This window comes from Euleptes europaea, chromosome 7 (genome assembly GCF_029931775.1).
Source record: "Euleptes europaea isolate rEulEur1 chromosome 7, rEulEur1.hap1, whole genome shotgun sequence".
NCBI lineage: Eukaryota > Metazoa > Chordata > Lepidosauria > Squamata > Sphaerodactylidae > Euleptes > Euleptes europaea.
Genome location: NC_079318.1, coordinates 23641411 through 23785589, shown reverse-complemented (window position 1 = coordinate 23785589; position 144179 = coordinate 23641411). Strand labels below are relative to the sequence as shown.

The 144179-nt window shown below is 43.9% G+C and overlaps 1 protein-coding gene across 1 annotated transcript; it reads left to right on the top strand.

The window, feature by feature from the left end:
* The first annotated feature begins 44958 nt into the window (after positions 1-44958).
* Positions 44959-136668, top strand: GALNT2 (polypeptide N-acetylgalactosaminyltransferase 2). Its single transcript, XM_056852510.1, has 16 exons — positions 44959-45154; positions 82493-82583; positions 100738-100891; positions 110621-110719; positions 110829-110896; positions 111529-111594; positions 115903-116024; positions 118106-118193; positions 123777-123864; positions 126268-126371; positions 128729-128855; positions 130452-130544; positions 130737-130820; positions 131156-131282; positions 135109-135228; positions 136481-136668. The coding sequence occupies exons 1-16, from the start codon at positions 45044-45046 to the stop codon at positions 136634-136636; spliced, it is 1698 nt and encodes a 565-aa protein (XP_056708488.1). The 5' UTR covers positions 44959-45043; the 3' UTR covers positions 136637-136668.
* The last annotated feature ends 7511 nt before the right edge of the window (positions 136669-144179 follow it).

The window sequence follows — 144179 nt, the reverse complement described above, 5'->3', positions numbered from 1 at the left end:
CCGAAGGATTCCGAGGACGTCTCCAGAGCGCAATTTCGCCGCGTTAAGCGCATCCGCTTATACGGCGAATTAAACAAATAATACGTCCTCCACACCCGGTGCCTTACAGTGGGAACATGCAAACTGTGTTCGATCCATTTCCTGCTGCCAGCCCCCCCGCCTCCCTTACTCACGCTGGACCTATCGCCGTCCTTGCTTGGAGAAGCCGACTGGGCATGCATGGGAGTGTGCCGGTCTGGGCTTATCAAAAGCAGCGGACAAAGGCGGCGCGGTGGGAACAGAAATTTAAACTCGTCTTGGATGCTTTCGTACTGGACGCGTGTAAATAGCGAGGTAAGTTGCTGGTGCGTTCACGGGCCAGGTTTTGTATTTGCCTAATTTTGTGTCCTCCCCTAGGAACGAAACCTTCCCACACAAAACTGTGAAACGCAGTTCATTTAAAGAAGGGAATTGACTGGGCAGCCTGTGACTCAAATCAACTCCAGAACAAATGTGTGCCAAAAAGGTAATTTGAAAGGAGGTCATCCTGGGGCAGAAAAGCTGCACAGAGCATTGGGAAAGAAGAGATTTGGTTATGGGCTGCCTGGGCTAAATCCAGGAAGTTGCTCTGTGCACACACATTTTGCTATTTGCATTCTATTCAGATTGTAAATACAACGATAAGAGGGAAAGAGCTGCCTTGTACACAGTCAAAGAGTATCTTTTCATTCTTGATCTTTCTAACTTGCTTGCTCAGAATAGTTAGTGGATGTCCTTCTGGAGGCCCCTTTTCCATTGGATGTTCTCCCCACCCCCCATCACCCACAAACTATTTAAATCTGTTGCTGCTACTTTTTGCTCTGTGAACAAAAAAGAGTTCCACGCATTAAAAATTGCACTTCTATAACTGCAGTGCATGTGCTCACCTTGCCCGACATCTAGGGTTGCCAGGTCCCTCTTCACCACCGGCAGGAGGTTTTTGATGTTGAAAAGCATGGGGGACGTGATGGAACTTTGCTGGACCAGATAAACCAGAGGTCAAAGGGCCAAGCAGCAGCTGTCCTCCAGCACCACCCTCTGAAACCTACCTTCCCCATAGGGCTGAAATCATCGCGGATCAGTGCCTCACAGTTCTAACCCTGAAAGGGGGTCCCAGAAGGATACAATTATGATCAATGGTATCAAAAGCCACCAAGAGGTCCAGGAGAAACAACAGTGTCATACTCCAGTGAGCCAGCATAGTGTAGTGGTTAAGAGTGGTGGACTCTAATCTGGAGAACTGGGTTTGATTCCCCACTCTTCCACGTGAAGCCAGCTGGGTGATCTTGGACTACTCACACTTCTCTCAGAACTCTCTCAGCCCCGCCTGCCTCACAAGGTGCCTGTGGGGGAGGGAAAGGTGGTTGTAAGCTGTTTTGAGACATCTTAAAGGTAGAGAAAAATGGGGTATAAAAACCAACCTCCTTCCCCCATCTCTCGGTGTAGGTCATCCAGCAAGGTAACCAAGGCTATTGCAGTCCCATAGCCAGGCCTAAAAGCAGATTGGAATGGATCCAAATTATCCACTTCATCCAGAAATCCTTGCAGTTGTCCAGCCACCACTTGTTTAATTACTTTGTTCAAAAATGGTACATTTGAGACTGGAAAATATTTATTCATGTCTCCTGGGTCCAGAGTAGATTTCCTTAGAAGTGGGCACCCCACTGCCTGTTTCAAAGCAGCGGTGACCACCACTCTTTTTCTAGGAAGTATCTACTGTCACCTGGACCAAGTCTGCCAGCTCCCCACCCACCGCCCCCAGCAGATGTAAGCATCAGGATGGACACGGTTCCTTCAAACAGCTGATAGGTTGTAGACATCCAAGAATCCTGTCCATATGCTCCAACTGAATAAGATGGGAAATAAGTAGGTGATGTGAAAGACCCCTGCCTGAGACCCTGGAGAGCCGCTGTTGGTCTGAGTAGACAATACTGACTTTGATGGACCGAGGGTCAGATTCAGTAGAAGGCAGCTTCATGTGTTCATGTGTTCAAGATGAAAAATATCCTATACTACAGGAGAAGCCAGTAACTTAGCAGCATCTGATTGTATCACTGCTAATGTAGAGTCCATGGTGGAATGGATGCAAGAGATTTAATCCACAAACTGTTGAGCAAACTGGTCACTCATTACAACCAAGATAGCTTCTCATATTTCATTTCATGATATTTCTTGCCCATAACTGTTGAAATAAATGCCTCATCTTCAGTGGTCACACTCTCATATCAGTCTGCGTTCACACTGTCACCCACCATAACCATATAAACCATAACCACGATGAAAAACCACAAATATTTGAACTGTGGTCAACATGAAGGAACCGGAACAATAGAATAATAGACAAACTTTCCATCCCAGGGCACTCAAAGAAATAACTAGTGTAGTACCATCCATGCAATTGGTGTTTTAGAGAATACAGGTTACTGCCCCAAGGAGATTACCATCTAAAATTTTAATAGAATACAAACCATGATGGGAGGGGAGGGAGGTGAAGGTGGGGATAAATAAAGGGAGGAATATACATTCCAGTTTCGTGTGCGGAGGATTCATTTCAATAGCAAAAGGGAAAGGGTTGCGCTGAAGGCTTCCTGGGAATTGTGGCTTTTGAGCAGGGATTAGAAGGAAGTGAGAGTACTGCAGGGTTGCCAACCTCCAGGTGGTTATGCTATAAACAAGAGGTGTACTGAAATAAGGTTATGGAAATCCCTATACAGGAAAATTATTTTTCAGTACACAACCACTAATCACTCTAAATATTCTTTTTCAAACTGTATTACACTTTATACATATCAACGTATGATAAATTATTAAAGTAAGACATACAAAACTGAATTCAGAAGATGGACCATAACATGTAAGTGTCCATAAACCAAAGTTCATATAACTGATGTTCAAAGTTATATAACAAGCATCCATCCAGAATTATAATAATGTAATAGTTGGAACACCAGGGGAAAAAAGGGGGGGGGAATTCCACTTATCCGGCAGTATGATCCTTCAGTGCCAAAATTGAAAAATGCACTTGTTCCGTGGTCAGCTGATCCTTGCTGGCCAATCCTATGTTGTTCCTTGGATGTATTGCTGCTAAGAAACTAATTTAATTAATGCTAATTTAATCCTTTAATTAATGACTAAAGAGTCATTCTCATGAACTGCAAAGTTGCAGTCGGATATAAATGTAAAGTCTGAAGAAGCTATCACAATATCAACGCGAAACAAGATGAAACCAGGGTCTTGTTACTTTCTACATATTTCAAGCGTATACAACCAGTGTGTATACATTGCATGCGTGTACAATTACATGTACAGTGCATAGTTTTTTCCAGCAGCATTTTCTACGCTAGCTTCTTAGCAGCAATACACCTCAAGCCCCAACCCTTGCCAGCCCCAGGCTTGAGGGTTAGGGTTGCCAACCTCCAGGTACTAGCTGGAGATCTCCCGCTATTACAATAGATCTCCAGGCGATAGAGATCAGTTCATCTTGAGAAAATGGCGCCTTTGGCAATTGGACTCAATGGCATTGCAGTCCCTCCCCTCCCCAAACCCTCCCCTCCTCAGGCTCCGCCCCAAAAATCTCCAGGTATTTCCCAACCTGGAGCTGGCAACCTATTGAGGGTAAGGTACTACTTCTGAGGAAACCTGGCTGGATCAGGTTGCAGAGAGCAGGACACACACAGAGAGAAGATACCTGAATATCTGTGCACCTATCCCTCCCTTCCCCAGTTCAGGAGGAGGGATATGCTTGTTTTTAAAACTTCTTTGCAGAACCTAATATACTTTTAAGAACTTCATAAGTAATTGGAATCCTCAAAACACAAAGGCTGATTAGCATTTATTTCTCAGGTTCGTTTATTAATTTTTGAAAGCAGAACCATAAACGTTTATGTCCCAACATGGAAAACAAGTGAGATTTTGATGTGTTTTGTTGACAAAGGTAAAGGGAAATGAAAATCAGATTGACAATGGAAAAATGAGCTCGAGAACACCGATGGTAGATTTCTTATGAGTGACAGCGTCATTGTGCACACTGGATTTGGTGTGTGCATATGAATCACTGCCTTGTCATTAGACTTAAGTTTAAATGTCACTTTAAAAATTAGTAGTGCTCCGCTATAATTACTAGATTGACTTTCAGTCGGAAGTTAAATGTAGCACTAAAGCAAAGATGAATGCTTCCCAGCAATGAATCCCCCCCCCCATTGAAACTGAAATGCTAGATAGTTATGGAAAAATCCAATACGGCTAGCATCTCAGCAAGCACAATAAATTACTTCCCCTTTTCCCTTACTACTGGATTCCATATGGGGGATATATTTATTTAATTCAACATTTCGATATTGCCTTTCAACAAACAGGCCCCAGATTCTTTTCCATATTTTAATAGAGGGCAGGAAGTACAAGAAGCCATTGCCATGGGTAAATAAAGGCATTATAAGGCTTCCTTGTTATACCAACCTTGCGATTTTCAAGATGTAGTGTGTGGCACCTGTATGCAGCATATGGAGAACATAGCACCATTAATAGGGTTGCCAGGTCCCTCTTCACCACCGGTGGGAGATTTTTAGGGTGGAGTCTGAGGGGCCAGGGTTAGGGGAGGGACTTCAATGCCATGGAGTCCAATTGCCCAGGGGAACTGATCTCTATTGGTTGGAGATCAGTTGTAATAGCAGGAGATCTCCAGCTTGTACCTGGAGGTTGGCAACCCTAACCATGACCCCCATGTTTGCCTAAGCAGACTTGGCTTGGAGGTTTCAGGTGCATTAAATAGTCTCACCCAAGACCTGAAAATAAGGAAGCACTTGGGTTACTGAAAACATTCCAGTCCTCCTGTGTGTAGCTGGTTTTATGATTGCTTTTGTAAGAGTTCGTATGAAATTGCCTGAAGAATGGAAGGGCTTTTTTGTAGTATTGATTGGCCTTCAAAGATGCTTTTGTGCTGCGGTGCATGGTAAAGAGAAGTTCAGCACATGTGGCTTCTCTCATCGCTGCACCGTTGCTCTCCGGATGTGTGTTAGAACAATTAAGTGAACTTAGATTTATTATGTGTGGAGAACTACGGTAGGTAGCTTTGTTAAAAGACAGCCGCAGGAATTCGCAGTCCTTGCATGGTTTCTCTGGGCCTGTATACAAACTGAAATGCAAAAGGTGTTGAGCACACCGTCAGTTTGCACAGGGGATGACCAGGAATAACCACCTGGCCACAGCTGAAGACAGGACGCTGGAATAGATGGACCCTGGTCTAATGCATATGCTTTTGTTTTATTTTTACCACGCATCCACATGAGAGGGCTGTATGGCCAGCTGTGATGTACATTGCTGTCTGATAAGTGTCCAGGGCGGCTTTTCAATCATATGAATCAGACCCAGTTATGTAGGAAATCAGAGCCAGAGCAGGTGCTAAAGAATGCAGTCCCCCCAAAGAGGAATACTTTTCTCAGTTCCTTGAAATGAATTGGCTTAGAAAAGTACAACTCTGCAATCTGACTCATTTTTACGATGATCCCCAGAAGGAGAATTTCCCCAAACTCTATGGCCATTTTTGCATGGTCAGTTTTGATGCTCGCTCAAAGCTTTTTTAAAATGCAACTTTAAAAAATGCCTTTTCAAGGTCCCCATGCAAAAGGAGAAGTTCCACCCCCCACTCGCCTGCTCCTTTGTTCCTGATTGCATAGCTATTAGCATGTGCATAGCTAATGCGCTGCTGTTGTTTTGCATTGTTCCTTGAGGGTGATTCTTTGGGGCAAACACCAAAGGTCGGGTTAAATGGGCTCTTTGGTAATGCGAAGCAGGTAAGTGCCGGCTTTGCAGTCACTTCCGGAATGACAGTTCAGTGTGCAAAATTAAAAACAACAACACAAAAAACATGTGGGGCAATTCAGCCTGGAACGCGCTGCTAATTACCATGCAAAAATGGCCTTTGACTCTTGGTTATGACCCCCACCCCCATGGGTCATTTTAAAAGCTTCTCAGCAAACTCCTTAACATTAAGTGCCAGCAGTTCAGTTACATTTCAGTTCAGGTGCAGCCCGTCCTTTCGGCACAGGCTTAGCTTATCCCAAAATGTTGTTAAACCACTCCTCCAGACGCTCTCGTCCACACATTAACTCAGCCTGCCTGCCTGGCCCTGCGCATGGAACAGGTAGCCTTTTGGAGAACGCTTCCCTGGCGCTCCTAGACTTTATTATCTAAGTTTAGCTTCCAGGACCTCCTGCCTACATTTTGCAGTGGTGCTAGCACCAGTATACCCCACGACCACTAGCTCCTCCCCATCACTACCTAACAACCTGTCTGCATGGGATGTGACATCTGCAACCTTTGCACCAGTCAGACAAGTCACTGTGTGTTTTCGTCATGTCCATTACCATCCCATCCCTCTGTGTTTCTAGTTATAAAATAGCCCACTACCAGGACATGCCCACCCTATGGAGACATTCCCTCCGTGCAAGAGGACATCTGTCCATCACCCAAGGGATCTCTGAGGTATTGTTTCCTAGTCGCTCAGCCATGGTGCCCTTCTTCCTCAGGAGCCTCCATGACATTAGTGGAGTGGGGTTTCTCTACAGAATCCCTATTCTAAATGGATACTAGCCATGATGCATACCTATTCTCTCCAGCATCACAGGAGCATGCTTATTATATTAGGTGCTGTGGAACACAGGCAAGACAATGCTGCAATTGTCTTGGTTGTGGGCTTCCTAGAGGCACCTGGTTGGCCACTGTGTCAACAGACCGCTGGACTTGATGGACCTTGGTCTGATCCAGCAAGGCTTTTCTTATGGTTCATCCACAGACCTTTCTGGCTGTCTCAGATCTCCCAGGTAGGGCTGTCAAAAAAAAAAAAAATTCGGTACAGTTCGGATTCGGCCGAATTTGACCCTTGTGGGTTCGGTACGTGCCGAAGTCCGAACTCCCCCGCTTCGGATCCCCGGTAATTCGGGGGGATCCGGAGTTCGGGGGAAAATTCGGCCCCAGCGCGCCTTCAGAGGGATTCCCTGAAGGCGCGCGGGGGCCCTTTAAACTGATCTGAGCCTCCCAGCTGGGAGGCGCAGATCAGTTTAAAGGGCAGCCCGCCCCCCTTCAGCGGGCTCCGCTGGAGAGGCTCGGGCTGCCCTTTAAACGGATCTGAGCCTCCCAGCTGGGAGGCGCAGGTCAGTTTAAAGGGCAGCCCGCGCCTCTCCAGCGGAGCCCGCTGAAGGGGGGCGGGCTGCCCTTTAAACTGACCTGCGCCTCCCAGCTGGGAGACTCAGATCAGTTTAAAGGGCAGCCCGCGCCTTTCAGCGGGCTCCCCTGAAGGGGGGCTGAATTTGCCGAATTTATTCACGAACTCCCGAACTCGCTGAATTCGGCCCCCCCGGTTGCCCGCCAGTTTTGAGTTCGGATCTGTCCGAACAGAAAATCACCGAATCAGGGGAAATTCGGTTGATTTTCAGTTCGGACTGAACCGAATTGACAGCCCTACTCCCAGGTCAACTACTTTGGCTTCAGGGGAATAAACTTACTCCCGTAGATTCAGGAGCTTATTGTTCCAAGCTCATATCTGTGCCTTCAGGTCAGTAGGCAGATAAACTACATCTGTGTTGACTTCCAAACTTCAAGTTGTTGTTGTTCTTTGGAGCATTCACACAACACAATCTCTTAATTGTCCACTTTCCAGGCTTTCCCTCTCCTCAGTACATTGTTTTTCGAATCTGTTTTGGTCTGATCTTTCCAGAAAGAATACAGTCCATGCATGCTAGCCATCTATCTGGATGGGAAGTCTGTTTGGACTGTCCTGCCTCTGTTAGCACAATTTTCCTTCTGTAAACCCTTCACAGCACCATTTCCCCTTCAATGCCACTGGTGGACTTAAAAAACACACCAGTTATTGCTATCATGCAACAGTTCAATAATGTCATAATGATCTATTGCTAAGATTCCTTTGAATCCCCAACTTTCATTTAAAAAACAACAACTAAGATTCTAGACTTTTTCGCTGTAGAAATACAAGGAGCAAATTGTACCTTTCCTTTTATATCTCTGCAATGTAAGGGGCTAGAGACTTAGGTTTCTTTTCTTTTCAAAGAAAGCTGAGGGTTCAAAGGAACTAGTAGATTGTGGCAGTATAGGACTATAGCAATTACCGATTTTTTAAAAGTCCTCCTGTGGTGTGGTAGTATCTGGAAATGGGTAAATTGTGGCCGACAGAGGAAAAGTGTGACAGCTTTGCTGGCAATGTGAATGCAGAAGCATTTTCAGTGCTAGGGTTGCCAGGTCCTTCTTTGCCACCGGCGGGAGGTTTTAGGGGCGGAACCAGAGGAGGGTGGGGTTTGGAGAGGGACTTCAATGCCATAGAGTCCAGTTGCCAAAGTGGCCATTTTCCCCAGGTGAACTGATCTCTATTGGCTGGAGATCAGTAGTCATAGCAGGAGATCTCCTGCTAATTGCTGGAGGCTGGCGACCCTATGCAGCACCGGTGACAGGGAGCCAGAGAATCCTTGTGGGATGTGTAAGATTTTAATTAATTTAATTCTAGCATATTAGAAAAATGTTATTTTTCTATTATATTTGTAAGCTGTGGTTATTTATATAAGTCAGTAGAAAATAGTCCTGTCTAACTTAAACTGAACAAAGCAGGTGATTTTTCGTATCTGGAACAGGATATCACCAAATAACAGATGAGATCATATGCATGTGACCACAAAGAAGAGATCAGAGTTAGGGTAGATTTGAGAGGAGGAAATATTCAAATCCTCTTAGAACAAAGAACTCTGGAAAAGTATAAATATGAGGACTAGGCGGAGTCTGTTAGAAGACTTTCACTTTTGAACCCGAAAAGGGCTGAAATTCTCTCCTCTTTGCCTGGCAAAATAAAAAAAGCTTTTTTCTCCCCTTGCTTCTTAAACCTGGCGTCGTCTCTGCTTTGTGATAATAAAATCTGGTCACTGAGGAGAGTGTATTTACATCCAACATCCTCACCACGTGGATACAGCCATAGCGATGCACGGGGCAGTTAATGCAAAACACTGAAAAGCACCCATCCTGTGCTGGCTTTCTAACTTCATTGCCGCACATAAATGGAAGCGAAATCAAACTATAAATAGGCACCCCTCACCACCTTTTCCTTGCACAGATGCTTACCTTGCCTGTCCTCTGAGGATTTGCCACAGGGCCGTGAGGCGGCTTCATCCTGACAGGGAGGCAATCTCACTTTCTGGCCAGCGGAAGATGAATGCAGGGGAGATGGGACCGACGCCAGTCAGCTGCAGTTGTCATTCTAGCTGTTAAAAGCAGGCCCAACTGGAGGAGCTTTCCAGCCTTGCCGAGGAGTGTTGTTTTATGAATGCCGAGCAGAACATGTGATCCGGTTAGCTCTGCTGGCGAGTAAATTATTCCACTGGACATAAATCTTCCAGCAGCAGGAGACTGTGGCCTGAATGTTATAGCGGACAAAGGGGAATTAGAACACGGCTTGGCCTCTGTCACAGGGAATGTCCGATACCAAGGCCTGCGCAAGAGATCAAACGATTATATATATATAATATGCATAAGTGATCATCTCTTCTTTTAAGGCCCTCTCTGGGACCGTGCTTATAATTCTCTTCCAGATCTCTTGGAAGGTCACCGAGTAGCTCATTATAGCTGATTCTGTGAGTCATTATTTATGACAGGTTCCATTGCTCTTGTTAAAAAGTCAGCAGAGTCCATTACTTGTTGCAAAATGCAAGCACTTGTTTATTCTACTTCCCCATGCCCAACAATTTGGTCTCAGGCCCTGTATGCACAACCAAATAGCACAGGTCAAAAACAACACTACCAGCTTCATTTTGTGGTCAGGTATGCACATGGAATGCAATGATTATACGTCTGGTGTTACAACAGTTATAACTGTAATGAGTAAAGAGGGCAGCAAGCACTGAAATAACCAAAGCAGGAGGAGAGTTGGCGGCTCCTGATCTAAAAGCAGCAGCTGAGGGAACTAGCGTGATGTAGTGGTTAGGAGCAGTGGACTCTAATCTGGAGAACCGGGTTTGATTCCCCACTCTTCCACATGAGCGGCGGACTCTTATCTAGTGAACCGGGTTTGATTCCCCGCTCCTCCACACAAAGCCAGCTGGGTGACCTTGGGCTAGTCACAGCTCTCTCAGAACTCTCTCACCTCACAGGGTGTCTGTTGTGGGGAGGGGAAGGGAAGGCGATTGTAAGCTGGCTTGATTCTCCTTAAAAGGTAGAGAAAGTCAGCATATAAAAACCAACTCTTCTTTCTGGAAAGCAAGCAAAGGGTTTTGTGGGAACATTGACTCTTCGCCCCCAGTGCAGTGGCCAGCCGCCCTCCGGCCTTTCTGTCTTGCCTGCTGTATGTAGAAAGCAGGGTTCCCGTTCTGCTTCCCCATTACATCTGCAGCTCCTCAAATATTCCCATTGGTAAAACGATTTAACAAGACACAAATGGAATCTGATACTCTTTTAGAACTCACAGATTAGCTATTCTGCGAGAGAGCCGTCCTTTTCTTTTAATCAATAATTCAGAATCCAAAGTTGTTGCTTGTTCACTGCAGCGTCACTCAAATGCCGCTCGGATAGAGCGCAGAAATCCTAAGTGAAAAGGACCGGGGGGGGGGGGGGGAACCCTACAGCAAGCTACTCTTTGCCTTCAGCTGCACTCTGCATGCAAATAAAGCAAATACTGCAAAAAACACCATATGTCTCCAGTGCTGTGTCCTCCAAAGGGACCCAACTGGGCACGAAACTGGGCTCTGGATCTTCTCACCACTTGGAGAAGTGGGTGCGTGCATGCGTGGGGGGTACATAACCAAACAACCAAGCCACTGTGAAAGGAAAGAGCTCCCTGTTAAGTCCATGTGGGGAGGACACACGAGGTCGGAGATGGAGTTCCAACCACTGCTTTATTGAGAACGAGAACAGAACTGCTTACAGTGGTCAGACCCCCCCCCCGCTTATATACCCCCCTGGCCGCCTGCAGCCACTCCCCCCCAGTCTGTAATGGGGGGAATACACCTCCCTGTGGCCAATGGGCACATGCAGTCTTAGGAGCCTCGGAGAACCCCAAGCTCAGCGAGGTCCCCCCTGCTTACTGTAATATACAAACATACATACATAACACCCCCCCTGGGTTATTGTGGTTGACTGTATGGTGGGGGCTCAGACTCCATCAATAGAGTTGTCAACCTCCTCAGGCTCTGCCCCAGAAACCTCCGGGCCTGTGGCGAAGAGGGACCTGGCAACCCTATCCATCAAGCATCACTGGGGTGACTGAGCTGTGGGGGCTTTAAATCGTCCATAACTGTATTATTTGAATACACTGCTAAACTTCTTAAGTGCGTAATTGAAGCAGGGCACTTTTCAGAAGTAGGGGAAACCTGCCTTCAGAGTTGCCCAGCATGAAATCTGACTTTTGAAATTCTTGTTTCTTTAAAAAAAAAAAAAAAACTTCTGACTTTAATAGCCTTGGTGAGAACTGTGAAAAATATAGGCAGTCAGATCTCCTTTGGCTTTACTGATGGAGCCACAATTTCAGGTTTTAGTTATGGAGAATAGAGAACCAGATGAACAACTATAGGATACGTTCAAAATGCGACAAAAGGAAAGCATTTGTAGTGTGTTTTCCCCTCTTTCACAATAGCTGAAAGCATTCAAGAAGTACTTTTCTTTAACAAAGAGATTTTGACTTTTGATGCATATCTCACATATGAGCTCTTTTAATTGGATAGCACAATGGTTGCTCAGTACATGGAACCAGTCAGCTTCTCAGAGAGATAAATGTACACAAAATTATTTAGTTTGAACTGGGGGTGGGTGGGGAGTGCAATGCTGATAAACTGCCTAGCAGCCCCTATCCCCAAATGTCTTTCCTCTGTGGCACTCATCAAATTGAATGTTGATTTAATCTGGGATTGCTTGAACATGACTTCATTTGGAACGGATTCAGAAGCAGAGCTTTGTGGATTGCAACCTGTAATCTGTCCAACCTTCAAAGCCAAGATTGCCATGGAGCACAAAAGAACCCTGAATATGCGATGAGATATCCCTGAATATGAAACCAAGTGCGGATAGTTTGGGACCTCTGCATTAGAGAGAACAGTTACGGAGTGTCATGCGATTGGCCTGCGTTGAACTACATCGAAACTAATGCCCGGTAAAAGCCTAATGCTGCTGTGACTAAAGCCGTTCAGTGGAGGGCATCTGCCATTGTCCTGGACAGAAGAAATAAGCGCATCTTTTGAGGGGAAAAAAAGAAATAGATCAAAGTGTATGTCACTGATTGCACCATCATTTTAAATCTTGCGCTCTCTAAAATATATGTACTTGTCTAAGAATGGCTGTGCAACTTCAAAGAACAGTCTTAATGGACTGTTGGGATCGAGAGTCATTGACATTTTCATTTCAAGAAATAATAAGATAGCTTTTATATGCCCCACTTCTGCTAATGAAAGAGAATGCATGTTTCAGATCTCAGGGTCAGAACTGTGACAGGATACTCCCAGCATTTTAAAAAAATGCTAATAGAGCCTGTGTGGATAACCAGTTTGAGTTGGGGACATGCAGGAGTAGGGTTGCCAGGTCCCTCTTTGCCACTAGTGGGAGGTTTTTGGGGCGGAGCCTGAGGAGGGCGGGGTTTGGGGAGGGGAGGGACTTCAATGCCATAGAGTCCAATTGCCAAAGCGGACATTTTCTCCAGGTGAAGTGACCTCTATCAGCTGGAGATCAGTTGTAATAGCAGGAGATTGCCAGCTAGTACCTGGAGGTTACTAACAAATGCTAATAGAGCCTGGAGGTTGGCAACCCTATGCAGGAGTGGGGGGTGGAGGTGTGTCTTTCTCCCATGTTATTTTGCCATCATCCCCCTCCCACCCTTCCTACACATGCACCTGCTGTTATTACCTCTCGAAGAAAAAAATGGGAAAGTTTTATAAGGGCTGAAAATTCAGCAGCAACTTCAAGACTAACAAAATTTCTGGTAGGGTATGAGCTTTTGTGAGTCACAGCTCACTTCTTCAGATATAGCCAGTGAACTGTGGCTCACAAAAGCTCATACCCTACCAGGAATTTTGTTAATCTTTAAGGTGCTATTGGGCTCTTGCTCTTTTCTACTGCTACAGACAGACTAATATGGCTATCCATCATGATCTATCTCCATATAAGGGCAGAAAGATCCTTGTTAGGCACCAACACTTGAATTCTTTTCTTCTTTGTGGTTTGCTTTGGTGTGGGTACCCCAGGAAGAAGAAGAAGAAGAGTTGGTTTTTATATGCTGAATTTCTCTACCACTTAAGGAAGAATCAAACCGGCTTACAATCACTGTCCCTTCCCCTCTCCACAGCAGACACCCAGTGAGGTAGGTGGGGCTGAGAGAGTGTGACTAGCCCAAGGTCACCCAGATGGCTTCATGTGTAGGAGCAGGGAAACAAATCCAGTTCACCAGATTAGCCTCTACCACTCAGGAGGAGTGGGGAATCAAACCTGGTTCCCAGATCAGAGCCTACCGCTCCAAACCTCTGCTCTTTAACCACTGCAGTCACCATCCCCAGGTGTTATATTGTAGGTAGCATCAAGCAGAGCTGATATGGCATACAGCAACTGCAATGATTGAATGTGATGGGGACAGGATTAAATTAAGCCAGAGGTTACTCTGCAGGGAACTCCCAGAATGTGTGGGGCACACGGGCGCTTTGTAACGTATGACTTGGGCTCATCAGCAAGCAGGGTCAAACCATACACGCAGGCAGCATGTCAAGTCCTCAGTGAAGAAGGTTATGTTGGCGTGTCCAGTATGGTTCTATGCTGCTCATGCATCTTAAAACAGCAGTTTCTGCTGTGTCTAGCTAGGATTGACAGCTTTTTACCTAACTGACTATGCATAGCTAATCCCCCTTAAGCACACTGAGGGGCCTAACGCACTCAGTATATACTACGTTTAAAAAAACCTGTTATCCAGGTTAGATCACACCTCAGACCTCCCATTTCGGCTTGGAAATGCTTTGGAAGCGCCAGACATGCTTTTCCCCAAAACGCCTATACCACGATGTATTTCGTTATGTTGTTTCAAAACTGGCAATCCAAGGGGTGCTTTCAGTTACATACGCTATTCAGTTCTCCTCCCCTCTTTTTGCAACACCCAATGAAAAGCCTTTTCCCTCCCATCCCACCTTCCCCCTCCCCTCCCGTTTGCATTCACCAATCATTATTGTTACTTAATCCCCCCCCCAAGTGCTTGTAGCTGTACAAAGGAACACAGGAACGTAGGAACATTAGATCAACCATTTTTATTTGTGCAGGGTCCCAATCAAACGTTTCCCTCATATGGAATGTCCTTGAAGTGGATTTTGTAAACGGTTCGTGGGGTTTGGGGGGAAGGAATGCAGAGGAGGGCGAGGGCTGGAAAAGTAGCAAAATTGCTGTGAGTGGCAGATGGGGGAGGGGGAAGCAGCAGGAGGAGGAAGGGAGAGAGCACACACACACACACACAAGTCAGGGCTCTCCTGCCGGCACAAAGTTTCTCCCCGCCTGTTCCTCCCTTTCTCCCGCTGCCAGGGTGCCTCCCTGCACTCAAATTTTTTTTTTAATGTGCTCTTCCCAACGAAAAAAATGCAAGATTGTTGGACCAACGCCCGAAAAGACAGCAGCTCTGTGATTAGCACTGTGCAAGGAACAGCTCATTTTGGTTGTTGTTTTTTTTTTGGGGGGGGATGCCTGCATAGGTTGTGATTAGGGTTTCCCTGCCGGTGCAAATGAGGCAATTCTTAATGGTGTACAGCGCTGCTTAGGATCAATGATATTACGCATACGTGAAAAAAAAAGGGGAGGGGAGGCGGGGAAGCATCAGCGACGTAGACATGACGCAGTGCTCCCCCACGCTCCTCCTTTCAATATGACTATATGCCATCTTGGGAGCAGTCTTGATAGGCACGGTGCGATCGGAAATGAAGAATACGCATCCAAAACACACACACCGAGCACGATGATAATATGCTGTAAATTGTTGGTGTGATAAGCCTCTGAAATAAACTGGCCTAAACTGGAGTAAAAAGGTGTGGCGCAGAGTGGTAAGCTGCAGTACTGCAGTCAAATCTCTGCTCACAACCTGAGTTCCCCCGACGGGAGTCAGTTTCAGGTAGCCGGCTCAAAGTTGACTCAGCCTTCCACCCTTCCGAGGTCGGTCAAATGAGTACCCAGCTTGCTGGGGGTAAAGGGAAGATGACTGGGGAAGGCACTGGCAAACCACCCTGTAAACAAAGTCTGCCTAGGAAACGTCGGGATGTGATGTCACCCCATGGGTCAGGAATGACCCGGTGCTTGCACCTTTACCTTTTTTTAAAAACTGGAGTACCTCTGCATAGGATTGCCCATGGAGTTTTTAATCCAGTAACAGATACAAGAGTTTTGGCTTTTCCTGTCAGACAGTTTGCACCTGTTTGGTGGCGTTCATTTATCACACAGGTATCCTCTCGTTTTTGCGCTACTCAGAGTCTCATGCAGGGGGAGATCCCTTTTTACCCTGACAATAACTCTGTGAGGAAGGCTAGGCTTATCTCTCAGTGCCCCTGCCCACGTGCATTGTGAGCTGGCAGTCTTAGCAGGCCCTTGCCACCCTTCTCTGCTGAATAGCAATACTTTTCAAGAAAGGCGAAAATTATTTCAGGAAGACTTCCCTTCCAGCAGTGTATACGTGTATTTCTTTTGATAATAGTTCCCTCTGATCAAAAAGGCTTTCAGGCTTTTAAAATAATACAAAATCCGTTCAGCAGAAGTAAAAGTGTACACACCACAAGCAGCAATCCCACTGTCAAGCTACCGGCAACTTTGAAACAAACCTGTTTTCAGCCTACATAGTAAGTCAGACTATTGTTCCATCTAGTTCCATATTCTGTACTCTGACTCTCATCAAAGCCAGCATGGTGTGGTGGTTAAGAGCAGCAAATTGTAATCTGGAGAACAGGGTTTGATTCCCCATTCCTCCACATGAAGCCTGCTGGGTGACCTTGGGCTAGTCACAGTTCTCTCAGAACTCTCCCAGCCCCACTTACCTCACAAGGTGCCTGTTGTGGGAAGAGGAAGGGAATGTGTGAGCTACTTTGTGACTCCTTAAGGTGGAGAAAAGTGGGGTATAAAAACCTACGCTTCTTCATCAGCTTTCCAGTCTCAGGCAGAGAATGGTCTTGTTCGTCACCTGCTATCTAACTCCTTTCAACTGATGATACCTGAGATTGAACCAGGGACCTACTCCATGCCAAGAAATTGCATTACCATTGAGCCATCCCTTATAGTAACAGTGGTATAGGATGGTGCTGCACATTATCTGGTAAATATCATGTCCAAGCAAGAGCCCATTTTACCAAGGAAGGGGACGTGCCTTACTATAGGCCAAATGGACCCTAACCAAGCAGGAGATTGTCAGGGCTTCTGGGAACAACCTCAGCTGAGTTGTGTGTGTGGGAGTGCTGTGAGGTACTATACCACAGGACAGCCAATAATAATAAAAAAGAACAGAATCAGGCAAGGAGATATTGCATTTAATCAGAATTCATTCACATGGAAGAAAAGCAAAAAGCCCACAAGAAGCTCACAGAGTACCTAGGAGGGCCAGAGTACGAAGCCAAGGGCCTGAAGAGCCACGGGAAGCAAGTACTCTGTGTTGTCTCACTGAGGCACTGTCAACTTCACAGTATCTGAATGATGTAGTGGCCAATTACTACCAACTCTCCATGGAAACCAGGTGATGCCCGTATGGGAAGGAACGAGATCATACAGTCCAGTCATGTGGCTTCTTCTTACCAATGTTTTCAGAGCAGTGGGCCACAGGGAAGAGGCTTAGAGGATGCTTGGGTAATGTACAAATATGGCGTCCAAGAGGCCCATCAGTAGGGTTGCCAACCTCCAGGTAGTTATCATTGTGTGTGCCTTCTGCATATAAATCTAAAAGCAACACTAATAAAAAGAGGCTATCCGGTAGGAGTTATAGATCAGGCTAAAGAACGAGCCGACACACAAGAACGCAAGGATTTATTCACATGAACAAGCAAGGCACAAAATAGGCTAGTCTCCTCTTTCCAGTATACACCATTGATTGGAGGTGTAAGAAAAATAATCAATAGACACTGGCATGTAGTTGCGTCCCTCCCGGGCTGCTCTGTACCTCCGCTGTTGGGATACAGAAGAACTACATCTTTAAGGGACAGATTGATGCACACAGATAGAATCGATCCAATCATAGACAATGGTGTAAGGGGCCACTATCGATGTGGTTCATGAATTATGTGTGCTTATGCATTACCGGTTAAAAGCTTCACATGTATAAAAACTGGATTCAAATTTGAGCTAAGATCACACACCAATTGCAATTCATCGGATGTGATTTATGCCCTGATCTGCCCCTGCCAATTGATTTATATGGGCAAGACCAATCGATCACTGAAGCTACGGATCGGTGAGCACCGATCGCACATAAGAAATAATGTATTAGAAGCACAGGTAGTTACACACTTCAATCAGCTCAGATATCGGGACACTGACTTAAGGTGCTTTGTGGCAGTACCAAAAGAAGCGATTTGCCAAGGGTAACATTGATAAAATATTGTGCCAACAAGAGGCATGATTCATTACTATGTTTAATATGGTAATTCCCAATGGATTGAATGCTATGTGCGATTACTCAGCATTTTTGTAAGTGCATCAGTACTTTGCCTGTTAATTGAACCACTCCTTGAATGTCATTTCCCATAAATAATGGGATGTTTAACTTGCATGTATCCAACATGATGCAACTGAAGCACATAAATTGATTTATATAGGCAAGACCAATCGATCACTGAAGCTACGGATCGGTGAGCACCGATTGCACATAAGAAATAATGTATTAGAAGCACAGGTAGTTACACACTTCAATCAGCTCAGACATCGAGACACTGACTTAAGGTGCTTTGTGGAAGTACCAAAAGAAGCGATTTGCCAAGGGTAACATTGATAAAATATTGTGCCAACAAGAGGCATGCTTTATTACTATGTTTAATACGCTAATTACCAATGGATTGAATGCCATGTGCGATTACTCAGCATTTTTGTAAGTGCATCAGTACTTTGCCTGTTAATTGAACCACTCCTTGAATGACATTTCCCATAAATAATGGGATGTTTAACTTGCATGTATCCAACATGATGCAACTGAAAGAATAACCTCCAAAAGAGTCTGTTGTGATAGGCGATGAAAAACTGTTGGAGAGTCATTTTAAATAGTATGGAAGGGGACATTGCATGTATTTGAATGGATAATTAACCAATGGCACACATTCTGTGATACAATATTTTTAATAATTAGAATAAGAACATCACTGGAGTATACAACCTATATACTCACCTTATCAAAAGGAAATACTTGAAACTGCTGAAGCTTTACAAGCATCAACCAGCAAGCAATACCACTGAAAAAGCGGCTGCCAGAGAAAGAACAACAACATTTAAATGGACTTTTATGTCAAACAACTGAGGAAATATATTTTGTAACAGGAGAATATACCGGAATCCTGTCTTGTTATAGTTGTTTTTTGACATAACATCTTTGTATTGTGTTGAACTGATAAGAACTTACTGTATTTTACATGCATGTGAGTATGGGTTGCACGCTGAGTCTTAAGTGCAACTGATAGCAACTTCATATGTAGTTTCTAGCATTTGTGAAGTAACAAATGACTAATATATAACGCTATGAGAATATACTGTGTGGTTGGTTTTTGTTAATTTATTCTTGGCCATAGTGGCTGCATATATTTGATAACCTCCAGGAGTAGCAGGAGATCTCCTGCTATTACAACTGATCTCCAGGCAGCTAATAGAGTCTGATCTGGAGAACCGGGTTTGATTTCCCATTCCTCCACATGAGTGGAGTATGTATGAGTGAGTATAATTTCTATATAATAGAAAGTGATTGTAAGCTGGTTTGGGTCTCCCTTAAATGGTAGAGAAAGTCGGCATATAAAAACCAACTCTTCTTCTTCACCTGGAGAAAATGGCTGCTTTTGGCAACTGGACTCTATGGCATTGAAGTCCCTCCCCTCCCCAAACCCTGCCTCCTCAGGCTCCGCCCCCAAAACCTCCCGCCAATAGCAAAGAGGGACCTGGCACCCCTGCCCATCAGCCAAGTCTGTCATGAAGCTTCCCTTGCAACTAGAGACCTCGCAATATCTTTGTCACCTAGCAGTTTGTTAGGCTATACTGGAGAAGGGATCCCTACAGAGGACATTTGTGTGTATGTGAAGAAATCGAGCTCCCTGCAGATGGCTGAAGTGATGCGTGGGTAGCCTTCTCTGTTTGATTAGATAACACTGTGCTCATAACCATATACCTGAAGCAGCCAGTGCCTCTAGTGAAGCTTTTTGTCTCACTGGTGTCCTTCCATAGCTCTGCATTTCACTCTATATAAGCATAGAAACTAGACAAATTCAGACCGCATGACACAAAATGAACGTGCTCCTTGTGTGATTAAAGAATTATTGGGAAAGAGACTAGGGGGACAGGAAGGAAGCATTTATTGATCATAAAATGTACAATCAAGAGCAGATTGCTGTCATTATTTCAAATGCTATTTTCAGGCACCATTTCTTTAGTGACATACACAATTATCATTATTATTTTTTTGCCTTCTAAAAATGTGTGAAACACGCTTCTTAATTGCTTCCATTTTCCTTCCTTTTACTAAGCCCAGCAGCTATCTACACTTCCTTGGTGGACTGCATAATGGCATCACCTTTACTCTGTTTATGTTCCCTTCTTAATTAACAGCCCCAGCCGTTGCCAGCAACAACAGCTCAATAAGTCAAAATGCTAGACCTGTCTACAGAAGGGAAGACTTGTGCATACACCGCATGCCTTTCCAGTAGGATTGCCAACCTCCAGGTACTGGAATGGAAAAGAACACCTATGCTATAATCAAATGGCTATAGGAAACAATAGCACAAGGCTCCAAAGACTGATTGCAAAAAACATATATTGACACAATGACAACTATGACTATAAGTGAATATTAGTGCAAAACCACCAAGTGTAACAGTGCAACAATAACAAAGGCTATTATACACAAATACAAACAAATTTTCTCACAATGTACAATGACCAATTTTTGCACTCTTTAAGCAAGTACAGTTCAAAAACTGAAAAGTGCTGGTAAACATTTTCTTTCACGTTGCCAATAAGGCTTTAGATAGAGTTGGAGTCGCTTCAAAAGAAGTCTTCTCAGCCAGAAAGGAAGATAGGAACACTTTCCGGATTGTTATGTGTGTTTTCGCCAATAGGGGCTTCATCAGCGTCTTGTTAATACAGTAGGCTCCTAACAGCCCTGTAGAGCTTGTCGTTTTGGTTCAGCCTCTCTGGGTTGGTGAGACTCGGGCTGGTGAGACTTGCCATAGAGTCCAATTGTGTTGGCAATTGGACTCTATGGCATTGAAGTCCCTCCCCTCCCCAAACCCCACCCGCCTCAGGCTCCGCCCCCATACCCTCCTGCTGGTAGCGAAGAGGGACCTGGCAACCCTACTTTCCAGAGATATGTGTATTAGGGTTGCCAACCTCCAGGTAATAGCAGAAGATCTCCTGCTATTACAACTGATCTCCAGCCGATAGAGATCGGTTCACCTGGAGAAAATGGCTGCTTTGGCAATTAGACTCTATGGCATTGAAGTCCCTCCCCTCCCCAAACCCCACCAATCCTCAGGCTCCGCCCCCAAACCCTCCCACTGGTAGCGAAGAGGGACCTGGCAACCCTACTTTCCAGAGATATGTGTATTAGGGTTGCCAACCTCCAGGCACTAGCTGAAGATCTCCTGCTATTACAACTGATCTCCAGCCGATAGAGATCAGTTCACCTGGAGAAAATGGCCGCTTTGGCAATTGAACTCTATGGCACTGAAGTCCCTCCCCTCCCCAAACCCGGCCCTCCTGAGGCTCTGCCCCCAAAACCTCTCACCGATAGCAAAGAGGGACCTGGCAATTCTAATGTGTATGGTGAGTAGGGTTGCCAACCTCCAAGCACTAGCTGGAGATCTGCTATTACAACTGATCTCCAGCCGATAGAGATCAGTTCACCTGGCAAAAATGGCCGCTTTGGCAATTGGACTCTATGGCATTGAAGTCCCTCCCCTCCACAAACCCCGCCCTCCTGAGGCTCCACCCCTAAAACCTCCCGCCGGTTGCCAAGAGGGACCTGGCAACCCTAATGGTGGGTATGACCAGCCTACTCTAATCCTGGCAATCCAACCCACCTATGCAATCACATGAGATAAGAGGAAGAGTGGAATATGGCAGGAAGTCACAGTACCGGATCCTTTCAAACACTGCTGAGAAAATATATTAACTATATATGGCTTAGGATAGAGCTTGTAAATGGGCAAGAACAGATCAAAGACATTTTTTGAGAGCAGTGGGCGGGTCTGAGAGTTTCTTCAGTGCCTTCCAAACGTATCTTTTCTTTTCCCAGGCTGAAGCCTGTAAAACTTGTTCTGCAAATTTTTAATATGGTTCCATTCAAACTGGGGGTGGTGGAGTGGGGAGCTGGCTGTGGACGGCATCTATTGCCTCTGGCATCAAAAGCATACTATTAATTGCCTCTGGCATCAAAAAGAGGCAGCGTGGTGTAGTGGTTAAGAGTGATGGACTCTAATCTGGAGAACTGGGTTTGATTCCTCACTCCTCCACATGAAGCCTGCTAGTTGTCTTTGGGCCAGTCGCAGTTCTCTCAGAACTCTCTCAGCCCCACCTATCTCACAAGGTGCCTGTTGTGTGTGGAGGGGGGAAGGCAATTGTAAGCCGCTTTGAGACTTCTTACAGTAGAGAAAAAGTGGGATATAAAAACCAACTCTTCTTCTCTTCTTCTACCTCCTCCAATACCCTGAGTACGTTTGCCGCTGTTTCACCATTAAAAAAAAATTGGGTAAACTTGGAGGACTCTATGACCACTGTTAAAATGAAACATTTATTTTTCACCTAAGATCATCAGCCTTGGATTACTGTGTCAGAAACCAAGCATCTGGGACCAGAAAACCCTAGTTTTTCAAGATGACAGATAAAAGGGGGGAAATGATGCACATGGACCGAGAATTCATTCTTTCATCTACTACTTCAGTCATGCATACTCTATTGTGGATGCAAATACCATTCAGCATCTTGTGTTTGGTTCTCTACTCACAGTGCAATCCATTGAAGTCAATGGAAATTGATGGGGGTAACTCTGTTTAGGATGACACTACCAGTGTCAATAGAGATCTCCAGGTAGTAGCTGGAGATCTTCCGCTATTACAACTGATCTCCTGGCTGCTTTGGAAGGTGGACTCTATGGCATTATAGCCCACTTTAATCAAAGCAATCCAACCCACCTATGCAATCACATGGACTCTATGGCATCGAAGTCTCTCCCTTCCCTAAACCCCACCCTCCTCAGGCTCCACCCCCAAAATCTCCAGGTATTTCCCAACTTGGAACTGGCAACCCTAAGCGTCAAGTAGGGGGATCATACATAGGGTTTCGATTTGTTTTTTAATAACTGTATTCGTCTCCTGCAACCGCTAGGGCTAGTAGCATTGTCTCTGCATTGTGCTGTTAGGGTTTATAGCTACAATCATGATAAAACTGCCCATGTTATCTTCATGGCACATAAGCTGCCTATCCAGGCAAATTGCAAGCTGAGCTAGACAGGTCTGCCTCCGTGGATTGCAGCTCCTGCAATTACAGCCGTCTGTACCCTGAACACCTCAGATGCTGCATTTTTGCGCTAGGAGCCAATGCGATATTACTCACTGAAGGTAATCAAGAATCAGATTTCAATTGCCTTTTTGTTTCAGATGTTGCAAAGCAGGTTTTCATTTGGAATTAATTGGAATGGCTCTGTCATATAAACTCTTGTAAACGGTGGTTTTTTAAAAAGGAATGAGCCCCGTGGTGCAGAGTGGTACGCTGCAGTACTGCAGTCCAAGCTCAGCTCACGACCTCAGTTCGATCCCGACGGAAGTCGATTTCAGGTAGCCAGCTCAAGGTTGACGCAGCCTTCCATCTGTCCGAGGTCGGTAAAATGAGTACCCGGGTTGCTGGGGGTAAAGGGAAGATGAGTGGGGAAGGCACTGGCAAACCACCCTGTAAACAATGTCTGCCTAGTAAACGTCGGGATGTGACATCACCTCATGGGTCAGGAATGACCCAGTGCTTGCACAGGGGACCTTTACCTTTTTTTAAACATCAAGAGCCGTGGCTGTTTCAATGAAACACCTATCTGCTCGGCTCCAAATCCTGAAGTATATCAGTTTTGTTCTCTGAAGTATCAAAAACATCCTATTTAAAAACGGGACCTCTCCCCTAGCATCTTAGGCAGATTCCTCAGTTAACAATGTGGTATGTGAGATAATGAGATTTTGGGTAATGTGTACTTCTCAAGTGTGGATTGTTCAAAAGGAAGCAGCAATCCATTACTAAACAAGCACTGAAAAGTTAATGGTCCTTTGCTGTACCGTAGCAGGCTGTTCTGCCAAAATGTTTTTTTAATATTGATGATTTATGAACTAGCGTGGACTCTGAAAGAGAGTTGCAAAATACACCAACAAAAACAGGGATAAACTGACTGGGCCTGCAGGAACTGAGCCGCTCTTGCTATTACTGTGGAATATTTGCCTAGTGCTCAATGGTGCTCTACTAGGTTCTGTACAGAATGCGGAAGGTGACTCCTGAAGCGAGGACTTCTCCGATAAGATTTGGGGGATAATTTGCTCAGCATTTCGAATGGGAAAACAATGCTTTTATTGGCAGTGGTGGGGGAAGAAAATATCTCCCCTAGAGTTCTCCTGAAATTACAATTGATCTCAGGCTATGGAGATCAGTTCCCCTGGAGCAAATGGCTCTATAGTATTTCATAGCCACCATTGTGTAGTGGTTAAGAGCTGTGGACTCTAATCTGGAGAACCAGGTTTGATTCCCCACTCCTCCACATGAGCGGCGGACTCTAATCTGGTGAACCGGGTTGGTTTCCCCACTCCTCCACATGAAGCCTGCTGGGTGACCTTGGGCCAGTCACAGTTCTCTCTGAACTCTTTCAGTCCCACTTATAGGGTTGCCAACCTCCAGGTACTAGATGGCAATCTCCTGCTATTACAACTGATCTCCAGCTGATAGAGGTCACTTCACCTGGAGAAAATGTCCGCTTTGGCAATTTCAGCATTTCAGTTTTTTAAAAGTCAGAGATCCAATCACAGTTTCCCCACAAAACATGTAGTAGTCGCAATTATGAAAAGGAGACGGGCCTGTTTTTTTTCCTGGCGCTTTCCCCTCCTTAAAATCTGCTCAAGTACAGTAGCAGATTTCGTCAGATCTCAGCTGCTAAGCAGGGTCAGCCCTGGTTAGTATTTGGATGGGAGACCACCAAGGAATACCAGGGCTGCTGTGCAGAGGAAGGCACTGGCAAACCCACCTCTGTCAGTCTCTTGCCATGAAAACCCCAAAAGGGGTCGCCATAAGTTGGCTGCGACTTGAAGGCACTTTACACACACACACAGTAGCATTAAAATGAAGATTGGAGTAAAGCTTAGAAGAGATAATGGTGGCAGAATGGGAAGGGGGGCACACCTAGTGGTAGGAAGTTAAGGACAAAGGCAGGAGGACAGCAACAACGCCTCTTTAGGCAACTTCCACATGAGGACAATTCCCCATTTTGCTTTCATTGCCATTGTGAACGTGGAGGCATTGGCCGCACCCACAGAAGATCCATAATGATATTCTCCTTGCGCTCCTCTCAGACCGGCCAACCCCTAGCTGTTTTTAAAAACTTGGTATTAGGTTAGGGTTGCCAGGTCCCCCCTGGCCACTGGCAGGGGATAGAGGGACGTAGGGTTGCCAGCTCCAGGTTGGGAAACTCCTGGAGATTTGGGGATGGAGCCTGGGGAAGACAGGGACCACAGTGGGGTGCAATGCCATAGAGTCCACCCTTCAAAGCATACATTTCATCCAGGGGAACTGACCTCTATAGACTGGAGATGAGCTGTAATTCCGGAGGGTCCTCAGATCTCACCTGGAGGCTGGCATCCCTATGGTAGGTAGACTGCTGCTGTGTTGTGATACTATAGTGATATACCTACTACCAATCTGAAAATGCTGCCCCCCCAAAAAACCTCTTGAGGAAAAAGGAGGGAATGGTGAGCATGAGGAGAAATGGAGAGAAAATGGTGCCAGATGTTGGAAGATAGGTGCAGAAATCTACACTGTCCTGTGCACACTGTGACCAAACTCACTTTGAATACCCCAAATCAATGTAGAAAAGTAGATCTGGGGAAACTCTCAGAGGAATGGAAAACCCGGAAGCTGGAGGAATGCATAACTAGTGTTGCCAACCTCCAGGTACTAGCTGGACATCTCCTGCTATTACAACGGATCTCCAGCCAATAGAGATCAGTTTACCTGGAGCAAATGGCCACTTTGGCAATTGGTCTCTACAGCATTGAAGTCCCTCCCCTCCCCAAACCCTGCCCTCCTCAGGCTCTGCCCCAAAAACCTCACGCCGGTGGCAAAGAGGAACCTGGCAACCCTATGCATAACAATACCATGCAGAAGCTTTAAAACAGGGGTGGGGGACGCCAGGCCCGGGGGCCGTTTAAGACCTGTGAAATTATTTGGTCTGGCCCTTCGTGGGTCTTGGCAGATCTCTAGCTCAGGAGGATCTAAGACTGGTGATCCGCCCCCTCCCTCAGACAGGAATAGCCTCTATTCAAGGCAAATGTGAGTTTGTTTTGCAGAGAAAACCTGTTTTCTCCCTTGCAGAAGAGTCGTTAGCTATGGAGTGGCTAGGACCGCCCAAGAAACTGTGTTAACCCTTTCCCACCTGGGCCATGGAGAAATGTAATTCCTCTGTACTACAAGAGGGCTGGGGGCAGAAGTGGCGATAATGAAGGGGTTAATGGGTGCAGGGCCAGAATACAAGGGGGGGGGAGTTCTTAGCCAGTGTGTCCTCATTTCATCCCTGCAGGCGGAGGTAGCAGGAGCCGGCTGTAGAATCCAACCCCGACCATGCAAAGCAGGAGCAACTCCGGTGTGTGGCTGGACAGCTATGCCCGGCTGGTGCAACAGACCATCCTGTGCCACTGGTTGGATGCCTGCCTGCTTGCCCACGCGCTGTGTGTGTGTGTGATTCACCTGGGGCAGCTGCCTGCTTGGGGCTTGGTCGGCTAATTTTTAAGTTGATAATTTTGTATGGTTGGCGAATGATGTCATAAATATCCAAGTGGCCGGAAAAAAGGTTCCTCACCGAAGGTGATCAAGATTCAGATTTCAAATAAATGCTGCCATTTGGTGGGGGAGTGCGGCTCTAACGGTCCAAGTGGAAGCAGCCTTATACTGGCTATCTTTCATACCAGGGGGAATACAGGGCCCCTGGCATGTCCATTTTAAGAGAGGAATAACATGACGTCACAATAATATTTTTCCAATGTGCTCTTTGTCTCTTTTTACAAGTATCAGGTAGCTTTGAAATATCTGCAATTAAGCGACATCATGTTAATAAGAAGAACAGAGTCACTAACCTTTTGTTTTTGCCCTCTGGATGAGGAATCCTGAGTAGGCTGCCAAATACCAGCTGCTGTCAGACAGTAACAATTTTTGGAAATTACCAGGCAATGACAGAGCGCAAGCCAGCGAACCTCTGGATTCCACTCCCGGTTCCCCGTTTTGCTGAAGAAGGCATTTTAGAAACAGAACCTATAGTTAAAGTCAATTGAGGTTTGAAGGAATCAGGGTTTTTCCCCTTCAAGCTGCCAGCAGTTTTACAGCAGCGTTGCATTGTGCATGTCTGAGAAGGTTAAAAGAGGTGGCAGGAAAAAAAGGAGAGGTGAGGAAAGGATTCTTTCAGGTTTGATAAAGGGACAAAAATTCAACAGCAGAAGAGGAGCTCATTTTTTCTCTCTCTAGAGAGTGGGCAAAAAGAAACTTGGGGGTAGGAAATGAGGTGGAAGCGTTGCTTAGGTGGAACCCCAGGAAGCCTACTTCCATCCCTTCTTCCTCTCACTTCAAATCAAGGGCTCTATTTGTTGTGATGGAGGGAGGGGGTGCCTCTCTAAAAACCAATGGACTGAGAGGTGGGGTGGAGCTAGGGTTGCCAACTGCCAGGTAGTAGCAGGAGATCTCCTGCTAATTCAACTGACCTCCAGCCGATAGAGATCAGATCACCTGGAGAAAAACGTCCGCTTTGGCAATTGAACTCTATGGCACTGAAGTCCCTCCCCTCCCCAAACCCCTCCCTCCTCAGGCTCCGCCGCAAAAATCTCCCGCCGGTGGCAAAGAGGGACCTAGCAACCCTAGGTGGAGTCAATAAGTATTTTGTAGCTATATCTACATCTCTGATAAAATATATTTGTATTAACAAGCTGTCCTTTGAATTTGATTTTGCCACCAAAATAAAACTGTATCCCTGCTCCAAAATGATACATTCTTAACTGTCAAGTCACCTACTTTTTCTTAACCCAAAGTAGACACAGGTTTTTGACTCCCGGTATGTCCATTTTCTGTTTGATGTTCACTGAAGGGAGGGGACTAAGATTGCCAGCTCCAGGTTGGGAAATACCTGGAGATTTTGGGGGTGGCGCCTGTGGACGATGGGGGGGACTTCAATGTCATAGAGTTCACTTGCCAAAGTGGCCATTTTCTTCAAGGGAACTGATCTCTAGAGATCAGATGTAATAGCGGGAGATCTCCAGCGACCACCTGGAGGCTGACAACCCTAGAGGAGGCTGATAAAACTTCATACAATTAATTTTCTCTGTGAGTGATTGGGCATGGGGATCTCCCTATGGAGCTACTTTATTCAGTGTATGAACGGGGCAGATTCTCAGGGACCCCTGCTGCCAGGTGTGCACCACCAGCCTCAAAGTAATGCCCCTTGTAACAGCAATGCTGCTGGCTTTCCTTTCCAACCCCTCACATCAATTGGAGTGGGCAGCTGTTGTGCACAGGTGTGCGGAGGAGGCAGACAACAATTGCCACCGGCTACTGCTACATGCATGCCAATGGGGAGCCAAAGGTAAGGTAGATGCCCAGCTCCTCAGTGCTTTTGTCAGGCATGCCTAGGGCTGTTTACTTCCTTCAAAGCTAAAAAATTGGGAGCTCAGTCCAAGACACAGAACAGAGGCCTGCGGTTCCTGTTAGACCCAAGGCAACAAATCCAGGAAGCTGCCTTATACTTAGGGTTGTGAGGTCCCTCTTTGCCACTGGTGACAGGTTTTGGGGGTGGAGCCTGAGGAGGGTGGGGTTTGGGAAGGGGAGGGACTTCAATGCCATAGAGTCCAATTGCCAAAGTGGCCATTTTCTCCAGGTGAACTGATCTCTATCGGCTGGAGATCAGTTGTAATAGCGGGAGATCTCCAGCTAGTACCTGGAGGTTAGCAACCCTACTTATACTGAATAACTGGAGCAGCTCTCCAGGTCTCAGGTAGAGTCTTTTGTTCACCACCTACTTCTTGATCCCTTTAACTGGAGATGCTGGGGATTGAAACTAGGACTTCCTGCAGGCCAAGATGATGCTGAACCATGGCCCCAGCCCTAAAAGCTGCAGACAGAACTGAAATTGTCCCTTGGTAAACAAAAGCCACAACTGGCATTGGAGATGCTGCTGTCTTTCCTCAGCTTGCCAAAGCAAGGAAGCCCTGCTTTCAGGAACAGACAGCCTTGTTGGGTCATGGGATACTTATACCCAATAAATTGGTGGCCATGGGTGTGGCAAAGACACCACTACAGAGGCAGGCAATGGGGCTAGAGACTGCCCCCCCCACCAGAATACCTGTCAGAAGCTTGTTGTGAAGAGACAGGCACAGAGGAAGGAAACGAGGGTTGCCAGGTCCCTCTTCGCAACTGGCCATTTTCTCCAGGTCAACTAATCTCTATTGGCTGGAGATCAGTTGTAATAGCAGAAGATCTCCAGCTAGTACCTTGAGGTTGGCAACCCTAAAGGAAACACATCTCCCACTTGGGAAACTCAAATATATGGTTAGGCTCCAGGGAAGTCCTCCCACCCCACTCCATCAAACCATTCACCCTTTTGAAAGAGCAGAAAGGATGGGAGTCCCATTCTCCCAACCCTAACTGTAATCAATATGGGTAGCCCTGTTAGTTTGTCTATAGCAGTAGAAAAAAGCAAGAGTCCAGTAGCACCTTAAAGACTAACATTTCTGGCAGGGTGTGAGCTTTTGTGAGTCACAGTTCTGAAGAAGTGAGCTGTGACTCATGAAAGCTCATACCCTACCAGAAATGTTGCCAGTCTTTAAGGTGCTACTGGACTCTTGCTCTTTTATACTTGTAATCAATACATATATATTTGTGTCAAACAACTGTGAACAGTATGGTGTAGTGGTTACAATGTCAGAATTTGAGCGGGGAAGCCCAGGTTCATATTGCCATTCAGCTATCAGGCTGAATATCACTTTTAGTGTTATAAATCTGGCCCATATTTTCCCAGGAACCTGCCTACATGATATCATACATTATCAGATGTGAAATTTTGCATCTGAATTGTTCCAGGACTGGGGTTGGGGAATTGTGAGAAAGAGCAACTAAACATTTGGCATGCTACAGTTGTTGGAGCAGAGAGGGGTTTTTCCCCTCATCTTTTTTGGTGTCACAATTCTGTTCAATGTGTCATGATGTTGAAGTACATTTGTAGCTGGAGGGCAGCCTACATTTCCAGTGGGTTCTACCTAAGAAAGATGGAGGAGGGCATTGGTTCATATTTTGCCCAGGGGCAACCAGTCCCTCTCTATCTGTCCCTCTCTACCTTTCATCACTTTTTAAATAATCCATTACACTTTCATATCACCCTTATTTCAAAAAGCTTTGGATGGCATACCCAATCCTTCCCTCTCCACATTTTATCCTATGGGGTAGGTTAGGCTGAAGGACAGTGACTATCCACATCCACCACACCAAATACCACACCAAACATACCAGTACAGAAATACTGTTTCTTTAAAAATACCTGAAAACTGTGAAATCTGTAAATCATTCAAAGTACATGAAAACAGTGAGCCAATGAATCAGATAGCCGGTGATGATAACTACTGTCTTTTAAAAAACCTGCCTTGCTATTTGGTGGTCAAGTAATTGTCATTCGTTTACACATGTGTATTTTTGCACCGCCTTATGGGAGTTTGCCTGACTTGACCATCCATGATCCTGGGTAGCATCATCTCATCCATGACAAAGGTGCAAAAGCCCCTGTAAGGAAAGGAACAAAACCGCACCAACACAAGGAAATAAAACTCTTCCACCCCAGTTACTGTGCAGCTGCAAAGCAATTAGTTGTTCAAGGCCGATGGCAGAGATAAAGAGGCTAGGGTATCACAGCTTCCAAACATGGTCTACTCGGCTGTTGAACATGTTTGCCTCGAGGTTTGCAGAAGCGCAAACTGGCTCACAGTGGTTGTGATTTCATGAACCGGTTTTGGAAGGAATTTGTCATTGTTGAACATGGGCAGAAGTAAGCTGCCCCAAATATTAGATGCTGATTGATTGATGCCTGAAGAGCAATATTTTATTTTGCTCTAAATATATCGTCTTTCGGCTTGCACAGCCTTAATATTTTATGTAGCTTAGCAAACGACTCATTTCTTTCTTCTGCTGCCCGGGGTATCAGTGCATTTCGTTTCTTTCCGGTATTGTGACTGTTGAGAACCTCAGAGTGTTCCAAGAGACAGAGAGAGAGAATTTCCCAGAGATGCCTTTGAATCTGTTATTAAGACACATTTGACCTTCCACTCATCCTCTCTGAGCATAATTACCATAATTGCACAGGGTTCCTCAGATAATAATCAGTGCTTTCTTCGTAAATATTATTGGATATAATTAGCAGAGGAAGTGTTGCATCCGTGAATGAAGTATACAGTCATAATAGCATTAATAATAGCAGTGAGAGAGCTGTACAGAAATGCAAGGGTCGAAGAACGGAAAACTAGACAAGCCGTCAGAGAGTCCGATCGTTCATTTGGGTGAGTGACGTTCCAGGCCCGGCTTGGCTCAGCTGTGACTGCAGTTGTTTTGGGGTGGCTCCAGTTCAAACTCGTAAAAGCGCAGTAAGTGGTTCAGTACACTTCTGGAATCCATTCAGCTCCAAGGTGAAACATAAATATGATTCATCTTGAGAGTGCTGATTGCAAACCAGAGTGGAGGAAGTTAATAGGTCTAATGGTTACGACTAAAGCGCCAGCTGCTGTAACCTGTAAATACTATGAAGCAACCCAGAATGCTAAATTCTCAAGCATCCAGTTCAAGCAGGAAGGAATCATGGGCCAGGTAGGAATTGTCATGAGGAGCTGCCCGGCTAGAACTAAGAAGAACCCGTAGCTGGGTACAGGACTGCCAACTACAGAGTAGCAAGCATGACATTAATAGTAAGTTGACATTAATTTTGTATGTTAATATATGGTGGACTACAGCATTAGATTTTGAAGGATGCAGTCTCTGTCCTGTCTCTTGCTTACAGCCCTTAAGAGGAAACAGAGTTCAACACATTTATTTTATAAATAATTTTTATTTAAAATATTGTCGAAGGCTTTCATGGTCAGAGTTCATCGGTTCTTGTAGGTTATCCGGGCTGTGTGACCGTGGTCTTGGTATTTTCTTTCCTGACGTTTCGCCAGCAGCTGTGGCAGGCATCTTCAGAGGAGTAACACTGAAGGAGAGGACTGTCCTTCAGTGTTACTCCTCTGAAGATGCCTGCCACAGCTGCTGGCGAAACGTCAGGAAAGAAAATACCAAGACCACGGTCACACAGCCCGGATAACCTACAAGAACTGATGAATTTTTATTTAGTTCGTTCATTTGTACCCCACCTTTCTCCACAATTGTGACCCAAAATAGCTCTCATCATTCTCCTTTCCTCCGATTTATCCTTACATCCACCCTGAGAGGTAGGTTAGGCTAAAAGTATGTGACTGGCCCAAGCTCACCTTGAACAGGGCAGGGGCTGCTATCTCTGACAAGGCGGGGGCTGTTGACTGGTGGCAGCTCTTACCCCCCACCCCATACGAGAGTGGGGTGCCAGGTCACAGGTCTTACCTATGTCATAGTTGGCATGCAAAGTTAGTACATACAGAGGTTGAACACAACGGATGCCACCTTGACCTACTGAAATTTGATTATGGGTCTCCACAGTTTGTCATCAAAGTTATTTAATGTGTATATGAAGACACTGGATGAGATCATTTGAGGTGCTGATGTTGGATGACATCAATATGCAGATGAGCTTCAGATGAACATGCACTTGAGAGCCGTGGTCGAATGGGTAAGTGTGAACAGATCAGGACTGAATCCAGAAAAGGTAGAGGTGATACTGATGGCAAATTTATACTTATGAGAGACCAATTTGTATGGGACAGAAGAATTTTATGAAGGTCTGACTGTGTTGGACCCTAAGAATGCTCCCAAACTCAGAAAAATTTTCAAGCAGCTGGTGGTAGCTACAGCTAGGAGTGCATGTTAATAATTATATGTTGTCCTTTCTTACATAAAGAGAACATTTTGTAACTTTGAGACCTGACTGCCATAATTAACTCATGGGACTGCCCTTGACGGTGACCTGGAAACTGCAGGTACAGCAGAATGTCACTGCATACCTTCTGAAGGCTATTGGGGAATGTTATCACATAAGATATGCATTGGGTCAAAAATACTGTTCTTGTCTGTGTGCTTCTGGATCTAACTCAAGATGCTGGTTTTTACTTATAAAGCCCTTCCCAACTTGGGTCCCACTTACCTGAGGGGTCATCTTCTGTCTGTATCAGCCCTTGTGCTAGTTACAGCTGGCACACTTCAGATGACTTCTTACAAAAGAGGTTAGGACTACAGCTAGGAATAGTGTCTTTACTGCCTCGGCTCCTCCTTTGAAATGATCTGCCAGTAGAAATCAGAAAGGTCTCTTCTTCATCTTTCATTTAATCCTATTGTTTTGCTCATTTTTGGCTGACTTTGCTTGGTAAGATCAACTGTTTTGTTTATCTTGAATTTAACGTAGAATTTGATCGTTTGGGCTATGTTGTGTTACAGAAATGTTATTCTTTTGACTATGTGTTCATTCATGAGTCACATTTAGGTCACATAAATATTTTTACATTGGGTGGTATCTACCCTAGGGAAGGGAAGGCAGCATGGTATAGCCCTAACTCATCAGATCTCGGAAGCTAAACAGTGTCAGTACTTGGGAGGGAGACCTCCAAGGAAGACTCTGCAGAGGAAGGCAATTGCAAACCACCTCTGCTTCTCACTTGCCTTGAAAGCCCCTTGCTGGGGTCACCTTAAATTGGCTGCGACTTGACAGCACTTCACACACACGCTATCTACCCTAGGCTGGAGGAAGCTCCTCCAGCCCAAGATGCCTTCATTAAACTTACGTAGCTCTTCTGCTGGAGGACGACTTGAAACTTTGCTTCATGGAGTGGCAGGATACAGGCCAGTACTGTGAAAATGACACAGATCATCTCCTATGTATGTTGCCCTGAGGTCCTGACAAGGAAAACAGAACACAAAATCCACAATTTATTGGTTGCTTTAGCATGTTCCATACTCCTGTTTTCAGCCTTTGATAAGTGATGCTTTGGACAGACATAACACCAATTGTATCTTGGTTTTTATCAGATTTTCTCTGTGTGCCCCCTTTTTAAGGGCCTGGGGAAGAAACTAGGATTTAATCCACAGGGTGGGATGAACTGTATCAAGCAACTCTCCTTTGCTGTCTACCAGAAGTCATTACAAGTGAGAAGAAGGGCTCCCTGAAACTCAAATGTCCCCCCCCCATTTGGCCTGCAAAATTTCTGAAAGATTTATAGATAGTCCAGTGGCTAGCCATATGGCCACTATTCAGAATCATTGATGTAGAAGTTGAATTCCTAACATCACCTGTACAGCAAAGCATAAACTTTGACAGGGCAACTGTCCCTAGTGAAAACGTTCCTTTGATCTGACAGGACTGGTGTAATGCCATCTGGTTTTCTCGCCTCTTCCCCTGATACCTCAGAGTTGTAGTCACCTCTGATATAGTCTCTTGGCATTGGTATAAATACAGAGATCAGTCTGGTTTCTGCCAATATTCACTGTTAAGGCTCAAACAGAAAAAGCTTTGTGCCTCTTGCAATGCAGGACCTGTAGGTAGGTATCTGTCTTAATTTCTTCACTCTTCCTACAAAATCTTAAGTACAACAAATGTTGTATTAGAGTAATCTGGTTTCACAGACAGAATCACTTTTTTTAAAATCAGTGCATAAGTGCCAATTTTGGAGTTTAAATACTAAAGCTAAGAAACACTGGGTTTACCTAAGGCCACCTGAATGGTTTACCTATGCAGCTGAAGATGTGATTCTTACTTTGGATTGCATTGCTTCCTTTGTAGAAGTGTTGTGGTGGAACAAGGTACCTGGAAATCTACAATCCAAACAGAATACAGGTTTTGTGCTATTTACATGTGAGTGGGATCCATCAGGGAAAAAAAAACTTTTCTAACTGTCTAAATCCAGTCAGTTATAGCAGCCAATGTATCGATGAATTATTTATTCCCAGAAAGAGTGGCAGAAATCTGCACCATACTGACTGTGCTCAGATGAATGGAATCTGGCTTCCCACAGGCAGAAAGCTGGGAATTGTGACACATCTTTTCTCTTCCGAAAGGCTATTTGTAGTCCAAGAGTAGGGCTGCTAACCCCCAGGTACTAACTGGAGATCTCCTGCTATTACAACTGATCTCCAGCCAATAGAGATCACTTCACCTGGAGAAAATGGCCGCTTTGACAATTGGACTCTGTGGCATTGAAGTCCCTCCCCAAACCCTTCCCTCCTCTGGCTCTGCCCCCAAAACCTCCCACCTCTGGCGAAGAGGAACCTGGCAACCCTATCCAAGACGCTTAGGGTTGCCAACCTCCAGGTAATAGCTGAAGATCTCCTGCTATTACAACTGATCTCCAGCCAATAGAAATCAATTCACCTGGAGAAAATAGCTGCTTTGGCAATTGGACTTTATGGCATTGAAGTCCCTCCCCAAACCCGCCCTCCTCAGGCTCCACCCCAAAAACCTCCCACTGGTGGCAAAGAGGGACCTGGCAACCCTAAAGAGGCTTCAGGATAACTGACTGCCTGCTAATCAAGGGTACTCCCTCATCATTTGAGGTCCCAAATTAAGCTTGAATGCATAGAGGCAATTTCTTCAGAAGCTCATGGGTAAAGGAAATTTGGTCAGGTCCTTCACAAACCAAAGGCAGCAGTTCTTCTCATCATAAGAAGACTAAAAGCCACACGTGCATTGCAAAGCACAGGAAGGCTGCAATTCAAATGTAAATCAACTTCCTGCATGGCCATTAATCGATTCAGAAATGTGGTACAAGAATATTCAGAACTGCCTTTCTATTTTTCTCATGTGTGTACCAACAGCAAGAGCAGAGCCGGGAAGTGTTTTAAGTGGCAGTTCAGCCAAAGAATTCTCCCTGTATGCCTGCAGTTTTCTAATGCTCCTCATGTCTGCTGTTTCCTTTCCCAGCATCCTTAAATGCAAAATATTAAAATCTTGCTAACAAACTACGTAGGAAATTCATGCAAATTGGCTTAGAATTCATGATTTACTCACCGTGTAGAGTTAGAGAGTTCTGATTGCAGATTATAGGGGTCTCTTGTGCAACATTCTAATGCACGTATAATAATAACGCTTTGCATTTGCATAGCACATCAAAATGTTCAAAGCACTTCAAGAACATTATTTCAGTAATCCTTTCAATCAGCTCATAAGATGTGTCAATTTCTAATAGCAAACTGGCTGAAAACAGAATAAACCAGGCCACTCACAGACCAGGTGGGGGTCCTTACATAACTGGGGAACTCTCCAGGTACACAGTTGTTAGGGTTGCCAGGTGCCTCTTCACCACCGGTGAGAGGTTTTTGGGGCGAAGCCTGAGGAGGGCGAGGTTTGGGGGAGGGAAGGAACTTCAATGCCAAAGAGTCCAATTGCCAAAGTGGCAATTTTCTCCAGGTGAACTGATCTCTATCGGCTGGAGATCAATTGTAATAGCAGACGAGCTCCAGCTAATACCTGGAGGTTGGCAACCCTAGGACCTACACAGCCTTGGAAGTCTGCAGCAGGAAGGGAGAATTGGTGGAAGTTATACTTGCCCTTCTCTTAGCAGAAAATTTAATCTGCATCCAACCCTTACATTGGCAGTTGCCACAAATAAACTAAACTGTCCCTAGAGGTCCTTGAAAAGTATTGGTCCAAATGCTTTACTATCTATCTGAGGTTTTCTGGAGAACTTGGAAATATGGGGGTTCATTTGATAGAAAACCCTTTAGACGTATGAGGATCAATCATATGCTACTCAGGAAAGGGCTGAAAATGGAAACTCAGGAATGGAAACAGTATAATTTTTCATGTTGTGGTAGACCAGCAGCCCCAAAATGGTTCTATTTCCAAAGCTAAACTATTTGTTCCAATAATTTCCTGTAATTGTACCAGATAAATTATTCCAAAAATGGCAAACTTATTAACTATTAATATTTGAAAGTCAGAGATCTCACCACAGCAAAGACAAAAATGTACATATAACAAATAAGGGTTTGAAATTTCTACAATGAAAGTTGTCATCTGATGCATATAACTTAGAACTCAGATCAGTTAGAATCAATCAACGAAACCCCGCCCTCCTCAGGCTCCGCCCCAAAAACCTCCCGCCGATGGCAAAGAGGGACCTGGCAACCCCAAGGGGATCATTGAGTGAATTTTAGGGTGTATTCTCAGCTCACAGAAGGTAGTATTGAAGCCCACCAGGCCTGGCCAGTACTTTACAAAAACTCAGTGTGCTCCTTTATGATGTCCTTTAGGTCCTCCGTAGAGCTTCAGCGGCTAAGCCCATTGAGACATGTTGACACAGAAAATGTTTCTTAATGTGGTGGTGGAGGAAAGTGCCATAAAGTCACAGCTGACTTATGACAACCCGTAGGGTTTCCAAGGCAAGAGACATTCAGAGATGGCTTGCTATTGCCTGCCACTGTGTAGCAACCCTGGACTTCCTTGATGGTCTCTAGGGGTGCCAGGTCCCTCTTGACCACCAGCAGGAGGTTTTGGAGGGCGTGGTCTGGGAAGGGGAGGGACTTCAATGCCATAGAGTCCAATTGCCCAGGCAGCCATCTTCTCCAGGTGAACTGATCTCTATCAGCTGTAAATTAGTTGTAATAGCAGGAGATCTCCAGCTACTATCTGGAGGTTGGAAACCCTAATAGCCCCCATCCAAATACTACTCAGGGCCAACCATGTTTGGCTTCCAAGAACTGATGAGACTGGCCTAGCCTGGGACATCCAGGTCAGGACTTTCTTAAGATAAGGAGCTTGAAAACTACAGGCTGGCACTAGCTTGGCAAGTACAGCTTGTCATACTGGGAGAAAAGAAATTGCACCTGCTGAAATTCTTTGCTTTATATAACTGTTCTACACAGCCTTTCCCCTTTTTGCACTGAAGTGCTCACAATAAAGGTATTTTACCTGTGGCACTATTAACTGCCCCTGTGTACATAAACAGGTGCAGGAATCCCCCTATTAGACATGACACCCATGTAGATAAATGCGTGTCAAGAACCGTGCCCCCCTTCCTCTCTTTCTTACTTTTCACTCAGTCTGCATAAGCACTCACATTCCTTAATCTGCAACATTGCCAAACACAGCCAGTTTCCTGTACTTTGAAAGCGTTATCTATTACAAAGACCTTAGCAAAAGAACTGCTTTGCACTTGCTTTACAGAGACTGTTAAGAATGACAGCATGAGAAAAACAGAAAAGTATCATTATTGAAGGAATTGAAGAGAAAGTGTATAAAAGGTTGATCAATGCTAAATGAAAATGTGATTCTTTCTGCAGTCTGACTCTTTGTGTTTCGGCTGGAGAGATTTTGATCCCGGCTTGTATGTTTAAACTTGGTACCATTAAATAGAGCAATCCGTAAAAGTACTTCCTGATCTCCAGTGCGTTATCCTTGATCAGATATACCTGGGGTAACGGTTTTTTAGGCACAACAGCCTCTGATAATGCTAGCATAGGGTTGCCAACTGCCAGGTAGTAGCAGGAGATCTCCTGCTAATTAAACTGATCTCCAGCCGATAGAGATCAGATCACCTGGAGAAAAATGGCCGCTTTGGCAATTGAACTCTATGGCATTGAAGTCCCTCCCCTTCCCAAACCCCGCCCTCCTCAGGCTCCGCCCCAAAAATCTCCTGCCGGTGGCGAAGAGGGACCTGGCAACCCTATGCTAGCACCTTCTGATTTTACAATTGCACCATCTCCACCACCCCCTTTGCTATTGTTGTTGTCATGCTTGCAGGCAACCTAGCCAAGAGAAAAAAACAACAACAGTTTACAAAAGCCAGGGAAACACTGCAGCAATCCAACAAGCACTATGATCTCACTCACAAAAACTCCAGTCTGTCTGAAAGTGTTTATTTCATTTTTACTAACATCTTGGGCTAGAAACCGATTGGTGCGGTGCATTTCAGCTCCGCAATTGGTCCAGCATTTTCCTCCACCCTCAAGAAGAACACGGAGTGAAAACACTGAATGGCTGGAAACAGAAAGAACAACAATTTTATTTACTATTCGGAACATGACTTTGCAGATGCATCACTCCTGTTGTTATGAAAACAAGAAAATGCAGGGTAGTAAGCCACAGAAAATGGCTGGGTTAGGCAATGGCCTAGGACCCTGGGTAACTTCTGCCCCAGCTGGGATCCAAAACTGAAAGCTAGTCCAGCTGATGGGAAAAAAAATAATCTCAGGAAAGAGGAGGGTTGCCAACCTCCAGGTATTAGCTGGAGATCTCCTGCTATTACAACTGATCTCCAGCTGATAGGGATCAGTTCACCTGGAGAAAATGGCCGCTTTGGCAATTGGCAATGAAGCCCCTCCCTAAACCCCACCCTCCTCAGGCTCCACCCCAAAAACCTCCTGCCAGTGGCAAACCCTAAGAAAGAGATGGCAGGGAAATAATCTGCGAGTGGGGGGGAGGACAGTTCAACCACCCCCAGCCTGAGCACACCTTTGCTTTTAAAGTCAGGATTTCCCCAATTTTCTATGTTAGTGGGACAGATCTTGTTTTAAACACTTGCATAACTGCCACTAGGTTGATCATTAAACCAAAACAGACATAGTGGCAGGAGTTGCATGAACTCATATTTTAGAAATGTTTATTAATAGCAGCTGTGGGAGAGCTTAAGGGAGATAACCCCCATGCTTTTTTCCTGATGCTAACCTTGTCCCTAGTGGTGCTGTTTGACCCATGTGGAAAATATGACACTGGGGGGAAAAAACCTGGGGAAGGTGTGATATTTTCCTCATTAAAGGATTAACACCCCCCCCTATAGAAACACATAGTCACCATTCCATGATCTGTTCTGTATTGGACCTCTCTGTAACACTTAAAGGACCATATGAAATCCCTTGCTGGATCTCCCACTACATTGTCACTTTTGGCCTTCAGACTATGGACCAAACTAGATGAGATGGGTACCAGTGTCTGCCATGGGGCCCCACTGCCATCACTAAACCTCATGGCATCACCAGATGTAGTACAGAAACAACACAAACCCAAGCAGCCAGAAAGAGACCACCCTCTGTCCCCTGATGATGCACATAGGAAGCCTGCATGAAGAACCCCAGACCTTCATGTTGCTAATTCAAATAATACTAAATGTAACATGTTTGTTTTACTGTTTCTGTGAGACCGGCAATCCAGAAGGATGAGGCCCTAGGCAAAAAGGAAGATTAGAAGCTACTATGGTAATATTGGGAACTGCCCATAGCTCTCTGGGAAATGACAATACAGTGGGAAACAGATCTGGCTTGGAATCCTAAGCTAGGGAAGTATGAATGTAGCATAAAACAAAGGTTGAAACCCTAAGGACACTTCCCTGGGAATGAGCCTTACTGAACAGAATGGTACTTACTTCTGAGTAGATCTACTTAGGATTGCTCTCAGTCTGCTCTTTGGAGGTCCTGATGACAACAATTTTAAACAGAACAAAGGACCTCTGTCTCATTGTAGATGAAGACCATGCCTCTTTGTTGCTGTTGTTGACTTATCTGCAGCCTTCAGTACAATTAGGGTTGCCAGGTCCCTCTTCCGGTGGGGCTGAGAGAGTTCGGAGAGAACTGTGACTAGCCCAAGGTCCCCCAGCAGGCTGCATGTGGAGGAATGGGGAAACCAACCCAGTTAACTAGAGTAGAGTCCGCCGCTCTTAACCACTACACCCCTCTAGCTCCCATGTCTCCTCATCCTAAACTTAAAGTTACATCACCCGCAGGCCCCTTTTGTCCACTGAACACCCTTGGCTCAACTATTAGTCTGAATTGTTCTCCTGTATTTACATTACCAGTTGGATACAAATTTTGATGGGATAGCTCTGTTGCACTGTGACCTGGATCGCTCAGGCTAGCCCAATCTCATCAGATCTTGAAAGCTAAGCAGGATTGACCCCCTGGTTAGTATTCGGATGGGAGACTATCAAGAAAATCCATGGTCTCTATGCAGAGCCAGGCAATGGAAAAGACCTCTGAACATTTCTTGCATAGAAAGCCCCTGAGGGGTTGCCATAAGTCAGCTGTGATTTGACAGCAAAAAAAAAAATCTGTTTTGCAGCAAAAGCAAGAATCTTGTCGCAACTTAAAGGGGAACAGATATAGTGTAAGCTTTTCTTGGCTCATTTTGACAGATGTGTGAAGGGAATTCTCAGTCAGCACAAGGAGTGGAAATAAATTGCAAACAAAGAGTCAGAAGGTCTAGTTTATGTGATTTCTATGCAAAATCCAAAAGTATATACAGATAAGTACCATACTAAGGAGCCCCATGGTGCAGAGTAGTAAACTGCAGTATTGCAGTCCAAACTCTGCTCACAACCTGAGTTCGATCCTGACGGAAGTTGGTTTCAAGTAGCCGGCTCAAGGTTGACTCAGCCTTCCATCCTTCCGAGGTTGGTCAAATGAGTACCCAGCTTGCTGGGGGTAAAGGGGAGATGACTGGGGAAGGCACTCGCAAACCACCCCGAAAACAAAGTCTGCCTAGTAAACGTCGGGATGTGACGTCACCCCATGGGTCAGGAATGACCCGGTGTTTGCACAGGACAGGGGATCTTTACCTTTTTACAATACTAATACCATTTGCATCTCGTGATAACACAGACGACTTAAGTTACGATGAGTATGAGAGTGATAAAATGTCAGACATTAAGCTCCTAACAGATAGAATGCAACCTACTGATAAATTCTAATGCAGCCAGTTTCTCGATGGGAGTCTCCCTTTGAAGCTCCTTTGTCGAAGGCTGACTTTCAGGTCAGCAGCGGGGTGTGCTGGAAGAGTGGAATGTTCTCCCGCCCCTCTTTCTTGTCAAGTGGGGGAAACTGAATACACGAAGCTGCCTTATACAGTATACTGAGTCAGACCCTTCATCCATCAAAGTCAGTACTGTCTACTCAGACAGGCAGCGGCTCTCCAGGGTCTCAGGCAGAGGTCTTTCACATCACCTACTTGAAATTGTTGGAGACTTTCTATTCCTTGGCTCCATCATCAACCAAAAGGGAGACTGCAGCCAAGGAATCAGAAGGAGATTGAGTCTGGGAAGGGCAGCCATGAAGGCGCTAGAAAATATTCTTAAGTGTAAGGATGTGTCACTGCCCACCAAGATCAGGTTAATTCATCCCATTGTATTCCCTGTTACTATGTATGGGTGTGAAAGCTGGACATTGAAAAAAGCTGATAGGAAGAAAAAAAATTCCTTTGAAATGTGGTGTTGGAGGAGAGTGTTATGGATACCATGGGCTGCCAAAAAAACCCCCAAATAAGTGGGTTATAGATCAAATCAAGCCAGAACTGACCCTAGAAGCTGAAATTACTAAACTGAGGCTATCGTATTTCGGTCACATTATGAGAAGACAAGAGTCTGGAAAAGACAATCATGCTAGGAAAAGTTGAGGGCAGCAGGAAAAGAGGAAGACCCAACAAGAGGTGGATTGACTCTATTGGGATGTGTGTGTGTTAAGTGCCGTCAAGTCGCTTCCGACTCATGGCGACCCTATGAATGAAAGTCCTCCAAAATGTCCTATCTTTGACAGCCTTGTTCAGATCTTGCAAATTGAAGGCTATGGGTTCCTTTATTGAGTCAATCCACCTCTTGTTGGGTCTTCCTCTTTTCCTGCTGCCCTCAACTTTTCCTAGCATGACTGTCTTTTTCTATTGGGATACTGCTACCTAATCCTCAACAGACTCAATAAAGGAAGCCACAGCCCTCAATTGGCAAGACAGGACATTTTGGAGGACTTTGATTCATGAGGCCACCGTGAGTCGGAAGCAACTTGACGGCACTTAACACACACACACACACACACTTGCCTGGTTCCTTTAACTGGTGATGCCGGGGATTGAACCTGCGACCTTCTGCGTGCCAAGCACGTGCTCTAACACTGAGCCAACAGCGCCGCCCCCGAACTGAACAAACTCTTCGTTCCGAGTTTGACCAAATGTCACTTGAAGCTAGGGCGTGGTTGGCCGCCTTTAAACTACACCTTAAACTGTGCTTTAGCACTGAGGGGTTCCTAGCTTCTCTGAAGCATGACCCTTTTAAATCCTCATGGCAAAAAATCTTAGATGAGAAACTGTCATTGTTGGGCTTCTCGTAGGATATGTTATTAGATCTTGGGAAAACTGAAGCTTTTACCAAAATTAAAAAGGGCAAGAGTCCAGTAGCACCTTAAAGACTAACAAAAATATTTTCTGGTGGGGTATGAGCTTTCGTGAGCCACAGCTCACTCCTTCAGATACAGCTAGAATGTGAATCCATCGGTCTTTAAGTAGAGGAACAGTATGTAAATGTGAATAGCAGGCTTGATTGGATTAGGTGTGATATGCAGAAGAGTCTGTGATGTCCATGGGAGAGATGGGTGTGGAGAAATCAGCATTGGTAATGGGCCATGAATGCAAGGTCTTTATTCAGCCCAGGTAAAAAGCGCATTAAAGAGCTCGATTATAACAGCACTACTTTTTGTGCTCGTCGCGTCTGTTCATCCCAGTTCTTCGGAATACCCCCTCCACGTGGTCTGCCTGCCTATACATATTATCTGACAACTCCTCGTCTCTGTAGAGCTTTTTGCTTGGCTAGATTGAATGCTAACCCTTCCATGGTAATGCAGGGCAGAATTCTGAATATACCATACTCAGACAGGATCTGCCCTTGCTCTTCTGGCTCTATTGACTCATTCGCCCATGCCCTTTTGGAATGCCGCTTTTACGAGGAACTTCGATCGCACTATATTTCCCCCCTTTTAACATACAAATCCAATGCCTCTGTGACTGACATAATGCCTTTTTTACTGAGCAATAGGGACCCCAAGGCTACATTGTCAGTGGCAAGATTTGTTTCAGTCCTTATATCCCTCCAACACTAGATATAGGCTGCTCAAGATCAATGGATCAAGGAGCTTCTAAGGCAGGGGTGGGGAACGTCAGGCCCGGGGGCCATTTAAGGCCCGCGAAATCATTTGGTCTGGCCCTTTGTGGGTCCTGGCAGATCTCTAGCTCAGAAGGATCTAAGTCTGGCGATCCGCCCCCTCCCGTGGCCAGGAACGGCCTCTATTAAAGGCGGATGTGAGTTTGTTTTGCCTAGAAAAGGAACCTTCTTTCCTCCTTGCAAAAGAGTCATTAGCTATGAAGCGGCTAGGACCGCCCAAGAAACTACGTTAACCCTTTCCCACCTGGGCTGTGGAGAAACCTATTCCCTCTGTACTACAAGAGGGCTGGGGGCGGAAGTGGCGACAATAGAGGGGTTAAAGGGGGCAGGGCCAGAATGTGTGTGTGTATGGGGTGACTTCTAAGCCAGTGTGTCCTCATTTCATCCCTGCAGGCGAAGGTAGCAGGAGCCGGCTGTAGAATCCAACCCCGACCATGCGGAGCAGGAGCAACTCCAGCGTGCGGCTGGACGGCTACGCCGGGCTGGTGCAACACACCATCCTGTGCCACCAGGCGGGCGAGTGCGCCACCGGTTGGATGCCTGCCTGCTTGCCCACACCCGGGGGGGGGGTTCATCTGGGGCAGTTGCCTGATTGGGGCTTGGTGGGCTAATTTTTAAGTTGATAATTTGTCTGGCCCGCGAATGATGTTATAAACCTCCAAATGGCCCTTGGCGGAAAAAAGATTCCCCAAACCTGTTCTAAGGGATAAAAGGAAAAGGGGAAAAAAAAGGAAAAGATTGAAAACCAGACGATTCCCCAAGAAGCAGTTTTTGCAACTTTGGATGTTTCGGCACTATATACCAACATCCCACGGATGAAGTTAGGAACATCATTCAAGAAAATTTAGATCTGAGAAGCGTACGCTCCCCTCCCACCCATTTCATTTCATCACTTACAGACATTTTGTTTGAAAATAATTCTTTTCGTTATAAAGATCAATTTTTCTTACAAACCTGAGGCGAGGCGATGGGCTCTGCCTGTGCCCCAGCCACTGCAAATTCATACAGGGTCCACTTTGAAAACAATTTTTTATTCAACGACACATTTTTTCCGGTCTCGTGTTTCAGATTTAGTGATGATTTATTTTTTTGATTCAGGATTCTTGGGATCGTGGAGAGGAAAGGGCCCTGCAGCCTTACCCAAAGTGTCTTGTTTTGATGCAAAAGGCCCTCGTGGCTTCCGGGAAGACCTCTCTTGGCGGGAAAAAGGTCCCCCCCCCCGTTCTAAGGGATAAAAGGGGGGGGGAAGGAAAGGGGGTTTGTACCACAGCGGCGCCTCCACCCGCCGGCGCGAAGGGGCGGGCCCCCAGGAGGCTCAGCGTGCTGCAACCATGGCGACGCGCCTCGCCCCGCCCCGCGCGGGGCAGGGCCGCCGGCGATTGGTCGGGGGGCGGGCGCTCGCCCTCTGCCCCCTGACCCCTGCGCGGCGGCGGGCGGCGGCGGCGGAGGCAGCGCCTGCTGCCCGTTTCCTGCTGGCCTGGCGGCGGCTGGTGCCGCTGCTGCAGCGCTGGGCGGGCGGGAGGATGCGGCGCCGCTCCCGGATGCTGTTCTGCTTCGCCTTCCTCTGGGTGCTGGGCATCGCCTACTACATGTACTCGGGGGGGAGCGCCGCGCTCGCCGGGGGCGGCAAGAAGGTGAGGGCGGCCGGACATGGGGGGTGGGGGGGGGCCTTGCTTCTTCTTTCCGGTCCCCTCGGGTGAAACATGGCCGGGGTCGGCTGCTCATCCCTGCCTGCCTGCCTGCCTGCCTGAGGGGAGGCTGTTCGCAGCCTGCCGCCTTTCGCTGCGGGGCGGAGGAAGGGGGTGTGTGTGACTCTCCCCCCCCCCACTTTGGGGCGGACCTGTCAAGGGGGCCCCCACTTCATCAGGGGGCCCCCTTCCCCATGAGGCCACGGGTTCAAAATGTCAGTGGCCCCTTAGCAGCTCGGAAACCTGACAGAGGTTCCAACAGTGTTCCTGCGTGCAACTGAAAGGGGACGTTGCGTTGCTGTTTTCATAGAGTCAAAAAGGGCAAGAGTCCAGTAGCACCTTGAAGACTACCCTATTTTCCAGTAGCACCTTGAAGACTACCCTATTTTCCAGTAGCACCTTGAAGACTACCCTATTTTCCAGTAGCACCTTGAAGACTACCCTATTTTCTGGTAGGGTATGAGCTTTCGTGAGCCACGGCTCACTTCTTCAGAAAGCTCATACTCATAGTCTTTAAGGTGCTACTGGACTCTTGCCCTTTTTGACTACTTGCAAACAGACTAACACGGCTACCCACTGTGTTTTAATATATATATATATTTTTTTAAAAAAATAGTTTTTCGAGGATACTTTATATGTAAGAGTATGGCCCCTTTATGCCTGGGCGGTTTTGCCGTGGGTTTGCTGCGCTCTCGGTGCGTCCAAATTCTCGAAACTCCACAATAAGCCCCCCTGGATTTTGAGATTTCATATGGGGGAGAATGTGCATCTAGAGGTCAGCAGATCTAAGGCAAAACCTCCCATGCGTAAATGGCCTACGACTCTGGAAAAAATAGTTATGATTCTGGTTATGTGCGGTGCAGCCGGCGCATAAGTTATAGAGGCTCAGGTCTTTACTCTTGGAACTGTGCAATGAAGCTTAGCTGGGAATTTTAATTGTACCTTTTTTCCACATGTATTTTTTTTAAAATTATTTCTTATAACAATTAAATGATAGCCTTATAATTGTGGGTGGGCCCCCTTTGTCTCCTGGCAACCAATGTTTTTAGACCCAGTCTGCTACTGTGTGTGTGTGTATGTGTATGGGGTTTTTTTTTCCTACGGCATTACTCTGCATTCTGTCTGCACCCCAGCCTGACATTGGCCTGAGGTGAAATCGGATTGTTCTGGGCTCTCTGGAGATGAGTGGGGAAAGTCCCCCATACAAAAAAAATATGATAGCCTTTCGGTTCTTCCCACTGCTCCTCTGAAGCGAAGGAGGTACGTTTCGTTTTGACTCCCCCTCTAAGCGCATTCTTTTTAAAAGGCAGATGGTTTCTTCCTGGACTTCAAACTGGCTTTCTGCTCGTCATTGCACGAGCCGCTTCTAAACCAACAGGAGTGAGCCACGTCGGAGTTTGTGGGGAAATTAGTGTGGGAGGGAGTCATATTGGAGGAATGGGGAAAGCTGGTAGGAATGATGTGTTACTCTGGATTCTCCGTGTGTGTGTAGGAGTTGCTTATCTCAAGCGTCCTAAAGGCTGGGATCGGCCCCTCTTTTTTTTAATGCTTACACATATTACCTTATTCTTTAGATGAGGTGGAAAGTGAAACTTTCTTTTTCCTGTACTGAGGAGATAAACGTAGTCTAGCCTGGGACCAAATCTTCTTTTTTCAGTACATTAGTGTCTCTCCCCCCCCACCCCAGTCTTACTATAACTTTGTTATTGTGTAATTAAATTTGGGGTTTAAAATGTATGTGTTTTTTTTTAAAAGCAGAAGTGATTTCCTTTTCTCCTGAGCATATTCCTTAGATTCCTCCTTTAAAAATATTTCCATCACTGTTTGGATAGTTCAGAAAATAGGCAGCACAGAAATGGTTTCTCATTGTATGCCCATTGAACTGTGTTTAATAATTTCTTTGGCACATTATAACGGTTCATTGGATGGGATTACTTTTGGCAAAATGTTGACCAGGCTAGGTGTTCCTAGAGCTAGGTTTCTTCTTAATCAAATTATAATAAACATGCATGAGAAGCTCTGACCTGGATGGTCCAGGCTAGCACAATCTTGCTAGCTCTCAGAAGCTAAGCACGTTCAGTCTAGGTTAGTGTTTGGATGGGAGACCACCAAGGAAACCCAGGGCCACTGCACAGAGGCAGGCAATGGCAAAATACTTCTGAATGCGTCATACATTGAACACCCCATGGGGTTGCCATAAGTTGGCTGTGACAAGTTTCCACCACCATACATGAGAAATCTCAAGCCTTTTGTTGCCGTTGAAGCGCATATTTAGTTGGTGTGTGTGTAAATATTTGAGTTCAATAGAACAATTTGACAGTCTGCCTTATGTATAACAGAAAAGCAAAATGGAATTATTTTATGTGAAAACCAAAGAGTGTGAGATAGGCAAAGCTGTGGCTTCCTTTGTATATTTTCAGTTACTGGAGTATAGAGGAGGTCCTAAACACTTGGTTTTAAATGAGGGTTTCAAGAGTATCTTTGTGCTTAAGCTAATAAAAGAAATATACAAAACTGTTGATCGTACTCTATTCAAATTATGGTTTCAAACAATAAACTGATGACAGAAGCATAAGGTAAATTTCTAGTTACTGGAGATTATTTCAACACAATATTTTGGTCAGTTGCCCTTGGGTGCCAAAAATTTGCAGTGATGGTAATCTTGAAATTCTTTGAGAACTAAGGACCACCACTTAGTGATCAGAACCAGTTTATTTACAGTGTAATCCCATGCAGAATTACTCCAGCCTAAACACATTGATTCCAGCAGGTTAGACTGCAGTAACTCTGAATAGGATTGCACTGTTAGTGATTCCTTTGATTCAGAGATGTCAGCAAATGTGTTGCAAATGGACTGTGAAAGCTATTGCAAATATGTTGAGGTTGTATGAGCATTGGTGTGCAAGTTTTATCTTGGCTCTTACAATTAAGTATTAGTATTAAGTGTTCTGTTCTATGGTTTAAGAAATGAGGTATGTAGGAAAAATTTGGGTTGTATAAAGAGGACACGGGACATCACACAGATCTGTGGTGTGGAAAGTATAAAGTAATGGCATAGTACTGCTGAAAGATGGACCACAAATGTGTGTGTGTGGGAGGAGGGAATGAACAATTATACATGGCTTGGTGATTTAGGATTCTGTTTTCTGTCAGTGAAGCATAACATTTAATCCTAGCCTTTAGAATAGTTTAGTAATTGTAAGTAGAAGAGGTATGTACAGTGAGGGAAAAAAATTATTTGATCTCCTGCTAAATTTGCCCGTTTGCCCTCTGACGAAGAAATGACCAGTCCATAATTTTAATGGTAGGTTTATTGTAGCTGTGAGAGACAGAATAATAACAGGAAAACCCCCAGAAACCCAGAAGACAAAAGTCAGAGATTGATGTGCATTATAATGAGTGAAATAAGTATTTGATTCCCTATCAACCAGCCAGGTTATGGTTAGGTAGGGTTCTGCTGTCGACAGAAGCAATCAATCCATCAGATTCCAAACTAGCCACCATGACCAAGACCAAAGAGCTGTCCAAGGATGTCAGGGACGAGATTGTAGACCTGCACAAGGCTGTACTGGGCTACAAGACTATTGCCAAGCAGCTTGGTGAGAAGGTGACAACCCTAACCCTAACTGTCAACCTCCCTCGGTCTGGGGCTCCATGTAAGATCTCATCTCGTGGAGTTGCAATGATCATGAGAACGGTGATGAAGCAGCCCAGAACTACACGGGGGGAACAGCTGGGACCATAGTCACCATGAAAACAGTTGGTAACACACTACGACGTGAAGGACTGAGATCTTGCAGAGCCCGCAAGGTCCCCTTGCTCAAGACAGCACATGTACAGGCCCATCTGCAGTTTGCCAGTGCACATCTGAATGACCCAGAGGAGAACTGGGTGAAAGTGTTGTGGTCAGATGAGACCAAAATCGAGCTCTTTGGCATCAACTCAACTTGCCGTGTTTGGAGGAGGAGGAATGCTGCCTACGACCCCAAGAACACCCTCCCCACCATCAAACATGGAGGGGGACATATTATCCTTTGGGGGTGTTTTTCTTCTAAGGGGACAGGACACATTCACCACATCGAAGGGACGATGGACGGGACCATGTATCGTCAAATCTTGGGTGAGCACCTCCTTCCCTCAGCCAGGGCATTGAAAATGGGTTGAGGATGGATATTCCAGCATGACAATGACCCAAAACACACGGCCAAGGCAGCAAAGGAGAGGCTCAAGAAGAAGCACATTAAGGTCCTGGAGTGGCCTAGCCAGTCTCCAGACCTTAATCCCATCGAAAATCTGTGGAGGGAGCTGAAGGTTCGAGTAGCTACACATCAGCCTCGCAGTCTTACTGACTTGGAGAGGATTTGCAAAGAGGAATGGGACAAAATACCTCCTGAGATGTGTGCAAACCTGGTGGCCACCTACAAGAAACGTCTGACCTCTGTAATTGCCAACAAGGGTTTTGCCACCAAGTACTAAGTCATCTTTTGCAAAGGGATCAAATACTTATTTCACTCATTATAATGCACATCAATCTCTGACTTTTGTCTTCTGGGTTTCTGGGGGTTTTCCTGTTGTTGTTCTGTCTCTCACAGCTACAATAGACCTACCATTAAAATTATGGACTGGTCATTTCTTTGTCAGAGGGAAAACGGGCAAATTCAGCAGGGGATCAAATACCTTTTTCCCTCACTGTAAAAGCCATAGCTTTTGAAATTATTGTAAAGGGTTCATTAACGTGGGATATCAGGCCTTGATATAAAACTTAGTGTGTTGACTTTATGAGTATGCTATAGTGATTTACCCGGTTTCCTTGAGTCTTTTTGTTATATTAATTACTTCCAAACCAAACTATTGCATCATTGTTAAATATTAAACTATGTGTTAACTAGTTGGAATTGAGATTACAGGACATGAAAAGCAATGACCCATTCAGTGAGGGATTAGTGGCAAATTTCTTAATCCCTTTTTTCTGAGATAATGTTTTCTGTAGTGTTAGCCCACTATGTCTACCTGTCACCTCTGAGCGGTATCCTGATGGTTTTGCTGGTCTCTGCTGATGCCTCTGTTCTGCCCTTTGGCTTTTAAAATTCCATGCACAAAGACACGGAATCAAATGTATCTAGAGCAAGTGGGGGTAGGAGTAGCAGTGAGATGAGAGACATGAGAAGGAAAGAGACAGGGCATCAGCTGTTTCAGGTAGTGATTTATGTGGAATTCAGAGGGTGATTAGAGAGTACCCTCTAGGTTTGTAAGTGGAGGAGTGTTTGTTCTTGAACATTGTTCAAGGGTGTGGTTTCTAACCATGTTTTGGTTCAGCATTCCTTCTTCCTTCTCACAACCTTGTACAAAGTAAAAAAACCTTGGTGGTAAGTAACTTAACAGTTAACAAAACTTAAAAGGCAGACATTTGTGCCAGTTATAATAATTTGGGGAAACTAAAGTACCTGAGGTGGTGTACTGTACAATTTCTTGGAGATGACTGAATCCATAATAAGTCACAGGCAGTTTGCCCATTACAGACAGCATGATTCCATTGTTGTTGTTTACTACTTTAACCTTTTTGAAGCAGAATGTATATATTATAGCCATTTGTTTGCCATCAAGTTGTGGCTGATTTATGGCATCCTCATAGAATTTTCAAGGCAAGAGATGAACAGAGGTGGTTTGCCACTGTCTGCCTATGCATAGCATCCCCAGACTTCCTTGGTGGTCTCCCATCCAAGTACTAATCAGGATCCTGTACAAACTCAGACCATTGGTCAATATTACCCAGTACTATCTATTCTAATTGGTAACAGCTCTCCAGGATCTGAAACAGGCCTTTCCCAACCCTGTGCAGCAATACCCTTTACACTGGATATTGTCAGATCTTGCCATGGGACTGCACTGTGTGCCTGAAAAGTATCTGTTCACTAAGCTGTGGCCCCTCTTTTGGATTCATTTATTCTCAAAGTTATGTCTCGCTGAACATATAAACACTCCCCAAATGTTTATGGACCAGTTTAAGATGACAGATTTGAGACACAATAGTATCTAAGCCAGGCTAGAAACCATCACACAACTGTTAAAAAGGAACTATGTGACAGTTCTCCCATTAAGCAATTTTATCTGAACCATAGTGGCCATATCAAAGTATTAACAAGACTTCCTAAGTTTTCCACTCTCAAGGAGAAGGAAGTTGTTTTCAGAAGGTAAGACTCAGATGTCCTACACTTTCTGTGTTCTGTCTTTTAGACATAGTTAAGTTTGATAATTATAGAGAACATTTGACTATCAAACATGATTATCAAACTTCAGGTAAAACTGCTACATTATAAAGTCAGTAAGGTTACATGGAAAGATACACTTCTGGCTCCAAAACAACAGTCCAAATGGAATGGCACTGGGAACGCAGAAGCTGAGCCACCTTTGATTCAAGAGAACAAAAGTTTAATGGAGCTAATCTAGATTCCTTTTTCTCAGGGTTCTGCTAATCTTGTCACCAGAACACGCCAAGTGTTGCATTTCTTTAGGACCATACAACACTGGCACAAAGCATTGGCAGATTGATGAGTGCTAGATGCCCTTTGAAAGCTACTTTCTATGTTAAAATTGTAATTTAAAAAGTCACAAAAGCAAACGTTAATTTTCTTCTCTTGGTTGGGGGACTTCATAAAATATCCCAACCTTCAGTACAGTGGTGTTGTAGAATGATTTATCTGCATCTACCACAGAGCTCTTAAGCAAAAGTTATATGTGCTTTGTCCCATATAAGTATTCTATATGCCTTTCGATTCCATAATTATAAATGCATCCTTAAAGGTAAATTGATATTATGTCTGTATGGCTGTAAGTGAGCCCTGATCTGGATGGCCCAGGCTAGCTTGAACTCATTAGATCTCAGATAATTTCACTGACTCAAGGGCATAATGATTGACTGATGGTTCAGCCAGCTACGTCATTGTGCAATCATGATGTCCTACCTTAAATTATGTTTTCCCAAAAAAACATCTTATGGATTATTTGAAATACTAAGTAATCTATTGGGACATTCTGATTTTTGAAGGGCACACATGCTAATACTGTGATGTATTAAAATGTGCTTTAGTTGAGCTTCCTGCAAAATGGAAGTTGCATCTCAAACCAAAGTATGATGCTAAAAATACTTAAGTGGGCAAGTTGGAGTCTCTGTATGTAAAAATCAACTGAAGACTAATAAGGTGTCAACTTTGTGGCATGCCAGTCACTTATATAGCTGTCATATATGGGTTCTTGCCAAGAAGAATGAGACAGTCCTAGCAGTTTTGTGATGACCTGCAAAGATGTAGAATTATTTTAAGTTTTTCTCCCCAGTCACAGTTTTAAAATATTGTGGTTCAAGGAAAAACCCTCTTGTGACTTACATGTCTTCCTGTACTAAAGTAAATAATCAGTAATAGAATTAAGTTTATAACTGAATTTTTGTTCTATAGTATTTGCCTCCCACTTCTTGGCCTTTTGGCTAAGATTAAGTGTAGTATTTGCTTCATGTTATTCCAGTTGCATCTCCTTTTTGCCTCCCCACTACCACTGCAGTGGGATGATGAACTCTGGGGGAAGGGAATGTGGATAGGATGGGCCTCACAAGGGGATTGGGAAGGTGTATGGATTTTCATTCCGCTTGATTCTTATAGTTTAGTATGTTCTGTGCTTTCTGAGAAAGCACAATCCCCGTCTGAATTGGGATGGACCATCTTTGTGCAAGATCTGCAAATCAAATACTTTCTGCACTTAACAGTGCAGGTGTCTTTTTAAAAAGTTGATCCCACATATACTAGACTGCAGTAGAAACTAGTTGTACCACAGTGAAATGATGGGACTTCTGTCAATACTCCCCAGAAACCTTCCAAGGCAAAACCATTTAGGCATAGATACAGTTCTTTATAAAAGCAACTTTCTGATTTTAAGGACCAGTAGCACGGCTTGAATGTTTCATCCAAAATGTGTGTTCGTTCATTTGAAATAACTGTTAAGATCGGGGTTCCTGAACCCAGGGCAAACTGTTTATTTTCCCAAGAGGGGAGGGTCAGGAAAACAGGAACTTTGGTTCAGCCATCTGGGCCTACTTGCCAAAGGGGATCTGATGGATGGGCATCATAAAATTTGATCAGGGAGAGAGATGAGGAACCCCATTGGCAGAGAGCAGAGCAGGATTCCTAACTCTGGATGGGGGGGGGAAGGTTTTCACCTAAGCATGCAGCAGTGTTAAAAGGTTAACTCTTCCTTTGTTCTGGGTTTAAACACTTCGCCCAGATGTGGTGACCAGGGACATGTTTGCTCCATCTGGAGGTAACTAGCATAATGTAACTCACTTAGATATGTTTTCCTTTATTTCCTTAGATCTGTATTTATTCTACTATGATGGCTATTTTCCACATTATGTGTTTTAGTTTAATCTGCAGTAATAAAGCTTCTTTCCTGTTTAAGAAAGCAAACGGTTTCTGAAATCTTACCCACAGGCTAAGACCGCTCATATACACTAAGGAAATGCACCCATAGGGGAAACTAAGGTGACTGGAAGCTCTGCCCTTTGTACTTGCTCAGAGGCAGTCTTACCAGCTGGTTAGTGAGAGGCTGGGTTTTATATCTTGGGGTGGTGGCAAGAAGTGGAAACATGATTTTACATGCAAGTCAACACGCATTTGAGAACATACAGACCCAATGTGGGAATGTGACAGTAGCTAGTCTCTCATCAAGCTGATTTTAAATAAATGTTAAATTTCCTGATGGTAAATTGTACGTGTATTAGTTACTGCTTTAAAATTGTATGTAAATTAGTTACGGCTTTAAAAGGATGTTTGCATGAAAACAAATAGTACTCAGTTGTGTCAATATAGATGTGTTTAAAGTACTTCTAAGTTCTGTCCTTCCTGTCTGCAAAACTGCATAAAACTCATTCCAGTTAGTGCTAGCAGCTCACTTCTCATGCTTGCTGGCTGCTTGCCACAGCGATTTTTGCGAGGAGATGGAAATTACGCTGCTGGTGTACCAGTCCATTTTGATTTAGCTGATAACTCTTAACTGTATAATGGTAGGTTAGTCTGCATAGCTGTGTATGACACCACTATTATAGTCTGGGCTGTAGTTGAGTAAGTTGCAGGACAGCATTCATCCAGTGAGTTCTGCTGCATGTGGCAAAAAGCTTATTGTGTAGCCAGTGGCTACATACTGTTGTGTGATTTTAAACTGAAATTATGAATACTGATAATTGTATTTAACTCCTGTCAAGAGATGTCTTTAGCCAGCTACATAATTAAGTGCATAATTACTGAAGTACTGTACTGTTGTGCTAGTGTGGTAGTATGGTTACAGTCTCAGGCTAGGGCCTGTGAGACCAAGGTTCAAATTCCTGCTCTGCCATGGAAGCTCAGTGAGTGACCTTGGGCTAGTAACTCTCTGTCTAACCTAATGTGGTTGTGAGGATAAAAAGGAGGATGAGAGGATGGTGTTGTAAGTCGTTTTGTGTCCCCATTGGGGAGAAAAACAGGATAGAAATTATAATAAGAGTTGCTTTTTATATACCGACTTTCTCTACCACTTAAGGAAGAATCAAGCCGGCTTACAATCACCTTCTCTTCCTCTCCCCACGACAGACATCCTGTGAGGTAGGTGGGGCTGAGAGAGCTCTAAGAGAGCTGTGATCAGCCCAAGGTCACCCAGCTGGCTTCATGTGTAGGAGCGGGGAAACCAACCCAGTTCACCAGATTAGCGTCCGCCACTCATGTAGAGGAGTGGGAATCAAACTTGGTTCTCCAGATCAGAGTCTACCACTCCAAACCACTGTTCTTAACCACTACACCACCATACGTAATTTTTTTCGTAGCTTTTAATGAAATGTTAGTTATTGAGACATTCACATTGTCAAGAAAATATAGCTGAGGGATGATACTATAGTCAGCAAACTAGCAACTGCTTTTTCTCAGTTTAGCAAGCTTTATAGTGTACTTAGAGAGGTAGTTAATGGTACCTTTTTAATGCTTTAATTAGTAAGGGTTCTCTACAATCCCGTTAGTGAAACATCCGTCTTTCTTCTGATCTGTCTAGGTGACAACTGAATGACAGTGGGCAAACACTACAGAAAACATAATAATACAATAACTAACCTGCTGTGAGAGATGAGAGCAGGTTGTTCTAAAGGGTAGATTTATTTAAATGTGATACATTAATTAAAACTAAATTTCTTTCTATATTCATGTCAGAAATATGCATGGATAATTCAACTTCTGCCATGGAAATATATCTGCATTCCTGTGTCTCATATAGACACAACACCTTAGTGTCAGATCTCAAAGTTTGCTCGCTGCTTCTAATGCATTAATCTGGGGCAAGATGATTTAATGATGGCACTGGCTACTTGGGGCTCCTGGGCAGAAGACACAGCCGCAAGTGTCCTCATCTGAAGTACAGTCTTTACTCCTCTGCTTCTCTTCAGCATTGCTGCTCTCCCCAGTAACAAGTTAGTGGAGAAGGGGCAGGCTAAGCTTTGGTAATCGAAAGAGCATGGCCTCTTCCTACAGTGCGTTCTTTTATCCACTGATAGTGACCCCTCCCCAGCCAGCATGGTGTAGTGGAGAGCCGGTGTGGTGGTTTGGAGCGATGGACTCTGATCTTGAGAACCAGGTTTGATTCCCCACTCCTCCACATGAGCCACGGAGGCTAATCTGATGAACTGGATTTGTTTCCCTACTCCTACACACGAAGCCAGCTAGGTGACCTTCAGCAAGTTACAGCTCTGTTAGAGCTCTCTCAGCCTCACCTACCTCACAGGGTGTCTGTTGTGGGGAAGGGAAGGTAATTGTAAGCTGGGTTGAGTCTCCCTTAAGTGGTAGAGAAAGTTGGCATATAAAAACCAACTCTTCTTCTTCTTCTTCTTCCCCTCCTTGTGGTGGCAATGATCATATATGGCTTTGCCCAGGGGATTCCAAGCCCTGCAGATAGTACAGTAGTACAACCCTCACTGTAGCTATTGCCCCAGATTTGCCTACTTGACACTCCTGTAGCGGAAGATAAAGTGGTAGTGAATGGATGGTGACAGACGTATTTATGTGTCAGATGTATGCGGTAGTCTTTTTATGTTTTATTCAGACTAATCTTTTCTGTCAAAATGTGTGTTAACTGTAGTACTATAGCTTCTTGTGCTTGAGGAAAAACTGTCAGTCCCAGGCTTGGAGAGTGCGGTTTTTGTTTTTTTTGGGTAGGACAGGCTGCAAGTCGATGTACCCTATCTAGAAACAACGGACAAGAGTTGGCACCTTCATCGGCTTCTTTGATGTGGCAGGCCCATTGTCTGTTTGTGCCAGTTTTTTTCCCCTTGTGCAGTTGACAACAGTGGGAGCTTTTTAAAGAATGTTGCTAAATGCAGGCCCAAGCAGCGCAGCTAAAGAATTAACTGGCACAGCTGACACCCTCATTACCTTTTCTTTATTGATGAGGAGCTTAACTCACATTTGGATTTGTATCAATGAAGAATAATGGACTCGCAAAAAGCATTTGAGCCGTCTTGCCAGAAGTCTGTAAAAGCAAAGTTAGTCTTGGTATACCAATAAATGTTACCCTTTGTGGATCCCGTCATTGTTCTAAAAAGATGGTAAAGCACAATGTTGGTACATGAGCAGCTGATAACATTTCTGCTCACATCCTACCATTGTATCCAGGGGGAGAAAAATTTGTAGGAGCTATGTAGCTTAGGTGTTCTAGCTCAGGGCTTCTTAAACTTTTTTCACCCATGACCCATTTCCTTTTTTTGCCCAAGAAATGTTTACACTACCCCGGGTATATAGGTCTATAAAATAGGTATACAAATCAAACATTTACTGAAAATAAATCATAAAGAAACCTTTTACTCTTGCCAAATTTTTCGCGACCCTCACATTCAGTTACGCGACCCCATATGGTGTCACGACCCACAGTTTAAGAAGCTTTGTTCTAGCTCACCGGCAGTTTGCTGTCAAGTCGCAGCCAACTTATGGCACAACCAGCGCTAAAATACATACACAACCATAAAAACAACAATCAAAACATCAGGCAGGAAGGAGAGATCACAGAGAGAGTTCCTGATTTTGAGACCATTCTGGTTGAAGTCACAGTTGTCAGATACAGGACCTTCGTTCACAACCATTTTAGTGGAACTTCTCCAATGGAGGCTGAGTGAGCGCCAACAGGATTATGTGTAGTCACCAAGAAGGAACTATCAGCAACTGGAGGGTTGACATGGGCTAGGACAATGAAGAAAGCTGATAGGAAGAAAGTAGATTCCTTTGAAATGTGGTGTTGGAGGAGAGTGTTATGGATAACCTGGACCACCAAAACAACAACAACAAATCAGTGGGTTATAGATCAAATCAAGCCTGAACTGACCCTAGAAGCTAAAATGACTAAACCGAGGTTGTCATACTTTGGACACATTATGAGAAGACAAGGGTCACTGGAAAAGACAACCATGCTTGGAAAAGTTGAAGGCTAGAAAGCATTTTACTTATCATTTGAAAAGAATAAAAGGCGTTTGACTTTTCCGAAAAAGTAGCAGCAATCCCCCAACTGGTTTTGTGTGTGTGTGTGTCTGTCCCCCCTCCCCTGTCCCCCCTTCAGAATGCTGTGTAAAATTACGTCAAACAATTGTGTTTCCTTTTAGCTTTGTCTTGATAGCATATTCTAACTTGTCATCTTTCTTCTTCCTCATAAATTTATGTTTAAAGCTTTTACAGGTAATGCCTAAAATAGATAATACTGTTAGCAGTATGGCTGGGGAATTAACAGATCTCTCCCTCCTCCCCATCCACCCACCTGCCCATTTTAACAGCTGTTTGGATTGGGTGTCCGGTGACACCTGTTCAGGAAAGGAAAAAATCCTGACATACAGTCTGAGCATGGCTTTTCTATATCCTGTTTGCCACGCCAATTTAAGGTGACGGGAGTCCTCATTTATAATGGATTTAGATACAAATGGCTAGGGAGAAAGTAAAGAATAAGTAAATTAAGAACAATTGCAGAGGGTACAACTGGGTTCTAAAGGAATTCTTGGCAGCAGGAGATTACTTTCCTCTTAATGAGTTTTGCTGAGGGAGCACCATAGAATTATAGAACATACATTTATTACCTACCACAGTGTCAGTAAAAGGACTGCTTGCTTAGAAAAACAAAGGTTGCACTCCTGAAAGCAGTTCTGCTTTACAAAAAGAATGTTACCTTTTCTATAAATTTGAAGTGTAGCATTCAAAGTAAAATTGGAATGATTTTTATTATGGGTATCTGTTTCTAATCCATAAAACCATTGTTTCATGAAGGAGGCGAGCACCCCATACTAGATGGTTCTATTGATCAGGTTTGAAGGCATGGGCTAACAGCTTCCTGACTTCACTTTGAAAAATATCCTTCGGTTTGTTTCCTGTCTTGGGAAGGGCTGCAGGCTTTTTGGGGAGCTCTGTCTTTATGTTGCTCCCAGGCTAGGATTCTTACATTTCTTTTCCAGCTTTCTGTTTTTCTTAACATTGTGTGTCATTCTTTCTACCTGACAGTCAGTTGAGTGGGCATTTAATCTGTTAAATGGCATGCCAACAGTACCGGGAAATGAAGGAATATATTAGAAAGGTGGAGAGGCTGTCTCCCTTTATGGCCATTGTCTGTCTAGATTCCATAGAGAATGAAAGGGGGTCTCAAATATATGAACAAGTTTGTGAGGTACTGAAAATTCAGGACTGGACTTCGTGGCCTTAATAGACCTGATGGGAGCCAGTTTGCATGTTCTGATTTCCCCACTGTATCAGATTTTTTTCTGCTTTTCCTATCCTGGGAAACATTTCAAGTTCAGGGCTTTACCATTTGCTCTCTCATCTCCACTGAGCACCTTCACCAAGCTGATGACAGTGATAATTTCATACCTCCATTTTTATTTGGTGGATGTTTCCTTTTGTCTTCATCTAGGGACAGAGTAGTCAAGGATAGTGATGGAGAGGGATCATGACTTTATCAACATGAAAAAGTGCCCACTAACTCCAATCCAAACACACTTGATCCTTAGAGGTCATAAGCTTTTCAATCAAATGGAAGTTCTTTCTATCCCTGGACAGGAGGGAAAAGCCAAGGAAGGCAGTGTGGCAGGTCAAGAACAGTACACCTGATATTTCTAGGTTGTCTGCGAGGAACAATAATTTAATGCATAGTTTCAGTCCTTTATGTAAGAGACCTGTAAGGACCTTGAAATAGTTGCTACTACCTTTCTAGAAAATCTCAGTAAGAAGGCAACTTTGATAACCTATTCCAGGCCCCCTGAGACAAAATGTTGGTGGATTCTACCAGTACCCTGACCAGGAGTGCGCATTGTCTGGACTTCATATTTTGGTAAATCCTTGGACCCGTCCTACTTTTTGTGAAAGGAAATTGTTGCTTCTATATCCTGTCAAAAAGCATATGTTTAATTGTTCCTGATTTCCCCCCAAGAATGCTAGAGTTCATTTGCATAATAAAATCATCCCAAGGAAGTTCAATTAAATCTTACATTTGAAGATACTTTATTTTTAAGCAGGCATATGTGTAGCCATATTATGTGATGGTGCTGTGCAGTGATAAGATACTTAGCAAAGAAAAATAAGTTTGGTGATGGAATTTCTAAAGTGAATTGGGTTGAATCTCACCAGCTTTTGTGAAAGCAAGAGAGGGAACGGGAGGTCCCTGTGATAACAAGGAAGGTTGTGCTAGAGATGTGGGGCCACTGGGGACAGAGGCTGTGGTAGAGGGCAGTTGGGCAAAATGGAGCAGAAAAGCTGGTAGCTTCCTGCCCGCTGTTCTTCTGGCGTTTTGGAGAGCAAGAACTTTAATTTGCAAAGGGATACTGGCTCTTTTATAGGATGTTCTTCCTGAACCATCTTCTCTGTGCCACCTTCCTATCAAAATGATCAACAAGCTGGTTCACAGATAAAAAGAGAAACAATTAAAAGCTCCTCAAACGTTAGTAGAAATAACATACAAACTGTAGGCATTAAATTATCACCAGGAGCAAAAACAACTGTTTACTTCTGCAAAGGCCTGATGGAAAAGAAAAGTTGTTACCTACTGCCTGACCTTTAAAGATAGGAAGTGAAGTGAATCTCTATAAGGATGTATGCCTTAATTTTTATGAGTTGCCACAGAATACATTTCAAGTTTTCATAGCAAGAATTTTATGAGTGTATAGAAATAAATACATAGCACAATGTTGGATTAAGCCAAATAAGATAGCGTTCCCATTTTCAGAGTGTGCACATCTAGTATTTGCCTGTGATGACTTGCGTCCTCAAAACTATACGGTGAGAAGCACATCAGCTCCACTTTAAATGCAAGTTTAAGAAAAAAGTGTTGTCTGTACCAGTCCTCAAGGCCAAGTCTATGGGGGGAGCTGATTCTATAGGACGACAACTCAAAAGGCCTTATACCAAGTTCCAGTCAGTCTCACCCCTTCATTGGTAAGAAGTTTGCTCTGGAGACAGGAAGAAACTTCCTTACTGGTTAATCCCATCTGCCCAGTAGCTTTCAGTACAGGATTGGGAAGGGGTATAGGAAAAGTTTCAGAGCTGCTCATAGAAATGGAAGGCCAGTTTCGCACAAAAGTGTGAACTTCTGGTAGTTGATTGAGTGTTGCTGTTGTCTATGGATGCAGAGTGGCCTCTTTCTATCTGGTGAAATACTTTGTAGTAGAAAGTAGGGTTTGTTTAAAATATTTATATACTGCCTTATCTTCTTAAACTCAAGGCTAACAAAGAAATAACACAGCACGTAAAAACAATATAATGGTCCATCAACAAAGTAAAAGCACGCAAGATAAAAGCACAGTCAGATCTGCCAAAACAATTTACTGCCCATCAGATGCTGTCTTAGACAAAACTGTTTTACATGTCTCTCTGAATGCAGAAAATAGAGGCACCTCCTCTTGAAAGCTTTGGTCCTACCACAGGAAAAGCCTTGCTGTTGCCAGATAGCCAATCCTAAGAGAAGGCACCACCTGGAGAAAGATGTCTGAAGAATGCAGTGTACCAGGAGTTGCAGTTAGATTAATTATTTATTGATTTGTACCTTACCTTGCCTTTCTCCCCAGCAAAGACCCAAAGCAACTTACACCATTCTCCTCTCCTCCATTCTATCTTCACAACAACCCTGTGAGCTAGGTCAGGCTGAAAGTGTGCGACTGGCCCAAGGTCATCCAGCAAACCTCCATGGCAGAGTGGGGATTTGATCCGGGGTGTCTCAGGACCCATATGAAGATACACTACAGCTACATAGCCCTGAAGAGCTTTAAAGGTAATAAAACTTGTAGTTTGAATTGAGCCCAGAAGCAAATGGGTAACCAGTGCATTTGATGCAGCCCTGGAGTTATATGTTCCAAGTGGCTGATCCCAGACATGAGTCTCAGTGCTGCATCTTACACGAGTTGAAACTCTTCAAAGGCAACACCACGTAGAGTGCATTATACTAGTCCAATCTGGAGGCTACAGTAGCACGGATCTTCATGGCTCGGCGCGCCTAGCAGGAGCAGTGGTCTGTTTATCCATTGCAAAGCCTGGATTCAAGAGCACCCCTAAGCTCTTAACTTGATCTGCTAAAGATAGTTTAACCCCTAAGAATAGTTGAACCCCATCTAAATCTAGTAAATCAGTACCTGCCAAAGACTCTGACTTTCCAACTAGCATAATCTGGATTAAGCATCCGTTTGTTTGTCCTGAGCCACATGACCATGACCTCAAGACGTTGGCCCAGGCAGGACCGTCACAGCTGCTACCAGAGGCTTAGATAATGAAATATAAAGCTTGGTGTCAGCTACATACTGGTGACAAGTAGGGATGTGCCCTTCAAAAAATTTTTAATTCTACATCAGGAATTTGGGAACGGCATGATCATTATTTACATTAAGTATCGGAGGTATTGTTCCTGTTCCATGTTAGGAAAAAATCCTGTTTTAATAAATAACAGTATTCTCAGTTCAATGAAAATTATAATTATGCCCTTCCTGAACTTGCAAAAGGAAATTAAAACAATTTTTAAGCACTTCCCCTTTCCAGGCAGCGGGAGCAGGGGGAATGAGGAAACATGTCCCAGCCCTCAGCTGGTCCACAGTTCATCAGTCCTTTAAACTTTTACAGAGCCACTGTGTCCATGGGTGGTAAACCTGGCCTCTGGAGTCCAGTCCAGGTCTACTACCTGTTGCAAATAATGGCCATTTAAAGGGGCCAGCGCACTGCAAACCTGCTGACTCTCCTGAGGCAGCAGTGGTGGCAAGGGGGCAGGAGAGAGAGAGTGCACTCCCCAGCTGGGCCACACTGCATCAGCACCTTTTAAAGGGCCATTATTTTCAATGGGCAGTTGACTTGGCTTACTAACTGCAGAGGCCAGGTCTATCACCCGTTGAAAAAAATCTCTGAATCCAGAAGCCCAGTCTACAGCTCACTATTTTCACTTTTCCCCAGCTGGGCCATGGTGTATTGGCTCTTGAATTAGGCATTCTGTAGGGCTGACAACACCCAGTTGCACATCCCTAGTGTTCACCCTCTCTGAAGCGCTGGATGATCTTTGCCAGAACATTAACATAAAAAGGTTTGACAATGAAAAACTTTAATTTTACTCTGGAAAGAACTCTTAACGGTACCTTGGTGCCACTAGACCAGTTATAATTCTAGTGCTGAGCTGTTGCTTTCCTGCAACCGGCGATCACATTTTCTGGCTAGTGAAGATGACATGGAAGCTGGATGACGGCTGGGGGTGGTAACTATATGAGCTCCTGTCTATTGAAAGAGAAGGAAGGCTATTCTGTTCCCTGAGGCTGTCCCTCTGCTTTGTTCCTAGAAAACTGAGAGGACTCTGCTTTCGTGTTAGCCAGAGGGGCTTGCTTTTTTGCCTTTACAAAGTTTGAAAAATGCTGAGCTAGCTAGTTGTATTGTTAGTTTATGGAAGCTAGTAGAATTCCTTGCATTGCTCTGAAGAATGTGATGCTTATATTCAGTGGCATCTACACTGCAGTAAGATTATCAGCCCAGAATAGAGAGTTCATTAGTAACAAAGGTGAGGACTTTTGACACAATGCAAAATCCTTTGTCCAATAGGAAGGTACTGTAGTGAGATTAACTGACATTTAAAAATCCAGCTAGATGGAAGTGAACTTTTTCAGTGTCTTGTTACTTCTTCCCACTGTCTTAAGAGCAGAAATCTTTTTTTTTTACAAACATTATTACGCTTGTCAGCCTTGCTTGAAATATAACAACAGCTTATTGATCTGCAGTTAGATTTATAAGGAGGAGATTGGAGTTTGGGCCTGTGGCTATTCAATAAAGGCTGCCGTGTTTTGCTGCAGATGTTAGTGTTGCCTGATAGAGATTCTTTATTATCTAATGTTCTTGGTGTGTGTGCATGTGTGAGATGAAATGTACTGGCTTCTGTTATCTGGAGACAGTGTTCCTTCTGTGTAGTTTTATTTTAGGAAATGTCAAGCACTCTATAGGTTGAAATCCTATAGAAACCAATAGTCTACTGTAACTACTTGTAACTTCATGACTTAAACGTGCAACGTCAGCTCCCTTTTGTTATGTGACCATTTTCAGTTGTTCACTCCCTTGTAGATAGAAGTTTTTCTTTGCAACTGTTCTTCATTGCCTCTTCTGTATTGGATTTTCTCTGCCTTTGACACTGTGGCTGTTACTGCACTAGGTATTCCCAGCAATGTATTAAGAGTTTGAAAATGTTATAAAAAATACTGTTCGCACTTTCTATGTATTCCCAGCGATGTATTAAGAGTTTGAAACTGTTATAAAAAATACTGTTCGCACTTTGTTTGGCCCCTTTAGCTGTGAAGACGTCTTCCAACCATTTTTTAGCCGTGGCATCCAAAAAACCTTTTAAAGCGATGTTTTTAATAACATTTTCAAACTCTTAATACATCGCTGGGAATACCTAGTGCGGTAACAGCCTGTAAGTTATTTTGCTCATAGTGGTTGGGGAATGTGAGGTTCTCCAAGTGAGTTCTGGACAGTTCCTACTTAATCTGCCTTGGCAGTAGTTACATGTAATTCAAAGCATTATTGAATGGTTTAGATGTAAGTAGACAGGGAAAGAAGTCTTTAAACCTGGGCTCATTTAAGAGTCTCAGCTGGAGCTGTGCTGATTTGTTTGTTTGTGTGTGTGTGTGCAAAGATTTTCAAGGCAGTGTGATTTTCAAAGGTGGAAAAAAGCACTGAGAAAACCTCTCTTAACTTTCAATTTTTTACAGGTAATTGCTAATGCTGCAGCATTAGCATTATCGTTATATCGTTATATGTAATTCTCAACGTGGCCAGATCTGTGGATATTTAAATCCCAGAAACTGGAGCCATGAACAAACAAGACAGATCTTTCTACAAACCTGAGAAAAGCCCCAACTCAGCAGAAAAATTCTGCAATCTTAATAAGAAAACAGGCTGGGGGTGGGTGGGTAAAATCCCCCAAAATAATACAAGCAGCTCTTGTAGCTTTAAGAAACCAATGTCCTCTGTGGCCATTGCTAGGAAACTACAACAGTATTGCCAGTCTAATCCTTAGTTTCTGTCAGTTAAATGCAAAGGGTGGGAGCAGGACCCTTTCCAGGTTGTTTTTTGGCCTTTGTGTGAGCTCTTGACCCAAAGAACCAGAAATCACCACAGAGACATTTAGAATCCAAGCAGATGGCTTTTACTGGTCAAATAGGCGATACAGTGCACAGAAGATAAAATGACAGCTATGAGTGTCTTGCTAGCTAGTTGGCAATATAAGGCTTGAAAACAGCGGGAGATTACAAAGCATCACCAAAGCCTAAACAGAGCACACTTTCCCAGGCTTTGGTATGTGGAGCTGTCCTTGAGGTCTGGACGGTTCAGCAAAGGAACAGAGGCAACAGAAACTGAGATAACAGCCTGACATCCCGCTCCCCTTAAGGCCCCCTCCCATTCTGCAAGGGGGCTGGTCTGTCTGGGTAGGCAATGTGAAAGGCGTTGACGAGTTTGGGGGCGGAGACATCCCGTGCGCGAACCCATTCGTCATAGGCAGGGGGGGAAGTGTTTCCAGCGGACCAAGTATTGCAAGACTCCATGGTGTATGCGGGAATCCAGGATTTTAGAGACTTCGAAATGTTCTTCCCCCCCCCACCATGATGGGCTGTTTAGGAGGCGGCTCCGGGTGCCATTGCGGGGAAGCAACATGGGGCTTTAGAAGGCTGATATGGAAAACGGGGTGCACACGCCTCAGGGTTTTGGGGAGAGACAGTTCCACCGTGACAGGATTTATGATGCGAACGATGGGAAATGGGCCAATGTACTTAGCATTGAGCTTATGGCACGGACGGGTGGAACGCAGGTTCTTGGTGGAAAGGTATACCAGGTTACCCACTTGCGGGTCCCCCCCGGGGGAACGATGCTTGTCGGCCTGCGCCTTGTATTTGCGCTTGGCTCGGTCAAGGTTGCTAACCAGCCAGGGCCATGTGGTACGGAGGGTGTGTGCCCAAGAGGCAATGTCGGCATCCCCCTCCCCCTCCAAACCTTCTATCGGGGTGATAGGACCGAAGTCCTGTCCATACACCGCATAAAACGGGCTGAAGCCTGTGGACTGATGTACAGCATTATTGTAAGCATATTCTGCAAAAGGCAACAGTTCCAACCAGTCATCTTGGTGGTAGTTGACATAACAGCGCAAATAACATTCAAGTACAGCATTGACACGTTCGGTTTGACCATCCGTTTGGGGATGGTAAGCACTAGACAACCCCTGTTCCACCCCCACCAATTTGAGAAAAGCTTTCCAAAACTTAGCAACGAAACTACTTCCGCGGTCGCAGATTATTTTGCGCGGAAACGAATGTAGTCTAAAGACATGTGACACGAAGAGGCGGGCCAACTTCTGAGCGGAGGGGATCCCCGCACATGGAACCAAATGTATTTGCTTAGAAAATAAGTCAGTGATAACCCATAATACAGTTTTTCCCCCGCTGAGAGGGAGATCCGTCATAAAATCCATAGCAATCACTTCCCAGGGTCTGTTGGGTATTTCAAGTGGTTGCAGTAGGCCTGGGGGCTTGCCTTGAGAACGTTTCACTGTGGCGCAAACAGGACAGCTGCGAATAAAAGAGTCAATGTCAGAACGCATTCCCCCCCACCAGAATTGTCTGCGCAACAGGTGAAGGGTTTTCAGGAACCCAAAGTGTCCAGCTGTCTTTACTCCATGAGCCAAGTGTAAAACGTCTTTTCGGAGCGCTTTGGGCACATACAATTTCGAGTCTTTGTACCAAGAGCCTCCTTGTTCGATTACACCAGGAGGCAGGGTTTGATCTGAGCGTTCCATAAGGCATTGTTCCCGAAGGGACTTTAAGAAGGATTCGGAGATGGGGCCCCCCCCCTTGGTCATAGTGGCATCAGGAGCAGTCATGGGGGTTGACGAGGGGGAAGCGCTTACTTGCGGTGGTGTGCAGACTGCAGGCGGCAGGGCGGCCGGTAGAGCTGGAGGAGCGGGAGCGCCGGCCATCATGAGTTTCGGTTGCGGAGGCGGCTGGGCAGCCGGTAGGGCTGGAGGAGCTTGCGCTCCGGTTATTGCGTGCTTCCGTTGCGGCAGCGTCTGGGATCGAGTTTGTACAGCTAGTACAGGCAGGGCTTCTCTTTGTGCGGGTGTAAATAAAGAGTTTGTTGGCCGATCGAGTTTCGCCGGGTATTGAGGTAACCGGGAGAGAGCATCTGCGAGAACGTTTTGTTTCCCAGGGACATGCTTCAGGACGAAACGAAACTGAGCAAAGAATTCTGCCCAACGCTGCTGTTTTGCGGACAATTTATGGGACCCCGTGAGGGCAGCTAGATTTTTGTGATCGGTCCAAACTTCAAAGGGGACTTTAGACCCCTCCAGGAATTGTCGCCATAGAGTAAGTGCATGGTGAACGGCCGATGCCTCTTTCTCCCAAATGGGCCAGTTCAATTGGGAGTGCGCAAACTTCTTCGAGAAGTAAGCGCAAGGGTGAAGGAGACCATCCGGTCCTTTTTGAAGAAGAGCCCCTCCCATAGCCACGTCGGAGGCATCGACTTGCACAATGAACATTCGATTTGGGTCTGGGTGCCGTAGCACGGGTTCCGAAGTGAAGAGGCGTTTGAGGGCTACAAAAGCGGTTTGGCATTTATCAGTCCACAGTATTTTAGCGGAGGGTAAAGTAGCCGAGTTTTCTTTACCCTTGGTTTTCAGCAGGTCGGTAATGGGTAGCGCCACTTGGGCGAAGTTAGGGATGAACCCGCGATAGAAATTAGCAAAACCTAGAAACTGTTGCACTTGTTTGCGGTTGGTAGGAGGGGTCCAATCGAGAACGGATTGGACCTTGGTAGGGTCCATGCTAAGGCCATGGTGGGAGATTATGTATCCTAAGAACGTTATTTTGCTCTGATGAAATTCGCATTTAGCCAACTTTGCAAAGAGTTGGTGATTGCGCAGGCGCTGCAGAACTTCTCGGACCAGAACTACATGCTCATCCATGGTTTTTGAATAAATAAGAATGTCATCCAAATAAACCACCACCCCGCGATACAGCAAATCGTGGAGGATTTCGTTGATGAGTTGCATGAAGACCCCCGGGGCCCCTTTCAACCCGAAAGGCATCACGAGGAATTCAAACATTCCAAAACAGCTAGAGAAGGCAGTGAGGGGCTCGTCTCCTTCGCGGATGCGGACCCGGTAGTAGGCTTCTACTAAGTCTAACTTGGAGAATATACGACCCTCCTGCAACTGCCCCAAAATATCTGATATTAGTGGTATAGGATAGGCGTTGGCTTGAGTAACTGCATTGAGTTTTCTGAAGTCAATGCATAGGCGAAGGTCGCCCTCCTTTTTTCGGACGAAAAATGCAGGGGCTGAGTTTGGGGCATTCGATGGGCGAATGAACCCTCTGGCAAGGTTTTTGTCCAAAAAGTCTCGTAGTACAGTGCGCTCAGAAGCGCTCATAGGGTAAATTTTACTCTTGGTTAGTGTGCAGTCCTTTACCACTTCAATTGCACAGTCAGTGGCCCGGTGGGGGGGTAAGGTATCACATTCTTTAATGTTGAAGACATCAGCAAAGTCCTGGTATACATCAGGGAGGGATGGCGGTGATGGGACTTCGGAGATTAATGCCGAAGCGGGTGGAGACAGCACCGCAACTTGCTGTCGGTGCTGGTCGCATTTTGGGTTGGCAAAGGAGATCGTGTTCGTGTCCCAGTCTATACTGGGACTATGACCTTTAATCCAGTTAATTCCCAGGACCACTTCAAATCGGATAGGGGCTATGGTAAAGTCTATTTGCTCCCAGTGGGAGCCAATTCCCATCGCCACCCCTATAGTGCGATGATCAACTGGGCCCCCTTTGAAATGGCTCCCATCCATTTGGGCAAAATGGACGGGGGCTGGTAAAGCCTCGGACTTGACTTTGAGTGCTGCAAATGTGGCTTCATTGATGAGAGTGCGAGCGCAACCGGAGTCAATAAGTGCCTTGACAGGCAGTTGGGGACCCCCTTTATAGTGTTGTAACACTGCGTCCACATACACCGTACTTTCTACTTCTTTCACCCTCGTCGGTTTCGTAGGTTTCTGTTGCCTCTGTTCCTTTGCTGAACCGTCCAGACCTCAAGGACAGCTCCACATACCAAAGCCTGGGAAAGTGTGCTCTGTTTAGGCTTTGGTGATGCTTTGTAATCTCCCGCTGTTTTCAAGCCTTATATTGCCAACTAGCTAGCAAGACACATGATAGCTGTCATAATGTGAGCTCTTGACCCAAAGAACCAGAAATCACCACAGAGACATTTAGAATCCAAGCAGATGGCTTTTACTGGTCAAATAGGCGATACAGTGCACAGAAGATAAAATGACAGCTATGAGTGTCTTGCTAGCTAGTTGGCAATATAAGGCTTGAAAACAGCGGGAGATTACAAAGCATCACCAAAGCCTAAACAGAGCACCCTTTCCCAGGCTTTGGTATGTGGAGCTGTCCTTGAGGTCTGGACGGTTCAGCAAAGGAACAGAGGCAACAGAAACTGAGATAACAGCCTGACACTTTGAAGGAGAACTCATCAGGGCCAGGGCCAAGAGCAACCATCAAGTGACATGACACCATGTGTAACGTTTTACTCTTTTCTGTGAGACCCCTTATATTTAACACCTGTAAAGGCACCTCTCTGTAGTATTCTGAGGTGAGGTGTGTTTTGCTGCCTCCTTACGTTCCTTATTTATTTTTGATGCTGCCAAAGGCTCTTGCCTTAGAATTCTTAGTTGGACCTAAAGAACAGGATAGTTTGGTTATAACTGGTAGAATGGCAGAACTATCAGCATGTGGGGGGTAAAAGGGGATCCTTGACTGTAAATAAAACAGTTGTTCCTCTTAAACATGACTAGATTTTATTTATAAGTAAAACAGAGTAACAGTTTCGGTATTGTTCATAAGCTTAATGGTTCCGGATAGGTACGTAAGCACAATGGTTCCAGACAGGTGTACAGTTCTTGTTTCTGTAAAGATCCTTAAATAGACCTAGCCACAAATGCTTCCCCCCCCCCCCTCACCTGCCGCTTAGGCTAATAACTTGCAAAAAGCTTAATTTCTGAACTTGCTTGTTAGGCTAATAGCTTCCACACAGGCTTCCACACTTAACCTCCGCAAAAAGCACCGATTTCTCTTGCACTATACAGCACCTCGCAATGACCTGGATGGCCCAGGCTAGCCTGATCTCGTCAGATCTCGGAAGCTAAGCAGGGTCCGCCCTGGTTAGTATTTGGATGGGTGACCCCCAAGGAATACCAGGGTTGCTGTGCAGAGGAAGGCACTGGCAAACCACCTCTTTTAGTCTCTTGCCATGAAAACACCAAAAGGGGTTGCCATAAGTCGGCTGCGACTTGAAGGCACTTTACACACACACACATACAGCACCTCACTCAGTCTCTTCACTCCACACACTCTCTACTAACTATCTGTCACACAACGCCTCTCAGAACCAACCAGTCAGCTCTGCCCCCTAAGATTTCAGCTCGGCCCCCTAGGGTAGAGCTACCATTAATCATAACAGGCTTCAGTCACCCATCCAGCCCCCTTCTTTTGTACTCTAGGGCCTGCATTTTAAATCACAGCACATACATATATAAAACACAGAAAATAAAACACACACAAAATATTTACACAGTGAAAACATCACACCATGCAACTTGTATGACTCACCCAGGCCCAGCTACTTGCTTCTGTTCAACAGCAGCCACCCCACAAAAGCCAGTGTGGTATAGTGACTAGAATTTCAGATTAGGATATGGGAGATCCAGGTTTAAATCCCCATTCAGCCACAGAACCTCACTGTCTAACTTTGGGCCAGCCACATTTTCTCTGCTTAAATCTACCTTAACAGGTTTGTTGTGAAGATAAAATGGCAGAGAGGAGAATGTTGTAATTTTTGCATTTGGTCCTCATTGCAGATACGCGGAGTACTGGTGAAGTAAATAATAAGTACAGCTGAAGATGGGGTGCAGATGAAAGGTTGGTTGGTGGGAAGGAAAGAAGGAAGCAGAAAAAGGGGAGAGGGTATGGAGTCTGCCAGGAGCAGGGAAGGAGGAAGTAATGTGAGGAGAGGGATATAGTAAGGTACCTTGGCAAGTCCTTGCAATTGCCACACAGAGCAATTGGAGCTAGGTCTGGAGGCCAGCACCCCACAGCTCAGCCAGAGCTTTCCTGCTTGCCAGGGAGAGGGAAGAAGAGAAAGCTTAAGAAAGGGTGTCAGGTAATGATAGGTTGGCTTGTGGGTGGGAAGGAGAGAAGGAAGCAGAAAAGAAGGAGAGGCTATGGGGGCTGCCAGGGAATGGAAAGAGGAAATAGTGGGGGTGGGAAATGTGATGTCCCCCTCACAAGTCCTGGTGGGTCATCCTCTTGTGTTAACTCTTATTTGGGCTGCTTTTTCCTCACTGCATGCTTTTAGCTAATGGGGAATAATGTAGTAAGTGTACTTACACCACTGTACTAACATCACAGAACCAATCGGCTACATGGCTATATCACTGAAGGCAAACAAGGCCAAATTGGTGTCACTCCTAGGCTCTGATTCAGACCTCATTGAAAGCAGTTTAGTAAAGATAGGAGATCTCTTTGTTGAAATTCATATTATGAGGTAGGTCCAGCCAGCTCTCCCTGTGTTTCTGCACTTCAGTGGTTTTGTTGTTGCAGTGCACCAAATGGGTAGTGTTGGCCAGCTTGCTAATCTAATAGAGACTTGTTCCCCCATTTGACACTTCCGCATAATTTTAAGGCGTTGAAGGAAATCACCAAGCATAGGATGCAAATGTGAATTCATGATAGTGTGGTGTCAGGGTTAAGGTGCCAGACTAGGATCAGGGAGGCCCAGGTTCGTAGCCCCACTCTGCCATGGAAGCTTGCTGGGTAAACTTGGGCTAGTCACGTACGCACAGCCTAGCCTACCTTGCAAGGGGGTTGTGAAGGGAAAATGGAGGAGAGGAGAATGACATAAGCTACTTTGGGTTCCCGTTGGGGACAAAGGCGAGGTATAAATGAAGTAAATAGAACCATAAATGAACTGGGCCCCCTCTCCCCTTGAATCTGTCATATTTCAGGGGTTTTCTGTATCCTTGTAGTTGCAGGTATTTAAGCAGTTAAGCTAGTGTCTTTTATTTGATTGCAAAATGTTTATTATTTCTTTCAAACAGTATAGAGATCCTCCTGGATTCCCCTTAAAGTACTAATTGCTGGATATGCGTTTCTAGAAGCACTCCTGTGGTTGCCATAGCTTCATATGTTACAGCTGTGAAGGCTTGAAATGACTATTGAAAAACTGAAACACTAAATAAATGACAAATTGGTGAGATGGCAGTATGTCATGGGCTTGTCAGCTTTACGCTAATAATTGATGTGGATGGTTTTGATTAGGGTCCTTCAGCTGTGAAACCGCTGTAAAGAAGAGCTCTATTGAAAAAGATAAAGGGAAACCGTATTATGCCTGATTTTTTTTACATTAACTTTTTTGGTCTGAAATATTTATTTTCATGGAAGTAATGTGACATGAATAATTTTTTTTTAAAAAAAGATCTACCTCGTAAGTCCACACAATCTCTAGTTGTCTTAACTCTGTCCCAAGATTCACTGCACAAGCAAATAATTCTTATCTGTGGATATACTCTGCTAACAAATCGCCACATTTCAGCAATGTGCAAGAAGTTGTTGGTGTTGCTCCTACATCTGATGTGGCTGGGCCCCCAAAGACATTTGTCACAATAAATTTGTTCGTCTTTAAAAGGACCGTGTACCTCTCTCTGTCTTTTGCCATGACTTGCAAGGCTCATTTTTGGAACATATATTTTGTCCCATGTAGAAAATCTTTGCTACAGCTGTGAAGCCCTCACAGTGCAACAAATCAGGGGAAATTGGCCTGGATTCATGTCAAAATAGGTTGGGTCCAGTGAACTGTCCGTGCTAAGGGTCATAAATCTCCTTCACTTTCTCTTCCCCCAACAGTCCCATCCAAACTTAAAAATACTGATTTCCAGCATTGCAGTACTCATGTGGAGTAATAGCCAAACTAGTTAGTAGAATGCTGGGAGGAGGGGGAAAGTGGGTGCAGCTCCACTGACAGAAGAGGCAAGGGATGGTGACTTCACCTCCTTTTCTTTCAGTAAAATGTGTATTTTGATATTAATCAAAGGGAAATTTAAGCACAGATCTTTAGCCTTGTAGGCAGCCTTGTTCCCATTCTGGTATGGTTATGGTTGCCGTTTGCCTACAGCTCCTCTGTATCTGGTTTGTCTGTGCTTTTCTAATACTCCCGCAGTTGGCTTCAAGAGATGTACAGGGAAATTGTCCTTTCTTGACAGTGGGGTTTATTTAAACAAAAAGCATCAACCAAATAGTGCTGTGACTATAGTAATAACTTGGAATCAGATTAGACTTCGTTTAAACAGTTGGGAATATGTGGTCTGACTTAGAATTATTGTTGAACTATCTATTTCCCCAGGAGAACTGTGGGTCATTGTTCATTCAGAAACTTCAGAGGTATGGAAATGATTTTTTCTTAAAATACCTTTATTTTTACAGAAAGTTAATCATGCTTGAAAATAAAGCATACTAGCTAACTCGCACTAGCAACTTGAAATACATGGAGCTCCTTGAACTGCATTAGAGATATGACCGTTTAGATAGACCATCTCTGACTGGCAGCAGCAGTCCATGGTTTAGAAAAGATCTTTTCCATAACTTACATAACAATTCAAGGCTGTTGGTGAATTCACTTTAATTGCAAGCATGTACAAGTATATCCGTAGTACCTTTATTTCTCTAGGGATGTATATCTCACAACGCTATTGAGTTAAGTATATGACAGCTAACATAAATTTACAGTACAGCTATAAAAATCAACAACAATCAGTGGATAATAAAATACGCATAAAATCCAGCCAGTACCAATTAAATCCCCCACGGAGCATCAGTGTGAGAAAATGCTCAAAATCACACTTCTTGACAAAGCCCTTCAGAACAAATGAATGTGAATAGACTATCAGAAGGGCCAAAGGAGAAGAGCTGCACATACTTTAGGAGACCAAGAATTCTATTGACTGACAGTAGAACTGAGAAAAATATTTCATGAGTACATATTTATGTATTTATTATTCAAATTTATAGCCCACCCTCATTCCCAACCAAGGCCAGGCTCAGGACCTTTAAATACATAGAACTATGGAACAATAATTTTAAAACTCATTAAAACCATAAACCAGATGGCCTTAAAACAACTCAGATGCCACAGTGTAACTGGATCACGGCAGGTCAACCCCCCACAGATGTTAAGAGTGGGGGTGAAGGATGGGGAGGCTAGTAGTGATGGATAAACTTGCAGCTGCCCTCTGTTATAGGCCTGGCAGAATAGCTCCATTTTACAGGCCCTGCAGAACTCCTTAAGGTCCCGCAGGGCCCTGATGTCACTAGGAAGACTATTCCACCAGGCTGGGGCCGGGGCCGAAAAAGCCCTGGCCCTTGTTGAAGACAGCCGCATGCTCTTTGGGCCGGGGACCACAAGCAGATTATTACCAGTGGAGCGTAGAGGTCTTTGGAGGGTATACCAGGAGAGGTGGTCCCGAAGATACTTGCCCTTTATGTGGGCTCATGAAGCTAGGGTACCACCAGCTGATCTCAAGTCTTGAGCTGCTTTATGTTGGTTGGGGCAGTCTTTCAGATAAATGGTCCCAAACCTTTTAGGAACTTGAAGGATAAAACCACCATTCTGGATTGAATTTACAAAGTGAGAGCCAGCACAATTGATACAATATTGACATTTTATACTCATCACAGGTGAGTTGAGTTCAAACCCTAGTCACAGTGTTAAGAGTTTCTGGGCAGCCCCATGAGTAGTGCAGAAACAGTAGTCCAGTTCTGCAGCCCCACCAGTTCCATTTCTGTTGCTTTTTCAGAACTAACTGGGATGGAGAGAATTGAGTGAAATTGGCAGCATTGATAGCACTCCAGGTGACTTCTAGTAATTTCGTGTAGATGACAAGCGACAAGATGGAACCTTCTAGCACTACAACAGTTAGTTATTGAGCAAACGGTTAGAATACAACTAGAATGTTTTAAAATCTGAAAATTCAGGAAGAGTCCAGATATATACTTAAAGGGGCCAGGCCCCAACGGAGCTAGCTGTCTACTTTATAACTACAGCCCAGCTTCAGTTCCCAGAATTTCTTCCCATTTATTTATGTTAAAAAGAGTTTTCCAGGGTCTCCCATTTTATGGCCTTTAATCTTTTTCTCATCAGCAGTGCTTCTTTCTGAATATATTAGTGTTAATTAAGAATCAAAGCACATGCAGCAGATGGAAAGTAGTTGAGCCAGGGCTGAGTCAGCTCTCAAATATGAGAGAATCTGGATGGAGGAAAGTAGCAGAAACATTCATCTATGTATTTTAGTAAATATGACATCTTGGACTGTATAATCCTTCACTTCTGCCTCTGAATTTTCAGCTTTCTTTATAGTATTGGCTATATTTGCAGTGTTTCTTATAGAAAACTGAGGCATTTGTACTTTTAAATTTCATAGATATGCCACACAATTGTATGTGCTTACTAAATTATAAATAATGCCATAAGAACATAAGAAAAGCCCTGCTGGATCAGACCAAGGCCCATCAAGTCCAGCTGTCTGTTCACATAGTGGCCAACTAGGTGCCTCTAGGAAGCCCCCAAGCAAGACGACTGCAGCAGCACCATCCTGCCTGTGTTCCACAGCACCTAAGATAATAGGCATGCTTCTCTGATCCTGGAGATAATAGGTATGCATCATTACTTGTATCCATTTTAACTAGTTTATGTTGTGTGTGTGTAAAGTGCCTTCAAGTCGCAGCCAACTTATGGCGACCCCTTTTGGGGTTTTCATGGCAAGAGACTAACAGAGGTGGTTTGCCAGTGCCTTCCTCCGCACAGCAACCCTGGTATTCCTTGGTGGTCTCCCATCCAAATACTAACCAGGGCTGACCCTGCTTAGCTTCTGAGATCTGACGAGATCAGGCTAGCCTGGGCCATCCAGGTCAGTTTATGTTAGTAACTAGTTTATGTCATTTATGTTAAAACAGTATAGTAGGTTTAGGGCTGATAAGGTAAGTACTGCATATATTTCAGCCCCCCCCATTTCCACTTTTCTGAAAGTTTACGTTTTTATTACTGTTGCCACAAATCTCAGTCCATGAGCTTAAGCACATACTTTCTTGGCTGTTCAGATTCCTTCCCTTCCCAGCTGGAAAAATCATGACAGCATAAATTCCTTCGTCTGGGGAATCTCTCTAGAGTCTAGATCCTAGAGTGTAATTTTCACACCTACTATTTTGATGTTACGGCATGTATATTTAAAAGTTGTATGGATTTGGAGGGAAGACCTGATTAGAAATAGGTTTGATGGCGTATGCTGCGGGAATACTGATGCTTGTCCAAACACTATAGACTACTGGTGTCCCCTGCCCCCTAGTCTTTTAAATGCAGTTCACAACTTCAGTACGGTGTGGCTCCCATTTCCATCACAAGACTAGTGGTGTTCCTTTTGTAGTGGCTTACTTTAGATTAGAGGTGGTATCATTGAAGTGATTGTCGCTGCAGGCCTGCAGTGTTATCTGTCTGGTTTAAGTTTTAGCTCATGAAATTGTCTTCCTGCTCTTGATTTGTTTAAAATGTTTAGATAGGTTTGGTCTTAATTCCAGAGGGGTAACAACAAAAATGAACAGGAGTCTTGTAGTACTTAGACTAACAAAATGTGCTCCCACATTAGCTTTTGTGATACAGAGTCCACTTCTTGAGATGTAGTGAGTAGATCTTCACTATGTCACTGGTTTTTTTTTAATGTAGAAGGTTTTTTTTTAAAGTCATAATCACATTTCATCTCGTTCTTTTTGCATTTCATGTCCTCTTGATTCTGCTGTTTGTCCCCCCCCCAATACCTCCTACTTAAAATGATTTCATAGTGAAGATCTGTTCACTGCATTTGAAGAGGGCTGAAGTCCATGATAGTTTATGCTGAAATAAAGTGCTGTTAGTCTTTAAGATGCCACAAGACTCCTGTTTTTTGCTGACAGTTTTTCCAAAGTGCATCTGTGTTTGAAATATTGAATTGAACACAAATGAAGGTACCTTATACTGAATCAGACCATTGGTCCATTAAGGTCAGTATTGTCTACTCAGACGGGCAGTGGCTTTCCAGGTAGAGGTCTTTCACATCACCTACTGCCTGGTCCTTTAAGTTAGAAATGCTGGGATTGAACCTGGGACATTCTGCATGCAAAATGGATGCTCTCCCGCTGAGCTACTGCCCCTCCCTAAATATGCTTCAGTGAAGTTTAATCAGAAAGCTTTTTTCTAGGACACTTGATCATTATACCTTTTATCTCTCTGGGATTTTATTAGATTACAAGAGCTCCTTTTGTAGTGTATCCATTTTACCCATATTTAGATTACTTCATTGTTCTGCCGCCGTGTCTCTTAAATAATGTACTTTCTGGGCAAAGTTAATTGTAGAGTTTCCAGTGGTGCACTGGGAGATCTCCCGCTTTCCCAAAGCCAAAACTTAACCTTCTCTTTATTTTTGCTAAGACTTGAAGGGGAGCACAGCAGATAGTGAGAGGTTTTAATCTCTCATAGGTAGGTCTGAATTTACAGCAGTTGGAATTAGTTGCCTAGATCATCTGTATCCTTCAATTTTATTAAAGAGCTCTTTATGTGGATTATTTTGTATAGCATTATAATTCATCCTTTCTCTGTGACCTTCCTTTTGCATATGGCGTGGTTTTAACAATCCATTGGCACTGTTTCACAAAGGCACTCACCATTGGTGTAGATTTTTTGAAGATCCTTGCAGCTGACGCCTTATAGCTGTTTTTGCTTTCATTTTGAGCCTAGGCTTTTCTGTGCTACAAAGCAGCTTCTCTTGGTTTTAATCTTTTCCCTGCCAACATCTCTTCAGCCAGAAAGAGCACACATCTCTCTCTCTCTCCCTCTCTTCTACCTACCTACCAAAGTTACCCTTGCTTGTGTGCTACCTAGAACATAAGAACAGAGAGGGTTTTTTTAAAGGATATATTTGCTTCTGATTTCTTCTACAAAGCTTTCCCAAATCCAGTGGCCAGGGAAATTCAGTGATGTTCAGTTATGATATCATGGTTATTATCATGACCAGGTCACAGATCCCTCTCTCTGTATTCCTAATCATCGAATGACTCACTACTAAAAGCCCAACCTCCCATCAATCCCAGAGAGATGTACGAGAGTATATTGGTCCATCATCCAAGGAGAGGTTCAGCCTGATGTCCTCCAGCCTCGAGACTCTCAGTTCCCACAACAGCATAAGAGTGGTCTGCACAGGAATGAGACTGTTCTAAGAAGTCCTTGAAGGTCTCATCCCCAAACCTCTCTCTCTCTGCCTCAGCTTTTCCAGGTTGGCAACCGTAGCCTCAAGGGAACAAACCTGCTTCCTAAAAGACAAGACCCTCCATGCATTGAGCATACCCCCACGGTTTCTGCCAGGTGGGCAGATGATCATACATGTGGAACTCTCTACAAAGCACTGAATAACTCCCACTGCCCTGCTGACGTTCTACCTTCATAACTAGTTTGGTTGTTTAAAGATGTTTTAGGGCATAATAGTGATTGTGAACTTAATTCTTGTTTAAACCGTTTTATTAACACAGTGTAATGTCTGATTAATCTAGGAATTGTTTTATTGTTCCAGATAATACTGTGGTGGGATTGGATTTTGGAGCTGGTTAGTAGAAAACACTTGGCTACTAAATCCGTCCACAGTTTTTGGATCCCTGTTCATTTGAAATATTTTTGTAAGGCAAAACATATGGGCATGATGCAGAATAATGGTAATGGATTGTAATATATTTATTTTGTAGAAGTCAAGTCTTCAAGTATAATAGACATTCTGAGCAGTTTGAAGAAACTTGACTGTGCAAACCCAGTATCCAGCCAGCTGTCTGTGTATAATTGCTTAGATATGGGATAACTCTCATTTTGGATTCAAATGATTGTAGAGAAGTGTGAAGTTTTAATCCTCAAGTGAAAACCTTGTTGCAGTAAATTGCACAGCACATTTAAGTTGCAAAACGTTAGAAAGAAGTATCATTAAAAGCCATAGATAAAAATTTTTGCCTCGGCAATAGTTACATTTGGATCAGTATCAGCCAATAGCTTTGCAACTATCTCTTTAGGGGAGGTCCTCACTACTGGATGTATACTCTGATCCCTTTATCTCTGGCGAGATCATACTTTTATCAATAAATTTAAAAACACCAGTGTCCAAATTCCCTGATTTACAATCACAAAATCTTTCAGAAAAAGGGATCCATGAAAACCTGCTGGCTATTTCCCCCAATGGTAGTGTATGTACTCTGGCCTTGAAGAAAAGTATTCTATATTTGGTGACAGTTAAAAATGTACATTAAGCTGGTAGGATTCTTGGAATGGGAAGGCCCAAATAGTACAAGGTGCACACCCTATGTGCTCTACAGCCAGTGTTCCCTTTGTCAAGGTGCAACACGATAGATCTAACTAGCATACTCTATGCGCTCTACAGCCAGTGCTCCATTTGTCAAGGTGCAATGTTATAGATTTAACCAATTTACATGCAGACGGATATTCTGTTTGCTTTAAAACCTCAAAGAACAAACTCAGTCTCTGCAGTCTATCATCAACTAATTTTTGTCATGAACTTCAAATGCCACCTTTAACAAGTAAGTGCAAATAGTACCCCTCTCAAGAATAAAGAATTTTTAATCTAAAGGTAAACATTGCAACCCAAGCTTAAGCTTCCAAAGATGGTCTCGCAACTTCCAAACAAATTGCTGGACCAGAAATACATGTTGGCAAGTTGCACATAGAGCATAAAAAATACTGTTTATATCCTGTGCTACCAGTTTGTATAATCAGGTATATTAAAGCAGACTCATAACAGTATTATGTAGAGAACAGATTGATGTTCCCTGTTGCTGTCTTATAACAAGAACAATGGTAGATATAGGTTTTTTTAAACAAAACATCCATTATATTGTCGAAGGCTTTCACGGTCAGAGTTCATTGGTTCTCGTAGGTTATCCGGGCTGTGTAACCGTGGTCTTGGTATTTTCTTTCCTGACGTTTCGCCAGCAGCTGTGGCCGGCATCTTCAGATGTCCTTCAGTGTTACCCCTCTGAAGATGCCGGCCACAGCTGCTGGCGAAACATCAGGAAAGAAAATACCAAGACCACGGTTACACAGCCCGGATAACCTACGAGAACCAAAAAACATCCATTGTTTTCAACTTTACTGACAGCTGGTGTAGTAGAGTGTTGGACTCAGACAGGAGGACCCCCTGACCTTTTTGAGCCTGTGGACACCTTTGGAATTCAGACCCAGTGTGGTGGGCACAGCCGCCAAATGGCTGCCACAGCAGGAGGAGCCAGTCACAAAATTGCTGCCACAGCTTACCTTTATTTATTCATTTACAACATTTATACCTCGCCTTTCTGCCCTTACAAGGGCCACCAAGGCGGCTAACAATCTAAAACATATGAGAAATTACATTATAAAAAAACATCAAGCCCCCTCCCAAACAGACATCATCAAAACAATTTTTAAAAGAGTTAAAGCAATTAAAATACATACAAAGCATAAAAACATTGGTTAGGAAGGAGGAATCGTTGAGGGAATGCCAAACAAACCAAATCTTTACGCACTGGTAGAAGATGGCAACAGAAAGGGACAGCCAAATCTCTTTGGGGGGAGAGTCCTAGAGGTTTGGTTCCATGACTGAGAATGCCCTGTCCCAGGTTGCCACCTGCCTAATCTCAGAAGGCAGGGGGCACCTGGAGCAGGGTGCCCAAAGATGACCATATTGGTTGGGTGGGGTCATAAAAGAGTAGGCAGTCCTTCAGGAATGTTGGTCCCAAATTATATAGGGCTTTGAAGGTCAAGATCCGGACCTTGAATTGTGCCCAGAAACAAAACCTAGAAGTTCTTCATAGAGGCTTTCTGACTGGACAGTTGGCATGTAATTGTGACAGATGAGCAGGTATAACACCTGTGTGCTCCCTCCCCTAAATCTGGGGTGCTTATGTGTTTTTTCATCTCTGTGTAACACAGTTTTTTAATTCAACCGAAAAAGGACAGCCTTGTTTCCATCTAAAACTACCACTCTGCTACCAAACTAATAAAATAACAGAGTTACTGCTTTTCCCTGATCTTTGCTTCAGGTTCTGTTGTCTGGTAATTCTCTCACTCATAGTTGCTTCTCTCCAATAGGTTATGTCTAGGTAAGGGTAGTACACTGTCAGGTCTATAGGCCACAGAATTTAAGTGCAATTTCAAGGGAAAGTTCACTTGCCAGGTGAAGAAAAACAAAGGATTGCAAATCTGAACACGGGATGTTACTACCTTTCTTTTTTTCAGGTCTTAAAAATATTACTCAAAATATATCGAGATGATACTGGTACTTTATAGTAAAACATAAGCAACTGGCCGGGGGGCGGGGGATGTCAAATAATTCGAAAGACCTTTTTTGTTAGTAGTGGAACTCAGTAATTTCATATTACCGTATATACTCGCGTATAAGCCGACCCGCGTATAAGCCGAGGTGCCTAATTTCACCCCAGAAATGGGGAAAAATTAGGCACCCGCGTATAAGCCGAGGGTCGGCTTATACAACCCCCGGGTCGCCCTCCCACCTGGCCTCCCGGGCCCTCCAGACCCACCCCGACCCCAGCGCCACCCTAGGGGGGGAGGGGGAAGAGCCCCTGAACCCCCTACTTACCGGGAGAGGCAGCGATCAGCTGGCAGCGGTGGCGGGGCCTCCCCCGGCGCGCAGGAGGCTGCGCAGGCCGCTCCTGCCCCGGGGGAAGGCGAGCTGGAGGCAGCGGCGCCCCCCCCCCCGGCGCGCAGGAGGCCCAGCAGGCCGCTCCTGGCCCGGGGGAAGGCACGCTGGAGGCAGCGGCTGCAAGTTCCCCCCCTCCACCTACCGTATTGACCTGCGTATAGGCCGAGTTGGGGTTTTTCAGCCCTTTTTTGGGGCTGAAAAACTCGGCCTATACGCGAGTATATACGGTATAAATCTCATTTTTTTTAATTGTGTAAATTTTAGCTCTCAGTTCATAGAAGGGCAGGGCTACTCCTTGGAAACGTCTTAGTTTAGAACATAGTAAAATCAAGAATGTGGGGAAGCCTAATTTTCTTTGACAATCCCTAGTTTTTTCAATATGTATTTCTGGGAGTGTGCTTAATTTATCCTGCGTATATGTTATGATATAATGTATTCAATATAATGTATTATTTGAAATTTCTTATAATTGCTGTAGGATATTTAATGATTTTATCTAGCCAGTATGAACGAGAGATGTAAGATACATAGGCATCACTGAAATTGTTATGTGGGTTTCTAATAACTGGTAAGAGAAGTTTGCTGGCATTTTTTTATGGTGATCTTTGGCAATGACCCCTGTACTTCTTGCTTGAAGTGTAAAATAGAACATCTTTGGAATGTATGTGTGTTATGTGCCATCAAGTTGCTTCCAACTGATGGTGACCCTGTGAATTACAGGCCCTGAAAATGTCCTATCTTTAACAGCCTTGCTCAGGTCTGGCAATCTAAGGGCTACAGCTTCCTTTATTGAGTCAATCCATCTCAGGTTGGGTCTTTCTCTTCTCCTAGGATTCTAAGTGCAATAGCCTCAGTTGTAGAAGTTGTCGTATATCCCCATGGTAAAAATTGTAAAAAGTGTTTGATTTAATGATTCATCTGCTTTTTCTCTTTCTCCAGAAGTTCCAAAATAGCATTGCATTAAATAAGGAAGATCAGCGCAATAACATTGGGGATGAAAAGTCACAAGGCATGGAAACCCTTCCACCAGGTATTTAAATAGTGCTTATTGTCATACCCTGAACGTAAGGACTGGCAGCAACAGCAGGGTGGAAAGCCAGTACCATCCATCAAAGTATGCGAGTGGGGGCAGGAAATGAGAGATTTAAATGAGAGGTTTGTCCTTGGCAAGTTCTTTTGCCAACATGTATGCTTTTGTTGAGATGCTTTCACAAGAGTATCTCTTATTTTTCTTAGTGGAAGCTATACTTATGGTAGTCTTACTGTGCAATCCTGAAGGTGGGGCTGGAGCCGCACAGGAACCGGCGTGGCCCCTACGCCGGCGTCTGTGCCATTTGTGCTGTGCAAACTGGCACTGACGCCGGTGTAGGGCGACTTACGCCAGCAGTGTTGGACAGCGGTGGCAGAGCGGCTTTCGGACACTGGTGCAGCCTCCAGCTGGTGTTTCCACAGCATATCGCCCTACGCCGGCATCTTGAGAGGCATTCTTTGGGCATTCCTGGGGGCAGAGCTGCCTTTAGGCAGCTTTTTTAACCCCTTTCACCCCAGGAATGCCCCTCCATGCTGCAGCGGGGCTAGGCCAGCAAAATAACTATCATAGCCTCTCTGAAGTCTATGGGGCATTTTAATGATTTATTTTACGTGTGTTTATTTTTATTTTTCCAGCTGGGAAGGCTCTGTAGAGGTGGCGCAGCTGTGCCACTCCTGGCCCCACTGCCTAACGTCCTCCCTTCAGGAATGGGCTGCCCATCTCTAGTCATCATGGGGACCTTTTAAATAGCAAGAATGCTTAAAGGGTTAGATGCCAGAGAGGCTTCCTAAAGACTCCAAATGAATTATGTTTTCATGTCGCCTGTTTTTAGAAATTGAACAGCTCACAACCATTGAATTAGCAAATCCCAGATGTCTGGATTTCTAGTTAGCCCTGCTAAGTGAGGGCGCGCTTACTAAACTTCCCATGCTGCCTAGAGCCATTTTTTTTTAAAAAATGACGTCAAATGCATGGCCCCAGGACTGTTCTGGAGTGTTTGTGACAAATTTTGCTGTTATGCAGTTTTTAGGGGATGTGCAAAATAAAAATATGAAAAGCAAGCCTGGGACAAAAATAAATGCAAAGCGTTTGGGAGGATAAACTGGAGGAGAACTCTGTAAGCCGCTTTGGGTACCCGTTGGGGAGAAAGGTAGGATATAAATGAAGAAAAATACTAGCCAGGCAGAAAATATGTCTTTGTTAACTCTTGGAACATGTTTTCCTCTTACATGCTCTCCTCCCCCCCCCCAACCCCCTTGGTAGCTGCTTTGAAGTACGCATTCCTTGAGTTTTCAGGTTGAAATTATTGCAGCTTTGGTTTTATATCCCTGCCATGTTGCATTTCCATGCCTCTGAGGAAGAGAGCACAGCAAGGTATTTGGCTTATTGAGAGTTCTGTGAGTTCGGTGAGTCTTAAAGCTGACAGTTTGGCATAATCTTTTCGGTATCAAGTAGGGTGGTAAACACTGTGGGCTTTTGCAAAGCCATTACCTTTCAAAAAGGAATTCCTTGAATCCTGCAGCATTTCCTGACCTCACAACAGTATTTGGATTAAGGCTCCCTGCATTAAATGGTGTTGTCTTTTGTGAGAGATAAAAACCTGAATTTACCACTGGCTGCTCAGAAAAGATTTATTTCCAGCTTTGTGGATTAATTTTGTCTAGCCCATGTGTTATCTGTATCATTCTTAAATTGTACTAACGATTAATGACCATACTTTTTAAAATTAAAGTTTCAGAGTTTACCTTTTTAATAAAGTAGTAATTAATATACATTATTACTCCTATTAAAATGGGGGGGGGGAACCCTTAAAACTGATGTTGGGACTAAGAAAGGTTAAAGCATTCAAGCATTTTAGAACTAATATTTCCTGCCTTGGCTGTTTTCCCAGTATGGAATACTTCATTTACATCCTCACAATACAAAATTTAATCAGTACTGGTTTTGTAATGTTCATGTTTTTCTGTAACTGATTTTCAGTTTCTCTTGGTAACTGGATATCCAAAAACCAGAATGACCCAAAAACTGGACGTTTTGAGCCGACATGCATGCATTACTCACAGGCTCTCAGCAGCGCCATTGATGTACACAAAGTTATTAAAAACATTGTTTAAAATTACATTCAGGCTATGTGTATAAAGTGTATATAAAACATAAATGAATTTCATATTTAGACTTGGGTCCCATCCCCAAGGTATCTCATTATGTATATGCAAATATTCCAAAATACGGTAAGATCCGGAATACAGAACACTTCTAGTCCCAAGCATTCCAGATAAGGGACACTCAACCTGTATTGTGTTGCAACCCTAAGGAAAAAATCTCAGTACACAGCCACCAACGTTTTTCACTCTTTAGTATAGTTCCTTTGAAATAATTTTCTTTACCTTACACTCTATTTTGACATTAACATGTGTACAATAACAAAGTTATAGGTTCTGAAAAATAATAATTAGTTCTCATAGGTTATCCGGGCTGTGTAACCATGGTACTGTCTTCAGTGTTACTCCTCTGAAGATGTCGGCCAAAGTTGCTGGCGAAACGTCAGGAAAGAAAATACCAAGACCACTGTTACACAGCCCGGATAACCTACGAGAACCAATGAACTCTGACCGTGAAAGCCTTCGACAATAATAATTACATTTACCGTGAAGCTTCACCATACATCAAACACTAATCAGAACGTTATAACAATAATGAGCACCCCCCGGAAAAGTCCATACGCCGGCAGTAAATCCTTTTACTCAAAAGTATCCGATGTTGTGAGGATCGCTGTAAACCGCTCCGTGCCGGTCGCAGCACTACTTCCGCGGTAAGCTGATGTAGAGTGATCCAATCACGATGCTTGAAACTCGTTACTGCTGATATCACTTTTTAGCTGAAGCGACTATGTATTAGACGTCATAAACATCCATAAATCATATATAGCATGCACTGATGTTACAAGATCCCGGTTGCCTCTTGTTTTGCATTGAGTACAACTTGCTTCCTCAGACTGTGCAATTGTATTCTAAAAAATCAATCAACCATAATAATACACTATTCTATATACCACATGCAAAACCTACCCCCTTATTCAAAATATTTATTCTTACCTGACTGCATTATTGCAGTTCATAAGAATGACTCCTAGTCCTGTTACAGGCAGGCTGCCCTGATGTGACCCTACAAGTATGGATAATATATGAAGTGGTCCTAAAATGTTTCAGGACTTTCTCCCATATACATGCTTTCCAAAATGTGCGAATTATGATCTCTTCTTTCCTCTTTACATCATTTTTAGTCTGCTTTTCTCACTGAAAGTCAAGGTGTATGTCTTAAGTGCCATTGTTGCTTTTGATTTACAGCGACCCAATGAATTCATTACTTCCAAAACATCCTATCATTAAAGTGTGTGACCAAAGTATGATAGCCTCAGTTTAGTCATTTTATTTTCCAGGAAGAGTTCTGGCTCGATGTGGTCTAGAACCCACTTATTAGTCTTTTTGGCAGTTCACGGTATTCGTAAAACTCTCCTCCAACACCACATTTCAAACAAATCAACTTTCTTCCTGTCAGCTTTCTTCATTGTCCAACTTTTACACCTGTACATAGTAATGGAGAATACTATGGCATGAATTAACTTGATCTTGGTTACCAGTGACACATCCTTACACTTCTAAGTATCTTTTGTGGTTCCTTCATGGCTGCCCTTCCCAATCTCAGTCTTCTTTTGATTTCTTGGTTGCAGTTTCCCTTTTGGTTGATGATGGGGCCAAGGAATAGAAAGTCTTGAACAATTTCAATTTCCTCATTTTCAACCTAAAAATTGAATAATTCCCTGGTAGTCATTACTTTTGTCGTCTTAATGTTCAGCTGTAATCCTCCCTTGGCACTTTCCCTCTCTGAAGGAAGGTCATCTTGAGCGTTGGGTGTTTCTCGACCCATTGCTTGGAGAGGCAGGACTAAAATCTTAAACTACTTCCTGTCTCTGGGCAAGGAACGCCCATACTTCCAGTTATTCTCCTGCCTTTGCTGGAGAGAGGACGACCCAGCCATAGCTGGGACTTAAGCTTAGCATTAGCCTTTAGAAAATTTTCCTTTCGTTACCTTCCAAACTTGTTACCTTCCCTCCCCTCCCTTTGTGTCCGTCTCCGTGTGAGTACTTTCCCCCGATCCGCTCAGCAGTGGTTTTCTTGCCGATTTTGCCTTCGGCCGAAAACGAAAGAGAGGGAGAGAGAGAGACGCGGCAAAATGGCTTCCGCCATTTCAGAGGACGTAGAGCTGCTCTCCGATGCCGACCACAGTGCAGCCTACAGCAGCCAGACAAGGTCCAGTCGCCCTGTTAGCCGCCCCGGCGGACTTTCAGGCAGGGAATCCGCTGAAGCCCCTCCGCCCCCCCGCGACACTCAAAAAGACGCGATTAAAACTGGTGCATCTAAATCAATAGCGGGCGCGGGCAAAAAGAGCAGGAAAAGATCCAGGCACAAGCGCCATGCCAGGCAAAGTGCCGCCTCGACCTCCAAGGTCCCTGCCGGTTCCTCTGCCCACCAAACCTCCAAAAGACCGGACAAGCCTCCTAAGGGTAAAGTAACCCCACCCTCGGCTGAGAGTGGGGCCCCAGCCCAGACTGCTTTAACTGAGGAAAAGGTGAATGCCTTAATTGAGCACACCTTTGAAAATCACTTCCAAAAGCTTCAGGCATTGGTACTATCGGTCCAAAACCCTGGAGGGAACTCACTTAACTTGCGGGGGCTCCCAAAATTCTGAATCATCATCTCAGTCCCCTACACATTCTGATTCCCTGAGAGAAGACCCCTGCTGTAGTCAAACAATATCTAATAATCAGTGGTTGACCAAAGCTGCCCTTAAATCTATTCCCAATAGGTATGAATTGACCATTGGTGACGATACCTCTTCAGTCAGCAAGGGATCTGTAGCTGATGAAATAGAGGAGGGCGAATTCATCTCTGATGAAGAGCTTCCAGTGGTCCAGGAACAGCAGCCTAGGTTGTTTAGTCTTGAGGACTACCAATCCCTCTTAGCCAAAGCACTATTTGCACTGGACCTCATGAGCGAACCAGAGGCTTCAGATGAGCCCAAGCCTAAAGCAAAGCGCAAGGGCTCTAAAGATTATTTCCCTCAAGGGGACTCTCATGTTATTAAGGTCCCCCTCCCAGAACACTTCGAGAACCTTATAAGATCAGAATGGGACAAGCCCCTGCACAACAAACAATTCTCAAGTACTGCCAAAAAGCATAGAGACCTGGCTCTCTATGCCATGGACATGCTTGAACTCCCCGTGGTGGATGCTCCAGTCACAGCCCTTCAGTCATCTGATTTCTTCACTGAAGATGGGGGAGGCTTTATCAAAGACATGTTAGACAGGAAAATGGATTTCCTCTCAAGGAAAGTTCATGAAACCTCAGCCTTGACTAATCAGGCAAATACAGCAGTTGCCCTCATAGCCAGAGCCACAAACGCTTGGACCAAGAAGCTTATCAAACTTCTGCCCACTGCTGACAAAAGGGTGGCTGAGGGCTTGTCCAGAGTCTTACAGGCCTCTTCCTTTATGGCAGATGCTTCCCTAGATGCTCTAACCTTTGCATCCAGAGCAGTGGCCTCCAATACTGCCATCAGGCAAGCCCTTTGGCTCAGGCCCTGGCAAGTAGACTACAGGTCCAAAGCCATTCTGCTATCTCACCCCTTCAAAGGAGGTAAACTCTTTGGGGAGAGACTGGATAAAATACTCACTGATACTAAGGATAAAAACAGGTACATGCTTAAAAATCACAGGAAAGATATTAGAAGCGGCCAGTATCACCAAACCTTTCGCTCATCTCACACTCTGTCACGCTTTAGACAGGACCAAAGATGTTCCTCCTGGCCTTCCCAGCGAGGCTCCTTTCGTAGGTCCAATAAGTTTGGTCGTCCCCCACAAACCCAGCCTTTCAGAGGGGACAAGTTCGATAAGTTCCCCAAAGGGAACAAACAGTGACGCCAGAAGCATCATGGTGGGGGGAAGATTACAAAACTTCCTTCCACAGCTCCCAGGCGGACGCATGGGTTCTGCAAACGATCCAACAAGGCTACCTGATAGAATTCCAAGCAACTCCTCCAGATCTCTTCAGGAACTCTCCATATCGAAACTCATCCAAACTCATCCAAAGGACCATGAAGACCATTTCCCATCTCCTAGACATAGGAGCCATAGAGGAGGTGCCACTGCAAGATCGATTCGCCGGAGTATACTCAGTATTCTTTACGGTACCAAAGAAAAATGGGGACTGGAGAGCGATACTAGATCTAAAATTCGTCAATCGCTTCGTCCAAACAAAACAGTTCCGAATGGAAACTCTGAGATCCATCATCGAGGTCCTAAGACCGGACACCCATATGACATCCATAGACCTCACCGAGGCATACCTACACGTCCCCATCCACCCCGACCACCGGCGCTTTCTCCGCTTCAGTTACTCAGATCTTCATCTACAGTTCAAGGCCCTACCATTTGGTCTAAAATCAGCTCCACGTGTGTTCTCCAAAATCCTGGTGGCCCTTGTGGCGTCGTTGAGAAGGAAAGGGATACAACTGCACCCCTACCTCGACGATCTCCTCATCTGTGCGCCCTCCAACACACAGGCCACCAAACACTCCCTTCGGGTCATTCAAACCTTACAGGATCACGGATATCTGATCAACACAGCAAAAAGCTCCCTGACACCTACGCATCGCATCCTACATCTAGGAGCCATCATAGACTCCAAGAAAAATATGGTCTCCCTTCCTCAGTCCGAGGCGCTCAAGCTAGCTGCAGTGGCCAGATCAGCAGCCAAATCCAATCAGCATCAGCTCATGGCCCTCACAAGGCTCCTTGGTTTGATGATCTCATGCATCGGCTTGGGGCCATGGGTTCGATTCTACTCCAGACCACTTCAGGCTGCTCTCCGGCCCTATCAACTATTCATCTCTCACAAAATAGACAAACGCATATGACTAAGCACGACAGCCAGGTCCAGCCTAGCCTGGTGGACCAAGACAACCAACCTGACATCCTGCCAGACTTACCTACACGAGGCTCCCATCCAGGTGTTCAGACTCCAGTCTCGAAGGATGGGGTGCAACAATACCGGGATCCTTCGTCCAGGGTACCTGGGACTCCTCAGAAACCAAGCTCCACATCAACCTCCTAGAACTGAGGGCGATCAGACTGGCTCTCCTGAGGTTCCAGCACATCCTGAGGAACCATCATGTACTCATACGAACCAACAACGTAGCCTCCAAGGCATACATAAACAAGCAGGGAGGATCCAGATCCAAAGCCCTGAATCAGGAAGCCGCACTCACTTTACTTGGGCGGAGAAACATCTCCTATCCTTGAGGGCGGAGCACATCAGAGGTATCCAAAACTTAGAAGCGGACTGGCTGAGCCGACAATCCGTCCAGGAAGGGGAATGGTCACTAGACCCACAGATCTTCCGTGCAGTGACAGATCAGTTCGGAATCCCGGAAGTGGATCTATTCGCCTCAGCGCTGAACAGACAGGTACACCGATTCTTTTCCAGATATTTCCATCTGGATGCAGAACAGGTGGATGCCCTCATGACTCCATGGCCTCAAGTCCTCCTATATACATTCCCTCCCCTTCCGACGCTACCCAAGGTAATCCGAAAGATCAGGCTAGTGAGAGCAGACATTATCCTGATAGCCCCAAATTGGCCCAGGCGGCCGTGGTTCCCGGCACTAGCAGAAATGTCTATCCGTCCTCCATGGCAGCTATCAACGACTCCGACCCTCCTACAACAGGACCCGATAGTGCACCCGGATCCAGGCTGGTTCCAGTTGACCGCGTGGAGATTGAGAGGACTCGGCTTCTAGATCTCGGTCTATCACAAGAGGTTACATCTACTATCCTGCAGGCCAGACGACCTTCCACTAAGAGAATATATGACTACACCTGAAAGACCTTCGTTAGATGGTGCCTCCGAAAGTCAGCCAATCCTACCTCTCCATCCTTACCACAGATTCTGGAATTCTTACAAGACGGAGTTCGCCAGAACCTCAGGGCTTCCACCCTCTGCAAACAGATTGTGGTTATTGCCTCCGTGTGCCCCTTGCTAGACGAGATTCCCATATCCTCACATCCTCAGGTCAGGGCATTCATCAAAGGGGTGGCACAATCTACGCCCCCCGTAGTTCACCGTTTCCCCACCTGGAGGCTCAACACAGTTCTTCTGGCCCTCACCAAAAAACCTTTTGAACCTATGAGAGAAGTATCCCTTCGATTTCTTTGGATGAAGACGCTTTGCCTAACGGCCATCACCTCAGCCCATCGTGTCTCAGAACTGGGAGCCCTGTCTATACGCAAAGATCTTTGCATCTTTCATAAGGACGGGGTGGTGCTCAGGACCGATCCATCCTTCACTCCTAAGGTTAGGTCTCAATTCCACCAGGCCCAGGAAATTAACCTACCCTCATTCTGCCCTAATCCATCCTGCCCTAAAGAGCAAGCTTGGCACATTCTAGACTTGCGCAGGGCCTTGCATATCTTCATTTCCAGGACCTCTTCCATCAGGAAGACTGAACTTCTGTTCATTTCTATAGCAGCACCTAACAAGGGCGTGCCTATGTGACGCCAGTCGATCAGCTCCACTATCCGCACTTGCATCAGAGAGGCATATATCGCCAGCGGACTCAAAACACCATCAGGTATCAAGGCCCACTCATTACGGAGCGCGGCCACCTCAGCCGCCTTCTTCAAGCAAGCTTCAACAGAAGAAGTCTGTAGGGCGGCCACGTGGTCTAATCCGTCTACATTTATTAGGCATTACCTCATCAACACCTTGGCATCCGCAGAAGCTGCCTTTGGACGACGTGTTCTACAGCATGTGGTGGAAGATGACGATACAGATTCCCACCCGAAATAGAGGCTCTTGGACATCCCACCGCTCAAGATGACCTTCCTTCAGAGCGGGAAAGGTACATTGTTTACTCACCGAGAAGGTCCTTTCCTCTCTGAAGTAGAAGGTCATCTTGCCCACCCGGAGATGTATCTTCATCTTCCAAGGGTGGCTGTGCAGTAATATTTAGCCAATCGGATTCCAGGCTGACTAGGACATTATACCTTATGACAGTTGTCCCGTTTTCGTGTTACAATGTTGTTAAATCAGTTTCAGTGTTGGTTCTGTTACGTATACCTACTCTGTTCCTGTCTCTAGTAAGCTTGTTGAAAAAGAACTGGAAGTATGGGCGTTCCTCGCCCAGAGACAGAAAGTAGTTTAAGATTTTAGTCCTGCCTCTCCAAGCAATGGGGCGAGAAACACCCAACGCTCAAGATGACCTTCTACTTCAGAGCGGAAAGGACCTTCTTGGTGAGTAAACAATGTACCTTTCTGCTTTAACTTTTGCCAGTAGTCGTTTCAAGTCTTCACTACTTTCTGCCAGTAATGTGGTATCATCGACATATCTCAAATTGTTAATGGTCCTCCCTCCAATTTACACTCCTCCTTCATCTAAATATAATCCAGCTTTCCTTATGATATGTTCTGCATACAGATTGAACAGATAGGGAGATAAAAGACATCCTTGTCTGACACCTTTGCCAATTGGAAATCATTCTGTTTCTCCATATTCTATCTAGCCTCTTGTCCAGAGTATAGGTCACACATCAGAAGAAGAGTTGGTTTTTATATGCCGAGTTTCTCTGCCACTTAAGGGAAAATCAAACCGGCTTACAATCACCTTCCCTTCCCCTCCCCACAACAGACACCCTGTGAGGTAGGTGGGGCTGAGAGAGTGTGACTAGCCCAAGATCACCCAGCTGGCTTCGTGTGTAGGGGTGAGGAAACAAAACCAGTTCACCAGATTAGCCTCCGCCGCTCATGTGAAGGAGTGGGGAATCAAATCCGGTTCTCCAGATCAGACTCTACCGCTCCAAACCACCGCTCTTATCCACTGTACCTTGCTGGCTCTCTACAATCAGATGATGTAGTACACCCATTTCTTTTAAAACCAACCATATCTTTTCATAATCCACATAGTTAAAAGTTTTGTAAAACACAAGCTGATTTTCTTCTGAAATTACCTTGTATGCTCTAATAACCAACGTAAATTTGCTGTGTGATCTCTACTGCCTCTTCCTTTTCTGAATCCAGCTTGAACATCTGGCATTTCTTATTTCATATGTGGTAATAGTCTTTGCAGTAAGATTTTGAGCATCACTTTACTTGTATGAGAAATTAATGTGATGGTCTTAAAGCTGCCATCTCCTTTTTGGGGAACTGGAATATAGATTGAGCATTTCCAGTCTGTGGGCCTCTGTTTTGTTTTCCATATTTGTTGGCATATTCTTGTTAAGATGTTGATGGACTCTGCTTCTGCGGCTTGAAATAGCTCTATTAATATCCCATCTACTCCTAGTGATTTGTTTCTCCCAATTGCCTTTGAGTGCAGCTTTCACTACAGTTTCTAAAACTGTTCGTCTTCTAAATATTCTTCTTGGAAGGCATCTGTCATACTTTTTATTTCTTCTGTATAGTTCTTCAGTGCGTTGTTCCCACCTTTTCTTTATTTTGTCCTGTTCAGTTAATGTATTTCTGTGTTGATCTTTTAGCATGCTTTAAGCATAGTTTAAATTTCCCTCTGATTTCTTGGATCTTGTGGAACAGATCTCTTATTCTTCCTTTTTTCTTCTTCTCTTTTATTTCTTTACACTAGTTATTATAATAGTTCTGTCACTGTAGCATGTAGACTTCTAGTTCTATTTCTGTCACTTTTTACTTTTGCTGCTTGTCTACATTAGCAATTTTTAAGAGTTTTTTTCCCCCAGTCATCCCTCAAGGCTTTTAATTTCTTTTGGCTACAACGGGGGTCGGCAAACCGCGGCTCGCGAGCTGCATGCTGCTCTTTGGCCCGTTGAGTGCGGCTCTCTGAACTTGGTTCGGAGCTCCTGCTCTCACGCCCGCTCGCTCCGGCAGCCGGGCTGTGGAGCCGGCGCGCCTGAGAGAGAGAGAGAAGCGAGCGCGAGAGAGCAGGCGAGCGGGCGCGCTGTCTCCCCCCCCCCCCCGTTGTGGAGAATGGCCGGGTCCTTCTTTCCCTTGCCCTCAGTGGTTGGGAGGCTAAAGCCTCCCCTCTAGCCGCGCGATTGCTGGGCGGGCTGCTCGGCAGTTCCTAGCCCGCCCAGCCCGCCTATCAGCTGTTGGGCGGGGCGGGCGTCCTTTGGCGGCGCGTCCCCGGCAGTGGTGCTGGGCCGCGGCGCCCCATCTTCTGCGGCGCCGACTCCGTTCCCCCGTCGTCTTCTGGGCCTGTGGGTCCCTGTAGGGAAGAGGCACACTTTGGAGCCAGCAGTGGCTTGTCTGGTAAGTGGAGGGTGGCAGGAAAGCCCCAGGGCGCGGGGTGGGGCCCCCGACCCGGGACACACGTAATGGTACAACTCGGGGTCGTCTGCTGAAGCTGGAGGGTGGGAGATTCAAAACTGATAAAATGAAGTATTTCTTCACACAACGTGGTTAAATGGTGGGACTCCCTGCCCCAGGAGGTGGTGATGGCTGCCAACTTGGAGGGCTTTAAGAGGGGAGTGGACCTGTTCAAGGAGGAGAGGGCTATCCATGGCTACTAATCAAAATGGATACTAGTCATGATGCATGCCTATTCTTTCCAGGATCAGAGGAGCAGGCCTATTATATCAGGTGCTATGGAACGCAGGCAGGACAATGATGCTGCAGTGGTCTTATTTGTGGGCTTCCTGGAGGCACCTGGTTGGCCACTGTGGGAACAGACTGCTGGACTTGAAGGGCCTTGGTCTGATCCAGCATGGCCTTTCTTATGTTCTCATGTGTTTACTGCGTCTGTGAATCTACAGAAAAGTTTGCTCACATTGTTCACATTAAGTGTTTGTCAGTCATTGTCATGATTTAATTTTATGGATACCTTACTTACTTTTTTCCCTCCTCAGAGGCCATGTCTACCCACTGGCTTTCTTGGCGGTAGACCTGGACTCCGAGGAGGGGGAAAAGTCCCCCTTCAGAGGCTAGGTCTACCAAATGGCTTCTATGGGCCTCCGGAGGCCAGGTCTACTGCCAAGAAAGCCAATGGGTAGACCTGGCCTCCCAATGTGACTCAGCTGGAGGCCAGGTCTACCAATAGCTTTTATGGCAATAGACCAGGCCTCCAGACGAGGACTCCAGACGGGGAGGGGGAAATGGCAGGGACTTACAATTTAATTTTTTCAATAAATAAGATCACTATTAAGTATGATATCAAGTTTTATTCAGTGTACCTATAGTTTAATTAAGACTTAAAACTTTAATTAAAGTTTATTAAGTTAATAAACAGTGTACCTACCTATATAGTTTAAGTTTAAGAAATTTGGCTCTCAAAAGAAATCTCAATCGTTGTACTGTTGATATTTGGCTCTTTTGACTAATGATTTTGCCGACCCCTGGGCTACAAGAATAGTCTCAAGGTGGATTCCACAATTGTCCGTTTTGAAACAGATAGATAGTTAGATGTTTTATCTGGCCAAGGGCTGCAAATAAACTAAGATACATGGACTAAAATGGTCTTACCGACACAGGTTTACAGTCAGAGTCTTAAGTCACTTAAAAAAATAAATTAAATAAAATAAACAACATCCAAGTTACAGCTGCCATTTGGACTAAGAGACTACTCTGTGGCAACGAATTTTCATTGCAGCCGTACAAAATTTTGCTACCTGAGAGGTAATTGAGGGATTATCTCCTTGTAGCCATTTTGAAACCGTTTCATTGACTGCCTGTTTGTTTCTGAGTTCAAGGTACTGGTTAAGTCCTTTGAAGCCCTTCATGGCCTAGGACCCACATATCTAAAGGACCATCTTCTCCCATGTGTTCTGTGTGCTAGTTATGGTTTTCAGGCAGCCACCTGCTTGTTTCCCCACTCGGGGTGGCCTGCCAGGCATCAGCTAGAGCCTGGGCCTTTTTCATCACAGCCCCCATACTGTGGAATGCATTCCCTGGAGGGGAGTCCTATCATGGGAGATCTTTAGGATTCATTGCAGGACTTCCTTGTGTACCAGCAGGCATCTGGGGGGGCATAATTTGGGTTTTTATTTGGTTTTAATCTGTGTAATGTTTTATAGCTGCTTGTAAATTGCCTTGAGCCAAGACGAAAGGTGGGGCGTTAATAAATAAGATTAAACAATGCAATAAAAACTGGAATAAAAATCAGATTGCAAAAAAATGGCAGTATAATATATACAAACAATGTAATAAAATAGGATTACAAACTTGGATAATAATGCTAGAAAACTTTCCCCATTACACTAACTGCCTCTCCCCAGTATCACATTGCTTACATAACAAATGCACATAGCAAATACACATAGCAATAACTGACCAAAACTTTCCTTTCAAAATTTGTCAACTTCTGTTCAGGGTTAGTCAGTTCACGAGTCTTCCTAGGTATAGTTAATAGCTGCCTAACACAATGCAAGTGTATCTTTGTTATACTAAAACTGTAGTGGCATTCTCATTCTTGCTGACTCCCTATCCATGGTAGTTGTAAAATTGAGTTCAAGCCCAAGCTATCGTGTTGGTATTAATAGATCGTATCTCTCTACTGCAGAAAAATAACTTAATAGTGCAATCCCTAAAGCGAGTTACTCCATTTCAGTGGGTCTCAGACTGGAATAACTTTGCTTAGGACTGCACTGTAAGTGTACTATGTGCACAAGACTCTGGAGTAACATGCAAATGAGAGGAGAAATATGTCTTCTAAAATATGTATAAAGTTCTGGCTGACACTAGCAAGCGAGAACTGATCTGCATGATAAACAACCGATTTTCCATCTGGCCTAGGAAATCCAGTAAATGGGTGTTTTAGGGCTGCATTGTCATGGAGTTTGATGGGAAGTCTAGATAGTAACAATGAATTCAAGGAAATGCTTCACTTAATAAAGGTTCTGCTAAGTAAATGGTTTGACATTGCAAAAACTTAATTGCTGTTTAAATCATAGTTTATATTGAAATTGCCATATCACACTGCAGTTGTGGAAGCAAAGCATATTTTCAGATTATTGAGTATTAGGGTTTGTTTGTTTGTTTGGGTTGGGGTTTTTTTTGCAGTTTGTTAAAGAAATTTCATTGTTAAATGAAACTGCAAATTATGTTGTGGGGTGTAGATATATGTGGATTGTAGAATATATCCGCACTATCTACTGTAGCATGTGTAGCAGTCCTATATATAAACAAGAGACAGGTCATCTATTTATTGCATTTATATCCCGCTTTTTTTCAGTCATGGTTCAATGGCTTACAAGGGAGCCTGGGAGGATTCCTGTCCAGTCCCTTTCCCACACCTAGACCAACAAGATTGCTATAGGATGTATGTTTCAACAATACCTTGGGACTCTACATGGGTCTCCTTTCTACTTGGCTGTACAGTATAAGGACACACCCCTTAGTTCTTACCATAATTTGCTCTGCTGAAGGTTCGTAGGAGGAAGAGTTGACCATTGGAGAGCTTCAGTAATGTCGAAGTGCAGCTCCTTCAAATTAAATTCTTTCTCCTGGTGATGTAGATCATTTATTTCACAAGTCTGTTCCAGCATTGGTCTTGTACCACATGCACCATAGCAAGCCGATGGATGGGCATACCTAAAACCTTTTGGCCTACTGGTGTTTTTCTGTAGAATCACTTCATTGTAATCTGCAGAACACAGAAAGGATTTCAGTAAGCTTGGTCACCAGGTATGCCGGTCACAGCTACTCATAATTTGGACATATTGGATTCTTGGGTCCCCTGCAAGCTTCTGATAGTTATAATACATGAAGCAAAACCTCTTGGGTCTTGTCAGATACATTTCTTTTGTGATGGAAACAAATCTGGTTATTCGGCATATCCGTTATTTCCCTATGGGTCTGATCGCTACTCTTGGCGTATACCCATTTTCCAGATTCCGCTGCTCCTTTGTGCTCTGGGTGTAAATTTGGCAAAGCTGACGAAATCCACATGGAAAAGGGTGATGTAATTTCCCATTGTTAGGGCAAGCGTTCTATCAAGTATTAAATCTGCTGGCCACATACTCCGAGAACTGTAACTCCATTCTTTTCAAAGTTAGGAAGTAGTTTTCCAGTTGGTTTCTTTCAAAGTATTCGTATTTCACAGCTTATTTCACTCTAAGGATGCCCATCTAGACAATAAAAATTCAAAAGCAGCCTCTTAATGTGTGTTAGAAAATCCTTGGGTATGCAGTTGGGATCCTATTGAAGTTCATGGAAGAGGGCCTGTTAAATTAGGTAGTTTTCAGGTGTATTGGTAAACCAGTAGGTTTTGAAATGAATGGAAGTACTAACAGTGTAACGTTATGCATGCTTCATATCGACGTATGAAGAGGTCTGAAAAATAACTTGGTGCTTGGAGTATACTATTGCCCCTCTCCCGAGACCAAAGATCCAAGAGTAGAAAAATATATTGGGGTGGCTTCTAAAGGAAGATAGTGATGTAATAATAGCAGACTTAAACTACCCTCACTTCGAACAAAAGTCTGCTCAAATCACAACAAAGAGAAGAAATTTCTAGGCTGGATAAAATGATTGTGCCCTTGAACAGTTAATCCTTGAGCCATCTACATGGGTAGTGACCCTGGATTTATCTGGAGAGGCACTTGGGGTCAAATCATAGGGAATTGTGATCAAATTCAGCATAGGTGAGTAGTAAGTTGCCTTGAAAGTCCAACACACCCATTTTTACTCCAAAAGTGGCAGCTTCTCAAAGCGGAAGGAATTGGTTAAAAGAAATGAAAGAATAGTCAGGAGTGTCCTATCTCTTTAGGATGCTTGGAGATTATTCAAAACCGGAATACTGGAAGCTTGGCTAAAATGTATACCACTGACTAGAGCAGTAGCAACAGAGGCTAGTGTATTTAGAAGGTATAGAAACCATAAAAGGCAATGAAAGCCATAAAAGGCACTTTGCCTTTAGGAAGTGGAAGTCTAGCCCAAATGGGGAAAATCTGAGGGCGCGCAAACTCTGGCAAAGGAAATGCAAGGCAGCAGTAAAGCCAGCAAAAAAGGAAGATTTGAGGACATATGTCTATATGTCTATATATATCAGAAGCAGAAAACCAGCAATGAAAGTTGTTGAACCATTAGATCAGTGATACTCAGTCCACAGCTTGTGGAGAGCCACTTGCACCTGTATTGCCAACCAGAAGAGCCGAATTTATTTCCATCCCTGGCATGGGGCCCAAGAGAAGCGCACAGCTTACCCATTCTTTTGTTGGCAGCTATTTTAAGGTGAGAGTCACCTGCTAACCACAAGCTGCACTGGGCATGAGCCGTGCCCAGTTTCCTCAAACGCAGGGGAGGTGCCCCATTGTGGAACATTGCTGAGTAGAGCCACAGGCAGCATGTCACAAGAGTCACATATTGCTCCTGCGCCTCTGCATCTCACTGTATTAGAGAACAAAGAGTGAGTGGATTACCGAAGGAGGTGCGGAAACTGGATAAGCATAACAAATTCTTTGTGTTTGTCTTCAGTGTGGGAGATGTTGGGCAGATACCTAACCCTGAGCAACATTTTTCAGGGAAGATGTCAGAATAATGGAGTCAAATAGAGATGTCCCTAGAGCTAGTTGGTTGGTCTGGATGGTATATGGTCAGGAGTTCTCGAGGAATTCAAATTAAAATCACTGATCTTCTAAGCAAAGTGGCTGTTTTTCTTGTTTGCATTGTTGGTTGTCCAGGAAAATATGCATCAGACTTTCCAGTGCCTTGAATCTGACTCAGCATGTTTATTTCATATTGAGTAAACAAAATTTTTAAAGTGTACAGAAATCTGTTGCCACACTAACCAAAGCAGTCCTTTGGGGAGTTACTCTGGTCTGCCAATTGGCTTCATAGAATAGCACACCCAAAGAACTGTGCATGATATGCCATAGACATGGGGCGAAAACGCATGGTCGCTTTATCCTCCTTTAATCCCTGTTTCAGCCAGGATTCATCCAGGATCGAACCCATGCGTTTGATCCTGGCTAAAACAGGGATTAAAGGAGGATAAAGCGACCATGCGTTTTCGCCCATGGTTATCTGTGTTTAATTCTCTTCCATGGAGATAATTGGGGGTACTTTGGTTTCCCTTTTCCTCTTCAATGCATCACTTACATTACTGACTAATTCCATATATGATTGGTGATTATGGTATCCCTGTATCTCTCCCTGACAGGAGAGGGATAAATAAGAGTGTTAGCTTTTGCTTTAATTTGTCATGCACAGCCAAGTAGATGAAGTTATAACTTGACTTCTTTTATTATTGTAAAGGTTTGTGGTTTTATTTCCCGACCTCATTTACACGTCCATAATACATACTCTTACACAATTCCCAAGGGTAACCGTGTGAAAAAACAAAACAATTACAGGTTTGAAATTGACAAGAGTTCCTAATATGCTGGCACTGACATCCATCAGTGATGTGGATTTTCCATGAAAATTTTCTGGTTCAAATGTAAATATTTGAATGTTAGCGAAAGAAGGCAAATATACCGTGTAGAAGCCTGAACCATGTACAGCCACTGGAGTTAGTCCATACTTAATATCCCATATTTAGCCCATCCAACATGATTGATCTGCAGCACAGCAGCCGTGACAATTAAAGGGAAAGACTCTGTATACGTATGTGCGGTGGAAAAATTTCAGTGGAAAAAATATAATGTGGGAAATCTTTGTGGAGAATTTTCTGACACACATTACTTGTATCCATTCATTGATACAAATTTTATTAAACGGTGGATATTTAGAAATGGAAAACTGTAAGCAGAAAAAAATTAAGAATTTTGTGGGGGCCCAATCCTGATCAGGCGCACAGCGGAGCAGGCTGAGGCACTCTTATTCCCTCCCTGCACCTTTTCAAGTGCTGAAACAGGTGTGTGGCTGTTTCAGCACTTGAAAAGGCTTCGGGGGGACGGGGACACGAAGAACTTGCTAGCCCAATGTGCTGTAGGCCCAATCAGAATCTGGCCACCATCACAACATCTTTAAATCACTTTAAACACTGAGGCAGTGTCCCCGTGTTATACACAGGGACGCTGTCACTTCTAGTTTGGCCCTTTGTACTGGTTTATAAAGTGCATGTTGTTAATAGAAAAAGCGGAGATTTGTTCAAATCGTTTAATTCTGATATTTTTTTCTTTTTCTCTTAGGAAAAGTTAGGTGGCAGGACTTCAACCAAGAAGCTTATATTGGGGTCACTATGGTCAGAGCTGGACAAGACCCATATGCTCGTAATAAGTTTAATCAAGTGGAGAGTGATAAGTTGCAAATGGACAGAAGTGTTCCAGACACTCGGCATGATCAGTAAGTATCAATAGTAAGTAGTCCCTATGTTGTCTCTATGGGTAAATAAGGTTAGTCAAACAGCTCATTTGTGGTTCTCATGATTTCCCTCTCTGTTAGCATAGTACATACTTGAGTTCTTCTAAAACTTTCATTTCCATCCTGCCTTTCCCAGTTGAGTTGTATTAGTCTGTAACTAAATTTCAAAGAAGCCAACTAACAGTAGAAGAGGGTAATTTATGCAATATACAGAGGTTCAGTTGACTTGCAGTCTACTTTGTGTGTGTGTGAGAGAGAGAAAATATAAGACAGTGAACTATAGAAGGTCTTGACTGCTCCATGTTAGTTTGCTAGCTAGAAATGTGAAGATTATTCAGTGTTTGCTGAGGGTAGCCTCATGCAAACTGAGCTGGATGGTCTCGTCCATTTTTCCTTAACCAGAATATCCCAGTAGGCTGTTTTCTTTGTACCTAGGGTTCGTTCTTTTTAGTTCTTTATACACCGGGCTGCCTGAGGACTGTTGGTGGGATGTTTTTGGTTGCGAGAAGCTTTATGCTCCTGGTTTTTAATGGTCCTTTTTTATGTTTTACAATTTTGCCTTGTTTTTGTTTTGTGAGCCGCCTCAAGCAGTTCCCTGAAGAAGCATCACATTAAATGATTTTTTTAAAAGCCAAGGAAACATGTCTTCTACTAGCAGGCAATACTGAAAATGTGGCAAGAAATGGCAAGGAAGTAATGTAGGATTTTTCAAGCTACAAGCTGGGTATGGGAACTGACATCTGATTTTTCGAGCATGAATTTAGCCACTAGAACATAATTTGTCATCTAAACATTAATGTGTTTCTCTATTTTGTTTATCCCAGGTTAGGTTTTTTTATTACTTAAATGAAACTACTCATTCGACCCAATGGCCTTGAGCAGTATCATACTAATAAAAGTTAAACAGTCCTAATAGCCCAACTAATAAAAGTTAAACAGTCCTAATAGCCCAACAGTCCTAATAGACTTGGACTCATTTATTTATTCATATTATTATATTTTTATATAACTTGGGGGGAAACTTTGCAATAGCCAAAGCAGCTTTATGTTCAGTGCCAGCTAGGAGTACTCTCAGTTTCTCTCCAATAGGCATATTTGTCCTCTCTTTAAAAAGCGGCAAAATCCATAATTGTCTTACATCCGAGTGAAACACACATTTCAAAACACAATGCTCCAATGTATCGATTCTCCCCGATTGATGCAAACATAGTCTGTCAGAGTAAGGAAGCTTCTATAGCAGGGGTGGGGAACCTTTTTTCTGTCTAGGGCCATTTGCATATTTATAACATTGTTCGGGGGCCATACCGGGTGTAGATCTCCTGGTGGGGGAGGGGAGAAGCTAGGGTTGCCTGGTCCTCTTCACCACTGGCGGGAGGTTTTGGGGGTGGAGCCTGAGGAGGGCGGGGTTTGGGGAGGAAGACTGCATAGCCATAGAGCCCAATGGCCAAAGTGGCCATTTTCTCCAGGGGAACTGATCTCTATTGGCTGGAGATCTCCAGCCACCACCTGGAGGTTGGCAACCCTAGGGGAGGCTATGCAGAGAAGGCTTGGAGGGTGCCTCTGCTCCCCCAGGGCTTCCCCCAGGTGGGAGGGCAGCCAGTGGCGGACCCAGGCAACCAAGGTGCCAGGGGGGGCGCAGCTTGCAGCCTATCTGCAAGGAAGGAAAGAAGGACAGAAAGAAGAAAAGGAAGGAAGGACAGAAAGAAGGAAGGAAATAGGGAAAGAAGGAAAGAAAGAAAGAAAGAAAGAAAGAAAGAAAGAAAGAAAGAGAAAGAAAAGGGAAGGAGAGAAAAAATAGAGAAAGGGGGGGAGAGAGAAAGAGACAGAAAAAGAGGAGAGAAAGAATAGGAGAGAGAGTGAAAGAAAAAGGAAGAAAAGCGAGAAAAGCCTTCACACACACACACAGCCGGCTCCATGGGACCGGGCTTCAGCCTTCCCTCCCCCCCCTCCACAAAAGTCCTCCACCTGATTGGCTCCCACACGCATGCTCCGCCGCCAGGAGCGGCTGGCTTTTTCCTCTTCTTCCCCCCTCCCTCAGCGGCAAGAGAGGTTTAAACTGCTGTGCCGCGGGGTGCAGGAACGCTTCGCCTTCCCGGCTTGGGGGAAGCATCTTTCTCCCTCCTGCCTCCTCTCGCCGATTAACAGCTGCCAGACGGCGAGAGGGGGTTTAAAGGAGCTGCAGCGTTCCTGCACGCTGTGGCTTCAGGGAGGGCTGTGCTGGGCTGTGTTTCTCTGGCAGGGCCCTGGAGCTCCTGAGGGCCACCGAAAATGGCCTCGGTGGTCGTAAACGGCCTGGGGGCCGGACGTTCCCTATCCCTGTTCTATAGCGACCATCTGTTACCTGAGAAAGTATTGCGTTTAATCTGGCTAATACAATTGCTCTTCTGTATCATGGAACAGTTTTAATATTTTAAATATTCAGGAGAGGCCCTTGTACATGACAAAGCTAAATAAAGTAAGGAGCGAACTCAACATGTTCCGGGTTAGAAGTATTCTTAGCTTATATGTTCAATGTGTTACATTGCATATGGATTTTTTTTTTAATTTAGTGGACGCCTGACTAGGTAGGTCACATTTCTGAAAATTTTGAAGCCATGTGGAAAAATGTTTTCCCCATTTTCTTTTCCGGAAAAAAAGATTTAAAAAAAAGGGGGGGGGAGAGAAAATGGAAATAAATCCAGTATTTGTTTTCCTATCAAACCTAAATTCATTTTACTACTTTAGCAAGATAAACTTGTGCTGTTTTGGTATATTAATGGATTTTTAGAAAACCTTAATTTTTCTACAAGCATAATTGAAGGAGAACTGCAAACTGCTGCACTTAATGCTGCCTTAGCGTATGTATCTACACATTTGCCATTTGAAAAGCAGGGGGTGGGGGCTTTGAAAGAAACCAAATTCTGTTGTAAACAAGAGTGTGTAATTTGGACTGAAACTGTCATACACTTGGAAACATTGAACTTTTTGATAATAAATTATTAAACACATTATAGCATTTATTCGCACTTAAACAACTAGCATATTATATTGTCGAAGGCTTTCACGGTCAGAGTTCATTGGTTCTTGTAGGTTATCCGGGCTGTGTAACCGTGGTCTTGGAATTTTCTTTCCTGACGTTTCGCCAGCAACTGTGGCAGGCATCTTCAGAGTAGTAACACTGAAGGACAGTGTCTCAGTGTCAAGGGTGTAGGAAGAGTAATATATAGTCAGAAAGGGGTTGGGTTTGAGCTGAGTATTGTCCTGCAAAAGTACTTACAGGACAATACTTTTGCAGGACAATACTCAGCTCAAACCCAACCCCTTTCTGACTATATATTACTCTTCCTACACCCTTGACACTGAGACACTGTCCTTCAGTGTTACTACTCTGAAGATGCCTGCCACAGTTGCTGGCGAAACGTCAGGAAAGAAAATTCCAAGACCACGGTTACACAGCCCGGATAACCTACAAGAACCAACTAGCATATTCTTGAAAATATATCCTGTAAACAAATAGAACATACAAGCCAGAGACCCACAAGGACTTTTGGGGGGGATCTAATTTCCCCTCCTCCGCTATGTCTTCTTTCCTTTCCCTGAAAGCCCCATAGCCTCCCCGTTTCCCCCATAGCTACCCACACGCGCCAGCTTACTTACCCCCGTCTGCATCTTTCTCTCCTTCTCTCCCCCGCTCCTGCTAGCATCTGCCCAGGAAAGTCATGGCTCATTGTCGATTCCTTGGCCAAGTTGTTCATTGGTGGCCTCTGGGTTCAGTTGCACAGTGTGTGTGTGTGTGGGGGGGGGAGGGCACTTCACTTTTTCATTTACCCCTTCCCTTCCCCCATACTATTTCTTCTTTCCCTCCTAGAAAACCCCCATATCCTCACCTCTCCCTGCTTCCCACCTGCCAACTAATCTGCCTTCCATCTTCCACTGTATTTATTTACTTCATTAATACCCCACCTTTCTCCACCCAAAGCAGCTTACAGCATTGTCTTCTCCATTTTATCCACCCAACAGCCCTGTGAGGTAGGCTAGGCTGATAACTGTGTAACTGGCCCAAGGTCACCCAGTGAGCTTCTGTGGCAGAGTGGGGATTTGATCCTGGGTCTCCCAGATTATGATCTGAAACTGTTAACTGCTACACCACATTGGCTTTTGTGGGGTGATTGCTGTTGAACAGTAGCAAGCAGCCAGTCCTGGTTGAGTCATTCAGATTGTGTGATATCAAGTTGCCAGTGTTTGCTGCGAGTTCTGACCCTCATGAGTCCTCCCTCAGAGCATCTTAACAGACATGAAAAGGGCCCTCCCCCATACCTTTTACTGACAGAAACTAGGGCTTGAAGGCTGGCAGTATTGTTATGGTGGCCTATCAAAGGGTGTCTGTTCTTAAAGGTACAGATGCTGCTTTTATGATTTAGGTTTTTTTAACCCCCCCCCCCCCCGCAGGGTTTCTTTTTAAGCTTTCAAATTTTATTGTAAATCTGGAGCTTTTTCCAGGTTTGTAGGAAGATCCATCTTGTCTGTTCATGGCTCCTATTCTTCAGGTTTAAATATCCATGTATGGGGCTGTGAATTAGATATATAGATGATGATAATTTAATGCTGTAGGTTACTGTATAGAATTTTTTCATGCTATGCATTTTGCTTGAGTAAAAGCTTGTCTAAAAAGCATTTAGCACTTTCAAAAAAAATTTAAAGTTCACAGTATATTTTTCAGCACTCTACCAAATTTGGGGGAGGGGTCCTGAGAGGGGAAAAAGGGTTTTATTTCTGATTTTTGTTTCTCTCTGGATTTTTCTCCTGATCTTTCACATCTCTGAGAATGACAAAACAAAACTATGTATTCGAATCTACAAGTTAAACAGCAGCAAGTATTCTTGTAGGCTTCCTCATTTAGTAATGTTGGGATATATCCTTATTTGCATAAAGCTGCCTTATCTAGAGGGAAATGAATGACTGAAAGTGGCATCAGGTGAATCCCTTGGTGTGGTTTTGATGAAAGTTCATGTCAATGCTAGAATTTTAAGTTTGAAAAGCACAATTTAAAGTTATAGTGCCGATGGCACTCTTGCATGTAATGACGGAATAGGTGTTCAAGCCCATAAATGCAGGGAGGGAAATCTAGGTGGTAGAACAGATTTTTTTCTTCTTCTTAATAAAGTTGTCAGGGAAGTTTACAAAGCAAAGTAAATTGATGAGTTTGTGTTTGTGGTTTGGGCATTCTTACAAATATGATGTAAGTGAGAAGCCAACACAGTTTCTTTAAAATCAAAGTATCGGTAGTGTGAGAGGGCTGGTTTTGATTAGTAACCCATGTGGGGATGTAAGCTTCAACCCCCCCCCCATGTGGTCCTGAATCATGTTAGCACCTTGCATGGGTCTAACTTGATCTCAGTTCCTCTTTTAGAGACAAGATATCCTGTCATCTAGTTTGACCCTATCTTTTTACTTTCCCAAAAATATGCAAGGCTAAAATTATGACTGTCCTCCCAGTCTTAAGCAATGGGGTTTCTTGGAAATCTATTGATGATTCATTCTTTCACTGTGTGATCTCATAATTCACTGCTTCCTCTTTAATGCATTCTAAACCCTAGATGCTGTGAACATTGTTTGCAGATGGTCTGCATCGTGGAAATGTCATAATCCCTTCTACACGCATTTTTTTTCTGGTCATGCTACATTATGGCAGATTTAAAGCTGTACAGTGATTGAGGTATTTGCACACATGTATTTGGCAGAGAAAGAGGAGACGTTTTGTGATTTATAATCTCATAAGATGGTGTAATGAAAATCAGCATAAAAGCGATGCAAACTTACTGGTCCAGAGTAGACGCATGGTGGATCTTCATATACCTGCCAAAGGTGTCAGAAAGGTAGCATTAATTGAATTTCCTAGTGGTGCTGTAGAACCATTTCTCCCTTCCCCCTGCTCCCCCGCCCCACTATCCAAGGTTAACTACTAAAAGATGCCATGAAAAGTTTGTGCTGTTGGGATAGAAAGAAGAGTTGACTCTTTTCATCTTGAACTTGAGAGGGTAGGGTGCCTGGAAATATTGGAGAAGTGACAGAACTCTGGGTAAGATCTGGATTGAACATAACTGTCTAAGGGAGGATGAGATAGGAATGGTTACAATGCATCTGTTGACATAAGCCAGAGATGAGGGTTGGAGGGAGCTGGATTATAGTTTGAGAGGATGTGAGGCTCTCATGTTTTGAGTGGTTCTTTTAATGCGTGAACGCTCAGCCATTGTAGCGAACAGCCTACTGCTTTCCAGGGCAAAACTGAGGAGTTCTGTCTCCATTCATTGAGCTCTTCACAAAATTGTCTTATGGCTTCACAAAATTGGTTTTACAGCCTACAGATTGAGTATCCTTTACATGGATTGCTCGGGGCCGGAACTTTTTCACTGTGGTGGGGAACGTATGATTCGGCAGTATTTTGTTTATGTGCTTTATTTATAGCCCATCTTTATCCCCAGTGGGGACCCAAAGCCTCTTACGTTGTTCTCTCCTCAATTGTATCCTGCCAGCAACCTTGTGAGGTAGGTTAGGCTGAGAGTGTGTGACAGGCCCACGGTCATCTAGCAAGCTTCCATGGTGGAGTGGGCATTTGAGGCTGGGTCTCCCAATCCTAGTCTGACACTTTAACCACTTCAGCACACTTCAGGTTACAGGCTGTGGCTCACATGACTGAATGGTGTATCATACTAAAAGTAAATAACTTTTGCATATAGAAAACCAGCATGTCAGGCTTCTTTTCTCCAGCATCTAATTTTGTATTGCATGGAGGGCAGGGGTTTTTTTTGTTTTGTTTTTTGGTAGGAAGGCATATTCATGGGAGTACCCCACCTGCAATCTAAAATGATACTGTCCAGTGACAGGTTTACTATGGTGTTTTCCACAAGGGACATACTTGTGTAACCTGCAACCCTGTGGCTGCTGATACAGTGCACCAGCAACATGGCTTCCTCATGACAGGTTTCCGTGCATTCCCAGCCCCCTGGCAGTGATCATTCCCTTCCACCTCCATACCACAGGGGCTTTTCAGCCTTAAAAAAAAAAAATCAAAAGTTTACTATAGTTACGTTGTAATAACGTGCTGTTCACTGAATCCTCAGCTTTGATTGTTTAAAAAAAGTTTGTAGCTCATTTTGTTGGGGAGATATAAGGGGAAAGGCATATCTGCAACAAAAGGAGCCAGAGATTCTTTTTACAAAAATGAAATCTGGGAATTCAGAGAACCTGATAGACCGTTATATAAATAATCAATTGCTGATCTTTCTTAAAACTTTGCAGCAAAGCAAGCTTAGGAAATATGGGAGAAAAGCTAGGGGAAACCCTAAGAAGTACATGAATGTACCATAATACTGTGGGAAAGTGGGGGGAAAGTGCTACCCAACAGCATCAGACTCAGTAATAAAATGTGTGGGGGAAAATCTTTCACAGTGAGAATTAGGCCTGTCACATGGCACTTTCACACTGCTGCCTTACCCTGATTTTTCTCTATTGCTGCTTCTTTCTTTGAAGTCAGGTGGTAACAGAGATTTCAGACAGGGTTTGACAGAGGAAGGGAGGGAAAGAAGGAGTAAGCCTTTAAAAGCAATATGCTGCAAAAGTCCCAGTTTAGCCTGCCAGAGGCAAAGCAGCCCCTTTGCACAGCTAGTTTGTTGCTAGGAGATGAGGTCTGCAAAGACACCTCAGGTTGGCAGAATCAGTGGCATATAAGGGAATAGCCTGGGCAGTCCGCCAACAGATATATGGAATCACAAGAGATTCGGAAAATCATGGTAAAAACAGAATGCAAAAGGAAAATGGATTGGACAAATTGTGTGAAAGGTACAAAACAGCCCCTGCTGTACTTTGGCAGTGAAACTGAGGCAAAACAATTGTTTAAAAGTGCCCTCTGAGATCTCCTTAACCATATTCAAATTGGGCAGCATCAATACTGCCATCTTTGTCCATTTTGATGAGTGGCATTAGTGTGACATCCACCCTCTACCTCTTTAGGACCTGCTAAACATAGGTCTCCATGCATGTGTGCTTGAAAATCAATATGCAGACACTCATATTTCCTAGGTTTTGTCATATTGTTCTCACAAAACCAGTTGTCTTTTAGAAGGCTTACAAAACATGTAGCGATCTTTATTTTGGCAGTCTTAGAGGTATAACTTTTAGGTTTATGGGTATTAACAATGTCAGGATTGCTCTCAGGGCAGACAGTATTCTTAAAAAATATGAACACATGAAGCTGAATTGGACCATTGGCCCTGGGAGTTCAGTATTGGCTACTCTGATTGGCAGTGGCTTTCCAGGGTCTCAGGCAGAGGTCTTTCACGTCACCTGCTTGCCTAGTCCCTTTAACTGGAGATACCGGGATTGAACCTGGGACCTTCTGCATGCCAAGCAGATGCTGTAACCACTAGACTGCAGCCCGCATCTTAAGACCTATCAAAATATATTTAATGGATGAGAGAAAAGAATGTTTAAATTCCTTTGCTCTGTTTCATATGTTTAAAAGAGGGCCAGAACTACACGACACTTTCACCTGCCATTAATTCTGGAGGGGAACAAACAAAGGATTAACAGAGCTTTTCAGTCTTGTTGCTGTGAGACTTTTAAGCAGCTTAATTTTTATATAGCCCTTGTGGGTTTTTAAATATTTGAGGATTTGATTGACTTGAAAAGACCTAGATTCAACTCGGAGTATTAAAACTGATTGAATGAGTGGCTTTAGGTGGAACGTTCCACAGTTGTTGGCAGGACTAGATTTAGAATACAAGAGAATAAATGTTGCACCACACTGCCCTTAATCAAGGCAGTTAATTGGTTCATTTTTGATTAGGATGATAGACTGAGGCATCCAATATAATTGACTTGCATCCTGATTCTTACCATTGTTGGGACCCGAGTCACCACAGATGGCCTTGCACTTTCAAATACTGCAAAATGTACGTTGTGTCAATGCAGGGGAAATGCCAGCCGACACAAGAGTTCCTAGTCCTTGGCACAGCTGCACCCATAAAAGCGGGTGCATAGATCCTGAGCGGTCAAAGACAGGGTGGGATGGGATGCAAGTTGGCATCCTTTCCCTAGTGCCAGGATCAGAACCCTGTTTGGACTCATGCAGTGGTATGCTTCAAAAACCAGAGTCTTAAACCTTAACATAGTTGCAGGGGAGGGATTGTGGCTCAGTGGTAGAGCATCTGCTTAGCATGCAGAAAGCCCCAGGTTCAATCCCTGACATCTCCAGTTAAAGGGACTAGGCAAGTAGGTGATGTGAAATACCTCAGCCTGAGACCCTGGAGAACCGCTGCCGGCCTGAGTAGACAACACTGACTTTGATGGACCAAGGGTCTGATTCAGTATAAGGAAGCTTCTTCTTCATTGTACTCTCTGTACAATGAGCTCATTCATGTACAGAAGTGCCAGAAATACCAAGAATATCATAAAGGCAACATATGCCCATACAAAAGTGCCCAAACCTTTCTTCCAAAGAGAGCCCCTGACATAGTCATCCACACCTTCACTCTTTCAAGTTTAATCTTTAGCAGTATTTTTTGTGTTTATTTTTATACACAGGGTTTTCTGTTTTTGTAATGACAGTTGTTTGCCTTGAAACATTTTGCGGCTGTTCCTTTCCTGGAAGGTATCTGTAATCTCGCTGCCTGTCTTTTAATAGGAGCTCAGCTTAGATGGCTCTGTTGCATAACTTTTGTCCTGTCTTTCAAGGTGTCAGAGAAAACAGTGGCGGATAGATTTGCCAGCTACTAGCGTGGTAATCACTTTTCACAATGAGGCAAGATCAGCTTTGCTTCGCACGGTGGTCAGGTATACTTGACTCATTTCTTTGTCTATGAAAAACATCTCTGATTTTGATGCGGTGGTTAGATTTTGTATGAAAGTGCTCATCTGATTTCTGTTTGCTTGTTTGTTTCAGTGTTCTCAAAAAAAGTCCGTCACATCTTATCAAAGAGATCATATTGGTGGATGACTACAGCAATGACCGTAAGTACTAACACAGGATTTTACTCCTGGAGTTTTGTTCTAGCAGCTGATTGAAATGTGGTTATTTAAAAGGGCTTTTGGAAAGTTTAGTGCAGGGGTGTCATCTCAGTTGTTACGAGGGCCGGATATGACATAAATGTCACTTGGTCGGTCCAGGCCATGCCTTGCCAGCCCAGATTTAGAGGGGGGGCTGCCTCGGCTGGCTCGTGGGCCGGATAAGAGCTCTCAAGGGGCTGGATGCGGCCCGCAGGCCTTATGTTTGACACCCCTGCTCTAGTGGATCTCTCTTTGGCAGGAGTAGGCATATGTTAAGTCAGTTTCTGAAGTTAACTTCTGTTTTTTGGTATCATGATTGAAGTTGCCTGTCAGGGGCAAATGCAGATAGTGGATCAGATCATAATAAGAGTGGTGTCCTATCCTTTCAAGTTGTATTCAGGTGAAATTGTCATCTGTCTATGAAGAAACTGATCTATAAAGTGAGTTCCTCCCAGAGAAGAGGAAGAGGAAGTGTTCCATAGCCTGCAAGCTGACAGTGTAGATTTTTTTTGGGCAAGAAGTAGCTTTTCATGATCTTCTCCCCCTTTAAGCCAAGATGAACCAACAGTTAACCAATGTTTGCCCTTTTTTGACAGCTGAGGATGGTGCTCTTCTGGGTAAAATTGAGAAAGTGCGGGTCCTGAGAAATGACCGCCGGGAAGGTGAGAATTTTGCTACAAATGGGATGAACATGAAGATGCTAACTCCAGGCAGAATTATATTTTATAACAATACGAACAATTTGCTTCTGTTGTAAGTGTTCTATGTCGTTGCATCAGTTGTAGAAGAAATTAACTGTAATGAATTGCACAATCCAGTCAGCTATTTAGCCCTTTATTATTTCTGTCTCCTGACTCAATCTCTTTTTTGTTTATTAATGTTTATTCTTATAAAAACAAGAAAAATATAGCGAATCTAACAATGTACAGAATAACAAAAAGGCATAAATGAGAGCTATTTAGTCTGCTGTTTATTATTTCTGCCTTCTGACTCACTTTCTAAAGAGTCATTTTATGGTACCGGAGCCCATATTAAATCAACAGCTTCTTGAGCACAGAGACTTTACACAAGTTAGATGTAGAAATGAATAAATAAAATTGCTGGTGTAGTTGCCTTGGTGTTGTTCCTGCTAAAGTGAACAATTTGATAGGTGCTTTTAATGGAAAAATACTGACCAAGTTTTACCAGCCTTTCCTATTAACAAGTTAGAATCATTGCCACCAAAAGGTATCAATGGTTAGAAAACCAAATTGTAATATATTTTTAAACTTTGCAATATTGTGACTGTTTCATCTTGTAATGGTAAAGGAATGATGCTTAAATCTTCCCTTTTGTAACAAATGCTGTAAACAAAGAAAGGATTCTGACTTGTAATACCAAGAGGAAGGAGACCCTTTAAGTTATTGTTGGTTCATTCTCTGTTGCTGTCTCAACCACCATATACTTGGTGACCTCTGCATTGTCTTTAAGAAACACCTATTAATGTATCTCATGTTCCTGAGGCGGCAATAGAAATGTCTAGGTTTAACTACTAGGTTTACATCTTTTACTGTTCAAAACCAGCAAAACTTTGAATCTAACTGGCATCGATCAGATGATCTGCAGAACCTCCTACTATAAACCTGGAATAAATTGTTTGTTTAACAGTATATTCCTCTGGTGTTTTATAGAGAGTAGAAGTTATTCCTGTACTGTAGAATGGGTAGTTTGCTATGTTTTGAAATACAGATCACCTATAAAAGTAGCATGAAATAAACACAAATTCCATGCTGGCCATAATTAGACAAGGAATAGAGAATAAAACTGCTGCTATCATACTGCCTGTGTACAAATCTCTGGTGAGACCACACTTGGGATAGAGGCCATTACCGCGTGGCTGGAATTTCATCGGATTATCCCTGTGATGTTGCACACTTAAACAATGCTCGTTCAAGATACTGGGTTTTATATTTGGTTAATATAGCAGAGTTTGCCCAGTCATGGAAGCGAGATATTGAGTGCAATAAATTCAGTTTTCCCAAGAAGTAAATTGCAAAAAAGTAGAACTTACATTTATTCAGGTTTAGTTTGTTAACATTCTTGTTGCAGTTGATAAAAGATAGAAAACCTCATCTAAAGAATATATGTCCCTATACAAGTGGCTAGCTAATCCAGCGTCATGTGAGTTCAAGTATGATTGTATGGTTTAAGCAGGAGAGACCTGTAGAAACGTCTGCCACCTTTGCAGACGATGTGGAAAGAGAGAGACAAACTGGCTATTGAGAAAGAAGGAGGAGGAATTAGAGGGCAGCCCCCAAATTCAGCAAAACAGCAACATCTCATTAAAGAAATAGCAACTACAAACTTAGAGTAAAATAGGGGCCCCCATTGTCAAGGCGTGCTGAGTCGCTCTCACTCCAACACAAGAAACTGAATGCACGGGAGAGAGCCTGCACTAAGCTTCCTGCCCACAGGAGCAGCAGCACCAGCCATCCGAGGGTGGGCAGTGGAGGCATCGGCGCACGGTGGGAGGGGTGGGGTTGGTCAGCAGCAAGCGCTCTGCACCGGCAAGCCTCTCCAGCCTGGCCATGAGAGTGAGGTTCCTTCCTCCTCCGCCCTGCCGGCCCCCAGCTTGGAACGGCCCCAGAGGGGGCAGAGGCACCTGGAAGTTTAAGTTGGGGCTGAGGAGAGCCTGCCAAGGGGGAGGTGAAGGGCACCAGCTGGAAGGGGAGTTGACCCGTGTGCTGGAAACGCACCAGGTAGCACTCCCAATTATAGCGATTCTTCATTTAACTTCGGAACACCACCAGGATTGGATGTCCAGGTGAAGTTTCGCAATGGGAGTGGGTTGGCCCCATGGGAGGGAGACGTCCATGCATTCAGACAAGGGAGATTCACTACATTCCCAAGAGATTCACAGGACAAAACGGGCATGCGTTAACGACCACAGTGTATAGTTCTGGCCACCACGCCTAAAAAGGATATTTCAGAACTTGAAAAGGTGCAGAAAAAAGCAACCAAAATTACCAGGGGGCTAGAGCAACTGCCCTATTAGGAGCGGTTAAAACGCTTAGGGCTGTTTAGCTTGGAAAGAAGGCGATTAAGGAGATACATGATAGAGGTCTATAAAATTATGCATGGTATGGAGAGAGCTTCTCCCTCTTTCATAATACTAGAACACGGGGTCATCTGCTGAAGCCGGAGGGTAAGAGATTCAAAACAGATATAAGGAAGTAGTTCTTCGCACAACACATAGTCAAATTGTGGAACTCCCTGCCCCAGGATGTGGTGATGGTTGCCAACTTGAAAGGCTTTAAGGGGCCAGTGGACATGTTCATGGACGATAGGGCTATCTATGGCTACTAATCAAAATTAATACTAGCCATGATGCATACCTATTCTGTCTAGTGTCAGATGAGCATGCCTATTATATTAGGTGCTGTGGAACACAGGCAGGATAATGCTGCTGTAGTTGTCTTGTTTGTGGGCTTCCTGGTTGGCCACTGTGTGAACAGACTTGTGGACTTGATGGGCCTTGGTCTGATCCAGCATGGCTTTTCTTATGTTCTTATATTACTTGTATTCCTTAAGTATACAAGTTGACAGAACTTGACAGAAAATATGTTGTAAAGGGACTTGACAGAAAATATGTTGTAAAGATAGCACTGACGTTTCAGTATTTCTTTTTCACTTTAAAGTCATAATCTCCTGGAGGTATAACAAATGATTAAGGTATTGGGGTTAAAATGTTAAAATGTTTTGCTATATTATTTGCAAGTAATTTTTAGATAAGTTTTTTTTTCCATCTGTGACTTCATTGGGGTATACCCTGTCCCAGCAACTGAATAATTCAGAAGATCTTTTAGGTGCATTAAAGTCAAGGAACATTAGCCTTTTTTAGTATGTTTTTTGGTCACAGGAAGGTCGCATGGCCAGAATAAGGGCATGAAAAGTCAGATCCATGGTAAGAATGTATCCTAGGAAGAAGTCACAAAGTAACATCTTCAGGAGAACAGCTTCAAAAGAATTTATTAAGGGCGTATTATATAAGTAATTTTAAATTATGTCATAATTGATAGGATTTATCTCTTATAATTAGTTTTCTTTTTTAGTATACATTCAGTATTTTTGCTGTAATGTTATTTACTGTTTCTGTGTCTCTGTTTCTGAAATATGGAGTCATTTTAAACCGGAAGTATACTTATTGACATCAGAGTTATTACCTCAGGTTCCTGATCCTATACTACAAATAGTAGTAATCTAACTTTTTTAAAATGCCATGTTTAGTCAAATACAGCTCAGTAGATCTTTTTTTTTTTTTAATTATTTAGGCCTGATACCTCATTAGGAAAATGCTTTGTCCAAGGGTTGAAAGGTTGCAGTTTTGAATGTCTTGATGTGAGCAGCCTGTTGAGAGAGTTCTCTCATTGAACTGTTCTACTGCATGAGAGGAAATTATAACCCATAGGAATGGAAAGTAATAATGGTTGTTCCAAAATTTGGCCTTAATTCTAACAGCTGCAGCCTGGAGCTTGGTCTTTCTCTTCACTAAAAGTAAAAAGTGATGCACCCTTGAGTAGCACACCAGAAGTACAAAGCGTAATGTAGTGTGGACAAAGAAGTTAGCAAATTAGAAGTTTGCACCATAATGCAAACAACTGTGCGGTGCTTATGAAGCTACCAGATTTTCGGTGCTTACAAAAATGGAAACACAATGAAAGTTAGAGATGCCCAAGCATAGATGCTTACTGGAAGCTTTATTTGTTTTACAGCAGCCTGATTTAGTACTTTCTAGAAAAGCTGAGTGACTGTTCATTGTCACCAGCTTATTAAGATTAGCTTCAATGATCCATATAGTCCAGTATTCTGTTTCTAATAGCAGCCTGTGCTAGGTATTGCAGAGACGGTAAATTTAATTGTATTGCTTCTTGGGCTACGCCTCTATTCTGAGTGAGTGAACATACCTTCTAATGTGTGCTCTTAATTTTCAGGCTTGATGCGCTCTCGGGTTCGAGGTGCAGATGCAGCGCAGGCTAAAGTATTGACGTTCTTGGATAGTCACTGTGAATGCAACGAGCACTGGCTGGAACCTCTTCTGGAGAGAGTAGCTGAGGTTGGTTAAGAGAAGCATGGATTACTTGACATAAAAATCTTCTCTTTGAATGCTGTGGTGGTATGAAGTATTTCAGGGGCTGTATTTCCAGAGGAATCCCCATGTATAGTTTGGAATATAACAAGCAGGAACTTGCGAGAACTTGTGCGGGGGGCATCCCATTCCCACCTTTGCTTCCTCCTCTCTCCCCCACCCTTTCTCACAGTCAGTCTCTCTGTCTCCCGCCCCCCTCAGTCATTCTCACTTTCTTTCTTGCTTTTTCCTTTCCCCACCTGTTCTCTCAGTCTTTCTCTGTTGCTGTATCTCACTGTCCCAATTGTTCTCCCCACTGCCTGCGTGCCTCCTTGGAGGCAGTGGCACTTCTCTCAGTTTTCTCTGCCTGCCTGCTCGGCTGCTTCCCTGGCTGCGATGCTGCCTCTCTGCTATCCAGCCACCTGTCTGCTGGCTCGGTTGCCTCCATGGCAGTAGCAACGGTTCCTCTCATAGAATCATAGAGTTGGAAGGGACCACCAGGGTCATCTAGTCCAACCCCTGCACAATGCAGGAAAATCACAACTACCTCCCCCACACAGCCCCAGTGACCCCTACTCCATGCCCAGAAGATGGCCAAGATGCCCTCCCTCTCATGAACCTCCTACGGTCATAGAATCAGCATTGCTGACAGTTGGCCATCTAGCCTCTGCTTAAAAACTTCAAGGGAAGGAGCACTTACCACCTCCCGAGGAAGTCTGTTCCACTGAGGAACTGCCCTAACTGTTAGAAAATTCTTCCTAATGTCTAGAGGGAAACTGTTTTGATTTAATTTCAACCCGTTGGTTCTGGTCCGACCTTCTGGGGCAACAGAAAACAACTTGGCACCCTCCTCTATGTGGATAGCCCTTCAAGTACTTGAAGATGGTTATCATATCCCCTCTCAGTCTTCTCCTCTTCAGGCTAAACATACCCAGCTCCTTCAACCTTTCCTCATAGACCTTTCCTCATAGGACTTGGTCTCCAGACCCCTCACCATCTTTGTTGCCCTCCTCTGGACACGATCCAGCTTGTCTACATCTTTCTGAAATTGTGGTGCCTAAAACTGAACACAGTACTCTAGATAAATACTCTCTCTGCTTCATTGAAATGTCTGGTGAGATCTTGTAGTATAGTATGAGACCTTTGCATTTCCTGGTAAATTGAGGTTTTGGGGCGGTCTAAAAGCTCCCTTACCTTTTTCTTTCATTTTCAGATTTTGCTTCAAACCTAAGATGTCTCCCAAGTTTGTAGAAAGATCTCCTTTCTCTCTACATGGTCCCAGTCAGTGGATTTAGGTACCCACAAAGGGGGCCATGTTGACTAATAGATAAATTGATTAGAGATATTTTTTGTTGGAGCACAAAAGCATTTGTATAACTGTTTCCTAATTTGTGACTCAAATCTAGCTATCTTTAATTGGTATAATTTTAAACTTGGTCTTTTTCTCTAAATAGGTTAAATGAGCAAATCATTTTTTTCTTCTCTTTGGTTAGTAAAAGCTGTACTTAGAAGTATTGATGACGTGTATGCCAAGTTCCTGCCTTTCTTGCAACTAATTCCTTATTTGAGAGTACATTATCAGCTAATAAATCCTTATAACGATCTAATCTGTTCAGAGTAGATGAAATTCACTGCTTTTTACACCATGACGGCCTAATACTTTTACAGTACTAATATAGCACAGTAATTCTCTGGATGTGGCAAGTTGATCAATTTAAATAGCACCTGCTGTGGAGTTCAGCTTTTGAAGAGAATTCTAGGGATAAAACTGTAACATACTCCTTTTTTATGAGTTCTGCCTTCAAGACAAAAGTCTGTGTTTACGAAGTAAGAGGTTATAAAACTGTATCAATAAGGTCTGGAATGACAAATGGTGGTTGAAGGCGTAAGGTAAACTATGGAGAAATAGATCCCTTCATTGTGGAGAAATACACTTGAAGGCAGGATGGTGTGAATAAAATTCCTTTCTGATTTTGTTATGCGTCCTGGAAAGAGGGAGGGCATGCTTATGTTATTGTATTAGAAAGTCCTCTCTGTTTTACCCTTTTTTGTTTCAATGTCTGTTTTAGGACAAGACCAGAGTTGTTTCTCCTATAATTGATGTAATTAATATGGACAACTTCCAGTACGTGGGGGCGTCAGCTGATTTAAAAGGCGGTAGGTACCTGAGTTGAAATATAAGGTTACCCCTCAGTATCCCACAATGTAAATACATCCATACATCAAAGCATACAGCTGCCGTAGTGTTTGCTGTCTCACATTGCTAACTACTAAGGTTCATGGGGTTGGATCCAATGGAGTGCATTTATGGAAGGAAGAATTTGTGCCCGTGGAGTGCAGCTTCCTTAACACCCCACTGCTGGCGCAGCCTAGAATGCCTTCCAGAATGCGGTTCTCCTGCGGGCATTCTGCTTCAAAGGCACACCCAAGACAAAACCGTTTTAGTTTGCTGTCTAAGAGAAGATAGCAAACAACAACTTAGCGTGCTGTAAATTAGGCTAGTAAACAATAAACAGCAATTACTGCAATTAACGTGATTTAAGTAAGAAGATAACAATCCGTTGTACATGTAGTGCAAAGAAAGTCAAAAGCATTTATAAATGCCCCGAAAAGGAAACATTATCAGTCCTAGAATATTAACTAGGAAAGTGTCCTTTTCTTCAAGAAAATAGCTAGCGTTGGCCCCTGAGGAAGGCTGTCTCAAGCCGAAACAGAACGTAAACATCTGTAGACCAACCACTTTACCTTTTGAAGAGGTAAATGCTTTTGACTTTCTTTGCACTACATGTACAACGGATTGTTATCTTCTTACTGTAGATAAATCACGTTAATTGCAGTAATTGCTGTTTATTGTTTACTAGTGTAAGAGAAGATAGCAGGACTGGCATCCTTTCTTGCAGAGGATGTTTCAAAGACTAGCTATGCCTATAGGAAAAGTTTTTTTGGTCTCTGAAGGTAGGAAAAGCTAGAACGAGGACTCTGATGGTCACAGTATGGTCAGGCTCATGTAAAAGTAGGTAGTCCTTCAAGGTAGCCTATTCCAAGGCTGTTTAGGGCTATAGAGGTCAACACCAGCACTTTGAATTGTGCCCAGGAATCACTTGAAAGCTGGTGAAGCTCTTAAAGCACAAGTGTAACGTGATCTGCATGGAAGTCCCATTTAACAAAGAAAATATACCAGCTCTCCTTGGTGCAAGAATAATACATAGAGCTTCTGCCCAACTCAGACAGGCAATCCAGAAAGATAAAGCTATCCTGGCCAGTGCAACAATTAGATAATTGAATAGTTTTCCTTCTTTTGTAATTTAATCAATGTATGTTGAAAGCATAATTTTTAAAATAAAATCCAACTGAATTGGATCGTCAAAATGGATCGGGTCCTTTCTTTTCAATTGACAGTGCAGTGCTTTTAAAGCATTGACTTTTTGTGAGTCTAATAAAGATACTTTAATCATCAAGTTTTAATGCCTACCTAATTAAGTTTTCTAATCAGCCTAACTGTTGAAAAACAATATTAACTTTTAAAAGTTTCAAATGCATTGTTTTAACATTTTACAGTGTTGGGTATGGTTTCTATAAATATGGATATTTCTTCTGTTTTGACTTTTACCCTAGAACACCAGGGCCAGCCTACAATTTCCAATAGTTTATTTTTTAAATAATGACACTAAAACAAGCAAAGCAAGAGTAACTGTTGAAAAAACACATGTATACTGTATGATGCCTGGTGTTATGGCTTGTGGCTGATGGGAGAAGCTTTGTTATTCTACTAGTTCTGCTGCTGACTGCTATAGGGTAAAAGGCCCATTAGACCTCTCTCTTGTCCATGCTCGGGTGGGGAGGTCAAGCTGCCGCCTATATAGTGGCATTCTTGACTCCATGGGATATTTTACTATGGTTGGGTTAATAGGCTGTTAACTGTAAGTCAAAGAACCATAGAATCCTAGAGTTTGAAGGGACCTCCAGGGTCATCTAGTCCAACCCCCTGCACAATGCATGAAATTCACAACTACCTCCTCTCCACACCCCTAGTGACCACTACTCCATGCCCAGAAGATAGCAAAAAAAATGTTCCCTCCAGGAACCCTGGCCAATCTGGGCTGGAAGAAAATTGCTTCCTGACTCCACTGTAGCAATTAGCATTTATCTGGGCATGTAAGAAGGGGGCCACTTCCTGCCCTCCCTCTCATGATCTGCCTAAGGTCGCAGGATCAGCATGGCTGTCAGATGGCCATCTAGTCAATATTTGACTACCTTAACAAGTTGCCTTTCCCCAACTAAATTCATACTTGATCATGTTTGGAAGTGATTGTGTGGGCCCTCTAACAAGGAGGCCGGTTTCTCACTGCCCTGTTCTAGGGCATTTTCATTTTCTGTGCTCTGTGGAGGTAAGTTCTGTTAGAGCATGTTAAATGATGCACTTTCCAAGGTCCTTTGGCTGAGGGGATTTTAAAACTGCCTGTTGAACTATGGCTCTGGTGGATTTTGGTTGCTTAGCCGTCTATGGGCATTTGTGTTAATCATTTAACTGTATTTTGTGAAGAAAATCAGTATATAAATATTTTAGTAAACATGTGAAGCTGGTCCTTAGAAAAGAAAGTGCAGTATCCATTTGTCTTCCAAGTTATAGATAACTATTACAAGCATATGCTACTGATTTGAGTTTCTTACAAAGTAAAGAAACAAACATCTTTACTGTGCATGTGTTTGCTTTATTGTTATGTTATTAACAAATTGTGCACAAATGATCCCAGTGTACCATTTGCTATTAATCTCATTGCAAGCAGAAACTTTTCTAATCAAGTCGGAGTGATGCATCCATATCAGATTACTTTTCCTTTAATCCTCTTAGCATTTCAGGATATCTTACGTTATCATTTGTATTCCAGAAGAGCCCTCTAATGTTCACTCTCTTGTATGCCACTTCAGACTCACCAATGCCATTGAAACAGTTGTTTCTGTTTGGATTAAAACCATTTGGTGGCATAAAGTGTACGTTTTGCCTGACGTTGTCTTTTGGAAAGAATAAAACCTTATTTCACTTGCAGCAGAATTTTAAAGTTCCTAATTAGCTAATTTTATTAGTGTCAAATGTCTGTTACTGCAATTATAGGTTGATTAGAAGTATGCCACTGTATTCCCCAGGTTAGAAAAAGGTATTGCCAAATCTAAAAGGATGCCTGCATGGTTAATGACCAAAGTCAAATCCTGCCTCTCCAACCTTTTAGAGTTCTTTGACAAAGTGAACAAGCATGTAGGTAATGGTGACCTAGTAGACATTATCCTTTCCTTCCTTTTATCCCTTAGAAGCTCCTTGATCAATTGATCTTGAGCAGCATATATCTAGTGTTGGAGGAATATAAGGACTGAAACAAATCTTGCCACTGACAATGTAGCCTTGGGGTCCCTATCGCTCAGTAAAAAAGGCATTATGTCAGTCACAGAGGCATTGGATTTGTATGTTAAAACGGGGAAAATATAGTGCGATCAAAGTTCCTCGTAAAAGCGGCATTCCAAAAGGGCATGGACTAATGAGTCAATAGAGCCAGAAGAGCAAGGGCAGATCCTGTCTGAGTATGGTATATTCAGAATTCTGCCCTGCATTACCATAGAAGGGTTAGCATTCAATCTAGCCAAGCAAAAAGCTCTACAGAGATGAGGAGTTGTCAGATAATATGTATAGGCAGGCAGACCACGTGGAGGGGGTATTCCGAAGAACTGGGATGAACAGACGCGACGAGCACGAAAAGTAGTGCTGTTATAATCGAGCTCTTTAATGCGCTTTTTAATTTTGGTAAAAGCTTCAGTTTTCCCAAGATCTAATAACATATCCTGCGAGAAGCCCAACAACGACAGTTTCTCATCTAAGATTTTTTGCCATGAGGATTTAAAAGGGTCATGCTTCAGAGAAGCTAGGAACCCCTCAGTGCTAAAACACAGTTTAAGGTGTAGTTTAAAGGCGGCCAACCACGCCCTAGCTTCAAGTGACATTTGGCCAAACTCGGAACGAAGAGTAACGCCAGCAACACATCGAGGAGTATTTAGGAGTTTTCATAACAACTGAAGCGGTGGACGATCTATAGATTCATTGATGACTGTTATCCAGATGGCAACACCAAAGAGGATAATTGGGGTAATTTTCAGGTTAAAAACCTGAATAGCCCCTGGCATATATTTGCCACCTTTGGTGTGGAAAAAGTTGACAATAGCACCAACCCCAGGTTTAATTTTGTTGGACACTGCTTTTTGATGGGCATTCCAATTTAGGTTATGGGAAAACAGAATGCCAAGGTAAACAAACTCCTTGACTTGGTCAACCTCAAAGCCATCTAATACCCAGCGAAAAAGAGGCATTTTTCTCCTCTTAGTGAAGATCATAATCTTAGATTTATGATGGATTATTTTAAGACCTTCGCTAGAGCAGTACTCAGAAAAAGTTTGCAAAGACCTTTTCAAACCAATTCTTGTGCGGGACAGGAGAACTGCATCGTCAGCATAGAGCAGAATTGGGGTGGGATGACTTGCAAGCTTTGGGGGGTGGCAAAACTGAGAAATTGGTTGCCATATCATTCAGGTATAGATTAAACAAGAGAGGAGCAAAGAGGCAACCTTGTCTAACAGTAGACATTATATACTTGGACTTTCAAAAAGCTTTTGACAAGGTGCCTCACCAAAGACTCTTGAGTAAACTTAGGAGTCATTTGATAAGAGGACAGGTCTTGTATGGATTAAAAATGGGTTAAATGAAAGGAAGAAGAGATGAAGAATAGATGAACAGTTTTCTCAACAGAGGGAAGTGACCAGTTGCACTAGTGGTGATCATTTGTCTGGAGGGTCGTCTCAGCACTTCCAGGTTAAAGCTTGGAGTGCTATCGAAATCTGCAGTCTCTTAGAATGGATATTTTAATGGAACACTCAAGATGAATGTATGTAAAGGTAGTCCCCTGTGCAAGCACCAGGTCATTACTGACCCATGGAGTGACGTCACAGCCGGTTTGATTCTCCTTAAAAGGTAGAGAAAGTCAGCATATAAAAACCAACTTTTCTTCTTCTAGGGTGAAAGGGATGGTTTGGTGCAGAAGCAGGAAGAATGTCCTGGATTTTCATTTCCAATATAGTTGCATGAGGACTGGGCAGGGGAGGCAAGAAGAGAAAGCATGTCCCTTTCTTCGTAGCCTTCAGGGATTTGTTTCCAATGGCTCCCCTTGTGAACATGATACAAATGTCTTAATAAACATACTAAACTAAAACAACTACCAATTTTTTTCCAAAAAAAGTAAACCTTTTAGAATAAAACATGGAAATGGCATATGGAGTCTTATAAACTTGAATACAGTTTGTGCTGTGTGTAACGTGTACCAAGAAAATGAAAATGTTGTATTTGGGTGGTCTTTGCACTACATACAACCTACCCAGACCATGAACAGGGGAAAGTGGGGATAACATAATTTGGCAACAATGGAGAAAAATCACGTTAGCATTGATAACTGCCAGAATAAATGTGAATGTTCAAGTATCCTATTGCTTGTAGTACCTGAGATGTAATTACACTAAATGCAATAGCAAAGAAATTCCAGAGTGAGCCTAATTTTGTGAATGGGGTTCACCATTCATGCAGTTATTGAAGACTGGTGCTTAGTCAACAATTTGTTTTGCATTTTTTCTTCTTGAACCATTTATTCAAAAGGGAAAGGAAGCAAACTGATGTGATATCTGTCTCTTTTCCCTACCTCTTTTTAGGCTTTGATTGGAATTTGGTATTCAAATGGGATTACATGACACCAGAGCAAAGAAGAGCGCGGCAAGGAAACCCAGTTGCTCCCATAAAGTATGTTCCTGTCCTCACCCTTCCCCTGACAAAACAATATTTGTTGTTCTTAGTAAGTGTAACTTCCGAGTTACTATCGCCTAAGTTGTGCCTGTCAGACTGGGCTTGAATTATCTTGAGTATCATGAAACTCCCCAAGAGCCATTGGCAGAGAGCTTGTAAGATAGAAGCAGTTAAAATAACTGAATACATACAAGAGGAAATTACTGCAGCCTAATGCAGGTTACGGATACCGTGGACTGCCAAAAAAACAAATCTGTGGGTTATAGATCAAATCAAGCCTGAACTGACACTAGAGGCTAAAATGACTAAACTGAGGCTATCGCATTTTGATCACATCATGAGACGACAAGAGTCACTGGAAAAGACAGTCATGAAAGGAAAAGTTGAGGGCAGCAGGAAAAGAGGAAGACCCAACAAGAGATGGACTGACTCAATAAAGGAAGCCGCAGCCCTCAATTTGCAAGATCTGAGCAGCAAGGCTGTCAAAGATAGGACATTTTGGAGGACTTTCATACATAGGGTCGCCATGAGTCGGAAGCGACTTGATGGCACTTAACACACACAATGCAGGTTCAGAATAGTACAGGCTGATACATGGAGAAAAGTTAACATAATGATTTTTTCCCATGCTTGTCTATATAAGTACAGATTTGCTGTGGTAGTTTTCCTTGCCAGTGGGCAGGGCTTTGCATATGAAATGGATCATTGCAAAACATTACAGTAGGGTTGCCAACCCCAAGGTGGTGGCAGGAGATCTTTTGCTATTACACCTGATCTCCAGCCGATAGAAATCAGTTCACCTGGAGAAAATGGCTGCTTTGGCCATTGGACTCTATGGCCTTGAAGTCCCTCCCTTCCCAAACCCCACCCTCCTCAGCCTCTGCCACAAAAACCTCCCGCCAGTGGCGAAGAGGGACCTGGCAACCCGACATTACAGATGAATGCTGCTTGCATGTAGACGTATAGGTTGAGATTGCATCATGTAAAGAAGGGAAAAACAGTGCTTGAACTACGTATAAGTGAGGGGTTGAATCCTATTCTGCATGCATTTTACTGATTGAGCTGCATTGCTGTTACACATAGTTTATCAGGAAAACAGATGATGCCAGAGCATTGTGCAGGTTTCTTTGGTTAGTGCTCACTAAAGTGCATAGAGAGCCATTCTGATTCACTCAAACTTTGAGTCTACTCAAACTCATGGAATAACAGTGGACAGCTTGCTATCAGAAGATAAAATAAGCACATAAATGATTGTCTACTGTCTGCTCAGATTAGTTCTTTTTGCAATGAAGCTTTTAAATAGACACGCATCTGGACTACAAGGCTCTCATTTCTGTGACATCATCGAAGGAGTTCATAGAACCATAGAGTTGGAAGGGACCACCAGGGTCATCTAGTCCAACCCCCTGCACAATGCAGGAAATTCACAACTACCCTCTCCCCACTCCCCAGTGACCCCCACTACATGCCCAGAAGATGACCAAGAGGCGTTCCTTCTCATCATCAGCTTAAGGTTATAGAATCAGCATTGCTGACAGATGGCCATCTAACCGCTTCTTAAAAACCTCCAGGGAAGGAGAGCTTACCCCCTCCCGAGGAAGCCTGTTCCACTGAGGAACCACTCTAACTGTTAGAAAATTCTTCCTAATGTCTAGATGGAAACTCTTTTGATTTAATTTCAACCTGTTGTTTCTGGTCCGACCTTCTGGGGCAACAGAAAACAACTTGTCACCCTCCTCTATGTGACAGCCCTTCAAGTACTTGAAGATGGTTATCATATCCCCTCTCAGTCATTTTTCATAATGAGCAGACGCAGACTTTTGCACAGAACTCTGTTTTCTGGGAGTAGCTGCGTTATCTAGAATTGAAAGCACAATTCTAGCCCATAAAAAGACAAGTCTGAATGTTTATGTGCTCGATGCTTGGTGAGGAGCGAAGAGCAGCGAAGGAGTTGTGTGGGGTTTGTGTACCTGAGGCTACACCTTGCCCCTCCTAACAAACAGAAGCAGCAATAGCATAATCAGGCATGTGGATATGTTTGTAATTTATGCGTATGGACCTAATCTATACATCGGTACTAGGAATAGTTCTGCATTCATTTGTAAGGGACATTATAAACTTCAGAAGATAAAACTTAATTAAATTTAACTAGCTGCTAACTAATCTTAAAAGTAAATAGTAAAACAACATTTGTGCTTTTACGGAATTTGAAAAGTGGTTAACCAGGAATCAGTCTTAGCCACATTACATATGACACAGCAACTTCCTGAGTTAGCATTTGCAGGCAACTTAATGGATTTATTTCTAAGATATGAGTAGAAAATGATCAGCTGAAGGGTTTTAGTATGATTATCCCATATAACGTATGACTTCTCTGTTCTTTGCCTCCTGTCTCATTAGAACACCAATGATCGCTGGTGGACTCTTTGTGATGGACAAACTTTATTTTGAAGAGCTAGGAAAGTATGATATGATGATGGATGTATGGGGTGGAGAAAATCTAGGTATGCATCTTTCCTTATAGAAATGCTTTGAAGAAAATTGTACTGTAATCCAATTTTCATGAGTTCATGGCCTTCAGATTTCTGTCTGGAGAAGATTAAAATGACAGTTAATACTTTAAGTGGATTACTGGTGAACGTGCAGCCCAAACAGAGCTGCATTTTAAAATCAGAGCTCAATTTTGGAAAAATGAGAAGGGCCGGGGGGTTAGAGGACGCCTGATTTAAATGGCTTTGTACAAGAGAGCAACAAAACAGTAAATGGAGGATGGTTCTACTGATTCTGATGTAATTGATAATCTAGTTTGTCCCAAGCCTAGAAGTAGGCTAGGGGGAAGAGGGCATAAGGTTTTGCACAGGTGAACTCAAAAGATCTTTGGCAATTTGTTTATGTAGTAGCATGACACGGTGTCTGAACCGTGGCATTTTTACAATAAAACGGATTAAAATGCATTGCCTATAGGATTGCCAACTTCCAGGTGAGGCCTGGAGATTGCCCAGAAATGCAACTGATCTCTAGATAGCAGAGATCACTTCCCCTGGAGAAAATGGCTGCTTTGGAGGGAGGACTCTATGGCAGTATACCCTACTGAGGTCCTTCCCAAAGACCTGTCTTCCTCAGGGTCCACTCCCAAAATCTCCAGGAATTTCCCAACCTGGAGTTGGCAGCCCTGATTGTCCAAAGTGCCACAGTCAACAGGGTTTGAAAGATGCCTTGCACAGTTTAAACACAGTAGAATTTAGCATTCATGGGGTTAATCCACTTTTATATGCACCTTTAATTATAAAGTAGTGACTTGAGCTAATTAATATTATCAGTTCTTGTAGGTTATCCGGGCTGTGTGACCGTGGTCTTGGTATTTTCTTTCCTGACGTTTCGCCAGCAGCTGTGGCAGGCATCTTCAGAGGACTAACACTGTCAGTGTTACTCCTCTGAAGATGCCTGCCACAGCTGCTGGCGAAATGTCAGGAAAGAAAATACCAAGATCATGGTCACACAGTCTGGATAACCTACAAGAACCGATGAACTCTGACCGTGAAAGCCTTCGACAATATTATCAGTATTTGAAGGCTCTTGGCACTTCGAATTTGTGATTTTATAGTTTTATTGTAGCATCTATGATCTTCATTAGAGCTAGATTTGAGTCCACTGGCACCTTAAAGGGCCAACAATATTTGCCGGGTATAATCTTTCGAGAGTCAAAGTTCCCTTTGTCAGGTATGAAGCTTTGACTCTTGAAAGATTATACCCTAAAATCTTGTTGGTCTTTGAGGTGCCGCTGGGCTCAAATTTCTGGGCAGGGGCAGGGATGTAAATCTAATAAAATTAATAAAATATAGCTCTTCCTACTATGGACCATCATGGCTACCCTCCTCAAACCTGTTTCTCTTAGTAGTCCTGATTCTTTAAGTACCAAAATCCTAACACATCTCTACGTAGTTGTGTTTGCCTGCCAAATATTGGATTTGAAAATGCACGTGCTCTTGAACCTCAAGTACAAAGTGCTGAAATACCATCATAACACAGACAGTTTGAAGGTGTCCTAGGAATGGGAATATGATCCAGTGGGAGCCAGTGTGGTACAGCGGTTAGAGCGTCGGACTGGGATCTGGGAAATCCCCGTTTGAATCCCCACTTACGCCATGGAAGCTTGCTGGGCGGCCTGGGGCAGTCACACATTCTCAGCTTTAACCTGCCTCACAGGGTTACTGTGAGAAAAAAAATGGAGGAGAGGAGAATGGTGTAAGCTGCTTTGGGTCCCCGTTCGGGGGGAGAGGCAGGATATAAATAAAGTAAATAAAAAATCTCCAAGGAGACTGAAATTAGGAAGAAGCAGAAAATGAGGCAAAACAGTCATGTTAGCAGTTGGGAGTGCGTGGTAAATAAAAATGGCATGAGGTTAAAAAAGCTTTTCAGAGCAGTTTTGTTCTTACTAAGGTCCAGTTCTTGTGTTAAAGAAAATTTATTTATTTATCTGAGCCGCCTTCTATTTATATCCCACCTTTCTCCCCAATGAGGCCCAAAGCAGCTTACGCTGTTCTTTCCTCCATTTTATCCTTGCAACAGCCCTGTGAGGTAGATTAGACTTGAGTTGTGTGGGGTGGCACACTTATCACACAATCCTGACTGTCCAATGTGACTTCCACATAATGTGATTACCAGACAAATATGGGATAGAATATGAGAATCTTCCTGAAGGGTAGAACTGAATCAAATTTTTAAATACTGATGTCAGATATTACCAATGTGGCAGGTACTGCTGCAAGATTAATTTTCCCGTCTGGGTGGTCGGATGAACAGGGATGGGAAAGAATGGCTATATTTTCTGTGCACTTCATTGCTTGTTTTCTGATGGTAGAGATTTCATTCCGTGTGTGGCAGTGTGGTGGGAGCCTTGAAATAATCCCCTGCAGCAGGGTTGGCCACGTGTTCCGCAAGCAACATCCTTATACCTTCCCTGGAGGAAGTGGTACGGTTTTTGCAAGGTAACTTTGGGAGATGGCTTTAACGAAAATGGTCAAAGCAGGAACTGAGTCCTTACTCAGAGATCCAGTGAGTGATTTTCCTTTTAGGACATCCTACTAGCATGTAAAACTCCTTTGTCATAAAGTGAAATCGTGCAGATGTTTCTTCTGTGTTCTTTTTAAAAGTCTACCGCAGCATGAAATGAAATGAATTTCTGTCAGACTGATCCAGTGAGTGGACATCTGTAGCAAATATCAACATAATTGCTTTTGCAATTTATTTGAACTGTCCATTCATAAGTACAAGAGCTACCCCAGAAACTGATTAACTGGAATTTAACACACAAATTGTTCTAACTGCAAAAAAGGGAGAAGAAAACCTAACCCCACCCCCTAAAAGATCAGGTAAATCATGAAGTAGAGAAGACAAAAAAAATCATTTAAAAAAAAAATCTTCTCATCCTTCTGATTTACCTAATCAGTAATTTAACACAACAGGAGCCTTGGTGCCTTAGCATCTATTTTGGTTGTCCATGTAAAAGGAACATCTATCCAATTCATAAGGAAAGTTGTATTAAAATGTACTGAGTGTCTCATTACTGATGTAGATGGTTACTGAATTTATACTATCCAGGAAAATGAGGTGCAAAGTTGTTCAGCCCTTCACTTATTTACAACTTTCACATAAGAAACTCTTCCTAAATTCTAGGACGTGTGCACCTCTTCATCCTTTGTAGAGGTGGTTCTCTGCCAAACAGCCCACGTTCCTCTTCCGTTGAGAACTTTTCAGCTCCTTGGAAGGTATCAGTTTGGCACGGGCAGAAGTGCTTAGGGCCAGACAGTTGCGTGCTCCTCCTCAGTGGAGGACCATGGATAAAGGGTCACAAGCAGAAAGAAAGTAGTGGATCCAAGCATAGGATATTGAGCATACTAATTGCTTACTAAAGAAGGTTAACTTACATTGAAGGAAGTCTGGAGACCGAACAGGCCAATGTGCTATGTTAGCGGTAACCTAAATAGTGAAAAATACGCTTTTCCCATATGCAGATGAGAGCCAGGGGGTGTTACCCCTCTCATCGTTCATTCCCACTGCTCCTAGAAGTCTTGTTGATTTCCACAATGTAGTCATCCAAAGACTTTTCATTTCTTGTCTGGATGTACACAAGGCTGTTTCCTGGCCCAGTTCTGATCCTATCATTCCTCAAAAGTAAAATTCTTAGCCACGGTCTGCCAGTGGCAGGCAGGTTTAATACTGATTTTTTTTTTAGCTTTTAGGCAGGATGAATAGTTTACTTCCATAGCTGAAACAGTTTTGAAGCAGTCTTTAATCTTCACTCTATGTTCATTTGTTCCCCTAATGCCAAAAGTAGAATGGGACCATAAAACGCGCAAGGCTCTGTCTGGCCACTTCCTTCCCTAAACAAAAGATATTGGGAGGGTTAGATATTGCAATAACTTTACATCTGCATATTTTGCTTGTTGAGGCATTGCTACATCTTCTTGCATTGCAATGTCCTTAGTGTAAAGGGGTCGGTGGCACTTAGAGTAACAAAGAAATAAGGAAGCCTCAGGACTGTGACAGGATCAGAAATAATAAAAGTCTTGAACTATTTCCAGAAATACACGGAGGGCAGCAGAAGTCTGGATGGATGAATACAAAAATTTCTATTACGCAGCAGTGCCTTCAGCCAGAAACGTACCTTATGGCAAGTAAGTCAAATTGCTGTCTTGTCTGCTGTTCCTCAGTTTAGAAATTACAGGATTTAGGGGGAGTATACATCTGTGTTATAAAAACTGAACACATAGTTCTGTTTGCTCTGTTAGGTTATTGTTAACTTCCGTAGTTTTGAAATTGTGCCCACTTAAATGCAGTTGTTACAAAACTGCTCTGTCTCTTGATAGTATTCAAAGCCGAACGGAGCTGAGAAAGAGACTTAACTGCAAACCATTCAAGTGGTATCTTGAAAAAGTGTATCCGGAATTAAGGTGAGTCTTTTGTTGTGTGACTAACGGGCAGGGGTAGTTGAGCTAGGCTGGAAAACATGCTCTCGGCTTTGCCTTCACTTCGAGCTTTTGTTTCTTTCTCCAGCTACATTGATAGCATCACGTAACACCCCAGATATTTCAGACAGTATTTCTTGCTGCTTTTAAAACACATCCATGCTGTAGTAAAATAGCTACAGATACCTTATGCATGATAGAAACACCAAGAATGGTCTCTACAAAGATGTCCTCTTGCATATACACTGTAGGCACCTCTGGATTGCTTTCAATAAAAGTGGCTTGACGGGTCTTTGAACTAAAAGATTTTTGTTTTTCAGGGTACCTGATCACCAAGATATTGCTTTTGGGGCCTTGCAGCAAGGAACCAATTGCCTTGACACTTTAGGCCATTTTGCAGATGGCGTGGTTGGCGTTTACGAATGTCATAATGCTGGGGGGAACCAGGTTAGTAGTCACTAGCTTATAAATAGTATTGAACTGAATTTTTTTTTGCACTTAAACGAGCTGGATGAGATAAATCACATTTGTAATTAATTGCAGCACCACAGAGCGAGTGTATAACTCTTTCAGAAACCAGGCTGAAAATATGTGTGTGTCCCCCCCAAGCTTTCCAGCTGCTTTTGAAATCTTTCTAACCTGCCCATATGGATCAAGAATGATCTTGCTTACCCTGTGAGGTTTTACAAAAATGGCAACATGAGCTTGAACGTTTATTCATTTTTGGGACCTAGTGTAAGATAAATTTAACCGTAGTGGGTAACTTCTATACATGTCTCAATCTGTAACAGACAATTTTTCCACTGTTGGCCAAAATATAGACATTGTACAGATAGACTAATATGGGGTCTTTCAAAGCATTATTCAATCCAAGTCAGACTTGACCTGCAGTTTTTCTTCTTTTTTTCTAATCGGAAGGTAGGAAGAGACTGTGTGCAGAACACTTAAGATTTAGGCCGATTATGCATGCTCCCTTTACCCTTCTTTATTCCCCATTTCAGCCAGGATCAAAGCAACCTGGGTTGGGGAAAACTGTATGCATTGGCTTGAATGATCAGGGAATAAACTGTGTGCAAATCGGAGGCATGAATACAGAAAAGCAGTCTCCTAAGTTCAAATCAAGTCCCACCCCTTTAATTGCTGGTCTGTGTTTGGCTCACCTCATGAGAGAACATTTCCTTCCCCCCAGACCCAACTGCCGCATAAAAAAGCATTTTAAGAACAAAAAACAAAAAATGGAGCCATTTGAAAGAAGGAGGGGGTGAAATACAAGCCTTGTTTTAAAAAAGCCTTTCTCCCAGAAAGAGCTCCCAGGAAGCAGGAAGCAATTGAATCCCTGCCTCTTTACACACTTCTTCTTGATTGGCTGTGAGAGAAGCCAATCTTTGCTGCTTCCCCTGTATAGCTATCAGCAAACAGAACAGAACAGGGGTTTGGAAGTGGGGTGGGGGGAGGAAGCTCAACGCGAGGAAACTGTATGCTCGCTCTCTGAATCTGGTATGAGCTAGGAAAGACCGTTTGACTCGGGCAAGAAGAGGAATGGGAAAAGCTGAGTTCGTTTAAGGTTGAAACGGGGTTGAGCCAAAAAGGAATGAGGTAATGTGCATTTTCAAAAACTTGATCCTGGCTGAAACAGGGAATGAAGGAGGCTAAACCGACCATGCATAACCAACCTTAGTAATTCACCGATGGGTTCTGAATACGACCCTTTAGTAAGTTTCAGGAGGGAGCTATATTGGTCTTAAGTAGAAGAGCTAGATGTGACTACAGCAGCATCTTAGAGAAGATTTTGGGGGTGTATAACTTTGAGAGTCAAAGCTCTGACAGAGGTGGCTTTGACTCTCAAAAGCTTATACCCCCAAAATCATGTGGTCTCTAAGGTGCTGCTGGACTTGAATCTACCTCCCCTTTAGATAGCTGACATCCTTACTTAACCAATGCATATTTTCTTACTCATTGTGCATCCTATGGTTGAATTTGTTGCATAGTGATCCACATTTCACAAAACGCTTCTAGCTGCTAATAAAGGACATAGAGGATAGTTTGAGCAGAAGGAATATTAAAATGCAGGAACAGAAGTGCCATAACTTGGAGGGGAAGTGGAGTGTGTGTTTCTGCATGGGGTTTGGACATTATGATGGGCTCTATAGCAGGGATGGGGAACCTCAGGCCCGGGGGCCGTATGCGGCCCCGAGGACATTTTTTGTGGCCCTCGGGAGCTCTGGGGCCCTGCCTCTTTTTCTGTCACTCTTTCTCCTCTCTCTCTCTCTCTCTCTCTCTCTCTCTCTCTCTTTTCTCCCTCTTTTTCTGTCTCTTTGTCTCCCTCCGTCCTTTTCTTCTCCGTACTTTTCTTTCTTTCTCCCCCACTCTCCATTTCTTTCTCCCTTTCTCTCTCTTTCTCCCTCCCTCCCTTCTCCTCTTTCTCTGTTTTCCTTCCTCCCTTGCTGACCAACTGTGGGCTGTGCCCCCCTGGCACCTCGTTTGCTCAGGCCCACTGCTGGCTGCCCTCCCGCCTGGGAGGGGGGGAGTGGGGACACCCTGCAGGCCTCTGTGTGGCCTCCCCTGGGGTTGCCAACCTCCAGGTGGTGGCTGGAGACCTGGCAACCCTAGCCTCTCCCCCCCCGGGAGATCTACACCTGAAATGACCCCTGAATGATGTCATAAATGTGCAAATGGCCCTTGGCAGGAAAAAGGTTCCCCACCCCTGCTCTATAGCATGTAACAGACTGTAAGAACGGAATGTTAAAATTCAGGAATTGTAGTGATCTATATTATTCTGCAGTGCTGAGCCATCTCTCTCTTGTGTAGTAAACTTGGGCCATTTATGCATGGCTGTTTCCTCTCGGTCACCCCGCCGACGACTTTGAGGCTTTGCTTTGATTATGCTTGCATTTTCTGACCATCAGAAGTCGCCTCACTCTCCCCGCGCATTTCCATGTGTTTTGCCCGTGTTTTCTGGATTCATGTTTAGCCAGCATCCAGAAAATGTGCGGAAAACACGCGGGGAGACCAAGGTGACCTCTGACGGTTGGAAAATGCAAGCATAATCAAAGCAAAGCCCTGAACTGACCTTGCGATGGGTGACTGCGAGGAAACAGCTGTGCATAAACGGCCTTGGAGTTTTCTTGCACTTCAGTTGCCTTTTCTGAGTGTCAAGTTTTCTGTGCAGTCAGTTTCTGGCACATTCTCTTTTTGTTCTTGTAATTTTGGTGTACACAGTACCGGTGTCATGTACGGCCAGCAGGGTAAACGGCGGACAGGCTCTCTTGTGGAAGAGAGTATCTATTTTACAAACTTACTGTGGGATTTGGGTTACTGGAGAGGGTTTCCCCCCCAAAAAAAACTTTTCCGAAATGCTGCCTTGCTTAGAAAGAAGTCATTGTTCATTAAGGCTCTTTAAATAATACTTTGGCATGTGTATCAGTTAGTGTGTGTAGAACATTTTGAAAAACAAACCTTTTAGCTTTTAGAAATTAGTATGTTCTTGTGTGTTAAAGGATGTCACCTCTTTGGTAGTTACCCTACCAATATATATAGGCTAATAACTATCTTATCTCCTGGAAGTTCATCTTAAAGTACTAAAAACTTAAAATGTGCTAGATGTATCATGTGCTTCACCAGCATTTGATTCACCAACACTTGAGAAGTCTTTCAACCCAGCTACTTGTCAATTTACACTTTCCCAGAATGTTTTTTTGACCAGAGCTGGTTTTAGCTTGTTGAGTGTTGCTGTGCTATAAAGCCAAGCCAGTAGAGGGGAGTATAGGACAACTGTTGTAGTCTCTTCTCTTAGGGCAGTGATGCAGTTTCAAGATTTCAGACTTAATACTGAGCTTCCTACCGTAGAAAATTTCTTAAATTAATGCATCTGGAACTGCTGACAGTTTCTGAGTGGTTATGTGAAATCTGGATTATTGTCATTTTAACCAAACTGACATATTATAGAAAAGGTTGTATGTGAACTGCTGCCCACATAGACAAGTTCTAGGAACGATAGACTTTCTTCATTACATTTGGAATAACAAGTGTCAACAAGGAGTCGAACCATATGTATGCAAAATATTGTAATAAAACAAATAATAAAATTCAGAAATGTTTCTTACTATGGGGCAAAGAGATCGGTAAAATTCCCAAGCTGATTTTCCGGGCACCTGTTTCTAGAGAACTGCTGTCTTTGTAGAAACTTCGGCATAGAAGTATTATGGTAGTCGAGCATATCACGGTAGATCAGTGAAGGAATGCCTGGCTGACTTGAATCTGCTTTATGTTCTAGGAATGGGCCTTAACAAAGGACAAGTCAGTGAAACATATGGATTTGTGCCTTACAGTTGTGGATCGAGCTCCTGGCTCACTCATAAAGCTTCAAGGCTGCAGGGAAAATGACAGTAGACAGGTCAGTACTTCGTGGCTGAGGGTTTACGATCACGACAGTATAACATGTGCCTTGTGCAGATATTTGTTTCTGTTCCGAGGAGCCTGGTATGCCGCTGCAGCAGACAGCCAGAGCATAGGGTGGTTAAAATGTCAGACCAGGGCTAGGAGACTGGGGCTCAAAGTCTCTTCTCGGCTACGAAGCTCACAGGTTGACTTTGGGACAGTTGTACACTCTCATCTGAACCTACCTCACAGTTATTTGCCAGAATAAAAGAGGGTTGGGAAAACTGCATATGCTGCCCTAAGATCCTCGGAGGGTAGGATGGGATAAAAACTTAACACATGTAGTCTTTGACCATTGTGAGTACTGACCATGTGCTTCTCTTTAGGCCAGGGGTGGGGAACCTTTTTTCTGCCAAGGGCCATTTGGAGATTTATAACATCATTCGCTGGCCATACAAAATTATCAACTTAAAAATTAGCCGACCAAGCCCCAAACAGGCAGCTGCCCCAGATGACCCCCCCGGGCCACGGGCAAGCAGGCAGGCATCCAACCGGTGGCGCACTCGCCCACCTGGTGGCACAGGATGGTCTGTTGCACCAGCCGGGCGTAGCCGTCCAGCTGCACGCCGGAGTTGCTCCTGCTCCGCGTGGTCGGGGCCGGATTCTACAGCCGGCTCTTGCTACCTCCGCCTGCAGGGATGAACTGAGGACACACTGGCTAAGAACTCGCCCCCCGCTCGCATTCTGGCCCTGCCCCCTTTAACCCCTCCATTGTCTCCACTTCTGCCCCCAGCCCTCTTGTAGTACAGAGGGAATACGTTTCTCCATGGCCTATGTGGGAAAGGATTAACACAGTTTCTTGGGCGGTCTTAGCAGCTCCATAGCTAACGACTTTTCTGCAAGGGGGGAGGAAAGTTCCTTTTCTTGGCAAAACAAACTCACATCCGCCTTGAATAGAGGCTATTCCTGTCCGCAGGAGGGGGCGGATCGCCAGTCTTAGATCCTTCTGAACTAGAGATCTGCCAGGACCCTCAAAGGGCCAGACCAAATGATTTTGCGGGCCTTAAATGGTCCCCGGACCTGATGTTCCCCACCCCTGCTCTAGGCTATCCTGCATTTCGCCAGTAGGAAATCTCATGCTTATGTGTTAAGCTCCTTTAACTGTTTTCAAATGTGCCTCCACGGGGACGGAATGCTGTTCACACACGTGGGCAAGTAGACGACCCCCACGTGTGGCCTTCTTTAAAGTCTGTCTTCTGTTCTTCTAGAAATGGGAACAAATCGAAAGCAACGCCAAGCTGAGGCACGTGGGCAGTAACCTGTGTCTAGACAGCCGAAATGCCAAAAACGGTGGCCTGACTGTTGAGGTCTGCAATCCATCGCTGTCCCAGCAATGGAAATTCACACTTAATCTGCAGCAGTAGAAGGGCCGGCGCACAAGAACTGTCCCACTCCCTAAACCTCGGGTGACATTGCGCGGATTGCGTCAACTGATTGATAACTTTATATACCTCAGTATTCCATCTTTTGAAAGCAGCTGTGACAACGACTGAAGTGAACAAAAGGGAAGGAGGCAGGCGAGCTGAGGACCACCACCCTACCCCACCCGGTATTGGTTGGCCGGCTGTAGCTGCGGCACAATGCACTCCTTTCCAACGCAAAGGCTCACCGGTTCCTTTCCAGCTTCAGGCTAGAACCTTACACAGCAGATGATTAACATCCCTAGAAACAGACGTACAGTATAAAACTGCTTTCAATACACAGAGGGTGGGGAGGGAGGGAATGGTTGGGTGGGGGAGTAAGTTTGCTTGGAGAGGATCGTCGGTAATCTCCATATACATAGAAATCAGTGTTTGTGGTTTCTGGAAATCAAAGCATCGTTTTTGAAGGTTTCGCCCATGTGTCCTTGATATATTTGACCATGAACTTTTCTATGACAGGACTCTGAATATAAACATGTATGTATACACACACACAGTCACACACATATATTGTCAAAACCTACAACTTTCTATCAGTTTTCATCATCCTGTAATTTATCAACAAAGCAATTAACACTTCGCTGGTTAAGTGGACGGGATTGTTACAGATGAACAAGAGTTTGTGAAGGTTGACGCTGCTGAGTCATGTTCATGCAAACACTGGATGTTTCTGCTTTGCAAAGTGTGCCTCCACCTCCTTTGTACTTCCTCCTCCTGACAGACTCTGCAGAGGAGGGTAGCAAAATGGCGGAAAAGGAGCTTGCACGCTTCATCTCCACCAGCATCTTCGCCTCTGGTTCGGGAATCCATGCCCTGTTCTCTCGCTGCCTGTAAACTTGGCATTTGTGTTGATCCATTCTAGGCTATTTTCTCTTTTAAATACTTTAAAAAAATAATGCAGCTATGAGGGTTAGTATGTTTTGGGGTAGTGTGCATATCAGTATGGTTTTCTTTCTCCTTTAAAATGTGGTAGGTGGATGGATCACACAAGATCACTGTGGCCTGTGCGTGGAAGCCCAAACCAGCTACTTTGTATCACAGCACTGCAGCTGTTATGCTCTTTGGGTGTCATGATTTGGGTTTGCACCGCAGGTCTGTCTTTTGAACTAGTCCAGTGGTTCTCAACCTTTTTTTGCTCCATTCCCCCATTTTACCTTTGTTCAGAATCTAATTCCCCACCTTCCCAAGATAGTCATAAACTTTATTGAACATCGCAGATTTAATTAAAAACAAACTACAATTTTACAGATTGTACATAATCTATAGGACATCACATTTTGCTGAATAGTGAACCCAATTCCCCCCGGAACCCTAAAATTCTCCCCCCCCCCCAGGTGGGAATTCCCCCCTTGTTGAGAACCCACGAACTAGTCTTTAAAACTAGGCTTTTTGAAAATAATCTGAGGGGAAGTCGTTCATTGGAAGCAGTAGTTTCAATCTAACAGGTATTTTGTGTCAAAAGTTAGGGCTTGATGACATCTGTGACTTGTTTTTCCTGGATTCTTAAAAATAAAATCAGGTGTCTGTAAGATACCTTTAAAAGTAAGTAGCGTTCATAATCTGCCCTCTAGCGATTACCAAGGATTTAGATAAAATTGTTACTAAATCATGTCTTGAATAAGGTCTTTTGTTCATTAGATGGGAGTATTTTTATGAACTGCATTTTCCCTTATAGCTGCAGTATTTGCCACAAAATGTGGACTTCTTTCCATGTATACAGGCTGTTTCTTTGCAGTACACTGAAATCAAATAGGCCAATGAACATTTGGAATTATATGGCATGCTTGTGATCTCTGCAGGAACAGTTTTGATGTTTGAGCTTACAGTCCTTTTTCCTTGGGTATGTGATGAGGTGAGGGGAAGATCCTCTTCTACCCTGAATTTTCTTCCTCCCTAGTAAAAATTCTCAGATGCATCCTATTTAAATATATCTTTGGAACAAAAAGAGAAACCTTAAAATAGCTGTGGTGGTACTGGTGGGGGGAGCAAGAAGGTTGGTTTGTGGGGAGGCTTAGTTACTGGGGGTGTTCAAATGTGTGGCCCCCTCTGCAACGGAAAGCTTGGGATGAATATTTCATTGGAGGTAATTTTATGAGCTAATAATGATCGATGTCTTGAAATCGAGAACCTAACTGATAATAATCCAGTGCTTCTGCGGAGGGAATTAATACACCCTTAGATTTTAATGTACTCCGTTACAAGTCAAAAACATTTTGGCAGACTAGCTGATGTTTGCTCAATTAAGTATTAGAACCGTGGCAGGATTTCTCTAAAAAAGTTTGTCAGTTTTGCTTTGCGAAATGGGGAATATATTTCTCAAATTCTGTAAGCGCTACACGGAAAAGGATCTCTGCTTTAGAGGCTGCACGCAAACTGTGGGTCATGGTATCGTCCGGTCCCTGGATCAGAACCGAAATACTGCAATGTCTTGTTAACATGTTTACATGACACAGTGTGCCAAAGTGATTTACTGTGACGCCATCCTTTTAACAGTCTATGAATTTTGGGGTGCAGTGCTCCAGGTACTGCTGCTGCAAAAAGCGTTCTTTGTCAACGGGCCAGGCGAGGGAGCCCATTAAAGAAATGAAATCAGCTGAGGTTAGACTGTGGTTGTCAGTGGTGGCTTCTGACCCCAAGTCTAAGAAATAGCCAACCCCCCTCCCTCCCTCCCTGTTTTTTGATAACAAATTACTAGAAACTCTTAAACTGCACTGTCATCTCCCTTCTAACCTTTCCTTAGTGTCTTCAAAGCAAAAACGATAAAGGTGGTACATGTGAGTTGATTTTGCAAATTAAATATAGTTTTGTCATTTCAGTTGGTTTTTAAAATCTGCTGTACAGAGCTTGTACTTTGTTCATTTTATAGATGGAAACCATCCTTGAAAAAAATGTTTGTTTAACTTAAAATAAATACTTTATAGATAAGATAGCCTGGCTCACCGTCATTCTGCCCTACTGTCATTCTACGGCCAGCATCCGGTCAGTGTTTCAGCCAAGCAAGCTCTCTCACAGAACATCTGCAAACTAATTTTAAAAATCCAAAAAGCATACCCAAAAAGTTGGGTGCGCCCAGTTTTCGCTGTGAATGGAGAGTGGACCGCTCCCACCGATGTTGGTATTCCACTTGGTTTTTGAAATTCCTCTCGGTTTCCAAAGGGGCCTGCCATTTTCATGGAGAAGTGGCATGCTGTTCAAGAAACACAAGTCCAAAACTCGATCTAGTTGCGCAGGACTTCGCATCCTGCCCCATCCGTGCATTCCTTGAACTGTGAGATTGCTTGGACTGGGCAGGCTTTTGGGAACTGGAAGATGGATTACTGTTCTCCATGCCATAAACAAGCATCGGGTTTCATATTTCATGTAGTCTCCACACATTGAACACATGAAGCTGCCTTATACTGAATCACGCCCTTGGTCCATCAAGGTCAGTATTGTCTACTGAGGCCGGCAGCTGCTCTCCAGGGTCTCAGGCAGAGATCTTTCACATCACCTACCTGCCTAGTCCCTTTAATGAGATGGCGGGGATTGAACCTGGGACCTTCTGCATGCCAAGCAGAGGCTCTACCACTGAGCCACAGCCCTTCCCCTCCCCCTTCATTCATCAGGATAACAGTGGGTGCTTGGAGGAGAGTGATGTAAAAGGTAAGCTTTATGTCAGATGCCGTTGACCCATGATCTGTTTGCCCTTTCCACAACAAGGGATGATATTGTGGTGTTACAAGGACCCCCTGGTGCAAATACGAAGGCAAGCAAGATCCAGGAAAAGGTACTCATGAATCCAGCACTCAGTCCAATTATTGCTACATAGATTTCCCCTTAATAATTTTTGGGGGTCCAAGAGGCCCTTTTGGTTCCCAATAAGGTTATTCTAAGTATCATAGGATCCACATAGGCAAAAGCCATGCATTTCCCGGGTTAGGAAGGGTACTGCCAGTTCTAAATGAATCCCTGCATGGTTAATGACCCAAATTAAGGAAGACATAAAAGGCAAAAACACTTGCTTTTAAAAAGGGAGGGTTTGCCCTATGTAGTGAACAGAAGGGAGCACAGGGTCTGGCAAAAGAAGTGTACATTTATAATTAGGCATACAAAAAGAATTTGTGAAGCAGATTGCTAAAAGTACTAAGGCAAACAAAAAACATTTCTTTAAATATATCTAGGGCAGGAAACCAGCTAGAGAAGCATCTGGGCCATTGGATGACCAAGGGATAAAACATTGCTAAAGGAGGACGGAAGATGGCAGAGAGGCTAAATGAACTCCTTGCATCTGTGTTCATGCCGCAGCCACTATTTTCAGTTCTGCGTTCAAGAACTGAGTCATTGAGGTTATGATAGATGAAGTTCTACACCTACTGGGGGAATTAAAAACCAATAAGTCTTCACATCCTGATGGCACATACCCAAGGGTTCTTAGGGAACTCAAATGTGAGATTATTGGTCTACTAACCAGCATAATGTCATGTCACTAAAATCAGCAGCAGAGAGCTGTCACTCTCCTTCACTCCCTCACATGTGGGGGCGAGTCCCTTTCCCCCTCTGCAAGTAGGATGGCTGGTGGCACCTTGTTTGAGGGCCCCTAGAATTCGAACCCGTGGTCCAACTCACTTGAAACTTGGAAAGCCTTCAGGGGACAGGCAGTCCTCACTCCCATGTAAGTTTGATGTCATTTGGTTGAAAAACAGCCATTACATCCTCCCCTGGGGGCAAAAATTGCCGCTTTGGCAATTGGACTCTATGGCATTGGAGGTTATTCTTTCTGCCAACAATTTTATTTTGTAGTGTTAAACACAACCCAGCAAACAGAAATCCTTTTATTTCTGCTTCAGAAAAACAGAGAACGACTACATTTTGCCCAAAATCTGATTGTTAATTTCTCCAGAGGTGAGAGTTTGCCAGTGTGGTGCAGTGGTTACAGCAGCAGACAGGATCTGGGAGTAGGGCTGCCAACCTCCAGGTGGTGGCTGGAGATCTCCCGCTATTACAACTGATCTCTAGCCAATAGAGATCAGTTCACCTGGAGAAAATGGCCACTTTGGCAATTGGATTCACAGCATTGAAGTCCCTCCTCTCAGGGCCGTCTTAACAGCATTATGGGCCCCTGGGCAAACCAGTGTGCTGGGGCCCCTACAACGACCACTCACAGGAATAAAAAGTTTATTATAGTCCAGACTACTGTGTAGTAGTATTTATTTATGGCAAGTCACTTAACATACACAGATTAGCATAGGGCCCCTATGCTCGTGGGGGCCCCGGGCAAGTGCCCATCGGGCCCATGCGTTAAGATGGCCCTGCCTCCCCTCCCCAAACCCCGCCCTCCTCAGGCTCCTCCCCAAAAATCTCCAGGTATTTCCCAACCTGGAGCCATAATAGAGGAAGGGTCTCTGACTCTCTTCCCTTTCAACCAGTGCTCCATACTTAATTGTCTGTGATGCTGTGGCTGCACCATTTTCCATTTCTGTCTTCTGGCGCTTTTCCCTCTTCCCCCTGTGTGATGTTCCTTCCTGCATACAGAATCTCTTGCTCCTCGCTCTCTTTCTTTGGCACACAGCCTTGGCCATAGACTCACAGTTACGGAGCCCTCCCTTCCTGAATGCAAACTGAATCCCTCCCAGCCAGAAAACAATTTCCATTCTATTCCCAGTGCTCATAAATTATGACAAACAGACTGGCTTTATTGAGTTGATACTGGCTTTATTGGGATGGGGAGAAACCAGGGACATTTCTTTCATTTGGAAAGGACTGTAGATTCAAATTCCTAGGCTCAGTATGTGCTCAGATGTGCTGTTCATTAACTGTGAGCCTGTGTCTTGACTGACAAAAGTAGAAAACGGAGTGGAGAGTTGGGGGGGGGGGAATCTTCCAAGGAGTTTGATGACGTTCCCTTGCAAAGGTAGAAAACAAGCAACAGTCTTGACTACATCTTGTCTTAAAAAGTCAAGACTGTTGCTTGTTAAGACAAGATGTAGTCAAGACTGTGTTTACACGTATTAAGTCATTTGTTTTGTTAAGATTCATATGGCACATTGCTATAGTTGTTTTGCTATACTTATTTTGCTACATTTATTTTGAAATTTGGCACCAAAAGCTATTGTTGTTGGGAAACTTGATAAAAACTTGGTTATGCATGACATACTCATAGCAGTAAGTTTGCTTAATTGGTCAGGACAACTGGCCCATGCACTTTACTACACGCTGATTATTTACAGTCATCACTTTCCGTTTCTTTTAGTTAGCAAGTGACGTGGGAACAGTCCTTAGTTTCTAAAGGCAGAGATGGATGAAAAAGCTGCAACCACTGAAAGCCTGTGGCTACAGTTGCTCATTAATGATCTGGAACAGTTGCCAATGGGGACCGCGTTTGCCGAGCAGTACAGGGTCGGAAAGATTCTCAGCCCCATTCTCCCTCTTCTGCTTCCGTTTTTCTTCTCCAAATCCCTCTCTTTGCTTGGGCTGCTAGACTCTTCTGGCCCCGCATGGGTACCGCTGTGCGGAAATGGCCTCATCTCTGTTGTCTCCATTACCTCTTATTCAAACATATTTCCATTCCCGGCTGCAGTGCCCCCATTTCCCAATTTTTTACAATTATGTTTTCTGTGGCTTTTGCTTTGTTTTCCCCTTTTTCTCACAGTAGCCAGTCTCGCTAATCTTTTTTCCTGGCATTTGTTACAGGAGCAAATATTTGCACTCTATCAGATCTTCTGCTTAAAAAAAAATAAAAATATCCTGGTAATTTCCAGTAAAATAATATTATGACTTGTGACACTAGCAGCAACATTTAATTACAGTTCTTGCAACAGCAATTTTAGTTGTATTCATATTGTTTTTAATTATTTTGTGTCACTCACACAAGCTGCCGTAAGAATCGTTTAGCTGAGGCTGGAAATAAACGTAGCCCTTGCTAGAAAACGCCCCGCTGTGCTTGTGTGCTTTTTATTTACCTACAGATGCCACTCCTTGGAGCAAGTCCTGTTCATGTCAGTGAGCCTGACGGTCTGAGCAAACATACATAAGACTGGGCTGTTTTATTACTAGGCTGTGAATGTGGTCCTTACGTGTGCTGCAGCCATATTTCTTTGACCTGCAATTTTCTCTAGCTTTAAAATGAGTTTTACACTTAAGAATGCTGATGCAATTTGCTGTTCTTTAAAAACTGGAAATCAAAAGCATTCTCTGCCATGGGTTCATTGTCTGGTCTTGTAAACTATGAGTTTCAGTTGGTTGCCTTTTGATGACGTCTTTGAAGAAGAAGAAGAGTTGGTTTTTATATGCCAACTTTCTCTACCACTTAAGGCAGAATCAAACCAGCTTAAAATCACCTTCCCCTCCCCTGTGGTGGTTCGCCAGTGCCTTCCTCTGCATAGCAATCCCGGTATTCCTTAATGGTCTCCCATCCAAATACTAACCAGGGCTGGCCCTGCTTAGCTTCTGAGATCTGACAAGATCGGCCTATACCATGCTGCCTTCTCTCCCATACACAGAATCTGTT

Excerpts from the sequence above, each read along its gene's own strand:
- GALNT2 (XM_056852510.1), top strand. The coding sequence starts at position 45,044 with ATGCGGCGCCGCTCCCGGATGCTGTTCTGCTTCGCCTTCCTCTGGGTG. Across the intron at positions 45,155-82,492 it reads TCGCCGGGGGCGGCAAGAAG|AAGTTCCAAAATAGCATTGC; the intron begins GTGAGGGCGGCC and ends CTCTTTCTCCAG. Across the intron at positions 130,545-130,736 it reads AGAAACGTACCTTATGGCAA|TATTCAAAGCCGAACGGAGC; the intron begins GTAAGTCAAATT and ends GTCTCTTGATAG.